Genomic DNA, 139855 nt, shown 5'->3' on the forward strand with positions numbered 1-139855 from the left:
CAAAGGTATTTAATACAATTCCACTTAATTCAACATAATATTGAGTGCTCATTATGTGCCAGAAATTGGATCAAGGTCAATTTTATCAGTATCTTCAAAACCAAGCTGAATGCATAGTATGCAGCATATGTACCATAAATGCTTCTGAATGAATAAAGGAATGAATGAGTGAAAGTGCACAGCCCACTCAAGGATCTCATTTTGAAACTTAATTCAACCATGTTTTTTTTTTATCTGATTCCATTTCTTACACTCATTATCTTAAAGTTTCTAGTCAAGCAAATCAACCTTAGCTATTTCCTTACTTGGACTGTTTCTTTATTACTGTCATAACAAATTACCACAAATGGAGAGGCTTAAACAAGACCCACCTATTATCTCATTGTTCAAGAGTCCTGGTGAACTCAACCGGGTTTTCTGCTCCAGATCTCACAGGGCTGAAGTCAAGGTACTAGCTGGGCTGGCTTTTTTGGATATTCTAGGGGAAGACTTCCCAAATTTAATCAAGCTGTTAGCTGAATTCAGTTTCTTATGGTTGTAGGACAGAGGTCACCATGTTTGTGCTGGCTGAGAGCCGAGATTCCCTTTTAGCCTCCAGAGACAGTTTCTACTCTACCCTCTCATCTTCAACCAGCTGTGGCCCGTCCTTCTCAAGCATGGGTTGATTACTGCTCATGCTTTATATCTTTATTTTTCCTGTGATTCAAGTTAAAGAAAACTCTGCTTTTAAAGGGCTCATGTGGTTAGATTAGAACCACCTAGATAATCACCCCTTTGTCATGTAACATAACGCAATCATGGGGATAGCACCAGGGGATGAGGATTACTGGGGCCACCTCGAAATTCATCCTGAAGACCATACTCCCCACAGTCTCTCATATCCATTGAATTGTCAGCTGGTATGGATTCTCATATTCATGCGTTTGCATTAATACTACATACAAATTAATGAAGTGTGTTGGTATATTTACCAGAAGGTGGGAGGGACTAAAGAGTACATGTCCCACCTAGGCAGTAGCCCAATATTAGGTTTTCAATAAAAGCCTAAAAATCCAGATTTGGAGAGAAAAGTATCTCTATTTAATTTATATCAGTATTTTCTAAATCTATGCAAATCAAAACAAACATTTCTGCTGGCTACACCTAACCCAGGGTCATCAGTTTCTAACCACTGCACTAGACTGCACAGATATTTAGCTTTTCCCTCAACATGGGTTTGCAGTTACATATCTCCAACATTTGGAATTTCTCTGACACCTGTTAGGTCCTCAATGAGTGTATATTCAATGAATTAATGGTAACATTAATCTTCTGTTAGAATAGGGTAATGGTGTATGTCATTTGCATCTTTCACAGGAATGTAATGATAATCAAATTTGAAAAATATGTTAGATACAGTCACTGCCCCTGATATACAACCACAGAAGAGAATGCATTTTAATATTTCAGGAATAGCATGTGGTCTACGAGCAACGGCACTCACAATACATAAAGAAAATGTTTCCACCATTGAAACTGAGATTGCTCAAGGAAACACGTCAAGCCTTTGACAATATTTGTATCCACATTATTGAGAGATTGCCCAAAGGCATTTATTCTGTGTATGAGCAATGCTTAAAATGTCCACAACCTCCTGAGCCATCCTTTTGGAAACTTAACAAATTGGCTCTTTACTCTAGCTAAAGCCCAGGTTTTTAAGTACATCATCGATCCCTAATTTCCCACATGGTTTTTTATCCGTATAACAGTCTTTCCTGACAGTACATTTAGCACCAATGTTGAAGTTTCATCCAAAATTTAAATGCTGTATTTTTATTCAAAAAATAAGAAAGCCGAAACTAGACGGTGGGTGTTGGGTGGGGAAGCATTAAGAACATGAATAATGACTTTACTGAAGTCCTGAAAAGTGTGTCAGTCAATGACCTAGATAAAAAGGTCCATCAACAAAACAGCATGCAATAAATCTTGAACCTCTGGGACAACTATCATGCTTCATTTCCTTGGACACTCGGAACCTATTTGTTTCCATAGCAAAGAAAATGCATTTTTGAGCTCTGAATCTATCAACAAAGATGGTTAGGAGGACTGCCAATTCTACTTCAAGTGTACAAAGATAAATAGCATCCACTGGATTTGCCTGAAGATAAATTTGGACATTTGGAGCTAGAGTTTTGTCACAGTATAACTTACTGTCAGAATTAAAGGATATTAGCTTAGGTAAAATTTTTTTAAAATTCTCTTCAGGTTCATCATTACAATATATGACTGCACAAATGTTGTTTTCCAGCAGCTACATAAAAATGTTGCTATTCTCTCTTTAAAATCCAAATAGTAAGTTCCAAAGGCGAACGCACGGGATTTTGACGGAACATTGGCCATTTTCAATTGGCAAGTCTCACTTCTCCATTTGATATTTTAAGTGCTTTTTGAAGAGAATGACATTTATGAGCTGAAAGGGAACCTGGCATTCTTAAAAATTGTGAAGAAAATTAATCTACGCTTTGTGGTCAAGTGTTCTGGATTTTATTTTACGATTACAAAACTAAATTTAGTTATTAGTTATTCATCCAGTAATGTCTAGTATCCTAAGCCAATTGCCTCAATACTAGATTCTCAAAAAAATTAATGAAACAAAGTGAGTTATTTTAAGGGAAGTAAGTCTTACACCATAAAGAGAGCTGCTTTTCAAATAACATCACTTAGATTTTTAATACAATTTATTAGAACTTTGTTTTCTTCCTTTTTTGGAGCTGTTTTAAGTCAAATATTATAACCAAAATCTACAATTTTGCTTTTTTTCCTCCAGGCATTCTTATGTTCAATTCCCACTATTTTTAGCTTTGTACAGTTGTTCCAAGAACATACCTTTTCTCAGAAAGCAATATTTTCTCCATCTTCAATGAAAAAATTTAGAGAAAAGGTCAGAAAATGCAGACTCCCTAAAAATGTGCTTGGCCTGCTTTTCTCAGAACTTAAAAACAATTAGTTTTCTTTAGCTCAGTCTCTCTACAGACCGAAGGCAACAAATGCTGTAACTATATAACTTGATCAATGATAAACTATCAAACTTAGACCATAGTACCATCAAACCACTTAGGTCCCTACTCTTAAGGAAGTCATCTTATTTTTGTAGTTGATCCCTTTCTGTCACTGGTTTTAAGGGTCAAGACTGATTTTGACAGTCCACAAATCATTAGACCAAATGACTGTTGCCCTCTTCAGTTTTTCTGTTTAAGAAAATTGGGAGCTCGGCAGTGGAATCTGCATACAGTGATTAGGGTGGGTATGCCATATGCCACAATTTCATTTATGTTTTATTGTAAGGATGTGACACAATGTGACACATGATATAATGAGGTACAAATAAATAAGAACAAGTGGTACTAGTATAACATACCTAGAAAAGCATGAAGGTGGGAGTCAAGCGCTATTCACAGAGATGAAAATTAGTAAAAACTGATTTCTGCTTTCTAGGAGGTTGAGTAGGTGTTTGAATGATTAATGGTGGGAAAGTAAAGCTCTGTTCTGTTTCCTTCCACTTACAGAAGCTGTGGAAGGGGGAAAGGCTGAAATCTCAAAGCTTCTGCTATATGACGAAACCCAGTGTCAGCAGCTCTTTGTCGAGTGGTGCATACTGAGGGGTCCTTTGGAGTTAAAAGGAGACTCCGAGTGAGTGGATGGTGGAGGGTGAAATTAAAAGACATCATAAGGGGATGGGCAGAAAAATGGAGGAGTAGCAATAAAGTGAGGTAGGAGAAGCCTCGAGAAAGGGATGGGGCTGAGTAACACGGCCATAGTGAGGCAACCAGGAGGCTTAAGAACAAGGAAGGGCAATGACTGATTTTGAGTCATTTACATTCCATGGCTATAAAAAAATCCTTGTGTTACACCTAAATTTTGGTAAAATCATAAATAGAGTGCCACCAGTCTGGTGAATTCAATCATTTTCAAGCATTAGCTCAAAGGTTACCCCATCTTTGTGACTTCACCTTGCCCACCCGTTTTCCAAGACATCCATCAGCGAAAAGCTATCTCTCCTTGCTCTGTGTTCTCACACTGCTTATACACAACCTCTAGAACTTACCGACCTGAATTACACAGTATTGCTTGGAAAGTCTTTCTCACCCATATGACCATGAATCATTTAAGTCAGGGACCTTTTCTACTCATTTTTTTGTGACCCCCCAAGCCCTAGCCCTGTGTCTGGCTGGCACCTGATAACCATCCAATAAATCTTGGTTGAAAAGGACCAGTTAAGGCAGATTTCTAAAATCATGTAAACTTTTTCAACAGAAAAAGTGGAAAAAAAAGAATTTCATCAACCACTTTTTGATCAGAGAGCTAAATGCATAAATACATAGAGATAAATACCAAAATTAACTGTATTATAGTAGCAATTAGTATGAGCCTCTATTGTTTTGTGGGCCATTTTCCAGGACACATGCCACTTGGTACATGAATCCCTTGTTGCATTTATATAGCTGTATTGCTACTACTTGTTTTCAAGTCTCCTACTAGACTGTAAGGACCCTGATGCCTAGATAGTTTTGCATTCCAGTATACATCCCCAGCAGCTGCATAGTACCTGACATACAGAATGGGGGTCTAGGAAATGTTTAGAAAGGAAGAAGGAAAGGTAAAAGTTTAGAAGACTGGGAAAAGACAAAGGGTAAAATCTCAAGCCTTTGGTAAAAAAAATACTACGAAGAATTTTTTACTGGGTTAGGAGTGTCTCGGCTAAATAAGGCACTCAGACATACAAGTTTCCAAGTTGACAGTGACTGAGCCAAAAGAAAATCTGATTCTTCCCAGTCTCTCCCTTGTTCCTCAGGTGCCACGTGCGTATCCTACTAACGTCAAAATAGAAAGCTGGACGCCTTGCACGAAATTGTGTTGGCAAGCCATCCGGTGACCTTTAAGAATCAATCATTGCAGATGGGTATGGGAGCAAGAAGAAATGATCTTCAGCTGGCTTTCTCTTCTGCATACACTGGCTGGCCAAGAGGCAGGCATACAATTACAAAGTGCAGAGTTTTTGTTTTCAAACTGCCTGCCCAAACCTTCCAGTATTTTCCATAGCTTTACTGCAAAAAATAACACTAGCCTCAAGTTTAACAGGATGTGAAAACTCCCTCCATGTATTGAGACAATTCCCCCTCCTATGCGGCTGCTCAGCTTATTGGCTCTCTTTATTCACCCAGTGTGATCTGCGTAAATTGTTTTAACAGCCAGATACCAAGAGTAAATATTGGCCTGTCTTCTTCCTGTGTCCCTGAGTCTGCCCTTTATACATGTGCACCTGGCAGTTCCCCAAAGTTGGGAGGTATTGCCTAGGTCGTATTTATTAGCTCAGTGCGGATAAACACAGTTGATCAGTAGCCCCAGCCTTCCTTACAGAGGCTTTTTCTCTCCCTTTCCAAGAACAGAGTCCAGATGGCTACGTGACGCTGCCAACCTGGGGCTCTTTTTAGAAGACCATGTAGAGTGGGGTGTCAGACAGTAAATGCAATACCTGCCCAGAGCTTTAAAAACAGGTAGAAAGTATGGTTTCCAGAATAACATTACTCCTTAGGCATTTCTTTAAATACCTGCTCACAAACTTCTACATATTTTTTGCTAAAGTACAGTCATGGAAATTGAAAGTTCCCATTATTCTTCTAATGAAGACACACACATGCTCATACACACAGGGAATGTGTGTTTTGTTTATTTCTTTGTTTCTACCTTGCTTGTTTTTGGAGTGAAAGGAGGAGGTGAGGAAAGTGTGTTACACTGTTTTTTAGTATACATTCTTCCAAGGAAAAAAGCAACCTAGTATATTATCTTCCAAAAATCATGCTGTATCAGATCTTTGGATATATGTCATGTTTCCCTAAAAGATAAATTTCTAGCATAAGTAAAGGAGGTCATTCAGAAGTCAAGTTAAGCTGCTACCTAAAGCCATGTTGTATTAGAATAATCCAACTTTAGTTATAACATTTTGTTATCAAGCAGCTAAAAAGTTTCATATGTTCAGAAATGAATCTAATATTGTAGATGAAATACTACTGATAAAAGTATTTTTCTGTTTTGAACATATCTATAAGCTATAGGACACGTAGTAGCCATGGTATCTCCAGCTGTGAATGAAATATAAGGATGTAAATGCTTTTGAATAAAATCTACTGTATTACCTCCTAAAAAATTTTATGAGCATTGTCTTCTCTTTTTCATATATCATATGGAAATAAATTTCAAAATCTCCTCATCTTTGCTGTATCCTATTCCTATTTCTTTTTAGGAATTTGCTATGAATGTGTTTTTTAGGCCACACAGTCATTTGAGATCTCAAAGTCTACCTAAGCAATGGGAAGGGTTTCTTTTCCACAAGTTGGTATAAAATGAGGTTTCCTATGCATCACAACTGACATCAGCCCACCGGCTCCAACACATAGTAGATATCATTATTTAAGGAAGCCACTTTGTCTTGCAAAGTGCAGATTAGACTCAACCCTGCCAAGTAGGGAGCTCCAGACAGCTGAGGAAACCTATTTCTCAGACTGGCTATAGGGCTAGAGGAAGTCAGTCTGGTTCTCCAACATCCCTTTACATGTCTTACAATTGAGGTCTCTTATCAATCATGATCACTCAGGGGTTCGTCAGGGACAATTTGAGAAACATGGCCAGGATGTGATCAGCCACTGCTTTTCCTGCAGTTCTGTAAAGGAGAGAAAAAAACGTTTGACCTTTCGAGTTTTATGAGTCAGAAAACTTTCCAGAATATTAATAGGACTGGACAAGACCTTGATCTGGAACAGCTAGTGCCCCAACAGGAGGGTCCTACCGTTGGTAGAAATAGCACATTCTGTTCCTTTTCTCCATCAGCCAGACTAAATAGAACAGGGCTGCCCTCGTCTCTGGAGCCTCATTCCAGTGTGGCCTGGAGAGGTGCCCCGACACACCGTGTTTCCTACTGGGAAATGTGCTAAAATTAACCAGAAGTTCCTCAGGCACTGGCGGGGGGAGATTGCACACAGTCAGCATAGCGTTTTTCCCCCTGCAGCACACTTCTGTCCTTGCTGTCACTGGACTGTTACCCTTGGCATTTTGGAAGATGTATAATTGCTGTGTTTCAAGCTTGTAACTCTCTAGTAATCACTGAAGAGTGAAAATGTCTATGAACAGAGCTTTTTACTATGCTAAATGCAGTCATGAGCTACAAACAGAAAGACTGTTTTTTGTGGCTATTTCTCCTATAGGCCCCAAGTGGCATTTGCACCCTGAGTCTAAAGAATCCTAATGCAGAATAATGAGACCTGGTGTCTGTCATCTGTGGACCTCTTAGCTGATACGGCCTCTTTTGGACAAACCATTCTAGGGAGGGGGTAAAGGAGCCTGACTCTCTGAGACCTGATCAGAGGTGCTCCATACGCACAACCTCTCACAGCTGAGGCCAGCAGGGGGTAGGCCTGTGCCACGTGAGGGCAGTCGTCGTTCTGCCAGTTCCCTGGGCTCTCTGAGGGAACGTCACTTTGTGTCCTCACAGAGGTTGTCAAGGCCATATTAGACTGATGAGGCATTTTCTATCTGCCCCAGACTGACTCCAAGACCCAATGCAAACATATGGCTTTGGATCTGCTGGCCTTCCCCAACTCCCTCTCGCTTTGGCCTTGGCCTGAGGTGACTTTCCACCCGCCGCTCAAGCCTGGCCCAGGCACCCTCACCTGTGTCCGGCAGTCCTGCCTTCCTGCTGAGCCAATGTACCTGTGCTCTGGGTCCTTTCCATCCAGGTCTCTGCTGTCTCTCTGAAACCCTTCAAACTGAGGTTCTGCCTCCTAGAAAGCAGGAAGTTGGGCCAGAGCATGAAGAACAGTGGCTGGTGGCCAGGCATGCTGCTGGGACTGTAAGCACTGGGAGCACAGCCACTCATTTGCTCCTTAACCTCACCTGCTCTGTGGCGTGGTTTCTCTATCCTGAGAAGGAGATGGTACTAGCACTCAAGGCATCATTAAATACTCTATTCCAAGCGCTAGTCTGGGCTGGCAGGCACTCCATGCTTCTTAAGTATTTGCTTTCATCTTCACAGAGGCTCCCACCAACATATCTCCTGAAGAAAGGAACCTCACAATTTGCTGTACCAAACAGTCTTCAGAGTTCAAATGCCCCTGGGAAATGTGTGAACCAGAGCTCACCCAAGGGCACGTGGGAATTCCCTGCCTTCAGAGGCAGTTCTTCCCCACAGGGGCCTGGCCAAGGTACTTGGCAGCTCTGTTTCCACTTACTCCTCCATAAAATGGAGCTGATAATAGTCTTTTCCTCCTATTATTTAGAGAGCACTAAATTAGGTGCCATATATTAGACATTTAGCAAAATACCTGGCATATCATGTATGTTCAACACATGCTAACAAGGAGTATTACAGTTATTATCACTACAAATATTTAATGATTCTGAGAATCCTGCAGTTAAAAAAAAAACTTTAAAATGTTGCTGACCTAAGTGTGTCCTAAACTTACCTGACCATGACTCTCCTTTGTGGTGACCATGGGAAAACATGAGCTAAAGAACTGAACCCTGGTTTTCAGTAAGGAGCTCCTGGAGATGGAGCATTTTTCAGGTTTCAGCAACATTCTCTGGACTCTGCTTGACATCGATGGCTCATGCTGCAGAAGAAGGACACTGAAGAGGGCACAGCAGTGGCAAAATATGGGCTTCAGAGTCCAGACATGAGAGCTACGAGTCAGACTGCCCAGAGTATAGGGTTAGACTCACACAGGACTGTGTCTAAATCCTCACTGAGCATATTTTATTCTCTTTAGGGAGATCAAAGGGAATTCTTTCATCTCCCTAAACTGCAGCTTTCTCATTATACAGTGAGAATGATTGTGCCTAGTTAGGATAATCTAGAATAATAAATGACATCTAGTCAAACCTCAAGAAACTATTTCTCCTAGTTATTACAATTTTTTATATAATAAAATATAAATAATTATATATATACTATACATAATTTTACCTATTACATTACATATTATATATATTATGTATAAACAAATATAAATAATTATATTATTATTATCCACCCAGATTCTCTGCCTAACTAGTGCATGATCTTCAGCACAATGCTTTAATTCCTCACAGATTTTTGAGGGTTAAATGAGAAAATGCATAGGAAGAGGGGGCACTGAAAAGTACTCACCATAACTGCAGTCCTACCCCAGCTAGTCCCTCCTTTTGACATTGATCCCATTCCATTTTATACTGGCCCCCATTCTTTCTCATAGTGGGGCTTTTTCTTTCTCATAGTGGGGCTCTTTTCTTTTTTAACCAGGCTGTATATCTGGTTATTATATTACAAATTTTTAAATGTATGTGTGTGTGTGTGTGTGTGTGTGTGTATATACACACACACACAGATAATTTATATATTTATTATTAATAATTATGTATATATATATGTACACATACACACATAATTTATATATTTATCATTAATATTAAATTTGATTTGATTAAGTCAATACATTAATTAAATTAATATTAATTGATTAATTTTGTTAATATTATAACTAATTTAATGAATTAATTTAATAAAATTAATATTGAATTATAAATATAAAGATTATAAATTCTCTCCCCTCACCCTTCTCTTTCTAAGAAGCCAGAATGTATTAAGCACATAGGAGAGTGTCTTTGACTTCCTGTGTGGTGTATTAAATCAGACCAGTGTGGGGAAAAGATTCAATGTAGGATATTTCTGGAACCTATCAAGTCAAGGCCTTAAAGAACTACCTTTTCTAGTTTTGTGTTCCAAAGTGAGCAGTCATCACCTTTACTTGTGGAAAACAGAAACATAACTCGTGGCATAATTTATTGTTCCTGAATTAAAGTATTGTTGTGTTCAATGTGTCTTAAATTAAACTGCAAAATCCCCAAGTTGAGGAAGCAAATTCCCATGGGTATTTTATTCCAAATAATCCTATTTTCCCAGAATGAATCTGCTTATTTCCAGCCCTCAGTAGCTTCCAGGAAGCTGCAGAATGGTTAATCATAGTCCCATAGGGTGTAAATCAATGTCACTACTTTGTTCTGAAGACTTGCATTAAGATAATTATTTGAAAAAGGAAAACTCTTATATCTGAAAGTCTTGTGATCTCAAATTTCTACTCTTCAGAAGACAGGAATGGTCTTGAGATGGTTGGTAAAACATTACTTGTGCGAGTGCCTGTAAGGAGTCTCCAGAAGAAATCAGCGCTGGAATTGGTGAACTGTGTAAGGCAAATCCTCACTGATGCAACGGGCCTTACCCAATCCAGTGGAAGCTCTAACAGAACAAAAAGGCAGAGGAAGGGTGAATTCCTTCTCTATCTCAACTTGAGCTGAAATACCCATTTTCTCCTTGCCTTCAGAAATCAATGTTCCTGGTTCACAGGCCTTACAGCAGTGACTGACACCAACAGCCCCCTCAGGTAGGGACTGACAATTAGCCCTGAATTGCCAATGGGTTTCAGCCCAGGGCAATTTCACTATGGATTCAATGAGACGGAGGAATGACAATGGAACGTTCTTGGGGTGAAAGGGTTTATTACCTGGCTTGTTCTCCCAGCGATAGGTCGAGTACTAGAACTACATCTGCATCCAACAGTCTGCAGGTCTGTAATCCTCTTTCGTTTCTGCCTCTGACCAGAGCACTGGGCAGAGCTCTTTATATAGTGACTCAGTCAATAATAGCTTATTGCCTAGGGTGTGGAAGCAGTAGCCTAGCAGCAGGCCAGTCACACCATGAAGTAGTTTAGGTTCAGATGAGGATCCTTGCCATAAGAACTTTCACGTTATCCACAAGCCCCCAATTCTCAGGCCTTCAGATCTCAGACTGAATTACACCACAGCTTTCCTGCTCCTCCAGCTTACAGACAGAATTCTTTGACTCCATAACTGTATGAACCAACTCCTATAATAAATTATCCTATTACCTACCTACCTACCTATCCTCTATTGGCTCTGTTCATCTGGAGAACCCTCACTTCATATGATGGTCATATGTGCAAAGTTTTTTATTAAGTTTTAATTTCATTTACACTCTCTTTACTTTAGAAAGCTGGAGAAAATAGGAAAATTTACTTGAGAAAATAGGAAAATTTGCCAGAAAAGTATATCTCCTTTTAGGAAAAATTAAATCAATATACAATTTGTTTTTACATAAGCCTACCTTGGGATTGTAGGAAAGTTCTTATGGCCAGGATCGTCACCTGACCCTAAGCTACTTGATGATGTAATTGGCCTACTGTTGGCTAATGCTTAGACACCCATAGGCAATGAGTCATTATTGTCAGTGTTACTATATAAAGGGTTCCACTCAGTACTCTGCCCAGAGGAAGAGACAGAGGAGGGGAGGGCTTGCTGCGTGCAGACTGCCCCAGAGGCAGATGTGATTTCAGCATTTGAGACCTGCTACCATGAGAAAAAAGTCTGGTATAAACCCTTTTACCCCTAATGATCCATTGTTGTTATTCCTCTCATCAGTATCCAGAGTGAACTTCCCTGGGGGCAATCCCCCTCAGACAAGACAGGAAACAATTAGATTCAATTAAAAAAATTATTTAAACATATCAAGTAGTTATTTGATTCATTAATTAGTGCACTCTATACACCTACATGCAGCAGTACCCGACTGGTAGCAGGCACTAAATACATTTTAAATATAATGATCCCTCTTCTTCAAGTGCATTTGAAATATAAAAATTAATTTATACAGCTTTTATTACCTAGCCCATGCATTTCATGAGAAGAATCATATTTGAATGCTTACAGACAATGTGAAGCTTTTTATTCATTAAACAAAATTCAGCAAAACCACTATATTTTTATTATGCCCACCTGCTACACATTTAGTTCTTGAGGCAAAATTTAAATTTAGCAACATTTCTCACAAGTGGACATTGACGATAAATTTGGGGACATTTTATTATTCAGTTTGAACTGGATACAAACACTTAGTCATGCCATTATTTTCAATAGATTCCTCTAATGTATGCAACGTGAGAGACTGAAGGAAACACTGGGTCGAAAACTGATACTTAATAACAAGTGTATTAAAAGGTTGTATTAAGATTCACTTTCTTGTCCTTCTTTTGTTATACTAATAGAAAATATGAAATTATTAAGATTGTACTTGAGATTTCTATACAGATCCTCAAGTGCCCACCCAACATTTTAATAATATTCAAATGCTTCTATTTTTTAATCACTGTTCTTTTTTAAAAAAATTGGAGTATAGTTGATGTAATATTAGTTTCAGAGGTACAACATAGCAATTTGACACTTTTATACATGTCAAAATGCTCACCATGGTAAGTATAGTTGCCATTTGTCACCATACAGTTATTACAGTATTATTGACTATATTCTCCATGCTGTATCTTTGGAGTCCTTTCAGAGAAATTTACGACTTTCTTTGCAAAAATGACAGATCTACCACAAGAGGACACTGTGCTCTTAATTCAAGTTTAAGAAAGCCAAAATTCGAAACAGCACTCTGTCCTGGCTTACTCTGGCAAGCTCCAGATGTTGCAAAAGGCACATTTGCATGTGTCTATTGTATGTGAATGAAGATGAGTCAGAGAAGCTATTATGAACTCAGTAGTTTCAAAGACAAGAAGACAAAACGAATGAAACTATTGGTTTGTTGGCATTCAAGTCATTTCTCATTCATGCCACAAGATGGCACCTCTTCCTCGTTCACAGCTCTGCTGCCAGCGCTGAGCCAGCTGACAACTGCTTTTTTAAAACTGGATTGACAGCACTGTCAGTTTGAAAAAAGAGTACTTCTCATAAGTAGAAGCTTAGTTAAGAAACTTTGTTACTTTAGCCTCTTAATTTTTCATCTATTTATGGTGTTTTTAGAGAATATATTTCTGTTAAAAATGATTGCAGGTTGGAACAATAAAATGAGAACTATTTTCACTACATCTGAGCGATTTTCACCATCCCAGAGCAGAGGCTCATTTAACATACGAAAGGCCCTACACATGTCTCATTTCTAATACTAGGTTAAAGCTGTCAACAAAACTGACAGAAATCTTTCTTTTAAACAATCTAACAATTCATCAATGAACACCGAAAAGAGAAGTTGTGTTTTGAGGATTGTGATTCTATTTCTTAGTGTCCTAATTAGGTTTGCAGTTCATCTGAGTTTAACTGGATGATTTCCTAACTCTATAATGCTTGCTGTCACCTTACCTTTCTGTTTACCAGGTCCATTATTAAAGATCTCAAGTTTGTGGCATTTCTGTCTTGCAGCACCGTGAGGTATGATTCCTCTCTGTCTCAGGTGATGCACACTCCTCTTCAGGGAAGGGAAAGAAGAGAGCAGCACGAGTGTGAATGGGCTTATATAAGAAAACCAGACTGACATGGTGACACCGGAATGCTGATGAGTATTTTTCAGAAGCCACCCCACTGCTGTAGCCAACCACTGTGAGTGTCCTAGGCCCATCCGAAGATGATCCCCATGTCAGTAGGCATCACATGGGGACTGGGACAGGGAAGCTTTATTTTTGTAAAATGCCCAGGTGATTCTGACACACATCCAGGTTTTGGAATCACTGACAAGGAAACTATGGCAAAAGACCAGAGGAGAGCTAAGAACTGAAGGTAAACTCGTAGCAGTGAGGATACCCGAAAGCATTCATATGTCAGTAAGACACAGGGACAGACTGTGAGGACTGGAGAAATGGCTGAAATCTATGAGGAGTTTGAATTCTAGTGTAGGTAAATGAAAAGATTTTGGTGCCAGTTCACATAAAAAAAGAAATTAGAAAAGAACACAGACTTGTTGGAGCAAGATGAATTCTAGTTGGAATGTAACAATATTGAAATGAATATATATATGATAGAATCATGTATATGCTATAAATATAACCTACATAAATAATAGTATATATTATAGATAAATAAAATAATTTTACATATATGTGTTTATCTTTATGCTGCTATCTCTACTCCAATATGTTTGAAGCCAGGAATTATGATGAAAACAATGGTGAGACCCAGAGAGGACAGAACCCTGATAAGTACCAACATTTGACCCAGAGGCTGCTGAACCCCATAAATACATTGTGTAGGGCCTGCTCAGCACTTTTTTAATTAAAAAAAAAAACCCAACAACTTTGAAACCTTCTGAGGCATGTGTTCTCCAATTTGGCTAGACACCTCTTCATTCCTAATGTTTTTATAATTAACAACTTTAATAGTTATTTATATTATGTGCTCAGCCACCATTTTTATTGAATTTCCTACTTCAAATCCAAGGAGTGGGTAGGTTTAAGAAAAGATGAAGGTCTAGAAAAGAACAGGAGAGAATTGTAATACCAAGATAGCCAAGAAGGAAAAGTAGGAGGAAGAAGGCAGTAATATTTTTTTAATTAAAGTACAATTGACATACGATGTACCAGGGATCATTGTATTAAATGCAACGGAGAAGTTAGGGGAGATTTGTCTCTGAAGCAACATGACTTTTCATCTAATAATTTAACAAATGCATTTTTATTCAATAAATATTTATTAAACAGTTTCTCTGTGCCCATTGTTAGAAGCAAGTGAGACAATAATAAACAGGAGAGTTATAATTCTTGTCTTCATGGAGTTTATAGGTCAGAGGACAGAAAAATGCACTGGGAATACAGTAATAAATCCTCTGAAAAGGGAGCACATGATGCCATCAGATAACTGATGAGGAATGGCTAGTCCAGATGTGGTGAGGAGATTCAGGAAAGTTCCCTGGAGGAAAGAACACCCACAGCTGGCCGCTTCTGTTTGTGTATCTGGCTTCCTGAGGCTTGGACCAGTCTGACTTGGTCTTGGACTTTCTGTTCTTTAACTCTGTACTGTCTCCTAACCTTAGTGTTTCCTTTTAAAGGGAGCCCTAAGAAATGGATGGGAACTTCCCATTTCTGCCCCACTTCCAGGAACCCCACTGACCAGGTAGATAAGCTTTTCTCTTCTCCAATTTGAAAAGTAGTAATTCAGACAGAAACCAAGTCACTTCAGGGAGCAACCCGTAATGAGATTTGTTGATAAACAAGCTTATCAAGTACATAAGTATTTATCTAGGCTGCTGTCTATATGGGCAGTAAAGGAATTCAGTGGTCTCCCTGAGTTGAGGAGACAGAACTTGGATTCTAGGAAACCCATGGATGCTGAAGTTCACAGGAGGAATCTGAGAGAGGAAAGAGATACAGAGAGAAAAAAAAAACCAGGTCTCCATTGAAGATTCAGTTGACTGCTAATCAGTTCATGCTGAAACCAGGGAGAAAAAAACACCTGAAATGATTGGAGGGAACAGTGCCTGGAGGTCACACAAGACTCAGAATAATGCTAATGCCTGTTCTCAACTGCCAGAGTGGAAAATTCGTAATTAATGGGAAATTTCTTAAAATAGTAAGAGAGATCTTGTTTTAGTAGTTGGGAAAAATTAACCCTACAATAAATGTTGCTCTGTTTCCACCAACAAAGCTTAAAGGCAAGATCTGGGACTTAAACTATTTTAAGATTTTTAAAAATGTAATATTTTGTCCTAGCTTCTTCTCTCTACTTGGGTAAACTTTAAGTCTATCTTTTGTTCATTGTAATGAAGGAAGGGAAAGATTTAAGGGCAGTTCTTCACATCATAATAGGTACTGGAAGCTACTAACACCCAGAGACTGGACATTATGTAAAAGATCCAGGTAACAATGTTTTTTTATAAATATGTAATATTAGCCACAGGACACAACAAAAACTCTCCTCTCTGTAGGCTCTCTGATCACTCATCCCACCTCTCATACCCCTTTCACTCCTGTAGGCAGTGTTCAAACACGTAATTTATAAAAATTATTGTTGAATGGGTTCAAATTCCATTAAAAAATAGTATTCAAGATGCAAGTTAAAGGAAGATCTTTGAAACTGTTGATTTATATAAATTCATCTATAATGAATGCCAAAAACAAGTTAATAGTTCTAAAAATGCCAGTGTTGAGAGGAAAATACAACTTCAGCTATATACAATATACATGTGAAATACTATGATGAGCAAAGATGTTTAGTGTTGGTAAAAAGAAATTACGTTCTCTGACCAGCCATTGGAATTGATGCTATCTTAGCTATGTAAAGAGGACTCAAAAATAGATTTTTAAAAATCGTATCTACAGTTCTGTTTTCCTCCCTAAATTTCAGCTTCAGCTTTCTTGTTCACCAGAACAAGAACCTCAGAAGTAGGCTTAGTGTGTCGTATCTGCCCAGTTCCCCAAGTGCACTGCCCATATTTGGCTGCTGGCCAGGAGATGAAATTGTCAAAATTTACTTCAAATCCTGTAGCAGAGTGTATAGCTCAAAGGTGAACATTTGATGAAGGGTAAAATTGTTTAAAGGCTGCATTCAGACTTGCTGCAGAGTCCATTTGTACAACTGAGGGAGCAGGTAGTTAGATAAGAGCAGAATGGGGGGACAGGAGTGGGGCAAACCACCTGGTCTCTGCCCAGAGACCACCTTGTCTCCGTTAGACCAACCTCTTTTGTGGTTCAGCACAAAATGATAAGCAAACGATAGGGGCCACTGGCACGGGCCCAACTTTGGAGCATGTGCACTTAAGGGAAACCGTGTCCGCTAATGACCTTGAGGCCATTATAATATCATTATAATATCACATTGCAGTTTTGGCCCCGCTGTGGGTTTTGCTTAGGTGATCACGGGAAAAATGACAAACTTTCTTAAAAAGGCTGAAGAGGAGGATCCCAATAATGATGTAAGAATGACAGATGGGAGGGAGGAAACCAAATAAACCCCCATAAACAACAGTTGTAAAACTTGGCTGCCGCTTCCCACCCGCAAGGTGAGCTCGCTCCTCTGTCTTTGGAGATGCTTCCCTTTCACTTTGCTGACTAAGAAAACCCTGTGAGCTTTAACCCTCTGCCAAGCCTTTTGACTGAATTCTTCCCTTTGAGAAGACAAGAACTGAGGAATCCCACAATCCACCACCCAGTAACACACCACATCTCAATTAAGTGAAGAACAGACTTCAGGAAATCTCTTTTAACCATAAAGATAGATTTAAAAAAAAAAAAAGCAAGAGAAAATTTCTCTTGCTAATTAGGAGTCACAGAAACAACAGAAGAAAACTGGTAACCTCAGAAGTAGGCTTAGTGTGTCGTATCTGCCCAGCTCCCCAAGTGCACTGCCCATATTTGGCTGCTGGCGAGGAGATGAAATTGTCAAAATTTACTTCAAATCCTGTAGTTTTGTGATTTGGAGACTACGGGGTTTTAAAGAACAGAGTACTTGATATAAGGACTAATGGCCTGTGGAAAGCAACACAAATCCAGTGTGTCAACTGAGTGATGGGGTTTCTGACTCTAGCAAGATTAACAAATGACTTCAGGCATTGGAAAACTGTCCTCATCTGTCCTGGAAATCGTTTACAGGGAGCCGGTGGATGTACAGGCAGAGCTCTGGCAGAAAACTCCTCCACTTTTTCTTGTTTACAAAGTATGTTCTCATCACTGCTCATGATTCTGCTTAAATGCTTCAAGCTGTTATTAGTGTAAAGAAACATATTTTCTAAAAACAAAGAATTAATGGACTGAATAATAAAGAGATTGGGAAGCAGCAATTAAGATGGTTAGAGCAGAATTAAAAGTGGAGATTAAATTAAAAAACAAAACAAAAAAGTGAGAAATAAGAAAACAGAAAATTAAAGGTGTATATCCCAGAACAGAAGGTGAAGTATAAAACAGGAGCTACAGCCAAAGAAAACTTGGAAATTTTAAAAAGAAGCTTAGAATGATCAAAGTAAAAAGTAAAGAGACTTCAGATTGATTTTAGAGCTAAACCTTCAAGAAGAAAGTTTGAAATTCAGGTCCTTGGATTTAGAATTAGCACCAATAAACATAATAGGGAAACAAGTGGTTAGAGCCTGAGATGTGAAGGGGCAGGGCAGTTAGATGTGTATGTCCAAGCCCTGCTCACGCATTTGCAGGATTTGCAACCACGTACACAGAACGCCCTCTGGTGGTTAATCGAGAGGAACACTTTCCATGTTTAAAAGCGATACCTCTCCCACCCCTTTTATTTCCCACGACTTTGCTTATTTTTGCTTAACAGAATGCCATTATGTTTAGTAGGATTATTTGAAAGAGTCTGTTTTTCCACATATATAGAGAAGACAAGTTATGGAACACTTTCCTCAGGATGAAGTGAAGATACCATAATAAATGTGGAAGAAAAAGGCTCAGGAAGCAATAAAAAAACAGCAGAATCTTAGAGCTCTTCACATGAAAAACTAATCATGTAAAAGACAAGAAAGGTGGACTGGTTCATTTTAATTCTCAAGTAGCATTAGTTTCAATAAGAACAGATTATTTCGAAGGAAAAACAAGAGTAAAGTACAATGTTTTTCCTCTTCAGAAACATAAGACATAACAAGTAGCCAGTATTGAAAATACTAGACCTAATTAATATTCATTTGATTAAGTGCCATTCATTCAGCAAAAGTGGTTCTGTTGAAGTCACATTTCAGTTGATTATGTCTAAAAGGTAGAAAAAAAAATCTGCATCTGTTGTCAGGTGTTACGAGCCTTACCTGCGAGATCTTGCCAAGGGAGGAAGAACACTGGTATCGGCAGGTCAGTGAGCCAGGTGCTGTAACTTCATTATCACATTTAATCCACAAGCAGCTCTGTAAGGATAGAAATTATGATCCCTACTTTACTGATGGGAAAACTGTGGCTTAATAAGTCAAGTAATTTAAATCTAGTTTATACACATGTACTTTGTAAAGTGATTAAAACTTAGGTCCCCTGTACACATGCTGTCTGCTTAGTTTTTCTGAATGCAAGTATTCACTTGTGAAGAGTTTTAAGTATTAAATAACAAATACTGTGAGAGCTCTTTGCACATTCCAAAGCATAATGTAATTGTATGGCATTATTTGGTTTGGTCAATATTTAATGCAGTTATTTAAAAATGTAAGGGAGAACTTGGCTCAATTCAAGCTTGCACGCTACATTTGTACATTATTCCCAATTTCCAATTTTGGGGAGCATTACATCAATTCTGCATCATTTATCTGTGTCTGTAGGTCTGAAACTTCCCAAAGATATATAGCCTTACTTGTCAATATTTTTCAAATAACTTATTCATGCTATATAATTCATTTTACTATATTCTTCTTCAAAAAAAGGCAAATTCCCTTTTCTTTGCTCTCTCTGCTATACTAATTCTAGATTAATAAAAATATTTTAATTCATATCATTATATTTTGATTTATAGTTTATTTTTATTACTAAAAAATACTGTTTCATTGGCAAAATAGAATAGCAAAGAAAGTATAGATCAATTCACACAAGAGGCACGCCAGTGTTTGTTGGACTGTGCTTTGCAGTGGCTGAAAACTTGTTACAGAAACCTGGACGTGCATTGCTGGCAAAGTCGTACAGGCCGAAGCTTGTTCCATGGGGAACGTTGCTCCACTGCAACATGGCACAATGGTCAATGAGTTTGGGAGCTGTTCCATATCGTGTAACTTCTGGATTTTCAAATGCACATCTTTATATTAACAACTCTGTGAAGTTCTTAGTAAGCAATTTTCCAGGACTCTTTCTATTTGCCATGGAAAACAGCTCTGGCCAGGGAGTAAGGGATGCTGCCATGGGTCTATTCTATTGACCATTTTCTGTTCATGAAGTACCAGGTTGACTAGGCTGGATTTGAGTCCAACTGTCCATCAAGATTTTGCAGTACTAAAATGATCCAATTAAGGATAACTACTTTCATGATACAAATAGTCTGTGGAGAAGTGATAACCCTTGATGATAAATAAGCTTTTTATAAAGCTAAATCTACTCAGTTTTTAAGGCAGACATTTATTCTGAATCCTTCCATTTTTTTCAATAAAATGTTGATAATAGGAGATTTTAGTTGACTCAGCTATGAACATTATTATGAGACTATAATCTCCATCATGGTGGAGACAATCTTTTTTTTTTTTTGCTCACAATCATAACTCCATGACTCGAGCACATAGCTTGGCCCTAAGTAGACTTTCAATAAGATTTGTGAAATAAGTAGTAATGATTCTGTTTAGTGCTCTAAACATTTGACAAAAGGTATAGTTGATATCCCTATATTGGTCTGATAATGGTTTTGAAAAGTCAAAAACCTTGGAATCACTGAAGTAGGTGCAAGTGAGTTTTGCTAAAAACATACATTGCCACAGAGATAGCTTCTCTTTTATAACACTGTCATTGGGAGGTAGCCACGCAATGAGACATTATATTCCCAGTGCGTTTTGCATTCTAGTTAAGCAGAATTTTAATTAACAGAGTGAAAGGGGGAGTGATTTATGTCACTTTTAAGTCAGTTCTTTCTCCACTAGCAGGCTGAATGCAGACGACCCTGAAGATCTAGGGACGATGGAGCCACAGGATCTTGGGGCCCTCAGTCACCTTAAGGAAAGCCAATTACCAAATGAGCCATACACATTCAACTATCAAATGAACATGAAATGAATCTTATTGTGTTAAAACACTGATATCTTGGAATCTGTTGCAAAAGCTAAGGCTAGCTAACATTGATGTATGGATTCACACAAATACATATGTTCATAGACATGTGTTAGAAGTACATGCACCACAAGCACAGGTATTTTCTAGGTACTAAGGTGAACAGATTTTTTTTCCAAATTCATGACATTTTCTATATTTTCTTTAGTGAATAGTAATTCTTACACAGGTTTATAATCAGGGGGAAAAACATAAAATAAATCACATATCTTTGAGTGATTCCCAAAAAGTTCCTAGACCGCTTCCTTTTTTCAATACCCTTCCTCACTCCCTGATTTTTCAATGCATGGACTGCCAAACTGGGAATATACTGAATCTCTAGTCAGGACTGGCAAACTATCGGTCATCATCATTCCCTTTTCCCGTGGGCATCTGAGGAGTAATCACAATCTAAATTCTCTCTTTGCCACCCAAAAACAGTGGCCTACTGTCTAGGGAAGACACTGGCCTGGAGTACTTTATTGTGGGTGGATCCTTCAGTGTTTCATTTGCATGTGTAATTTTTTATTCTGAAATAATTTCAAACTTAAAAAGTTGCAAGAATAGTATAAAAAACCTCCTACAGCCTTCACGTAGGGTCCTTGTTTTCATTTTACCATATTTGAATTATCATTCTTTCTGTAGACATGATATAAATAGAGATAGATACAGAAAGAATTCTTTTTCTGAACCATTTGAGAGTCATTTGAACAAGCTGAAAACATCTGGCAATATTCATCAAAATTACTGAAAATTTATAATTGCTAATTCAAAATTCTCAAAATTGTACAATTAATTCTGTAATGCTTATTATAAGGAAACACAGATACGAACTTTTAATTAGAAGAATGTTCATCACAGCAGTGTTTATCATATTGTAAAACTGGAAATGGCTTATGTACCCAACAGTAAGAGTTTGGTTGAGCAAATTTAACAGCGCAACTATATGCTACTTTCAAGTGTCCCCCCGTTTGCCACACATCATTGGCCTCTGTAGCCATTAGGATAAAACTCAAAGCTTTTAATATGTGTACCCCTGTTGACTGCACCTCTCCTATCATTCCTTGAACTAGTAAGACCCTTGGTATTGCCTGAGATGCCTTCAGAGAAAATGATCACTCAGGAAACCCTCAACCTCACGTGACCTCGAGGAACATGGGTTTCATCATTACACCTCTCCAGCTCTCCCTGCGTTAAGGATCAAACCAGGGACCACAGACAAGGAGACTCTGTCCACCCTTGGGTCACAGGCACTGCTTCCTAACAGCTTAGGAAACAGGTAATTAAAACACTAATGAAAATGCCTGGGATGTTTGGGACTGTCTGCTCAATGGAAGAGCGAACTAAGGAATATAATCAGAATCCTACCAGGTTTTCAACAGATAACCTATTCTAATATCAAATAAAGAGTTAGTTTCTTAAAATTATATATATTTATGAGAGTTCCTAGGAGAAGAAGAATGTCAGCAGTATTCTTAGTAACATCAACTGGAAAACAGATTCTCCTGGCTCCAAAGGCAAGCTTCCAAAAGCTGTGTATCATTTTCTAGCCAGTACATTCACCTTCCTTACCAAGAACAGTGAAAACAAATATAATATTACATAATTTCCAAAGGAAATCATTTTACTTTGATATCCCAGATTCAAAAATTCTCAAGTAAAAACAAACATGAAATTTCAAATAGGGAGCCCTGAGGATGATCGTATTTCTTACACAAACACTTGGATGGAAAATTGTAGAATCTGCTATAACACATATCAAAGGAGGGAACATTAACTATAAAATATGCCTCATAAATATTACAAACATTTCATTAAACGGACAAATTCTGAGAATCAAGAAGTAAACATTCCAAAGCACAGTATTTATTTACAAGGCGATACAGTTTGTACTGAAGACATTCTTTGCTGGTGAGAAAGCGCTTACAAATGAAGAAGAAAAATGCAACATTCTTAATTGAATCATCTGTTTCTCTCACAGAGTGTACAAGATGCCACACAAAAATTAGTTTTATTTAGTTTATTGATATGATCCCAACAGCAGTTTAAGGAATGAGGAGGCAACGCAAAACAAGACTTGGCTGAACCATACAAAGAGAACCAAAGACTGACGAGATTTTCAATGGGTAACAATTTCATTATGGAAACTTAGTTTATTAACTAATATAAAAATAAACCTACAACAGCAACTGTGACTCAAATTGAGCCATTATGCAGTACATGTGACACCCAAAGCAGTTAGTGGGGTCCTGGGTGCTCCCCACGTGCCCGTTGGCTGGCTCACACCATCTGGCCTTTGCCCTGGAACCTCCTAAAGGACCCCTCACGGCATGGCTTGTGGGCAGCCACACTTTCTCCTCAGCCCACCATCAGTCAGGCACCATTTCTGTTTTCCACACCTCTTTCTTTTTAGATAGTGACAGAGCTCAAGAAAAAACTCACCTGGCCAGTGCTGAGCAGGGAAGGGGCGAAAGAGTACTTCGACATGGGTTTGGGGTGGTTAGGGAGTAGCAACAGGCTTGATAAATGAAGAGACTGGAATAGGCATCATCAGAAAGCCCTTAGGTAAGGGGTCCGAGGCTAAGTCACAGTAAAGGGCAGAGCCAGATAACACTGAAAGACTGGAAGGACCATTGTTACACCTGGGAAGTCACATCAAAAGAACAATAAAGAGAAAAAACTGGAATGGAGAGTACATCTTTTTACACTCTTTAAGGTGAAAACATTTTAAAAGAGAAATACAGAAGGCAAATCAAAAATTTTAAAGTGAAACGGCTACAATGAGTGTTTAAATAAAGAGGAAAACAGAAGGAAAAGAAGATCTCTTTTACTTCCACTGATTTTTGTCCAAATTTTTATAAAGCTTGTATTAGGTAGGGCTGGTTTTGCTTTATTGGTGATCAACACATTTCACTGGATGCTTCTGAGGAGAAGAGAGCCTGGGGTGGCGCTCAGGGGGGCAGGGCGTGTGTGAAAATCAAGTCTCTGTTCTCCCCATGCTCACTCTTCACGCCCCAAGTGTCTTTAACCTGAATGTTAAATGACAGGTTTGAATCACAGAAAACATGGTCACCAAGCCCCACAGAAGTAGGACCACAGGCATGTGCTGCCCAGCGAGCTCCCAAGTACCGCGAGGCACAGGAGCAGCTTGGGAGAGAAACTCCTGCGCACAGAAGAAGAGGTTCCACACACCAAAGGTTCTGCCTTATATGGTCTTTCTATATCCGGAGGTAAAGCTGTCATCCCTTGAATCTGAAAATAGAAGAGCAGACAATACCGATGAGAGCATGACGGGACAGCAGGACCGAGCCACACCTGCTCAGCCCCTGCACTTCTGCAGCGAAAAGGAGTGTCAGAGGCAGGGTGGTGGCTGAAGTTGTCCGTTTTGGGGGAGAACTGTAGGGATGCCGAGGGAAGTGGAGAAGAGAGCCAGGCACGCCCTTGGAAAAGAAGAGATACACAGCCGGCTCCCTTGTGTTTTGAAGCTTTCACGCTATCTGATTCCTGCTTCATCTCAACTTTAGTTTTAGAATATAAAATTTCCCTCTTTCAAGGGAATGGAATGATGAGTTTTTGGTCAACCAAACTAATCACTGAAGAAATAATCAGACATATTAAAAGACACTGAACCTTTGGACTTATATCCGTAAATTCATTTGTCTGTTCCTTAGATTTTACCTGTCATGGATTCAGTAAAATGTGGCATCTAGTTTCCCCAGAGGTTAAAACAAAGTAGGGCTTACCGACCACTCTGCATTGTCTGTCTTGGAGCATCTCACATTCACCGGCAGGCTGAGAACAAGCTTATTGAAGGAGAGACCTTCCTTTTTAGACCATTTAAATTTATTCATTGCATCCATGAAAGAAAGGTTTTTATACTGCTTGGGGCTTTTGATAATGAAAGGCCAGGTCCTGAATTTAAAATAACTACAATTAGTCATATTCAGAACAGAAGTGTTACATATTTCCATTACTGTTCAGCATTTTAAAGAGACGTTACACTTTCTTGTTTTTACACACAGATAACCAAAAGCAAAGCGCGGATGAACTATCTCATCAGCAGTTACTAGAAGAAATACATAACAAATAGGGACTCTTTTTTAAAAAAAAAAATTCCTTGTTTTGGTAGCAGATGGGTATTACTTTAAGACAAATAATTTTGTTTCAGAAAGTTTCCCCAGACCTCACAATTCCTCACTGACTTTGGCTCTAGTTAATAATACAATTGACAAGCATTCTGCTCTGAAGAGTGTAAGCTAATGGTGTAACGAAGGAATGTGCAGGTTCCCCAAAGGTACTCGAACAGCGATGGAAATTCCATCTCCATACAGCTGAAAAGGCTGACCCCTGCTGGCTGCCCAAGTGACAATAAATACAAAGATTTGAAACTGAACAAGTGTCTTAAACATTTTACTGAGAAAAAAATACTCTGTAGAGGATATGCTCTGCTTCCACTGGCCACTCTAAGTAAACTCAGGTTAATATGAGGATCTTTATATTCTTCATTCCTAAGTTCCTTTGTCCTTTAATTAAAGTCAATACATCTTTGTTGATTTTTAAATGTGTTATTTTGTACAGAGAACTTAAAGTTAAGTACCATAAAGATCAGTGAGCATCACACCACATTGAACATATCTAGCAATGACATAAAATCTATCTCATTATATTAAACATGTTGTGAAGACTTGGTAAAAATACAATCCAGAATTAGTATGAAATAGAAACTTGACATGAAGCAAGTTTACTTGACATGTAAACTTGACATGTTTACATACAGTGTCCTTTTAAATACATTAAAAAGGACAGGTAAGTTTTATTAAAATACTTTTTTATTTTTACAAAATACTTTTCAAATCAAATATTAAAAAATAAAATTTACTTATCAAAAATATTAGGTGTCTGTCTTGAAAAAAGAATCAGCGACATAGCTAGGAGAACGCTGAGGGGACAGTGACATCCTCAGCCTGTAATGACCTAAAACACCACCAGGTGGCACTAGATTCCCTACTAAAGCGCTGAGTGGTGTAAATCCTCTGAATTTTCTGTAGCCTTGCTGGTATATTGCTGCACATAGATGAAAACTTTAAAAGCTTTGTTGCTAGATTAAATCAGTAAACTAGTACTTCTTTGAGATTCCACAAAATAAAGTGACAGAAGAGATATCAACACATTTGTTAACTTACTATAAATATGTGGAAAAGACAGTAGAATAGGGCAAACTTATTGGTCCACTGAAGACAACATGCCTGAGGCAGGCGGACCTGAGGATGTGATTATTAACCTCTCTGAGATGGCAACTTGTCCCACTCCATTCCTACTTAGTTCAGCCCCCTACTCTATAATAACATCTCACCAGCAAACTTCCTTCTCGTTATCTCTAACCTTTCTAGCCTATCCTACAACTATAACCCTTGGAGAAAAAAGAAGAGGAGAAATCCTGAAAAAGTGAATTGTTATCCTGAGTATTTTTCCTTAAAAGGCTAAACTTTAAACAAGAAACAGGTAACCTTGAAGTAGCAAGTTCTTTGGCTATCACTAGGACTGGAAATTAGTTAGGAATATTAGGAATCTTCTAGAAATTAAAATAGTTACATTTCTGCACATCCAGGCAGTGTGTAAATGTCTACCCAAATACACATATAAATAAAAGGACATTATTTATATAGCACTGCAGTTGATAAAAATAAATCACATTAAGATTATGATTAATATTGATGAAGTTTTCCTCTGTAAATTTAATGTAATTGACAAGTGATTCAAAAATATATACAAAAATGGAACAAATTTAGACTATCCAAAATGATTTGGGGAAAAGAAAAACATACCAAAGTTTGGGGACTTAAATGTTTTTATCTCAAGACTTACTACAACAATTAAGTGTGGTATTACTATGGTAAGGCTAAACATGTACAGAAATGAAACAGAATTCAGAGTCCAGAACTAGTCAATATATGATCAAAAGATTTTCAACAAACATTCTAAGGTAATTCAATAGGAAAAAAGTTGTATTTTTCATCAAGTGGTTCTTCAACAACTTGATATCCATATAGAAAATAGTAACTATGACTGTTTACTTCATACCACATACCAAAATTTATTCAAAATGGTTCATCAACATAAATATAAAAGCTAAAACTGTAAACCTTTCAGGCAAGAAAAAAAAAATCAGGAGAAAATCTTCACAACTTTGAGTAGGCAAGATTTCTTAAATGGGATATCCAGTGATTCCACCAAAACAAACCAAAAATGATAAAATGGACTTCAAGAAATACAATAAAGGAAATGAAAATCAAGCCACAGACCTGGAGAAATTATTTGTAAAAATGTATCTGACAAAGGACTTACATGTGAAGAATGAAGAATTTTTTAAAAATACGAAGAACTCTTAAGGGTTAATAAGAAAACAGGTAACCCAATTAAACAATGGACAAAATTCCAACTAAAAAGAAACATATATAAATGATGAATAAGCATGTGAGAAATGACTCAACATTGGTAGTCATAAGGGAAATGGAAAATAAACCACAATGATACCACTGCATTTACATTCAAATAGGTCAGAATTAAAATTTTGAAAATACAAAACATTAGGAAAAAATGCTAAACCATAAGAGGTTTTATACATTACCAGTGAGAATATAAAAAGGTAACCATTTTGGAGAACATTTTGAGAGTCTTATGAAGTAAACATAAACAGTGCAAAATCCAGTGATTCCACCAGGAGGTATAAACCCAGAATATTGAAAACATATGTCTGTACAAAGACTAATGCAAAATGTTGTTCATAGCTGCCTTCGTCATAATAGCCAGAAACTGGAAACAATGCAGATGTCTTTCAACAGGTGAATCAGTAAATGAAATTTGGTGTATCCACACAAGGGACTACTCCTCAGCAATATGAGGGAAGGGAGTGCTGACACATGCTTCTGCATAGATGAATCTCAGAAACATTCTGAGTCAAGGAAGCCAGGCACAAAAGAGTACATACTGGATGATCCCATTTTCATAAAATCTAGAGTAGATCAAACTAATATAGTCATGCAGCAAATTCATAGTTTCCTGGGGCTTTGCATGGGAGGTGGGATTGTCTCCTGTTACGCATAACACAACTTTGGGGAGTGACGGAAATGTTCTATTTTCATTTGTTTGGGGATTAAATATGTGTAAACATCTGAGAAAACTTTCTAATGATATCCTTAAAATAGGTGCATTTTATTCTATGTAAGTTCTATCTCAAAGAATCTGACTTTAAAAAATAAATAATAAAACAGGAGCATATCAACAAACCAATGAAAAAAGACATAACATAATGTCATAAACTTCACAATCTAATTACTAAAGAAGAAAGCCAGGAAATCTAAACTAACAAGATAAAACTCATAATCCTTTTGAGATTCTCTAGGTAAATGAATTTGGGGAAGTACACATCAAATTGAATCTCCCTGATCGAAGAAAAACCTCAAAGACTGGAGGAGATTTGACAGCATGATATATAAGGCCTGGAACCTTCCTCTGTGGAAAGGGCTTCAGCCCCAACCAGTTAGAAAATTTCCTCAAAGAGATTCTTAATCAAATCAGAGGAAGGGGTAATCGATGTGTTGTAATATAGAATATACCACTTCTATGCCCATAGCCTTTTACCCTCAAAATAGAGGAAATTATATACATAAATATACCACTCAAACTTCAAACTGTGGTGTGAGAGAAAGAAAGCTGCTCTAAGATTTGCTTACAAGGAAGTCAAGAATTCACCTACGTTTTATCAGAGTGAAATAACTTTTAGACAGAAGTGGCTCAGCTTAAGTTAAAAAAGGCATAATGCCTGGCAAACATAGAGTGAAAAGAAAATTGTATCATATTTCATACAAAGAGAGAAAAAAAACTGACTTTAGCAGAGAATATAAACCAGTTATACTGGAGAGAAATCCCACAAGTGTTTCTTTCTATAAGTTTATTTGACAAGAACTTTAATTCAATTAAATAAGAACTCAAATACAAGATATTAAAACAACAGAATGAGATAAAAAGGGAGGTAACAGACCAATGGAAATAAATTTAAGCAAAACAAATTTAGCATCAAAGAAATTAGAAAAAGAAACAAGCAGAAGAACACTTCTGAAAAATTATAAAAGTTGAAAAAAACACCAAATAGATAAGGAAAAATATCTATAGATACAAGAAAATCTCTCTAAAATGAAAAAAAGGGAATCATGTACTGAAAGAACACCTTGTGTTTCAGTAAATTTTTTTGACTGAGATGCTCAACACTGAAATATGTTCAAGTTAATTTATGAACTTTTAATAGAGGAAGAAAGCCCACATTCATTCAAAGAGACCACCCCAGAAGAGATAAAAAAGATATTGCTCTAAAATATTATATCTAGCCAAACGCTGTCCAAATATAAACGCACAAATTCTAAAACATAAAAGAACTCAGAGCATAAGGCACTTGGAAGCCCTTCTTGATAAACCAACTTGAAGATAAAATCCTGTATAGTCCCATTACTTAGACTCTTTATAGTAAGCATATGTGATTTTTACACATTATAAATATAAAGTGATTTTCTGCAAAGAAACAGAAATGTCTCTCTCAATTCTTTTCTAGAAAGAGCACAGATAACACGGGAGCTTTCCACCAAATGAATCAAATGAAAGAACTCAAATGTAAAAATCATAAAAAGGTGAGGGATTATCACTGAACCTATTTAAATATAAAAGTTGCATTAACTATTGTGGGAACTTGGTTTCAGAAGTAAATGCGAAAGTTAAAAATTGTGAAAATATAAAAATTATAAATAAATATCGGGAGGTAGGGAAAAGGGAAGTGGGAGAAAATACAAATATATAAATGTCCTCATCTTTTATATTCTAAAATTTAAATATGTAGTTAAAAAATTGTGCAACATCTTTTATGATCTATATTCTCAACAATTGAGAGTCTATCAAAACATATTTTGTGGCTATGAACAGCAACAACATTTATTTGAGGTTCAACAACTGTTCAGTTTTAATTTGATTTCTTTTTCTTTTCATAAAATAAAATTAAACATTTTTGTTTAAAGCAGTGCACAAATTATAATCTTTGTAACAACAATCTATTCCTCTTTATATCAATACCTATACAGAAATGTGTCTGGAATAACATTCAATTAATGTTAGTATTGTTTATTTCTAACAGAATTTGAGGTCCTTGTCATCTTTTTAAAACCTTTTTCTGCATTTCCTAGACTCTATAATAAGCATGTGTGATTTGTACACATTATAAAATGATTTTCTACAAGGAAACAGAAACACCTCTCTTGATGCTTTTTTAGAAATAGAACAAATAACACAGGAACTTCCCATCACATAAATCTCCCTAGAACGGCGTAGAAGGTGTTGACATGCGGTGTAGCAGTGAATACAAAATTTATCTGTACTCATCATCTATTCTGTTATCTGATCTTTGTGAATTTTCTGTTTATCCCTAAGCCTTGCCAGGTCTGTAGGAGGCAGAGAAAAATCATATTCCCCAGAACAGACAAATCCTGAGACAGGACACAGTTGTGTATTTTTCTACCAACTCATCCTCTAGTCCTAGGATAGCTACAGAATGTTTAAAATAAAACAGGGCACCAACCCAATCATGATATTAAAAGCACAGAATAGCATATTTTGTTGTATATTATATGATATTCCTTTTTAGTACTGTGTTCTGAAACCAAATTAGCAGTATTTTTTTAAGCAAAACAGAGAACAAGCCCACAAACCATTTCTGTCTTTCTGATGTTTTAGCCAGGACCTTGTTGGTTAGATCCTCAGTAACAGTTATGTCACTGGGATGATGAATTGGGCTTGAAAGTCTGATTTAAAGTCTAAACACGTATTTTATAACACTGGTTCTTTTTTGACTCATATTTTTGAAGGATAAATAAGTGTAACCATGTCGTTAAATGGTTTTATACGGGTAATGACATCTCAAAACTGGCCTTGTTTTGTGAAGCAATTCTCCCTGTCTTTCTAAGTAATGAAAAACTCAACTTCAGTATTTCCTGGGAAAGACCAAAGGTGTGGATGCTGACAGAGGTTGCTGGGACATGTGAGCAGAGCATTTTCAGATGCTTCACACAAATTGGACACAAAAGCAAATAATTGAGCCATGGAATGCATTTTGAATCATGATTTTATAAATACACAGCTTTTACTATCTGTTTTCAACATTCCCTCAAATTAACCCAGTTATGAAAAGTTTCTAGTCAATATGTAAAAAATATTCTAAGGGAAAAAGAGGCTAATGAAGTCTTAGTAAAGGACAATGTATCAGTATTTTAAAGACAAGACTATATCTTGTCTATATCCTAGTGTTTTTAGAATGACATTTTATGTATAATTTTGATATTAAATTTTTTGAATATGCAATTATTTATTTTGAATAAAGAGGCAGATTAACTATCTATCTATCTATCTATCTCTATCTCTATCAGAGACCCCCTTTATTATGTACCTTATAATGTTGAATAGTTTCTTAATCTCTGTTTCTGTTTCCTCCTCAAAAAAACTGGGATTGCAACTCTTGCTCTACCTATTGGAATCATGTAAAAATTCAATGAAATCATGCATGTGAAATACTTCATGAGTTACACATTACTTTACACAAGTAATCTGTTATTTTTATTTTAACAAAATAAAATAGACTTCTGGTGGTCATTGGGTTTTCTGGATAGGAACTCAGTAGAACATATCTACGAATAGTGTGTTTAATTTAAAATGAAGAATTTATAATCCCTGTAATATTTCAGAGCAAAAAAAAATAGATCATTATTATATTCTACTTCAGCATCTGCTTTTTATCCATTCTTATTGTTTTTTTACTCTCTCCTTAAATGTGCCCCCTCAAAAACATATCTTTTGCCTAATTATATCAGCTTCTTTCATTTCGGAAAGTCATAATCATTAGAAAATACTTCCTTATAGTAAAACAAAATCTATGTTCCAAAATTCCCACCAACTACCATAATTCTTCTCTGTGGTATTACTAAGAATGGATAAAAATCCTTTCTCCATATCACCCTTAAATATCCAAAAACTAATTTTCAATTTTGTCTTCGAACACATTTCCCTAAACCATTCACACATCACCAGTTGTCTTTGCTTTTCTTTTTCCCTCAGTATTTCCCTATATGCAGTCAGTCAACAAGCCCAATGAATGTGTTACCTTTGAAAGGTAACCTGGATTTAACCATTTCTCATCAACTCTACTGCCACTACGTTGGTCCAAGATGCCCTTCTCTCTTGACTGGACAATCGTAATAGTTTTTTAGTTGGTATTATTCTTTCCAATCTTGTCCTCCTGGAGTCCTTTCTCAGTACAGTAGCCAAACAGACTTTTTTTTTTAATATACTATTATGGCTTCTCTTTGCACTTAAAACCTAAAGTCCTTATATGGCCTGTAAAGTCCTAAATGACCTGGCCCCACTTGCTGTCAGACCTCCTCACTAATCCTCTACCGTATTTCACTCTGTTCCAGCCAAACTCACCTTCTTGCTATTCTTTGAACACACTAGCTGCTCACCCATCAGAGGGTCATTACACTGGCCCCTCTCTCCACAGAAAGCACACCTGCATACTTTTCCATGGTCAGCTCATCACTTATGTCTCTGCTCAAACATCACCACCTGCCGTGTATTGAATATTTGAGTCTCCCCAAAATTTATATGTTGATATCCTAACACCCATGGTGATGTTATTAGGAGATGGAACTTTGGGGAGTTGAAAAGTTCATCAACAAGCCATCATGAATGGGATGGTGTCCTTATGAAAGCAGCTTGAGAAAGGTCCCTAGTCCCCTCTGCCATGTGAGGTCACTGCGACAAGATAGCCCTGTGTGAGGAGGCAGGTTCTCACCAGCCAGTGGATCTACCAGCACCTTAAGCTTGGACTCCCCAGTGTGTGTATAAGTTGCCCGTCTATGGTGTTTACATTACAGCAGCCTGGACAGACTGACACCTCCCGAGAGAGGCTGTCACCACCCTACCAACAACAGTCACACACTCCTTCATTGTGTAGATTATTTTCATAACATTTACTAATACCTGAAATTTTATGTTTATTTTGTTTCTTTATTATCTCTTCTTCATTCTATAATTTAATCTCAAGAGGGAAGGAATAATATTGATGTGTTTATTACTTTATCTTAGATAGTATTTATGCTATGCTATTGTGCAGAAGGTTCACACAGAAGGCCTGAGGGTGTCCTCCTTGAGAATGCCTGTTTGGAAGGCTCACTTTTGGCTGGCAGCAGGAAACTTTAACTAGTAAACAATTTCCAATATTGTTATAAAACTTTTTCTGAATGATAAGAGTGACACATTGTGCCTAGACTGTACAACGATGCAGGTTAATCTGGACATCTGATTTCCTTCTGAGAATCTGTAGTTTTGGTACTTACTAGGCAGACGGCATCTATGTGATCAGCCCCTAATAAAAACTCTGGGTACTGAGTTTCTAATGAGCTCCTCCAGTTGACAATATGTCATACATGCTGTCAGAATCTGATGCTGGTGGAATTAAGCAAATTCTTTGTGACTTTACCAGGAGACCCCTCTCAGAAGCTTGTAGCTGGTTTTGTCTGGATTTTGTCCCATGTGCCTTTTCTTTTTGTTCATTTTGCTTTGTGTTCTCTCACTGTAATAAATATTAGCCATGAGTACAATTATTTGTTGAATCCTTTAGGTTTTCCTAGAAAATCACTGAACCAACAGAGATTGGTTCTGGGAACCTTGAACATAGCAACTAAGGAGCTCGCCTGATCTCCCCAGTTGAAAATTATCACATAGAATGGCACATAAAGCATTCCTCGTATGGAATTCCTAACATTCTGAAGAATATTATCCCTACCACGAAATCCATTCACTACTTACGTGACTGGTCTGTAGATCTCCTTAACACCAATGAACTGAAGTTGTTCCATAATGTCTGGAATACTTGCACATCGAGTAAGATTGATTCTTGGGTAATAAAGAAGGTATGAGAGACACATTTCATTCCTGGTGCTTAATCCTCCCTGAAAATGGAGGTATTTTATTTAGAAAAGTATATATTCCACCAGCTCTTACACTTAGAGAAACCCCCAATGTTATACCATTCTTCAAATACGGAAAGATAAGAAATCTTAAAACTGAGAAATAATACTCTAAATGGCAATTTGGTTTTAAATTTGGTTTAAATTTTGTTTTAAATTTTTAAAAAGGTAGTGATACATTTAAAAATTAACATAATTATTTCCATCTCTTTAAAAGTTGTCTTGTTACATAACCTAATAATAAGCTCCTTAAACTTCTGTTTATATGATGCAAACTTCTCCCACAGTGAACATCTCAGAGGATTGGGGATGTTCAGTTTGGTTAACATTATACCAATCAGTCAGTTTGGTGGAATCTTTGCCTGGTTGTACTGAGATTTCTTGTTGTCCTGTGTATAAACATCAGCTGTATACACAGAGGTGACAGATTTTATATTCTGAATCTAGGCAGTAAATTATCCACTAAAATTTTTAGAAGATAAAATATTCTCAGAAGAAAGATTCTAGAATTGCTACAACATATTACCTATAATGCTCAATATTCAACCAGAAGTCATTAAACATGAAAAGAAACAGGAAACTATGGTCTGTAATTAGGAAAAAATAGATACATTAGAAACTGATTGTGAGAAGATACAGATGCTGGATTTACCAAAAATTTAATAGCAGATATAAATATGTTTAAAGAGTTAAAGAAAGATGCTAAATAATTAAAGGCTAATACATTCATAATGAGTGAACAAATAAGGGATGACATCAGAGAATGGAAAACAAAAACGAACCAAATAGAAATTCTCAAGTTGAGAGGTATATTTTGAATTGAATAAATATTTGAATCATTGAATAAAACATCCACAAGATGAGCTCAATAGCACAGTTGAGATGGCAGAGGAAAGAATCAGTGAAATTGAAGACAGATCAATAGAAATTGTTCAAAACAAAAACAGAGAATAAAAAAAGACTAAAGAAAGTGAAAATACCTCAGAGATCTGTGAAACAATATTAAATGTTTCAACACACATTTAATTGATGCTTCAGAATGAGATGGAAAAGAGGAAAGGGTAGAAAAAATATTTGAAAGAACAATGGCTGAAATCTTCCCAAATGTAGTGAAAAACATAAACTTACAGAACCAAGAAGCTCAACAAATGCCAAACAAATATAAAGAGAGCTACATCACAGTCATTCTGCTGAGAGCAAAAGATAAGGAGAAAATCTTCACAGCAGCAAGAGGAAAATGACATCACATATCAGGGAAACAATAAGACAATTGGCATTTGACAGTTCATCATAAATGACAGGAGTAACAAAAAGATACTGGAATTACATATTCAAGTGCTACAGGAAAAAAGAAATTAACCAAGAATTCTATATCCAGCAAAATACCTAGCATACAAAAATGAAGGTGGAGAAGTTAGTAAAGTAGTGGCTAACATGCAATGATTTTACAAGTTGCAAAATATAATGTCTTGCATTTGATGGGCAAGGCAGGACTGGTCAAAGAGAGAAGCTGATCTGTATAAATGGGGTTGCAACTGACACCTCAGTAAATATATTTAATCTCTTCTTGGGCTGGAAAGGCTATTCAGAGTTGTACCAAAGTGTAGGAAGCTGAGCATTTGTACCCTCACATCGGCCAGTCATTGGCTTTGGGTGCCCCAGTGAAGGGAGTGTGTTTCCTGATGCCAAGAATAATGCCCAGCAAGGGACACAGTTGTGAGTTCTCATGATCTGACATTTTCAGTGACTGGGGTTTAGCTATGTTGTCTCTGAAGAGGTTGGGTATCCAGGCGGAGTGTTACAATATGCACAGAAATAATAATTTATTACATCTGTGATGAAATATTTCATGCAAACAAAATTATATAAAAAGACATGAGAAAAATAATGCCAATATCAGTGTACGAACTACTATCTGTGTACTCATCTCCAACTCTCTTCTTTCTCCCCATAACCAGAGATGATGATTACTTAATATTGTTTATCATTTCTACTGATTTTATCACATTTTACATTCAGTTTGTTGAAGTATCTATCCCTAACAATATATTGTTTCATTTTGGATGTTCTTGAACTTTAGATGCATGATATCATACTACATAGTCTTCTGCAAACTGGCTCGGAATGGCACTTCCTGAGAGAAGGCTCTGATGTTTTCTCCTGTCCAGTAATTTGCTTCTAAGACATACCCAGAATAAGAGCTAAGCATTGCTGTAGAAAGGTGTTCTACACGTATTCGCTATATCTCCCAGGGACAAGTATATTGTGAAGAGGCCTTCTGACTAGCCTCAGGGGAAGTGGCAGAACAAGTTGCATTCTGCACAACAATGGAAGCAGAACGGTTTGGCATTTGGTTCAATAGACCAAAAGCAGGCAGCACAGGAGGCCTCTTTCAAGTAAATTGTTTTTTAAAGGCTAGTGAAGCTGAACTTCAAACCTGTCCCGGAAAGCGCTACTCTGAGCATTAGCTCTAACTTGCTGATCTCAACATTATGTTCTTTAGATACATTCATGTTAATGTAAGTGGCTTTAGTTCATGTATGGTCACAATGATATACTATTCATATATTATACGGACATATCATAATGTATTTATTTGTTATCCTTTTGATGATAGGTGAGCTGTTCCCGACTTTGTGTTTCTGTATTGTTACTACATGTCACTATGAAAATTTCATGTATTTCTCTTCTGGAATACTTCCTACAGAAGTAACCTCAAGGTTAAGTCTACATAGGAATGGAACCAGGTCAAGTATATGTGAAATTTCAACTTTACTAGATAATGCTATGTTTTTCCCCAATAGTTTTATAAATTTACATTTAATGGAATATGGAGCAGTAGGTTCCAGGTTTAGTACATTGGAATTGCATTTTTAAGTATTACCAAATTGGTGGGTATAAAATCTCTCTTCTGGTTCACATTTGCATGACGCTGATTTTAAATGAAATTGAACATCCTTTCATCTGTTTATCTGTTTGGGCTTTCATTTCTGTGAAATGTTTTTATCTCTTGTTCATTTTCTATTGTATATTATCCTATGTTACTGATTTATGGAATTTCTTTTATAGGCTGGATACTAATGCTTTGTTAATTTATGGATTGCAAATATTTATTTTTCAATTTCAAGACTCATCTTTTCACCTACTTAATAGTGTTTTAAGTAACCAAAAGCTTTAAGGTAGTCAAATTCATCAATCTTTTAATTTACAGTTCGTGCATTTAAGTTTTTGTTTAAGTTCACAGCTACCTCAAAGTCATAAAGATATGTTCATATACTTTTCTCCAGATGGTTTTAAATCTTTGCTCTTCATATTTAAATACCTAATCTAGCTGGAATTGATTTTTTGTGCATTGGGCAAGGTAAAGATATAATTTTATTTTTGTCATCTGGATTCCCACTTGTGCCAGAATTCTTTAGTGAAAAGTCTATCTTTTCTCACTTATTTGATTGCCATATTTATCATAAGCAAAGTTTCCATATAGGGGATTTGTAGGTCTGTTTGCAGGATCCCTAATCTGTTCCACTGTCCTAACTCTGGACCCAAAACACACTATTAATTACCATAGCTTTAAAATAAGCCTTCATATCTAGTAGCTTGTCTCCTGTAGTGTCTTTGCCTACTATTAACCCTTTGCTCTTCTACATAGATTTCAGAACCAACTTGCTTCATGTAAAAACTAAAACTGTAAAGTTTTTAGAAAAAATTTTTAAGAAGGAGAAAATCTTTGCAACTATGACTTGATGATGATTTCTTAGGATACGAGATTCCCAAATCATAAAATGTCTCTGAAATTTCTTACTGGAATGATATCAAATCTGTAGAAGAGTTTTAATACAAGGATTATCTTTATTTTACTGAATCTCTCTATTCATGGACAGTGTCTCTTTAGTTGTTCTTTAATGTCTTGAAATAAAGACATTTTCTATAGTGATCAAACATCTAATATTAGATTTTATTTCTATAGAATTTGCTTTGAATTGTATTTCCTTGAGATAATTTCTTATATATGAAAACAATTTTAGATGTCATCAATTTTGAGAAGGTTTTTGATGTAGCAAATTACAGTATCTGTGAATGATGTGTTTTGCTTCTCTGCTTCTTCCTCTGATCCCTAGCTCATATTTTTTCTTTTTCAGTACAATGTTGAATAGAAATAGCAATAATTTAATAATAATTAATTTTTAATTATATAAGCAATAATTTGTTTAATAATAAATATTAAATAATATTAAATAAGTAATAATCTTCTTGGTTTTAATGCAATCACTTTAGTATTTCACTTCATTTGATATTTGTTATAGATTTTTCACAGCTAATCTTTATCTGGTTGAGGCAATTCTCTCCTAATGCTGCTTTGCTAAACGTCCTTCTTTCCCCATGACTGACAAATTTCACCAATATTTTTTCTGCCCCTATTGATGTGATGATATGTTTTTTCCTTCAGTCTCTTCATGTAGAATGGCATTAATATATTTTTAAATTTAAAACAAGTGTATATTCCTTAGCTAAGCCCAAATTGCTCCTAACATAACATTTTTACATAATATAGGTTTGAGTATGTCAATACTCTGTCAAAGATATTTCCATTAGATATACGTTGTTGATCTTTCTCCTACTGCTATTACCAAGTTTTAGTATTAAGATTCTGCTAACTTCATACAATGAGTTGGTGGGAGGTATTCCCTCTTTTTTGTGGTCCATAGAAGAGACTGAGTTAGGCATGATTGATCTGTTTCCTGAATGTTTAGCAGGACTCCCCAGCAAATCTGCTGGGACAAACTTTCTCTTTGGGTCAGAAGCCCTTACATGATGCAATTCATTCTTCCTCTTGAAGTCTTGATTCATCTAAGTCCAGATTCAAATAGATGGTCATTAGTGACCACAGGCCTTTTATTAATAAAGGTAAGGAAAATGAAAAGGCTAAAGATAGCTTTCCATTGAAAGAATCAAAAAATTACGCTGCAAATATTACCACAGTATTATTAATTAAGCTGATAAAATGCCAAAAGAGATCTTATTTCACTTTTTTGATGTTTCATGCTTATGATGTCCAGGAATTTTGTTTCCAAATGGGAATGCTTTTTTTTCTAAAATCAAAGTTTATTCCCCCTTCTTCACAAATGAATCTTAATAATAAAAATTGTCTTACCCAAGTCATCCAAGCTCTATCTTTTGTGTTGTAGCGACATTCAGTAATTAGATTATCTCCCTAAAACATAAAAGAAAAGCTTTCAGATTGGAACTTTATACTGTTTTATCTATCTAGTACACTTGTAGGCCAACAGTTTAATCTGCTATGTGAATGGATGTATTACTTAATTTGATTCAGGAGAAGACCTTTGACCTATTTAATTCTAGAATTGCTAATATAATAAGCAAGTAAACAAATAATGCTCTCTCAGGCCAGACTCCACCATGTTCTTGTTGTATGACCTTAGGTAGGGAAATAGATCATCTGGGTACAACTTGTTCACTTAAAAAATAATGGTAAAAATAGTACTAATTTTGCACAAATGTTCCGAGGAGATTAAATGACATGACACACCTTCAGTTTTTAGCAGGGATTAAACCCTTCATAAATATTAGCCATAGATACTAGTTATTGTGACTATCTCTTCATTTCCATTATTTTCTTAGAGGGTCTTTAGTCATGTCTTTATTTCCTTACAACAGAATTGTAAGGCAAAGTAATAGTCATTTTTTGTTTCAGTGTTTTCCAGCCTTTTGAAAAATTAGCACACATAGAAAATAATTTTTCATGACTCTCCACTCAGATGAATAACGGGCTATTCTTAGCCTGGAGGCAGCTAGTTCTGGGTGCCAACCCCTAGATTTGTCCTCCTACCTCATTCCTTGGAGGGCCCGAGGATCAGTGTCTCAACACACTACAACTCCAAGTATTGTTTCAAGCTGGATTGCACAGCCTAGTGTAATGAGTTATATCTAAATACATTGGTCAAATGAAAGAATTATCCTTACATTCATTTTTACTGAAATGAAACTCCCAAAAGCCTATAAGGACACCTCTGATTCTACCATTACCAAAATTACAACCCAAAGGATTGTTAACTGAAGAGTCAAACAAGAAAAGAGTAATGTTTAGTGCTTAGAACTCAAGTTTTTATTTTCTTTTTAAATCAACAATTGGAATTGCCCCTGGGAATAGTTAAGAAAAATGAGTTTTGAATTTGGAAAACAGATCAAACACATTCCTTCTGGGTTATGCAATACCCATGGTGGGTGGCTTAAAAAATAGGGATGCAATGAGCAAGTCATTTAACTAGTAGAAGCCTTGCTGAATCTCAGTTGATACATCTCACAGTTTTTAGAATATTCAGTGAAAGAGAATAAAATATTCATACTGGTAAGATTGTTTGTTCTTCCTTTAGATACTGAAACTCCTGGAAATTAAAGTCAAAATCATCATCATAAGCCAGTAAGGTCATTTCTTCCCCTTTGCGAAAATGACGCAGCCTGATGCCTCTTCCAGCCAGGTGAGCATGGAGAAGAACCCCAAACACGTGGATTCCACTTGGCTTTTCAGCTTCCAGAGCCTGCAGGGGACACAGAGGGAAACTCAACTAGCCCAAGTGAGTGCATATTCAGACAGTTCATGTCAAAAAGAAACTTGGAGGGACAACTGAGAAGAAAAGCTGAAGCAATCTACATGAATGCTTGAGCTGCCCAACATTCTGAATTTGGATTTTTCATGACTTGTTCGTAGCAGTGTTATCTTTGTGAAGCAACATGTGCAGTGAGAAAAGAAAGGGAATTAATGCTTTCTGAGGACCTAGGAACCATCCCTAACAGTTATCTTTCCTTTTCCCTCTTTTAGGAGATAAAGAGGCCATCAAACTCCTGGCAAAAAGATTCCAGTATTTTGTAACCCATAAATCAAAATTCTTAAAAGGAGAAATCATTTCCACTTATCCATATAAGAAAACCAGTGGGAGAGTAGAATTAAATAAATTGTCAATGGTCGTATAGCTAATAAGTGATGTCATGGCAATTTGAATTATGTTTAAATAACTCAGAAGAGCATAATCTTTCTATCTGCCTGCCATACTGTCTACAACCATTATATCATATAATGCATAAAGAATATAATCCATATTGAAATACTTTCATTCCAGAAAAAAAGAACCATCAATGGAAGCTGCCACTATTTAGTGCTTTTATATCGTTTTCTGTTAACCAATATGTATTTTTATGTTCATTATTCTTTATCTTTGGTTAAAGAAGGGAAGGAAATCATAAAGCAGAGAAAAGGAGAAAAAACTGAAAATGGATAATGGAAAAAACAAGTATGGATAAAAGGTAAAGTTGAGAAGGGAGAAAGAGACTCCACAAACAAAAGCAGAAATTGTAAAAGATAAAATAAAGTGTCCAATACAAAGCAAAGAAAGGAGGTGGGGCTGGTAGGAAAACATCCTGCAAGTTATTGTCTTCAGAATTCTACTCTTCCTGTAGCCTTCAAGATTTAAAAAGGCCATCACAGATTTTACTAAAATTATAAATAATGCTTTTACAGAATGACAGCAAGAAGATTAATAATAAACAAGCATGGAATTTTCCAAACACAGTTTTCTAAGAGCATTGATGAATCTGTAAGTAGCAGCTCACAGACTCACATGCAGCATACCTCTTCTAGGCACTCCAGGGTGCAGTGACCCTCAGACCGGAATTCAGGCATCCCCGGAGGAATGGTATGAAACAGGCTTACCCACAGGCCAGCCTCAATCACCCCGGCATCATATTTCCTTAAATCTGTTGTATGAAATAACCTCAGCCCAGAATTATCTATTAAGCCTAGAACAAAAGTATATTATTAAAAGTGAGTTGAGTCCTTTAAAAAAGATTTCTCTGTATTCAATTGAAATGGGTTCATTAATTATCTTTAAAATTTCACAAGGGAAAAGAATACAAGTAAAGATTCATGGAAGACAACCTTCAGCTTCACAAACAGGAATGAAAAGAGGAGGCACCACATTGTCTGCAACTTTTTCTACCCAGCATACCATGGGAGAAATGTTTGTGTTGCCTAGCTCATATTCCACCATTATCTGACATAAAGACAGAATAGAAATCCTAAAGTCATTCATTAGAATATAGAATAACTTAATAGAAGTTTTATTTTATATTGTTTTGAGGTAAAGCCTATTAACATTTACATAGAGGTGAAAACCCCTTGGTTGAGAAATCATCTGATGGAGAAATCAACTAATGATTAACTTTACAGTTTGTCACCATTCTTTTCATCATTCAACAAACAGTCCTCGAATCAACAAACAATTATTAAGAATCTACTATGTGAAGAACACTACTATAGGCATTGTGGGGATGAAACATGAATAAGACACAATCCTTGCTATGACATAGTTTAAGGAAGGACAGTATGAGTTTCAAACACTTCATAAATCTATTCCACTAACTGAAATTAATGGACTCCTTTCTGCAAGTCATCACAGCCTATGGCTACCTACGACTACCAAACTGAACTTTCAGATCAATTAGCATAAATATAATTTTACTAATCAGATTGATTATTTTATTGTTTCTCTTTCCCACTGTACTATAATTTCCACAATGTGGAGACTGTGTCTATTTTTCACTCAAAATATATCATTAAGCACAGATCCAGCATACAGTTGGTGCTCAGTATTTGCTGAATAATTGTGCCAATCGATGTACAATAATACCTTTGAGTTGCTTCTGGTGATAATTTCATACTGAATCTTTCAATTTTTTTGGTTTTGGAATGTTACAAAAGTAAATTCAGAAATCCAATGTAAACATTTACCCTTCGTTTCAATATCATATTACACAGTGTCACTGAGTATTTCCTGAGTATATTTATGGTTTGCCTATAACACAACAAAATGCTTAATATTTTTTAACGAGATGAATGGTATCCTTTCCTACGTGTGATTGGAAAGAAAATGTTTCATCAGCACCATGTATTTGGAACTAATGTACATCACAAAGGGGAAACATTTATTATTCTACATCCTGGTAAGTAATATGCAAATTGTTTTTAACATTAGTGACCACTAGTGCCCATTTGCCCTGTCCAGTACTGGTTCATGACTATTGTCTCAGTGTAATTATTAATAGTACCCTCTTTCACTCTAAAAAGTATCCTAATTTGGGTGACTAATGTATAGGTTAGTTCTTTATAACACTGGATGTTATTATTTTATTTCAACTCTGTTAAGAAGGGAGTTACAAAACTTTATAAAAATCTAAGGTAGGATATATGAAGAATAAACTCACCTTCCTCATATGTGGGATTGTCGTAATGGACCTCCAGAAGCACATAATGAGGATCTGACGGAGTGCCGAGGGATGATCCAACATGAGGTGGGTAAGAAAAACCCTAAACGAGAAAAATTCCATGAGACTGTCTCCCCTCAAAGTTCTATTCCGTTCAAAAACCAACCATTCTTAATGATATCTTAACATTCTGGAACTCCACTAAAATAAAATGGCTTAAAGAAAGCATTACTTCCTAACAAAAAAAAAAATAAGCCACCTCATATCGAAAATAGTCTACAGAGCTTTACTTATAGGGAAAAGCTTTACTTACAGAGATTTTCTCCTAGGGAAAAAAACATGATAAATTAAATTAATACTGTTACATCTCAGTAATCATAAACCCCACCTCTCCACCAATGGCCCAGGCAAAAATAACGGTCTCGCAGGTAAGGAACGCATCGGGCATATTAGGGTGGTAGCACTCGTGGCCGTAGTCCAGGACGCTGTCGTTTAAGTTGCTGCTGCACTGATAGAGCAGGATGTGATGGACCAGACTCTCATGGCCTCTCTGTATCACTGGCTCAACCTACATAAGCACAAAGAGAGGGAGGATGCCGTCAGCGCAGTCACCCGACAACACCCCACGCTAAAAGAGAAACTAGCATATACGATTCTCAGTTGTTCAAAGGTATGATTTTCTCAATTACAGAAAGGTTACGTGGTTCAGTACAACTTGTTCCAAAGATGATGACAATGATGTCGATGGTGATAATGAAGGGGACAAAGGCAATAAAGATGAGATAAGCATTTACTGCAAGAATCCTAGGAGTTTACGAATCTACTGTTTGTTTTTATCTCACTTTTTTTCTCTTACCCTTCCACACACCAACTGTTTCAAAACTTCCTTCCAGGCTTTGCTTTACCCTTGCTTCCCTTCCCCCTTTACCCCACATAGAAAAAAAAAAAAATCAAGGCAATAGGTGTAAACTCCCTCTCTTCCACCCCAAAACTTTCTCTTTACCCATTCCTACTGGAGGTGATAGATGGTGTCTCATTCATCTACCATCCATCCATCGTCTACCTACCATCTTTCTATCATGTGCCTATTTATATGGTGCTGAGCTTAGTGCTAGGCACAAAGTAGGGCTCAATAGCGGGTATTTTTTATTTTAGTAATTAAAATCAAAGTCTAATAAGAATTTTGCTATTACAGTTTGGGAGAGAAAAATATTGTACTGATGTGCTGCTGTGACACTGTTCAACTGAAAGCAAAACTAGAAACCAGTGAAGAAAGAGTGAGCAGTGGAGTTGGTCTTAATTTTGAAAGCACGATTCATTTGAGCACGTTCCTTCCACTGTCCCTTCTCTATGTTCCCTTCATAATGCTTGCCTGCTTCAGTCCAGGAACTCAGAATGTGCTAGGCTCATCCCAATAGGCCAAAGAGCCTTATATCCAGAGGAAATGCATGAGCTGTGTACATAGCTTAGCTGGGCTTTCAATGCTGCCACCAGTTACAGGGTTCTTTGAACCTTCTGTTCTTCTGCCCCTAAATTTCCAAGAGTTTAGCTGTCTTAGAGCTCATTAACATGTCTGCTTTTAATCCCAGCTACTGAAATGCAGCCAATGCATTTTGAAACCCTTGCTTGTTCTCTGCTTTAGACACGCATATAAAGATGAAGTGTTTTCGGCTATTTTCTCCTAAGGCTTCTCCTTTTGATTTTTTATATAATTTTTTTTGATAGGAAAATCTAAGCACTCAAAGATGGAAACAGCATGTAGTAGGTAGAGATCTGAACAGGCAGCCAGGGGTTCAAGTTTTTAAACGCAGCTCTCTTTTGTTTGCATAGTGAGTCATGTCATACTTAATCCACACATACCTTCTTAACATCACATTCACAGAAATGACATTGCACATGGCTTTGTCTGCACTTGTCTTGTCTCTAAAAGACCCTGAAGGCGGACACTATTTTCTATTGACTGTTATTGTTCAAGCATGGTTGCATAATAGACAGAAGGGTAACCCAGAATTTCTATTATATCTTATTATTTACTTTTCTCATCTAGTTAGAGCTTTTGTATGAGATTTAATTTATTTGGGCACTTCAGTGCTCCAGAGGGTACAGGACACTGCTAATAAGGACACAGTAAATATGCAGGCACATGTGAGGTTTTCACTAGGTACCTTTTAAGTTCAGGCAGAACCTATAGATTATACTGAGCTCTACAGGGCAGGTCCTGGAAAGGAGCCACTGGGCAAATGATAGTTGGCTTTTGCTAAGGCAACCACAAAAACTATTCACCTTCATCCAGGCACAGCAAAAAGAGAGCTAAGGGTGAATGCAGAGTATATAAGGCTGGGTGGTGCCTACCTTTAAGGACCTTCAAGTAAACTTCTCAAAAAAATCCCTTTTAAGAGTGGGTGTTGTTTGCTTTTTTTCTTTAATGTAGAAAGTGCTGAAACTAACACCAAGCTTCCAAGCTATCCATCTGTCTTAATTGGCACCTACTATCTGCCAGCCCCTGTATTAGTCACTTGACATATTTCATTTAATACTTACAACAAACCTATAAGGTAAATGTTATTGTTTCCATTTTATAGAACAGAAAACTGAGACTCAGAGGATTAGGCAACAAGCCCAAAGTACCGCAGCTGGGAAGTGGCAGATGGAGATTTGAAACCAGCCTGGTTTGACACTAAAGTCAGCACTCTTTTAACTGGAACACATTATGGCAGGGAGACATGTTGGAGATGTACCAGGAACTCTGGAAGTTGCTGCCAGTGAGAGCGAGGGAGAAAGGCTTCAAGAAGGCAAGTTGCCAATAGACATGAGCAGCGGGGTGGTATCACCACAGAGCCAGCGCCAGGAGGTGCTTTTGGGAGCCACTCCCAAGAATCCCCACACAACAGTGCCATCAGAGGAGCAATACCAGACTGGGAGCCTTGGGCCTGGAGGGGTCTCCTGGCCTCCCTGCCCCCCAAGCCAAGTGCCCTGTAGCTGTCAGGGTGGAAAGATGGACCCATGGCCTTTCAGTCTGTTCTTTCCTAAGGAGGCCAAATCACAAGGTTTCTCCTCGAAATCTGGTGAGGGTTTCAAGGAAAATTAAATTGTAATCCAACCTCCAGATTTCAAATTGAGGGGACAGCCTAGAAAATGAGGATTTCCTAAAGAAACACTACACTCACAGAACAAGAAAATTCTACGTGAAAACCTGAGTACTGATTCTAGGAGATGTAAAGAAGGCTTGGGAGAAGCAAAGCCCTTGGCAAAAGAGAAAAGATGATAGAGATGAAAGGGACAAAGAAAGAGAGAAGTGACTGGGAATTATGCGCAAAGATAACTGCTGAATTAAGGGGCCATTAATATGGGAGAAAAAATATGGCTATCAAACTCTTGAAGAATAAGAGAATTTCTGCAGAAGGAATTGTAAGGTGACTACATGGGATAATTAAGTGAGACACCAGGAATATTCCTATGGCTGGGTGTCACCACTGGTGCAGGGTACAAGTTCCAGGGAACGGGCCTGCTTCTACACAGTGGGTCAGGCCACTGGCTCTTGCTGCTCTACAGAAGACAGAATTTCCCACAAAACTTCCTGCCACGTTTACAGACCCTGGTGATGCCAGTCCAAAAATGGTGGCCACTCATTACCTTCTGCTGCCTCAGCCAGTCCCACAAACTTCTGAAGCAATCATAGCACCTTGTGATATTCTTCATTAGCCCAAGGCAGCTGAGGCCGAGACTGGAGAGCACTATCCCAAGTGTTCCACGTCACATCCTGCTTGTTGGCTGGTGGAAGCACTGAACACTCCTCTTTCTTGTGTATTCAGAAACTGCCCACTGGGAAGACTTCTCCTTTTCATTGCGTAGGTGGTTTGAAACAATGGTGGAGTAATATATTTTTGTATTGAAAGTATTTCTGAGACCCATAAGGCTGTAATGAATGAGTGCTATCAGAGGCAGCCCTTAAAGAGCGTGCCCTATTTTGGTTACTTTACAGATGTCACATTATTATCACAATCAAAATGGCAATGCCAAAAGTTGTCTCCATTCAAAAAAATAAAAAATTAAACTTAAAGAAATTGTCAAGAAAGGTCATGGCCACATAAAGCATATAAATACAGATAAAATGGTACTTCTGAGAAGGGAATGAACATTTAATTTTTGTTTTAGGCTGGCTACATGACTGCAGAAGAAATACATAAAATGGAAGTGGGTGACAATGACACAAACACCTGATGACACATTAAATGCTGTTATTCATCACTGTGCTCTTGTACATAGGTGGGAATTACAGACCCAGGAACAGGTAACACTTTCCTACGCAACAGAGGCCAGGCAAGGATGGCCTGGTGGCTGTGTAATCTGTTAGCCTTGGTGCATAATAAAGGAACAGCCAGGAACTCAAGCTGATGAAAAAGAGAGAGGAAGACTTCGATCTGAAGGATGTTAAGGACTTAACTAGTCCCTTCAGTTAGTTCAAGTAACTAGAATTTTGGGGTACTCTTGAGAGGACTTGGCAGTAAAAAAGAAAAGAAGAAAAAAAAGAACTGCTCACGCACAGCTAAGACCACAGTGGAAATTAGCATCAACCATAAAGCTGAACTTGGAAATTGAAAAGCCCAAATATTTATATTGTTCTTCATGACCCCATCTCCTATTACTGTCTTTATCCTGATGAAATATGTCAAGCATAGTCCCTGCAACACACAGGTGACTTTGTAACTATTTATTGAATGGAAATGAAATGAATACTACCCTTTGCATGAAGCCAACATCAGCAAGACTGAGTCATCAAACTCATTGCATCCTAATTTTTGATTCTCAACTCCAGTGACCTACCCTGCATATCACTTTAGCACCCCAATCCAATTGTCCTACTCTGTGCTTATAGTCACCGAGGAATTATTTATTTTGTGCTCCCTTGGAACTGCTTTTTTCTTCTTTCACACCTTCCTAGTCCCTCAACCCACCACTTTTTTTCACTTGAACTACTTACTCACCTGCCCCTCATAACTGACCCTGAAGCTCACAACTGTGGATCACCCTGTAATATGCCTTTTCTAATACTCCACTTAGAATACTGATGATACTTTTACAACCAATCATGTAAGACCTCAAAATTCATGATTCACACTTTTGCTTTCATGCATCAAGCTTTGTTTTGCTCTGAAATCTGTTCTTTGGTTATGGCTGGGCATAACCTGTTCAGTGTAGGTAAGGAGTACTTTGCTGCCCTTGCAAACCTTTAAGCATCTCTGCTTATCTCCTAATAATCTCTTAGCTAATGAATCAGATTCCACTGGGGGTGAAATTTGATGCAAAGGACAGATGACTGAAAAATCTTCAACATCAGCAACTGATTCTACATATTCAGTAAAAAATAGTATGCAGAAATTATATAAAGTAATGAGGTAGTCCAAGAATCTCACTTGGTGTCATCTTATTCTAGAAAATAGAGTAAGATAGGGATAAGGCAAAAAAATTCTGGTGTCTCAGAATACCTTAGAACTTAAAACCAAGGCACTATGTCAGAACAGGAGGTAAAAAAAATCTTTGGGCAAATGTATGTTATCTTTCTATCACTGAAGGTAGGGGGACTTTGACAAGATGATGCCTGCCTGCAGTTCTCCTCTCACCAGTAGCTACTGTGAAACAGATTCAGTTCCAAAAGGACTTTTTCAGAAAACCACTGAACTTTGGCAAACTTAAGAATCCATATGCTTTTGCAACCTACAAATACCAATCACCTGAACAATAACACTTGCTGAAAGAAACATATTTTTTGCTTAATTCCTCTGTGCTGGGCTGAACAGTGTCCCTTCAAAATTTCCATCCTCCTAGAATCTCAGAATGTGACCTTAGTTGGAAACAGGTCCTTGCAGCTGTAATTAATTAAGATGAGATCACACAGGCTTAGGGTAGGTCCTAAATTCAATGACTAGTGTTTTTATAGAAGAGAAAAGAGGGAATTCAGACTCAGACAGACACAGAGAGGAGATGGCTATTTGAAGATGGGGGCAGAGATTGGAGTCAGGCTGCCACAAACGAGAAACACCAGAAACTCCCAGAAGCAGGAATAAGCAAGTATGGATTCTCTAGAGCCTTTGGAAGGAGCATGGCCCTAGTGACACCTTGATTTTGGACTTCCGCCCTCCAGAGTTGTGAGAGAATAAATTTCTGCTGTTTCAAGCTACTCAGCAAGAGGTTATTTATTATGGCAGTCCTAGGAAACTGACACATACCCCACTCTCAATTTTTTCATCATGAACAAGAAATTTGCAAATTTGGACATTTATACTAGGTCATGATTATCCCTTCACTTGTTTGTGGCATGAAAGTAGTCATTGTTTTCCCTTACATGTTATTAAATAAGTTTCATTATTTGTATATGCCTTTTGCTTTTATTTTGGGGGGTAAAACAAAGGGATAAAGTGCCCTTCTCAACTTGTCTAAGTATACTGAGCTCAGGGTGAGATAAACAGGAGATTATTAGCACTCTGATGCCCAATTTTCTTATACTTATTCTTCCAAGTCTACCCCTTTAAGATGGTGCTTGTTGAAACATGAGTGGAACATAGCTCTCCAAAAACAACTTGCAATTTAATAAATTAAAAAGTAAAAGGAGAGAGGTAATGGATGGAATCTGTAGTGAGCTGGAAATTTGGTAAATCCCAACGCTTTTATTCCTGCTGGTGCTTGTCCCTGGCACCCTGGCTTTACATACCCACCCGAGGCAAAGGTTGTTGTCCATGTGAAAGCCAGAAAACCATCTCTGACAAAGGTTATCCAAAGGGCAGCTGGTTCATACAGGAGTGCTGCCTGTGAGCACACTTCAGCCAGAACTAGCAGTATAGACTGGATTATAAGTCATGCTGATGCACTCACGTGACTATGGGAGGATAGGGCTATCTGTCTCTCTCTCCCTCTATATCCTCAGCCCTAATGGGGAAAGCCCTTTCAGCATGACAATACATCCAACTTACAAGGGGCAACCAAACTGGAAGAGTCAATGATAGTATTATCCCACAGGTGATCCATCTGAAAAAGGTCAGGGTTCAAAGTAAAACCTGACTTGCCGATGTGGTGTCAAAGGCCCCAGCTTCAATGGACTAGGCAGCTAGAGCCCAGGGAGATAGAGAGGAAGAAAAGGGAAGAACTGAGGGAGAGGGAACTTTTGGAAAATAACTACCCCCTACTGCAATCTTGAATTCTGTGGCAACTACTATCTTCATGCATGGCCACACCCTGTTAGCCACAGACCAGTTCAGGGACAGATGCCCAGCCCATAACCTTTTCTTGAGATTTTCAAACCATGAAAAAGAATTCATAACCTTCTAGAAGCTGGAGATTTGAGAGGAAGTCACTACGTGTAATGAGATATAATAAAGTCACCACACAGAAAAGTTCCAAAGACAAGACCAGAGAGTTTGGCAGGGTCTGAATACCTAACTCAAGTTGTTCTGAAACCAGCTATATCTCTGCCATTCTGTAACTTACTTATTCAACTTTTCCCCTTATTTCATAAGGCAATACAGTCCTATTACCTAAGATAGCTCAAGTTAGGTTTCTGTTACTTGCAACCAGGAGTCCTGATTAATAATCAAACACAGTAACTATATATTATCAATTCATCAATATGTCCATGCACTTACATATGTGCTATTTGAGATCCTTTTTTTTTCCTCTTAGGACACTTACCACATACAACTACTTTATTTTCGGCTTATACTTCCATTTTATGTATTATTTTTAATTGGATCTGAGTAAGTAAATTAACTTAAGAACTAAGTTACTTCAATAAATGCCCTCAAAAAACCTTATGGGGGGAAAAATCACTCCCTGTAACATGCACAAATATGTCTCTCCTTTATGGCAACTGATTCCTGAAATTCCACATAATTCCTTGGTATTAAGACTACTTTGTTTGATGAATACGCAATTACCCAGGAGAGAGGCAAAACATTATGATTTATAGTCATTCATTCCTGAATGTGAATTAATTAGATTCCTTTGCTAAACACCTCAAGAAAAAAAAACAAAAAAAACCCCAGAAAATTATCTTAAGAAAGTTTATAATACAGCATGCTTAGTGTGTATAATATTCTTTGAATTTTTAAGAGACTATTCAGAACTCTAAGGTAGCTTCTAGTCCTATATTAACATATATGTTAATTTTCCATTAAGTGAGATTTTCAACAAGCTAGAAGAAGTCACTTACCTCTTCTAAGAGATTTTAAATTCAATTTCCAGGAGCAGCGGAAGACCCGGAGATCAAGACACCAAGTTCACTTGTTGGCCGAGCTGCTAAACAACTGTGTGACCTGACAGCAAGCAAGTCACACCACACTAGCTCACTCTTTCCATCAGGCTCCAAAGTTCTAGTCTATATACAGACTAGGTAAATGTATACATTAAGTGAATATACACTTAATCTTCAAAGCAGTCTTAAGTGCTTAGGTGATAGAACTATTGCACATTTTATAGATGTGGAAAATAAAGCACATATAAGTTAAGAAATTTGCCCAAGTGTCAGAGCCCAAATTTGACCTCTGCTGACCTGGATCAGGCAAGGACCCTCCTCATCACCACACTGATATGGTCATATCTTTATTGGCTGGGCCATGAAACATTCAGTGTAAGTAAAATGGGTTTGGTTCTGATAGCAATTGTCAATGACAATTGTTATCTTCAGTCACTCTTTGTTTCTTTCCCCTATTTAGACAAAGATAACTGAAAAGACCACCCAAATCTGGATTAAGTTAGAAGCTTTGTTAGTTGAAACTTCTGGAAAAATAAAAAAAAAAGAGTTCCCAAAATAACTAATAGCTAAGTTCTATAATGTAGTTCTATAATGTGTTTGAAAAACTAATATTTTGAGAACACTGAATATTTAGAACATGCAAAGCAATATGACTCAGGCTATTTCACATTTCTCATCTTCACAAGGTCCTTCAAGTTATTTTTGAGTCACAGAATTCATCTGAGTTCACACTTCCTACACATTCTACCTGAATTACACCAAGAGCCACCTACTTATCCTCGTGGATGTATAGGAACTTGCTTTCGGGACAGCACTCCATATTTCCGCCAAATGATCTTTCCAATCAGCACTTTTCAACTTGTTACATCTGACTGATAACATTCCATGGCTCCACTCTACTCTTTCTGTAGCTTTCCGAGTCCATGCTTCTTTGTCTAACACCCAGAATCCTCCGTTTGCTGATGTCACCTACCCAGTCCCATAGGCATGAGCTCCCAATCACAGGCATCCCTTCCCTTATACACTATGTTGTGCTCAACCTCCAATGTTTCATTCACACTGTTTTCCCCATCCAATATGTCCCCCTTACTTAAATTTGCTTACTAAAATCCTACTCATTCTTGAAAGCCCAGGTTTTGTTTTCCTTGGATGCCTTGTCTGATTATTTGGCTCAATTTGCCTCGTTTATCTGAACTCCCTTCGGGAGGCAGTACTATGTGGGAGCTTGAAGCCAAAGACTTGGTTTGGAATCCAACATCTGGCACTTAACTAGCTATGTGACCTGAGGCACATTACTGAACACACTGAAACCAGTTTTCTTATTTATAAAATGGAAGTACATATCAACTTGTAATCCATTATAAAAGTAAAGGAGAAAATGTATCTAGTACATAATAATTTGTAGTGAGCAGTTGAAAACTACCCAATTTTGTACAACTTAGCTCATACATCATTTTTATTGGTTGAAATTATTTCATACATAAGTTTTTTTTTTTTCCTCTTTAGTTGGAATAGCAGCTCATTGTTTTACCATTTGCTGCCAATTCATTACATGGAGCAGACTTCTTCAAAGGCTTTATTATTTATGTCTGTTTTAATTAAGAAAATATAACATCAAGACTAAATCTTGCAGGTTAGGTTTTGACATGCTTTTACTTACATCTTTATAACTGTGAGTTGTTTTTCAATGATACATTGAATAGTTTTTTAGGTTAACCTTAATTTCAAATTCAAGCAATACATGGAATTTAAAGTTTACACAGTTTGTTTAAAGCCAAAGAGATATGATTTCTCTGTTTCACACTGTCAAAAATGGTTCAGAACTTTCCCTACAGTTTTAACACATGCCTTTCAATGCAGAAATACGAATGTCAAGGCTGTGAATATATCTTCACTTCTGTCAGTCCTATGCAGACTGGAGTGACATACACAGGTCAATACATTTTACGGAGGGTAAAAATGCAGAGATAGGGAATATCTGGCAGGAACACAGTTCCTCATCACAGAATAACAGGGAGACAGAACTGAGCAATAAAATGCATGGCCACTCCAACTTCACTTTAGGCTACCCATTCCTTTATGCTGGAGAAGTGCACTAAAGGTTAACAGTAGAAAGAATTGGAAGCAACACTCAGTTGAGCAAAGATAAATAAACATTAAATTACCAAAACAATGAAGAAAACATTTATGTCAAGAAAAGTGTTATTCCCTATTCCCAGAGTTAATATAAAAAAACTCTGAAAACAAAAAAAACCCAATAGTAAAAATGGGCCAAGTGGGTGAATGAGATGTTCATTGCAAAGAGATACCAGTGGTTACAGACAGAGAAAAACATGTTAAAAGTCACTGATAATTGTATAAATGAAAAAAAATGGCATACTCTTTTTCACCTATTAGACTGGCAACATTAGACTGAATGTTGCATCCTCCCAAAATACACATGTTGAGACCCCAAGCCCAAAAGTGAATGCATTTGGAGAGAGGACCTTTATGGAGGTAATTAAGGCTAAAAGAGGTCATAAGGGTAGATATCCCTGATGCAATAGGATTAGTGTCCTCAAAAGAAGAGATAAGGAAGATTCCTCTGTCCTCTCTCTCTGCCATGTGAGGACACAAGGAGAGGGTGGTCATCTACAAGCCAAGAGGAGAGGCCTCAGAATGAAGCTTGATCTTAGACTTCTCGCCTCCAGAACTATGAGAAATAAACTTCTGCTGTTTAAGTCACCTAATCTATGATGTTTGTTTTGACAGCCCAAGCCAACGAATAAAGTATGTAATGTCACAACACTGGAAATAATCTAATGTTGCTGTAAACTGAATTAAATTACATTCACACAATGGACTACTGCACAGTTATAAAAGAACAAGATAGAACTATACATACTATAGTGGAACATTTTTTTCTATTAAATATAAAATACTGTTGAATATAAAAAGTAAGTGTCAAATATATGTGTAATTCTATTGAGGTCTAAAAATAAAAACAAAAATATATACATAGAGAGAGAGGAGTGAATATATAAGCAGAAATAGACACAAAGGTATATGGTTACATATGTATGGAAAATTCCAGAAAAATACAAAAAAATATTAATGTGGTTTATAGGAAGTAGAACTTGTGTAGTACAAGTTAGCTTTTTTGCTTTTCACCTTATAGACTTATATACTTGAATTTTTACAGTGAACAAATATTAATTTTGTAATATATTTTAAAAATTCTGGTTCCATCATTTACTAGCTGAATGGACCCTGACAAGAGATTCAACTCTGTGAGTCTCAATTTTCTACTTCACAAGGTCTTGTGAGAATTTCACAAGATACTGGAAAACCCTGCATAGTGCATGGTGTGTACAAAACATTCACCAATCATTATTTCTCACAGTTCCCACCTATCATCTATGAATCATATGACAAACGTCCTGCATTTATGCTTTATATTTAATTTATGACACAAAGTCTCCAAAAACCTTCAGAAATGTTTAGTTCCCTATACAGAGCAACATAATCTATTTCCTCTCATATTTTAGATTGAAATTTGTGTTTTAGAGAACTAATTAACCAGGATGGATTTGGAGCTAGATTCTCAGAACATGTTGTTCCTCTGAACACCCCATTATATCCTCTGAGTTTTTAGATGCCTAGAATAATTAAAAGAGCTTTTGTGTGGCTCCCCTGCTGAGCAGGCACAGCACTGCTGCTGGGGGGGTGGCAGGGGGGTGGGGTGCCAGCAAAGACACTGAGAACTTTCCTTGGTTCTGCACCATTTTTTGTCTCTCCGGATTGTTTTTTTGCTTCTTGGTATCCTTTGAAGTTACAGTTGCTAGCCTGACTTTGTTGTTTGTTGCTGGGGAGAGGGGATTGTTTTTTGTTATTGTTGTTGTTTTGGTTTAAAGGCTTATAATTCCATCCATGTATGGACAGAACTTAATTAATAACAGATGATACTCATGATAAAATGCCACACCCCAAATTAGGTAAAAAAAAAAAAAAAAACGACCTAGTTTTTCATTTAGTCCCATACAATCGACATAAAAAATTACCAATGTAAGGGAGCATATTTTAAAACTAACTTTTTAAAACTTGTTTTCACATACTGAAACCTCGAGTACTTGTGTTTATATGTAATTCATCATAATAAGTTTGGCAGTTTTAAATAAAGTATTTTATTTTAGCATTCATTCATCAGAATTTAAGGGTTGTATTTCCTGGAGAAATTTAATAAACAGACCATCTTTTTTTCTTCTAGGAATAGGGATATAATCTTTGCATGGCATTTGTATTCCTTCAGGCATAGTTTAAAGATTAGATCTAATTGTAGGCAATATATATGAATTATGTTGTCTCATGCAGGGCTCTATGTTAGCTTTTTCCAGAGGTCTCAAATTTGTTGCTCTTTAAATTCAAGTTAAATTTAAATGTAAAGTATATTAGGTTTTATCCTATAATGAAAGGAGAAACTGCTGTTAATGTTAAGTATTTTTCTCTAAGATATGAAATAATGTTGCTTTAGAACAGGTAATAAAGGCAGGTCTTCAAGTCATCATTTATTTCACTGAATTTTGGCCTCTTCTATGAGGTACCTATAAGTAGTGGGCAGAGCTGTTCAGTTCAGCCTTTAAATTAGATACATAATCCATAGTACCACACGTTTAAAGTTCATTTGTCCCAGGATAAGAGAGACTTACTGAATATAGTTTACAACTCACCATCATTGACTTGAGTCTAGATTTGAGTCATTTATCCAAAAAAACACTCATTCAGCACCACTGTCAGGAACTGCATTGAAGATATAAGGATGAATTATCAGGGTGCTTATGTTCTCTGGTCAGGTAAAGATGAGTCCCACAGGAAGTATATAGGTCTGTGGCATCCATACTCGCTATCATTTGTGAGTGCTTATATACACCAAGCACATCACACATATTATCACATTTAATTTCATCAAATCTTCATGCAGTCTGGAGACAGATTTTACTGCCTTGGTTTCACAGACAAAGAAACTGAAGCACAGTTAAATAAATTGAACAAACTCACACAACTACTGAGTAGAAGGCTTGAATTTGCACCCAGGGCTGACCGCTTAAATCCCATTCTCTGGGTGGCTGTGCTGGTTTCCCTTTCTTATTCATACAGGCTGGAGTGGAGGTGTGAAGGGGGAGCTATGGTTCAAAAAGGAATTGGAATAAGGTTTAATGTAATTCTGTACTTTAATATTATAGTACTGTTTCAAAGAGCCATTTGATCTTTTTTTTAATGAACTTCTGCCCTCTGATTGCAAAAGCAATAATTGAAAAAATGAAAAAAGACCAAACTTGCCCTAACAGAGTTTGTGATCAACCATTACTACAATTAAGAAATACAGTCTTTCATACTTTGGGAAAGTTAAACAAATGAATACCAATAGATGGTTTATGTAATTCTGGGTCCTCTCTTAGTTTCTCTCTTATTCTTTAAACATGAGACGGCATATAAAGCAGCCCTCATTTATAGGGCAACTCCATGAAAAGGAGAAAACAACAGACTGAAGTGTGTCTCAGGCAATGGCTGAGTTAAACACTGGTTTTCTGTGGCTGCATCGCCGCTCTAAGTGGATAACCCCTTTTCCACGAAGCCTTTTCTCAGCTTAGCAAATAGATTCACATTGATTTCACTTTTTCAGAGCTCTTAAATTCCCTGCTGCCTTCCAGCTATCCAAATAAGTAAATCTCTAGATTTTGATTTCTGGCAAGCAAAGCAAGTATCTTATTAGTCTTTGAAGTTATTTGCTTGCTTTTGATTTTTAAAGCTTATATAAACAGAGAAAGTACTATAACATTGTACATGTAACAACCACCCAGAATTAACTAAAATCTTTACATTTTTATTTTGCTATTTGTCTTTTCCCCACTTAATCCAGCACATTTCCCCCTTTCCTCTAGGTACTCATGGTGACCTGGATTGCTAATCTCATCAGCATGGTAGGTGTCTAGGACAAACTCGGAGGCTGTTAGTCTGAACAGGTCTGACTAGCTTTTTTTCCTAAATATGTCATCCAACTCTTAAATTCAATCTAAAATAACTTTTTCAATTAACACTTTTTATCAGAGTTTGAATGTTTTTAGGTCTGTAGTCATAGAAATTAAATTAAAAGTGGATCTACTTATATAGCAAACATAAAAAGCATGGGTGATTTATTCGATATTTTTCTCAATCAGATAAAGCCACACCCAACCTAAATTTCATTTACAACCTGCATCAGTATTCAAAGAGAATTTTGCAGTTTCAGAAATGTGGCCAATCTCCTTCTTGGCAGTTGAAAGAAGAAACCTAAAAAAGAGCTGTTAAGTCAAATTATGATAATGGTTCCAAAAAAGAAATTATCTTCTCTCCCCATGAAGTATCACTTCTTTTGGATTTTTATTAAAGTTCTAACCCCTAACATCAAATAGGTTGCCAAATGTTTTAACTCGTAACTCTATGACAACCCTTGTGAGCATTCTCTCCTTACATCCCAGGCCATTTTCTCAGCTGGGACTGCCTTTTCCTCTCACACATGCTGTCCTAACATGTCCAGGCTAACCTGGCTCTAATCTGTATTCTAAAATTTCTTCAACAAATCGTGCCATTCCTCCAACCAAAATCCAATACTTCCACTTTGCCTCAAGAGAAGCTTACTTCTTGGCCATGTAAGTTCCATGCTCTCTGTGATCCTATCACATTACCAGGAATATCTGTCTCTGTAGCGATCATGGCACTCCAGCCTTCATCCTGAATCTGGCAAAACTGAATTGCACCCATCAGAACTTGAGTTTCCAGTAGGATAGCTAGATGTCCTGAACACCCTTCAGTTGGAAAATATCTGGATTCTCAAAACTAAAAAAAGAAAAAAAAAAGGCCTTCCAAGGACAAATGATGTCACCAAACATTGTGCAAGATTTGCAGCAATTCGAACACAGAAAAGTGATGGGAGAATTGAGTCATTCCATAGCACATGGCTGTTGAAAAGTTAAACACCCAGGAACTTGTGCAGTGGCAGTCCAAGTGCCTTATCTACTTGGCCAAGAAATATACAATAAGTATTCTTTAGTTAAAGGAAGTCTTTATTCCAGTGTGGGGAGTGTGCATTCTAAAATGACCAAAATGTTAATAGTTTAATATGAATTTATTGTTAAAATAATAAAATAATGATAATGAAAATGACTACATTATAAGTAATTATTATCAATGATTAAAATAGAGAAGAGTCATGGGAAAACAATTTTGCCAACACATCTTCCATTAATACCAAAGAGTGCATTAAAAAGTATTAATAAGCTCAACAAGAAATTGAGGAAATTTCCCAAAGGTAAAAGTAAAAGATATAAGATTGAAATGAAAGTGATAAACAAAAACAGAAACTAAGATTCCTGTGGAAACATATGTCCACACTATGATCCCAGGAATAACTGTCACAGAATAGGCTATTGGGATGAGGCAGGGAGACATGAACTTCATATAAACGTCCTCCCTCTGTACCCTTTTAGACCTACAGCCCAGACCCTCCAAACTGGTGAAACTCTGCTAAAATAGTAGACTAGAAAAGTGTAACACCTAGCAAAGGCAGCCTATGAAAAAAATGGTTTGTCGCTGCCACATTATGGGTTATTATGGACTGAATGTTTATGTCCCCCCAAATTCATATGTTAAAGCACTAACCTTCAATGAGCTTGTATTTGAAGATGGGGGCCTTTAGGAGGCAATTGAGGTTAGAAAGTTCATGAAGGTGGGATCCTCATAATGGCATTAAGGCCTTTACAAAAAGAGACACCAGAGAGCTTGTGCTTCACTCTCCCCACCAGCCACGCTCACACAAGGAAGAGTTCATATGGGCAGTGCAGTGACCGCCACATACACACCAAGAGGAGAGCCTCAGAATGAAGCCTACCGTACAGCACCTTGATCTTAGATTCTGGGCCTCTGGGATTGTGAGAAATAAATTCCTGTTATTTACCAAGTCTACGTTATTTTATTATGGTATCCTGAGCTGACCAGGACATGGATAGAAAAATAACAATATTCTCCGTTGGAGATGTGTAAGCATAGGTCCACCCTCATGCAACAGTAGGCTTTGAATTTATAGCTCTGAATGACTAGGAAAATTCCAGACCAAGAAAAGAAAGGGTCCCTCATGGGTTGCATCCACTGGCATGTAGCAAAAGCAAATACAAATAAAGTACTTCCTGAAGGAAGCAACCTCAGTCTAGTGCCATGTGCTTCCCTTGGATTAGGTTAACCATGGGAAAAAATTTAGCAAACACTTGGAGAAATAAAAGACTGTCCATAACATAGAGTCCCAGGGACTTGAGCTATTGGCATTATCAAACATAAAATAAAAAATAACTATTGTATATTTATTTTTAATGTTATTTATTATATTGAAATGTTTAAGGAGATGAAAGATGGACTTGGAAAGATGAGCAAGAAATATCAAGATTGACTCATCAGATTGATAAAGAACAAAACAGAATTCCTAGAAACAAAGAATAATTGAGACTTAAAGCTTTATGATGATTTGAATAACACATTAAGAACAATTTAAGGAGGAATTACTGAATGTGAAAACATGTGATCTCAAACTTTTCCAAGACAAAATTTTATTTGTCACTTTTATTAAGATGTAATTGATATACTCTAAACTGCATACATTTAAAGTATAAAATTTGTTGTTTTGATATATGCCCATTCTCATAAAACCATCATCACAATCAAGACAATGAGCATACTTTCCCCCAAAGTTTCCTCATACCCCTTGGTGATCTCTCATCATCTTCCCTTCTTGCTCCATCATCAAACCCAGAAAACCACTTAATGGCTTTATGTTGCTATAGATCACTTGTGTTTTCTGTATTTTTATAAAAGGTGGAATCATATATATTCTGCTTTGGATTCTTTCATTCAGCATAATTATTTTCAGACTAATCCAAAATTTTTAATTGTTGAGTAGTGTTCTATTATATGTATATACCACAATGTATTTCTCCATTCACCTATTAGTAGACATTTGGGTTGTTCCCATTTCTTGGCTATTACAAATAAAGCTGCTTTGAACATTTTTTTACAAGTCTTTGTGTGGACCTATGCTTTCATTACTCTTGTATACACAGCTAATAGCAGAATAGCTGGACTAGACGGTATTATATGTTTAATTATTTAAGAAACTGCCAAATGGTTTTTCAAAGTGGTTGTACTACTTTATATTCCCATATGCAGTGTATTAGAGTTCCAATTACTCCACATCTTACCAACCCTTTAATTTTCATATGGCTATTCATATGCATGGTATCCAATGTGATTTAAATTTTCACTTAATGAATAATTATGTTTAGCAGTGTCTCAAGACAGTGGACATCAGACAAAAGAAGAAAAAGATCTCTGAGAAATTAGAACAAAGACATCAGTCCTATGATTTCCCTAGTTTACTGCCTGGAGAGAGTTTCCAGGCTATTGCATAGAAAAAGTAAACCAAGGCAGAACCTGACATTCTCCCTGAGTGAGGCGATAGAGTTGGGAGCCCAGAGAGGCTAAATAGGCTACAGTTCACAGAATGAAATGTAGGAGACGAGAGAGATGCACAGAGAATTCAGGCCATCTGAAGATGGTTCACCTCAAGTACTCAAGTACTTTACTACTGATCCCCTCATCCAGGTAAATAATCACTCTAAAAAATCCTTCCCAAGACTAGGCAAAAACCACTTTGAATGATAAGAGGAAACAATGACAGAAATATCATAATGCAGAGAACTGAGTGTTTTTCCAATAGAGAAGAAAACATCATACTTCACAGAGTATTAGGTAAAGAACTCAGAAGGATTTGTCTTGCAGTGGGTATGATGAGCACCTAACAAAGCTTAAAAATAAGACCCAAAAGATCTGATTCCAACTAACTTAACATTCTAGGACAAAGCTCAAGAGTATTTACAGGAATACAATGATACACAGCATCCAGAAAGGTAAATTTGAAATGTCTGGAATCCAACTAAAAGTTAGTAGTCATTGAAGAATTAGGAAAGTAAAACCGATGATGACGAAATTCAAGCCAAACTCACCCAGAAATCACGTAAATGATAGAAGTAGTAGACAAGAGCATTAAAACAGATATTATAACTGGATTCCCTATGTTCCAGAAGATAGAGCAAAGACTGAACATGTAACATCTTAAAATATCTTAAAAGATATTTTAAGAATACTCAAATCTAACTTTCAGAGACTGAAACTACAATGTCTGCAGTAAGGAATACGGGGTATAGTAAGTATTAAGAGCAGAGTAGACAATAAAGGAGAAAAGATTGGTGAACTTGAAGACAGGGCAATAAAACTATTTAAAAATTTTAAAAAGTGATAAAAATGAAGTTTCAGTGTATTTATAGGATAACTAGAAGCATCCTAATGTACATATAGCTGCAGTCATCATAAAATGGAAATAATGTCCATCAAATGAGTGGATAAATAAATTGTGCTGTATCCATACAGTGGAATACTACCCAATAATAAAAAGATGAACTATTAAAAGATATGAACATACAATGTGGATAAATCTCAAAATAATTACACTGAGTAAAAGAAAGCAGACCAAGAAGAAGTACTTCTATGGTGATTCCATTATATAAAATTCTAGAAAACTAATCTATAGCGACAGAAAGTAGAATATGGGTGATTAGCAATAGAGGTCGGGAAGAAGTAGAAGAAAGAGATGACAGAGTCATGACGAAATTTGGGGGATATGCTTATTATTTTTACTGTGAAGATGATCTCAGGTGTACACATTCATCACAACTTATCAAATCATACACTTTAAATATGTGCAATTTATAGTCAATTCTACCTCAGCAAAGCTATTAAAAATAACACCATGTAATACCACTGTACTCCTTCTATAATGGCTAAAATGGAAAGTACTAATAATATCAAGTATTTACAAGGGTATGGAGCAAATAGAACTGTTGTATACTTTGAAAAACTGTCTTGTATCCAGGCTGTAAGTATTTCTTGGGCAAAAGTAATGGTGTGCCAATGCCAAGACCAGGTCTCAAATGGCCTTACAGTTTCTCCTCTCTCATTTGTAACCTTGCCACCACCATTCGAACAAATTCAATCTAGGCTTCTTGGAGAACATGATACATACTATAAAGAAGAGCCCATCTCCCAACTGAGGCCCCCAGACCAGCCTACGAAGAGCTGACTTCCAACCAAAGAGCCACCCACCATTTAAGAACTGCCTACACAACCCATGCTGGTTACACAGCTGTTGAGTGAGCAAAGCAATAAACAGAAGAATCCCCTGGCTGCTCTGTAGACTACAATAAATGTGTATTTATTTAAAGCCTTTGAATTTTGGGGTGGTCTGGTACACAGCAATAGATAACTGATACAAATGAATAAAAAATTCCGGTATATGCATACAGGTAAACACTGTACAAAGATGAAAATGAACATGTTCTTTTCTCAGGCACCAGCAAGGCTGACTCACACATCATTTTGAGGAAAAGAAGCCAGACACAAAAGAGTACTACTGTCTGCTTCTCTCACAGAAAGTTCAAAATAGGCAAAATTAATAGTGATCAAAGTCGGAATAGTGGTTATGTCTGGAGAAAGTACCTGGAAATAGTCTTGAGGGTCACTTTGGGGGAGCTGGTAATGCTCTATTTCTTGGTCTTGATTCTGATTCCATGAGTCAGTTCACCTTATGAAAATCAATGAATTTTATACTAGTGTTTGTGCACTTTTATGGATGTAATTCAATGAAAGGATTTTTTTTAAAGGAATTGTAAAGTGTTGAACAGCAAATTCACTGAAAAGGAAATATAAATAAAAAGAGCATCTGTCTCACTGGTAGTCTGTCAAAAGCAAGTCAAAGCAAACATAAATATGAGTGTTTACCCACCAGTAGACAAGCAACTTAAAAGACTGAAATATCCAGTACTTGAGAGGGAATGAGGAAATATGCACACATTGCTAGCATTGCTAGTATGTGAATTTTAGAAAGTAATCTGATGAGTATATTAGAATTTAGAATGCATATAACCTTTACTCAATGTATTTAGGAATCTATCCTACAGAAGTGAACCACTAAGACATAAGGTATCCTTACAAGAATATTTATGGAGCCGATGTTTATAGCAGCAAAAAAATTAAATCACCTTGAATGTGCATTGATTGTGGATAGTTGCGAAAATTCTTCTATACATATTAGCAGATTTAACTGTATAAATGTTCAAATGAATGCATTGTTATGTTTTGACTTGTAATGACAAGTTAATTTGAAAAAGCAAATTTCAAAGTAATATATATACATATATGGTGATCCTACTATCACTTTCATAAAGAAGGGAGATTAAATAAAATCCTATATAACTTTGTGTTTTCTTAGCAAAAAGTTATAGAAGGATACAAATAAATCTGTTAACATTAATTATCTCAGGAAGTGGAATTTGGAGGAGGGGGAACACTATTATTTCTTTTATAAGCTATTCACTTTTTTTGTTGTTGTAGCAAGTATATGCTACATTGAAATGAAACAAGTCTCCACGTTACAAAATATTTTTTTAAAATTGCCAGCATTTAAGTTAAAATAAAATAAGAACATCCAGTCACTTAATTTAATGCAGTTTTCAAACTTTGTGTTAAATCAGCACAGGTAGACACAGACATCATACAAAACGAATAAGGGAAAAAAGTCCTAAGTGTTCTCATGAGTAACAGTGTAAAAACAAACTCTTTAATCTTTCAAACAATGAGGGATTAAAAATGTAATAGTTGGGATCTCTTTTCAAGATTTTTAAAGGTCAGGCAGGGTCACATCATATCACATATGAATTTCATGTAATTATTGATTAAAACTGAAGAAGAAATGAATTATTCCATAAAATACCTTTTAGCAGTTGGAATAAATATACTTCGAAATAGTGTGACTGAACCAACAGTCTGTTGGAAAATTTTATTTGCTATATGACTGGAAAATATTACTGAGAGTACTGACATTTCCTGTTTATCATTAAAAAAAGAGCTTAGTTCTCTAACCTTGTAAATTTAATTCAATTGTGAAGCTCACAGCTTATTGCAATGGGAGTTTGCCCTACATAACAAATAAGATGCATTTGTCAGGCTAGTTTTTAAAGAACTAGGTAAGCTTTATCTTAAAAATGAATACAGAAATAAAATGCAAAGATAGTAGAAATAGAGAGTTCCAAGTTATAAAGGAACTAATATACCATATGAAATCCAGTTGGATAAACATATTCTACTGTTTTCCCTCTTTATAATGTCTCAGAAAAGTCAATGAATGCAAAATGAATTTCACAGCTGCTCTAAATTACTAGATAATTACATCTAAGTAATTTACAGCTTTTTCAAAAGCTCTAAAAGTTTTTTCAATAGAGATTATTAAAAGATGGCATAGTAGTAGAAAGGGATTAAATCAGGTATATTTTTTACCTTGAAATTGTTGTATATTTCATTTTGTTGAATGAGATTCACACAAGTAACAGCACTATGAGATCTGTGACCCAAATCTGAATCCCAGTTTCAATTAATTAATTGGAGGAGAAAGGCAATTTTTTTTCACTGGACTTGATTTTCTGCAAATAAATGTCTTTTTTTAGACAAACACAAACCAACTCTTAGAGGGCCTAAGGAAAACAAAGTCACTAACATAATGACAGTATTAACACATCTACCATGCCTCAGGAGCTTTAAAACATTTTCAAATAAGTTTTCACACAATAATCTTGTGAATAGGTGGTATCTCCATTTTGCTAATATAAAGTTCCAAGTCACCAAGGTCACTTTGTTGGGGATATAAGTGGTGAATGGGAAAGCACTAAGTGACCAGGAAGACAGGGCCCTCCAAACTCAGGCTCATAGAAGTAATGGTAAATGGTGCAAGTTCCCACTCCTACAGTAAGTGAATGCTGCGTTATAACAATAAGTGCTCTGTGACATTAGGAAATTTGTCTAATTTTGCTGAGCTCAGTCTCCTCATCTGCAAAATGGCATAAGTAGTTAAGTAAAGCATAATATCTGGTACATGATAAACAAACAAATACTGTTTAGGAGAAAATAGGAATTGTTATTTCCATTTTACATATGGCTATATATAGACACCAAGACCATAAAAAGAGAAAAGCAAAGGCATATTCAATAAAAGGCCATGGTATTGCTCCTTGTGATGAAAAACATATATTCAGCTTCCATCCAAAAGGACTAATTTTGCCTTGAAGTCATGAAGTTAAAATCAACTATTATGGAGATAACACCCAAATTCCTTAAGAAAGATGATTTTAGAAAGCCTACAGAAAATTGCAGAAATTACGAGAAACATACATCTTTGGAGGATGGTTTTAAAACAATATTCTTTCAAATCTTGGGCAATAAATAAATTATCTCTTGAGATCTCTTATTAGGCTCATGATTTAGTAAAATTAAAAAACACTAAATGATACAAAGCTCTTCTATAAAGAAATCCACATACATTACATACACTTACAATTGTTAAGAAAACGTGACTGCCCTTGACAATGGGAATGGACATTCAACAAACTCAGCTATCAAGCCACTCTACAGTGACCCGACTCTAGGGAAGACCCTCCATTTCCATGGGAACTGAAAGTACAGAGTTCTCTTCCGAGGAACTGCCTGCAGCTTTTCTTTAAAGAACTAAATGATTATATGCATATGTGTGCATTTTGGAGAGTATGACTCAACTTGCCAGAGTTTTAACATTAAGTCAAATTGCTAAGTTCATGCCTGGGGATAAAGCTACACAGTAGTATCATTCACGATAAAATCAGTGACCCCATTTAGGCACTAAAGGCCACATACTGCAGTCTCTTTCAGTAATTCATACTAGAGGCTTTGGTGTGGTTAAGGCATTTTCTGACTAAAAAAATGCAGTTACCCAGACAACAAGTTACTGCAAGGATTCTGCATTCTACTCCGACATAACTAGGCTCTGGATTTAAAGTTCAGGCAGCAGCTGCTAGTTGGCCCTAGGAGGGGCAGATGTTGGTTGTAACAGCAAGTATTCTTTTTCATGTGTGGGAGCAGCTGGGGCTTCCACACAGGCCATTACAGAAATGTTCAATATTTCAGAACTTTTAACTCTGAAGCAAGAGTCCTATTTGTAGTCAATGAACACTGTTTTCCACAGGACTAAAAGTTATGTTTTGAGCCTAAATCAGCAAATGCACTCATACATGTTTATCTTTCAAATACACTTTCTCAGGAAAAATTATACAAACAGAAAGGTTATCAGCAATGGCAAATTACTTAACCTCTCTGGGCTTCAGTTTCTTCATTTGTGACAAGGATTATACTACTACCTACTTCCTAGGTTTCTTATGAGGATTGATGATCAACAAAATGTACAATGATCCCAGTTAGTGTTGTCTTATCTAATTTTATCTTGGCACTTAAAGACATAAATAGAAAGGTTGCCTCCTAGCCATCCTCACTATGTCCTTACCTACCTAAGATCTATCTAGTTGTACTTTCCCCAAGTTATTCTTTCCACATGGCATGGGATGGTGTCCAAACCTTCACTGCCTTCTTTTCATTTTGACATTATTGTTTGTACTATGTGGTTTGACACCAATGTTCACTTGCCATTTTGGGGTTTCTCTGTTATCATGTGTGCACCTCATCTCCCCATCTAGACCAGGAGGACCTTGGCATGAAAGTCTGTGTCTTATACTGCCTTATATCTGACAAAATACAGGCACTCACTAGACATTCACTGATTCTTCTTTGCCATTTAGAGGGTAGTGCAAAGGGATGTTGCCAGCTGATTAAGTATATCTTGTATTAAATAAACGTATGATGTCTGAAACATACCACAAAGTGCCTTTCCTATACTCTCAGGACTTCCTCATTCCCAGCTAAGGACTGAGAGGCTATAGGTAGTATGTACATGCTCGTTAACAATTATTTACATGGGCTTGATTTTACTTAATATTTAAAACTCCGCATAGAGCAATTCAGTGAGATTTCGATGATGGAAAGATCTCTCTTTACTGACAATGGAATGCATTAAAATCAGCAAGGTGGCCTTTGGTATATACAGTTTCTAAAGCAGGTCCATTACATTATACACATTAATGTATAGAGTTAACTTTCATGTATATATTTCACTAGACCATAAATCTTCACTCTTCATGGAAGAAAGTATCCCTTATATCTGAATTAGTTCATGTTGAAATTTTATAATGAAATTCAGCTGCGGTTCCAGGAAACAGCTGGTGTTCTTGCCTTTCCACTTCCACAGAGAAATATGCAATGCATCAAGGAATGAACTACCTCAAAACTATAAACTGCTTAAATCGTCTTCATGTGCAGACAACTAACAGTGCATTTCAATGTAGATGTTTGATGTGTGTTTACTTTTTACAGTATTTTTACAACCATATATTATAAAAATAGACACTGATGCTACTTAATAAAAAGGGTACTTTGCTAAGTGCTATAACTTAAATACAGTCTCATAAATATAGATTTATATTTTTAAGTTACAAATTTATAAATGTAAATCTAGATCTATAAATGCAAAACAGCAATTGTCAACCAGGGAATTTATATCAAGATCACTTGGGGAACTTTTCCACACAACAGTTAACAACTACAACCCACATAAGAGCCTAGAATCCATCCTTAAAGATTTTATTCAGATGATTCTAATGTGCACTCTAGGTTTTGAATCAAGGAAAATGACTTAGTGTAGAGCGATTCAACCATAGCATTTTTGATATGTGAGTGTAATATTTTTCTTGATAAAACAGATATATTATTAAGCTTTTATGTATAACCTGAATTTTTGATACAGAATACATTTATTTTAAATGTACCAAGAGAAGCTTGGTATTTTAAAGAATACAACTGTGCAGGCTTTTATAACTTGATTAGTGTTGTATAAAACTAGCCTTTGATTAATGAGTTTTAGAAACTTGAAGGTAAATATCTTATGTATTTAAAGTGAGTTTCTACTACATATATAATTTTTCTGCTCATTACTAAAAGCTCCATTCATAAAAGCTATTAAAAAATTAATTGTTGCACCAAAAAGGAAATACTGGATGTCATCTGTTTTGATAAGTATGTAATTTTTTACATTGAAAACAGGCATCAAAATAAAATTGGCATATTATATCGTATGGGAACACATGCAGAAATTATCTCCATTTCCTCTCTTTTTCTTTTTTTTTTTCAAGCAAAGAGTAGTTTAATAAAGCAAAATACACACTAAAGAAGGGAGTGTGGGCCTGCTCCAGAGACGAGCAGCACAGTGGGGTTCAGGCTGGGTGGTCTTAGAGCTGGAGCATAAGCAGGAGTGGCATATTTATCAGGTTAGGTGGGGTTTTCTCAGAATAAGGAGGGGATTTCTGGGAAATAGAGTGACACCCTCTTTTCGTCCTTTTTGTCTTCCTAGGTACTGTCATGGTGCTAAGGAGAGTGATTTTTTTTAATGCTAATGAGCATATAATGTACTTTGAGTTGAAGTCAGGGTCAACTTCTCCTCCACGTTGGAACTAGTCAGTTTTGGCAGGTTTGGTATCTATACCCTCTCTTCCCCCATCCTGAGAGAAGAGTTTACATGGAATATTCAGCATATAAATAAGCATCTAACTGAATAATGTAAACACTGGCCAAAGTCCCCAACTCCCTCCCTTCTATCTCCATTTATTTTCCAACGTTTTAGGACAATCTTTATTACAGTTTCTTTTATAAATTTTATAAATGTATCAAGTTTATACATTTATCTTATAAGCAACCAGGTTTGTCAGTTTCAATACTTAACTAAAGTCATAGAAACCAAAAGGTTAAAGATCACTTAGACCAACCTCTCAGTTATACTCAGATTTACAGTCTTGGAACTGTGTTACTAACACGAAGTCAATCTCGAGAAGCAGTGTGGTGCAGCCCCATCAGCTTCCAGCTGATCAACTGTTAGTGCAGGACTGGAACCCACACTCAGTCTGTTTCTTAGGCTACTCTAAGGTGCCAACTCTTCTAGTTCTCTCTCGAGTGACCTTGCTCTTCTTGATTTAGGGGTACTTTTTTCCTAGGCATTTTGCCATAAATTCATCATCCAAATTAAAAAAGGTTAGTATTTCTTTTCACAAGTCTCTTTTGTAGACTGTTCAGTGAAGGGGAATAAAATAGACCATTACCGTTATTTTCACTTGACTCAAAGAGGACTGTACCTCAGCTGAAACAAACAAACAAAAGGGTTTGTTTCCAATGATCCTTATGCTACAAGATATGTCTAATGAGATTAGTGGACTCCCTTATTTCCACTGGCATTATTTTCAATTCCTTTCTCCCTAACACCATCTCTGAGGTTTCACATTCTGGGCCTTTTTGTAGCCATGGGCATAACCTTTTGCCTAATTATCTTAACTCTAATGTTATTTAAATGACCTCTTAAATCACAAACGAAATTTTATATGTGTCATCCCTTGTTAATGAGCATTTCCAACCCCCAACAGTGAAAACAGCAGACCTCTGTGTACTCAAATGCTATCCGACTAGGTCTAAGTCAGTCTCCAGGACCTTTCAACTAATACCTCTGGAAGGTTCTGGTGGGATTTGCTCATGCAGCCTTTGGTCTATGCACTGATCCTGTAGCCTGGGTTCTGAGAAACTGACTCAAAGGTCCCATCGCTGGATACAAGCTATCAGACATTTCTCACACAAATTAATTTACATGGTAGCATATATATCACCTAGAAAATCATAAGGCTTGGGCTAGTCGAATTGTACAGAGAAGGGTCCACTAGTTTTGCTAGGAAGATCTATGTTCAATCTTGGCTCTGCTTCATAGAATTTGTGTAATAATGGTTAAGCAAGTCACTTATGCACACTATGCCTCAGTGTGTTCATCTGAAAAGTGGTGATAATTCAACTTACTTCATGGGAGGCTGTGAAAATATAGCAATATGATGTATTTAAAAGTAGAAAAAAAAGGTTGATATTTTATCTGCATATTTCCCTGCATATAAATAAAGTCACTTTTATTTTAACATTAGCATGCTTCTTAATTCTACTGTGTCACTAACATCTAGACTTCAACATAAATATCTTAGTATTCTTTCAATGAAAGTGCTGTAAATTTAATTATTTACTAATTTTTATAGCCAATAAATGTGTTAGTACTCTTTAATTTTATCATCCAACTCTGGATTACTTAAAAAAGTCCTACTAGATTGGGGATAGACTTAAGTGGTAGAATGACAAAGAAAAGTATCTTTTTACATGTGTTGAAAATGGCATTATTTAAGGCTATAGAATAGAGGGCTAATGGGTGACCTAAGAATGTGAAAGAATATTTCCCAGAGGATAGTCACCAGCTGGGTTTTATCCTTACTTAGATGAGAACAGGAGGAAATTAGCTTAAATTTCATTTGGTTTAGAATAATGGAATCAAGCTATGAAATCTAATGCCCAGGGAATCTTTTCTTCAAAATAAAACAAAGACTGACTTCTTACCATGGCTTCAGTACAGCCCTGACTATAAGTATGAGAAAATACTAAATGTTTTAGTTGTCCATCTCTATAATCCCCCTCAAGAGGAGAAAACAGGCAATTTTGAGCCTATTATGAAACAGGTGTTTTCAGGTCTTCATTTCATCTTCCCTGGAAATTATTTTTCCTAATTAACAAATGAAGATGCAAACACTGAGAGTTTAGTTTGCCCAAGGTCATTAAGCTAATGGAAAACACAGTTAGACTTCAACCCCAACCCATCTCCAGAGGCCACACTCCACTCTGTAGCAACTACGAGCCTTGCTCACACTGACACCCTTAATTTCTATCTTTATTTCCAAGATTTAGGTTTATATACTTATTTAGATTTATCTCATTTAGATCATTTCCAAAATTTAGAGGTACCTGAAAACCAGTGTAAGTTGGGAATATGGCTCATACTTACTGAGCTATCTGATATATGCCAAACATATAAGAACTTGACAGATACTGTCTCATTTGATAATGATAGTTGCCATTTGAGACAAGTACTGTCATAATCCCCATTTCTGGATAGAAACCTAAGCCTCAGAATATATGCTATGACAGTCCATACCTAAGGGACTAGAGAAGGTGACTTTAAGGGAGGTAGTGGGAGCCTAGGCATATTCACCTGGGCATGCTCAGGAATAAAGAGAGGCAAGCCTATCAGGAACTCAAACAGGATATCCAAACCCCAGCACAGAATTCACTTTTAGTTTTTAGCAAATCATAGATATTTAGAAGTAAAAGAGCCAATTGAAATCCTCCAGTCCAATCCCTTTATCTTACAGACAAGGAATCTGAGGGCAAGGTTAAATACTTTCTCTTGGGTCAGAAAGCTAATTAGGGACAGAGTTGGCAATAAATCACTTCCATGAAAAGACATGCTTTCAAAGTGAATTCAATTACCTTGTACTTTCAAGTGGCTTTTAAGAACACCCATGTAGCTAGACAGTCTCCAGTGTTTCTGTGAAGTAGGTGGAACCCAAGAGGATCTAGAAAGAACTTTGCAACCCTGAGCAATCTAGTCAACAATCCTTAAAACGTGTTAATTTCAATCGGCTCATTATTGTTAGGGACAGTGTTCCTACCAACATTTTTCTGTACAAAATTACAGCTTCAGCCACAGTAAATGTCCAAGTGTTTTCATCTGTTCTCTAGTAGATAAAAGAGATGTAAAAGTTCAGATATACTTGGGTATACAGGTAAAATTATTTTGGTCTTTATAAACTTTGGATGACAAATTCCCAATGAAGAGGATTCTTACGACTTTATAAATATTTTTTTTCTAGACCAAGAAACATCCGTTTTGTCAACCAAAGACAAAATCCAGGAGTGCTAGTGTCAATGCTTTGGTATTAAGAATTTAGTGACCAAATAGACTGTTGCAAAATATTTAAAAGGAATGGGAAGAATTTTCACATGAGGCAGACTTTCAAAGTGAATTTCTTTCACATAGTGAATAGAACTATCTAAAGATCCAAACATTTGCTTTTAGGAAATGTGTTTAAATTAGTAAAAGATAAAAGAGAAACATTAGTAAGCCAAAATGTCCTGTAGAGCGGGACTGTATTGGGTGAAAATACAAACCCTTCAGTCAAGTCAATACCGAACACCTGCGAGTTTAAGTGAACTAGAAGGTGAACCCGGGACTGAGAACTAAAGCGGAGAGTCTGTGGGAATGTAACCTGATGACAAACCAAAATACTATTTCCATCAGGGAAAGAAAAATCACATCAAGGAAAATATGTTTTGAAATATCATTTCAGGAAAAAAAAAAGGAAGAAAATATACTGGCAGAGAACAGAGATAGTTGTCAAATCATATTGCTTCACACTGAGAATTCCCACAATTTACTAAATTTGGTCCTGATGTTTTACACATTTTCAGAAATAGAAACCCTGTATCATGCTTGATATTTCAGAATGTGTTAGTGCTAAAGTTCCCATTTGTTGGTGGCCTTTTATTCAGAAAGGAAGGCATGAACTTAATAGGGAAACTGAGCAGCGATCTTTATTGAACACAGTACATGAAGCCAAATGTTCACGCTATGTGCCCAGGATGGGAAAATCCATTTTTGAAGGACTATTGCATGGTTATACAGTACTCTGGCCTCAAGGATATTTCATGGTGGTTTAATGTCAATTATTCCTAGATTTTCTTGTCCTAGGAAACATTCTCCTGAATTAAATCATTCAGATTTATGAAGGCCACCAACAGAAGAACAGCCACGCCTAATTTCATGGCAAGCAAGATACTCTGTTCAGTAGTTAAGAATAAAGCTTGGCCTCTCCCTTCCTGTGTCTATTGATGAAGAGAATGACCATCGTTTGTTTTTTTGTTCACCTCAGCTTCACATCTCTCTGGCAGGAAGTTTTCAAGGTGGTCTCCCTACATGAAATGAGTGAAAAATCTAGGTCTTTATTTAAAACTCTGACTGTCTAGAAGGAGGGCTGGTTTAGTTTCCCTCAGCAACCCAGAAACCTAACAAGATGATCAACAGATTAGCAATTGTGTGCTGCTAGTGATATTTGCTTGACAAACACTATGTGCCAGGAACTGTTATAAATACTTTAAAAATACTAAACTCCTTTGATTTACTTAATAATCAAAACAGCCCTCTTGGTTGAGAACTACTATACCCACTTTCTAGATGATAAAACTAAGGCACTAGGTAGTAAATAATATGCATGAGGTCACACAAGTAAGTGACCCTCTCTTAAAACTCAGCAGTGGTCAGTCTTTTAGTATGACTCTCTGTCCTCTTCTGGGCCTCATCACTAAATAGCAGTTGCCAGTGAAAAGTCATTCAGAGAGCAACATTGAAAATAAATGGTCTGATAATAACAGTTGGGCTTATTAAGAGTTTTCTATGTGTCAGGTATTGTGCTAAGTGCTAATAAAATTGAAAAGAAAAACCCTATTTAATCTTCAGTCTAAACAATCTCATAGGGAAGGTGTCATTCCCATTTAAATGATAAAATTGAGCTCTGGGTGACTAATAACTTTTACATAATGGAAAGAAAGGCTTTAAATCTGGATCATCAGAGCACAGAACCCATATTTTCTACCACCAGGCTTACTGACCCCCTATGGAAAAGCTGATCCTTTTAGGCAAGATGACTAAAGGATGATGATTCAGTCAGGTTGTTTTTGTTTTTAATTCTCTTTAACATAACTGGCCATCAGCAACTATTTATTAAATTGAATAAGACACCACAGTAATCAAGACAATTTGGTACTGGCACAAGAACAGATCCATAGATCAGTAGAACAGAATAGAGAGTCCAGATATTAACCCAAGCATATATGGTCAATTAATATACAATAAAGGAGCCATGGACATGCAATGGGGAAATGACAGCCTCTTCAAAGGCTGGTGGTGTTGGCAAACTGGATAGCTACATGTAAGAGAATGAAACTGGATTATTGTCTAACCCTGTACACAACAGTAAACTCAAAATGGATCAAAGATCTGAATGTAAGCCAGGAAACCATAAAACTCTTAGGAAAAAACATAGCTAAAAATCTCTTGGACATAAACATGAGCAACTTCTTCATGAACATATCTTTCCAGGCAAGGGAAATAAAAGCAAAAATGAACAAGTAGGACTGTATCAAACTAAAAAGCTTTTGTACAGCAAAGGACACCATCAGTAGAACAAAAAGACATCCTGCAGTATGGGAGAATATATTCATAAATGACATATTTGATAAGGGGTTGACATCCAAAATATATAAAGAGCTCACACACCTCAGCAAACTAATTTCCAAAGAAGAATTTCAGATGGCCAACAGACACATGAAAAGATGCTCCATGTCACTAATCATCAAACAAATGCAAATTAAAACCACAATGAGATATCACCTCACACCAGTTAGGATGGCCAACATTCAAAAGACAAACAACAACAAATGTTAGCGAGGATGTGGAGAAATGGGAACTCTCCTACGCTGCTGGTGGGAATGTAAATTAGTTCAACCATTGTGGAAAGCAGTATGGAGGTTCCTCAAAAAACTCAAAATAGAAATACTATTTGACCCAGGAATTCCACTCCTAGGAATTTACCATAACAATGCAGTTTCCCAGTTTCAAAAAGACATATGCACCCCTATGTTTATCACAGCACTATTTACAATAGCCAGAAAGTGGAGCAACCTAAGTGTCCATCAGTAGATGAATGGATAAAGAAGATGTGGTACATATACACAATGGAATATTATTCAGCCATAAGAAGAAAACAAATACTACCATTTGCAACAACATGGATGGAGCTAGAGGGTATAATGCTCTGTGAAATAAGTCAGGCAGAGAAAGACAAGTATCAAATGATTTCACTCATCTGTGGAATATAAGAACAAAGAAAAAAACTGAAGGAACAAAACAGCAACAGACTCACAGAACCCAAGAATGGACTAACAGTTACCAAAGGGAAAGGGAATGGGGAGGGTGGGTGCGAAGGGAGAGATAAGGGGATTAAGGGGCATTACGATTAGCACACATAATGTAGGGGGGTGCAGGCACAAGGAAGGCAGTATAGCACACAGAAGACAAGTAATGATTCTATAGCATATTACTATGCTGATGGACAGTGACTGTAATGGGGTATGCGGAGGGAGGGAGTCTAGTAACCATAATGTTGCTCATGTAATTGTACATCAATGATACCAAAATAAAAAAATTTAAAAAAAAAGAATTGAAATCCATAAAAAAAAACAAAAAAAGAATGCAGGAGCCCAATTTTAAAAAGACATATGCACTCCTATGTTTATTGCAGCACTATTTACAATAGCCAAGAAATAGAAGCAACCTAAGTGTCCATCAGTAGATGAACAGATAAAGATGTGGTACATAAACACCATGGAATATTATTCAGCCATAAGAAGAAAACAAATCCTACCATTTCAACAACACCGGTGGAGCTAGAGGGTATTTTGCTCAGTGAAATAAGTCAGGTGGAGAAAGACAAGTACCAAATGATTTCACTCATTGTGGAGTATAACAACAAAGTAAAACTAAAGGAACAAAACAGCAGCACTCACAGACTCCTAGAAGGGACTAGCAGTTACCAAAGGGAAGGGGGTGGGGAGGCAGGAAGGGAGAAGGGGATTAAAGGGCATTATGATTAGCACACGTAATGTACGGGGGTCACAGAAAAGGCAGTATAGCACAGAGAAGACAAGTAGTGACTCTATAGCATCTTACTACACTGAATGGACAGTGACTGCAATGGGGTGTGGGGTGGGGACTTGATAATATGGGTGAATGTAGTAACCACAAGGTTGCTCATGTGAAACCTTCGTAAGATTGTATATCAATGATGCCTTAATAAAAAATTTTTTAAAAGTTGCCATAAAAAAAAATTGAATGAGACATAATCATGTTTAAACAAATGAGTTAGGAGTTGAGTTTCTGTATCAGGAGAATTCCCTGGCAACAAAAGCTTCTCAAAAAAAGCAGTGGGTTAAGCCCACTGATATCCCCAGCTTCTAGTAGAGTCTATCCAGCCATTACTGTTTGGTGATGATGACACTACTACTGCCTGAAGAAAGCGGGAAGAATCACTTTCTCCAAAAAACTTGTAATGTGGGGTAAAGTTATACATTTGGTAAAGCTTAAATAGAGTCATGTTCAAATATGGAGAGACGGGCTAGAGAGTGAGTCTCAAAAGGAAAACACAGAGATGATCCCATATAAGAAGTTTGGTTTTAATATAAATTACCAAGAATTTTCTTGCTTACAATCTCCATATGTCTTGAAATGATGGGCTGTCATCTAACAATACAAACATTTTACAGTCATAATTTTAAATAATTTTACACAAAATACAAATTGATAAATTAGAATTTCAAGTGAATTGGAACCATTAAAAATTTTCACCATAATCCCTTCTTTCCTGCATATGAAACTATTTATCTTTATTAGTTTATAATTAGTAACTATTCATCTTTTTATTTGTTCCCTTTAGTAGTAAATTTTATCATTGCATGATTCAAATTTAAGTTAAAGTGTAATTAATATTTTTAATTTTAGTCGTTCTTAATAAATATATTAATAAGTAAAAAAAATAAATAAAAAATAAATAAAATAAAAATGACCAAACCATTGATATATTTTATCTGTTTAGTTTTGTAGTTATGACAATTATGAAATGTATATTGGGCCATATTACTAACACTAAAGCTGAAATTACAAACTTTTTCTTTGCTTCAAATAGAGTCCAGACAACAAAAGTGATTTCACACACAATGTGATGAACATATTCTTAAAACTCACTGCTAATAACACACAACGTAATGAAATATAAAAGCAATGATCTTTTTTCTAAGAAAGTAATTTTTGTTTACATCAGAGAAGAACTGGGGCTTTGTGATACAGTGACTTGTGGGACATAAACAGTAAGTGGAAGCACTTGGCTGATAGCTTTTCAAAATACAGTTTTTGAATCTATGAAAAACATATATTTTTCCTGAATTATTAGAAATCATCTCTCCTAAGGAAAGGAGAATGAAAATTAGGTAATTTCTTCAGGTAAGTTGTAGCTGTATTAAATCTAGAAATTAGAAACATTAAAATTTTATTGTACGATTGGCATAAGCTGTGAATTAAAACTGTTTTTGAAAGATGGTGTCAAAATTTATGCAACCTACATGTTTTGAATTTATTTTCCCAGTAGAGCTTTCTCTGTTTTGGGTTTTGGAATGTGTGTGTGTGTGTGTGTGTGTGTGTGTGTGTGTGTGTGTGTGTGTGTGTGTGTGTGTGTGTGTGTATTATCCTATCTGAATTCATTTTTGAGCTAAATGTCTCGTAACACTTAATGACCCTTAATGACCCTTGTGTGTGTGTGTGTGTGTGTGTGTGTGTGTGTGTGTGTGTGTGTGTGTATTATCCTATTAGAATTCATTTTTGAGTTAAATGTCTCATAACACTTAATGACCCTTAAAATCTTCAGGGTTTAGCACAGATTCAAGACTCTATTTTGTAAGCGGTATTCTTAAGTAATAGCAGAATTTTAATTTTAGCCACCAATTCTCTGCCTCTGGAATAACAAAAGTTTGCATAAGTATCCTCTCGGAGACCTACAGCTACTCCCTCAAATCACCTACTGCTCAGGGTAAAAGCTTTTCTCATTTTACAGATCTCCAACCACAGGAGAAAATGCTCGAAAGCCTTTCAAGTCACTGAGATCCCTCTTGATACCCAGTGAAGATAGCAATGTGAGCCCAAAAGTATGAATCAAGGACCTATTTTGTGAAACATTTGCTTTCATTTCTGAACCTATACTTCTATATTTGTCCCTTAAGCCAGGTTCTAATTAAATTTATTGCAAATGATACACAATAATATACGACACACAGTGTAGGTAAATATAACCTTTTCTTTTCCGAGAAGGAGTTTTCATTGATATAAGGGAAGGCCTTAGACTATATGTTATGTAAGACTAGAATTTGCATCCCTTTCTCTGGTGCAAGAAACAGAAAATAACATTGCACAAGGTAAATGGCTCATCTGCAGTCACATTATTGGTTAAGTCTTCTGATTGTAAAAATGTTACACAAATACTGCTTACTAATTCAGTAAATATTCCCTCAACCTGCTCTTCTTGCCTAAGTTATGAATTATTCTATAAACAAAAGGTAGATCTGTGCCACTAGACACATGTATTAGCAATTAACAAATTATGGAATGTACTCAGTGCTTCCGTCTCTGCCAAAATGCTTTGAGGCTGCTGGGGAAGATGTCATGACCTTTTACAGATGAGGAAATCAGGGTCCACAGAAATACCCCAGAGTGACTTACCCAAGAGGACACAGAATCCACATGCAAGTCAAACCCACACATTGCCCTCTAGATTCCAGATTCTAGAATCTGCTTCTTTGTCCCATCTACACTGCTTTGTTACAGAATCTGCAGCTGATAAAAAGCCAGGAATGTCTGGTCTTCTGAATGTTTTGAGTATTTTGTATGTACTGTTTAATTCTATCTTATTCTTTCTTGTGTCTTGGTCACGTCTTCCACTGAAGGTTCTTTGAAACCCTGGATCATATCTCCAGCTTCTAAGGAACTGCCAAACAATTCCTCGCACAGAGCGGAGGACCTGCACATGTTTCAATGTATTTGTTCATTCAAAACAAATTTTTGAATGATGCAAAAGTTTTGAGAGACCAATCTTGGGGAAGGTGAGAGAATTAGATGCCATAGGCTAACTGGACTTATTTAGCACTCAATTCTGTATTTTTTAATCCATAGAAATGTATTAATTTTCTTGTTTTCCTGTTTTCAAAAATATATTGTGACAATTATTTCTATCCAGTATTTACAATGAAGTTGACACTCCCAAACAATATTGGTGGGAAAAAAATGTATCAATATGTAAATATATTACCAGATAAAATTTTTCAATATGTAAATATATGACTTTAAACTGCAACTCCAGTAATTCCAACTGTAGAACTGTTGCCTAATAAATAGCTAGAGGTGTTCAAATGCATCCCCAAAGTTTTAACATGCAAAATTAGTCAGTGACTTTTAACAGAGTATCAATCAGTTAAATTGGTTCTTCCCTCTTTAAAAAAACTTTTACATAATGAAAATCATTTCTTTTTTGCTTTCATTTTAAGAACAATAATTTTTTCTCCATTTGCACAGTTAGCCTGTGTGTGAGTCACATACCTTTATTACATGATGCTTTTCCTGGAACACAGGAATCTTAAACATTTGGCACCAATATGTTGTACCTTTGTTTGGGATGGGAACCTGTCTTCATAAAAAGGGGAGGAGAATATAAAGTCACATTCTATTGATATGCTATTAAAGACAACATAAGTAAAAACCCTGAAACACTTTCAATAAACCCACCCTTATGAGCATAAAACCTGAAAAAACTTACGTCCTGATTGACCAGGTCAAAATATGGTATGGGTGTAGATGATACACTAGTTTTTTCCGGGTTCAATAACCGCAGACTCTTGGTGCCACGATTGGAGGCATGGTACTTGGGACCAGTTCCGCCCATGTCTTCATGGTGGTAAGCCCAGATCACCCTCACAGTGCTCTCCTGGTGATCAGACACGGGCACGGTTATGTCTCAGGAGAACACTTCCCTTACCACTGAGCTGAGTTTAAAGAACTCTATTTAAAGCAGGATACAGAAGTAGAGAAAAGAGAGTAATGACATTTGGAGTTCACAATATGGTCTCTAACACTAGTTGTGTAAATTTGATTAAGTCATTGAGTATCTAAATAAATGAGTTTCTGTTTGGAAGAAATCATCTCTCTCAACACAAATTGTCTCAACGATTTCTTCCAAATCAAGCAAAGGGCAGTTTACTTAGTACTATAGCTATGTTTTCATGCATATGGCAATAATAAATCTAATCCATGTTAAAACTCCAAACTAGCAACTAGTAGTTACCAACCAAATTTTCTTGTTAAGCAGCAGGAATTTGGAAAAATTCAGATTTGTCCAAATGCCATGAGCATTTTAAGGAAAAACAATAAATAAAATTAAAATTAAAATTATTTTCCAGGTCAGGACTTTTACTTTCATGATAGATTTTTCCCTGGCTCTAGGCTCAGTCACATGTATGAATTACAGAAAGTGCAAGTGCAAGCAGGATTTCTGATTCTGGGTTTGTTTATTATCCTAGAATCTATCTATGGTCATTTTATGAATCCTGGGAATTCCCAAGGGATGGGGATATCCCAACTAGGGAAAGTACTGTCAGGTGAAATTGGTTTCCATTTAGGAACCAAAAGAGATTGCCCAAAGAGTGTACAGAGTTTGTTGGGTATAAAGAAATTATTCAGTCCTCTCACAGATAAAAGTGTCTTTGCCAGATCTTCATTAATAAGAATTTTAAAATAATAGAGGAAAAATTATTTATTTTGAGAGCTATATTCTTTCTTAATAAGTCAAAGAACCATAATTATCTGACCAGTTAAAGCATAATTGCACTGTATATTACATAAAACATGATCCATGTCTTTGCATGTGTTTTCTTTTACTCTTTTACTCTTTATGCTGAATGTTAATCAAAATTGCTTCAGACTTCTACATTCCCATTGTTAAAAATTTGCTTTACCAAATAAAAAAAAGATAGTTTTATTGGCTTATACAAAATGAAATTGATCCAAGAAATTCATGGAAACTTCTAGAGTACCACATGAATTACAGACCCTCTAAATATCTAATCTGCATATGCATGAAGGTATTAATATTTGCATATAGTCTGACAATAAGAAACCTTGTATAATATATCAATAGGCAATTTTAATCAGTCTACTTATCTTGATTTTAGAAATTTACCAAAATGAACCAGTTACAAGTCAGATGAATCATACCCTAATATTCACTATCACCATTCTCTCTTGTATAATACATTTCTCTTCCAACCTTTTGTCTATTTTCAAACTTTACAGAGAGAAGCTAGAAGCCTCTAAGGATAAAATCATACCCACTTTAAACAACTTCAAAAATTTAGATTCACAAAAAAATTGGCTTCATTGAACTTTATATCCTAAATTTTTTTGTATGGCTTCTAAAAGAATTCTAAAACATTACAAAGGAATATATAAGTTTGTTGTCAAAGGTTATGTTTAAATATTTGTTCTTTTTATTCTGCAAAGCATTTCATGACTGTACATGTACAGTTTATTCATGCATCTACTCACTCATTGACTCCTTACCGTTACACTTTTGTCATTTATGTCACATGTATGCAGTTCTCTGGTAAATTCAATTACTGTGTGTGTACTATTTTCCATGGCATATTCTAGATGGTAATCCTGCTGAGCATCTTTTTTCAACTCTCTATTTGCATTTGTAAAATAATCCTGTGAAAAAAATATGGAAAAGAAAAATCAGGATATCCTAAATTCAGAATGAAAATAATTCAGATTGAGTTTTTATAGGACCTTAAAAAATTGATTCTTGGGTTGCCTATTCCAAAATCCTGAATCTGTAGTCACTTTTAAAGTCTTGGAAAATTTCAAGGGGCTGGAGTATCCCAAATAGGGAATCAGTTTTCTAGGAAATTGGTCCATATTTGAACTCCTGGACCTTCAGGGGATGTGCTGTGGATTTCTAATATCATGAAACATCCAAAGAGATGGAATGAACAAACATTCAAGATCACTGAGCACTTTTCCTTCATTATACAAATGAAAAGAGGAATTTCAGCCCTGTGAATGGCTTGCCCCACTGTGAAATAACCAGTTAGTGACAAAGACAGAACCTGTCCAACCAATCCCACAGTCAGCTCTTTTTCCATTATTAAAGCAAGCGGAGCCCTCTCTCACCACTCCTAAAAGCAAAGAGACCCATACTGAGGATGCAGGTTTTAGTATGTGCTCAGGTGGCACATGCTTATTAAAATGAAATTCAATGGAAAAATGTGCAAAAAAAGGAAACTAGTTGAATTACAAGATATTTAAAAACTGGGGGAATTTTGTTTGCATGGATTAGCTACAATTTTTGTACTCAACTCATTCAATGGTGTATACAGATCACTTTTGGGAGACAAACATGCAATGGAGGGGGCACGGATTTGAAATCAAATGATGAGGATCTGACCCCCAGCTCTACCCCTAAATATCCTTGAAGAGTTGCTGAAGTAAAATTCTGTGAGCTTTCATTCTAACTTCAGTAAAATGTCAATAATACATACCTATTTAATGGACTTTTAAAGATAAGTCAGTGAGTGCAATGGTACATGGGAGAAAAACCTGCCTAACATGGTTAGTGACCATTCAATGCTAATTTCACCCCTCTTTTGCAGTATAGTTTGGTTTTTATCCAAAATTTTTCCCTATGTTCTTTATCATTAACTTAAACTATGCTCCAAGGTATAAAACTCATGGTGTTAATTTTCATCACTTACAGAAGACACAATAATTGCCTTAATTATACTGGGTTTTCAGTATGCAATGATATTTTATTTTTTAAAAATCACAAGGAGTTAATTGAGAGTATACATGTTGAAACAATTATAATTCTTTGTACTAACATAAAAGTTACATTTGAAGAAATGATTGCATTGCTATGCTTGGCAAAGAAAATACTGTATACAAGAAAAAAACTTTATTTGTAATATCATACTCAAATTTGGCATTTTTATTCCTAGTACTTTTAAAAGGAGTTATCAAATGTGTATATATTTGACACCCAGGGTACCAGATCTAGTTATTGTTCAAACCCCACCTTATAGACGATGCACAGAGCCTAACTAACTTTTTTTAACTCTGGTAACAACTACAACTTATTGAGTAGATACTTTTCAACAGGCCCAGTTTAAGCATGTATTATACATCTATTAACACATATGCACATATAACTCATTTAATCTGCATATTATGTCTATGAGATAAAACTATTTTCCTATCTCACAGACAATGACACTGAAGCGCAAAGAGATTAAGCATCCTGACTAGGATCGTACAGCTGGTAAGGAATAAATCCCAGATTTAAATCCACGCTATCTGACTCAAGTCTGTATCCTTCTTCACTGTTTTACATAGTGGCCACTGCACTCCCGGAAAAGTATGAGTTACTTATATTTTTCTGTTTACAAAATGTATCTACATCAAGGATTTTTTACATAAAATGTTACTTTACTGCTAAAGTTGGAATTTGTCAAAAAAATGTATTCTGAGAACTGGCTGTAATTGTGACAACAATCCAAATGAAATACCGCTATGATACTGTGATTTTCCCACTTTTGATCTCAAAGCTTTTCAATATGTACATGAAATAATGCCTACAGACAACAGCAGATTTAGGTAAACTAACTGTGCCTTTACACTGAGTTCAAATTTCATTACATGAGTCAAGCAATTATTTTTACAAACAAAAGGAATATAATATAAAATGCAATCAGTTTAAAGAGTAAAATAGTTATCTTAGTCTTGCAAGTATGTTTCCAAAACCATTAGTCCCACAAAATATCCAGCTGGCTTCCCAATTTTCCGTTCATTCTATTTCCACTCACCAATACCAACTGATTCCTTCCAGCTAGTCTGTCTTTTCTTGGCTTTTCAGATAACTTAGCTATGAGAAAATGGGAAAAATGTCACTCAGGTCTTACTGAAAATACCCTGAGCTCATCTGCCTGTAAACCAATGGGTGTTCAATATTTAGAAAAGACAGCTGTCAACTGTCAAAGTTCTGGACACCTAGAAAAATGTGACTGTCTAAAAGAAGCTGATACATTCTACCTTATTGAGGGAAAACATAAATCAATGTTATTAAAACTGTAATTGAAATGTGAAATATCCTCACCACCACTTGGAAATTCCATTACAGTTTTTTTTTTTACATTTTCCAATTTTTAGGGCCTATGTTAAGACATATCTTCAGATTTGATAATAATATACCTTAGCTATTCAAATAGTATAATTAGTTACATGTTTATTTCCTCTGGGTCTTTTGAATGCTTGGAATGTACATGTTAATCTCTTGCTGTTTTCTCAGAATACCTCCAAGACAAATAATTCTAAACCTTCTCAACAGAGGATGCCAACATTTCCCTGCCTTCAGCTTATGATCATGTATCTCACTTTATTAAGTGAATTTCAATTCTGACACATGAGAGTACACATCTTGCCTTCTTTCTATATTACATAATATCTACTTCATGGAATTATAATAGAAAATCTAAAAGAAAGCAGGAAAAGAGAAACATAAAGAACAGATGGAACAAGTAGAAAACAACCAGATGTAATGAAATGAAAGAGAAATATAATAAACTCTAGAGAAATTAAAAGGTTAATAATATTATGCAAATCTGGATGTAAAAAACTTGGATAATTTAGGTGAGAAACAGGCAAAGTTCTTCTAAGATACAACCAGTAGAACTTACTCAAGAAAACAGATACTCTGAATAGCCCTATAATCTACTCATGGGCAAAAAACCTTCCTACAAAGAAAGTTCTAAGCCAAAATGCTTTCACTTGGAATTTTACCAAATACTTGAGGAAAAAGTAACATTGATTTCACAAACTCTTCCAGAAGATCAAAGAGCAGGGAACACTTTCCAAGTAATTTTTTGATTGCCAGTATTACATACCAAAATCAAAGATATTACAAAAAAAATTACAGATCAGTATCTCTCATAGGTCCAGATACAAATTTTCTTAAATATATATATTTGCGAATAGAACCCAGTGATATTTTTTAAAGGATAATATATCATGACCAGACAGAGCTGGTGCCACATTAGAAAATGAATCAATATAATTCTTCATATCTAAGTGTAAAAACGGAAAACCATACAACCATCTCAACAAATGAAGAAAAAACATGGTAAAATCTCTCAGAAAACTAGCTACATTGTACTTGATGTTCCTCCCCGCCAAGTATGGAAACAAATAAATCTTGGGAACAAGGCAAAGATGTCCATACTCCCATTTCCATAAGGCTCCACTGTTGATTGTCCACATCTGACAGTTTATCTCTGTTACTTCCATTCCCTAACTAAAAACATCAGTGCTCTGTCCCTGACATTACAGTCCTCTATCTTTGTATTTCATTCTTTGGGAATCTCATCTACCCCAAGAGTTTCCAGTCATCACCTTTATTCAGTATCACATATCTAAAAGTCTACTGGATAACATGGAAGTCTTACTGTCACTTCAAATGCAATACATCCAAAATTGTATTCACACTCTATCTGTAAAGGTTTTCCTGATTTTCTTTCATTATACTGCCATTCTCCCAACCATCCAAATACAAAACTATAGTGTTCTTCAACTTCTTCCTTTACTACTCACACCTCCACAGATCCTATTAGTTCTTCCTTTGAAAAAAATAACCCATCTTCTACTTTTACCCCATAGTAACTTCTCCTATTTCATTTCAGGCTTGAATCACCTGCATATTTCTGTCAAGGTCTTCCTTGAAAATTGCTCTCAATGTGCCATTATATTTTATTCAACAGTATATAGTACAAAGTTATATAATTTACATTGAAGTTTCTCTAAAATTTAGCCTAACCTGGTTTTCTGGAGTGTCTATTATAAACCTCACCACACGATCTCTGTTACCTACAAATATTCTGCCTTTTCTGAGCTCTTTGCTTTTGTTCACCATATTTAAATATAATTGAGAGCAATTGGGAGTATAATCTATTATCTCCCTCTTTCTGTTCCATTTACAATGTAAACAACTATATTAAAGGTACAAATTCATAACTGAGTTAACAAGATTAGCTTCTTCCTATCTCCCCTACTTTCTTCACTCCACTGAGATATCCTCTCCACTAACTCCACCCATTGAAGTTAGCTCCATTCAAATCCTTTCTTCTCTTCAAGACTCAGGATTATCTCCCCTATGATGTTTACTCTGATCATTCCGAGAGGAAGTGATCATTCTCTTTTTGAATCCTTACTCTTCTATTTGCATGCTCTTAGGTAGCATGCAATTCATTCTAGACACATTACCTTCTCAATCATGCAGTAATTACCTAGAAATGAAAAGCTAATCTTGTTAACTCAGTTATGAATTTGTACCTTTAATATAGTTGTTTACATTGTAAATGGAACAGAAAGAGGGAGATAATAGATTATACTCCCAATTGCTCTCAATTATATTTAAATATGGTTATGATCTGGTGTGGAATGTGTTTAACCAGAAGCTAAAATGAGTTTGGGTCCACATGATCTACCCTGCAGACATCTGGCACTGAAATCTGGGAATGCTGTTATGACCTCTTAGCCCCTAAATGGACATGAATCTTATGGAACTGACATCAGCACTTAGGAAAAAGAGTTAATGCATGTAACAGCTCTTTGAAATCCTTTTACACTAGGAGGGCATTCCCTACCTATTTAAAATAAATTAGATTTAAAAAAAAACAGCCCTGAGAGAGAGAAACCATGTTTCAGAATGTTTTCTAATGTGAACTTATATCCTCAGTGCCTAACAGAGTGATGTGCATATTGCAAATGCTTATTAAATATGTGTAAGGGAGCATCCTGCCTTCACTTTTGCCAAATCTAAGTAAGGGGATAATTTTGAAAATGAAAGATAAGAACTCAACAACCATCATCTGATACTCCCATCTTTGTGGTGTGGGAATACACTTAGTGGGAGCAAAACACTCCCCTACTAGTAGCACCTTCTTTCCTCCTTCAGCCTCTATTAGGAAAATACATGGTCTACAGTCAAACACGGTCTTAATGGTCTTAATATTATATAGTAAAAAGTGTCTATCAGCAACCTTAGAAGCATAATTAAGTGAGGAAAGAGAACCAAAAAAGACAAAGAAAACCCCAAAAAACTGAGTTCCAAATTTCCTATTGTTTCACTATGCTTGCTCAGAGGAAGAAAAGGGAGAGAGGGAAGGATGAAGGGCAAGAAGTCGGGAGGAAAAGAAAGCGATTCTTTTCAAAGAACTCAATCTTGAAAATCCTTCATGCAGATTAGCTAAACCTAAAAAAGTATGTGCAGTGAGTTTAAGGGTTTCCTGAAAGTTTGCATTGCTATTCAAGTGGATAATTAAATGGAATAGTTATTTTGTTACTACCATTCTCTAGGGGAAAAAAACTGGAGAAGGAAATTGAGAGTAAAACTTGATCAAGAAAGAGTTTGGATACCCATATCACCTAGAAATTAATATTCACAAAACCAATGTATAACATCTATGAAATATTTAAGAAAATTTCACAGATCATTTTTACTATCTGATTTTCACCTTAAGAATCAGAACCAAATGGCATTCCTCACCCCCAATCCCAGTCTCATTTAACAAATGGAGCTCATGGAATTCAACCAAACATCCATGGTGAAGGTCATTCCTCAGCTATCTTCCTACAGCGCTTGATATTCCAGGAATTGTAAAATAAAAATAGGCATATTGATCACAAGGCACTCTTATTTGTCATGGTCTGATCCCATAGCCATTATGAAAATCTAACTGTATGATAAATGAATTAAATGTACTATATACATTATAAACATAACATAAAATACTGGTAAATAAAAATAGACTCTAAGTATCATTAGAAGTGAACTTTATGAGGGCAAGAGGGTTGAGGGGCATTCAGAGAATCATGATTCTGTACAAATTTTGTAAGAGTTGAAGAATAAAAATATGTAGATGTTTTAATTATGTAAATAAAAAGCTGATATGCAGAAGTCATTGATCTTTATACTGACACGGTTTTAATGATCTGTAAAAAGACGTGTGAAGTAATGTTACCCTAGATAAATGGCTTTATGTGGATTTTGATCATATTCTAATTTAGCTACCTGCTTTAAGATCAGCTTCAATATGAATTGTCATTGAGGCATGTCTTATTTTTATTGTGGATTATTATATTAATCATGTATTTAGCTTGTTTATACTTTTTAAAGATAAAATATTACCTGTAACCCTTGAAAATTAGTTGATAGACTCCAGCAATAAAATTAATCCCAGTTGTGTCATAAAAATATTACTCCTGAAACATGAGCTCACAGGATATTTTTTTCCTTCCAACACTTTATGCTTTGAAAAAAAGTCATGGAATCTATCACTGAGGTTTCAAAATGCTGTGTGGCAACAGTGAAGTGGGGGAGCATCAGTAAAAGATGGCATTTATCAGCTAGCCTGATAGCACAAATACCACCTGCCACTTTCAAACTAAGGCAACACTCCAGAAAACTAGCTTTGGTGCTTTACAAGACTGCTACAACCTCTTGTTAAAAAAAACATGATTACACAGATGTTAAATTGGCTCTCTCTCATTGTCAGTCTTTTTTTTTTTTTCTTCTCTCTTGAATACAATCTCTGCAACAGAAAGGAGCTTTGACTGGTGCTGTGTTAATAGGATGACATGAAAACTCTAATGCATGTAATAAAAGATGTGAATAAACCCCAGTTTGGCCTGGACAACTGAATGTAAGCACAGCTGCAGGGAGAAAAATGTTACCATCTGTCATCATTTTCTTCAACAGGTGCTTGTAGTTTTTCTTCTTTCTCTAAATCTCAAAGGCCTTTTTACTTCAAACATTTCTGCTTATAATATCAAGTTCTATAGTAAGTGCTATGGTGGTTTAATAGTATTGATAGTATAATAATAAATATTTTTAGTTTTAAAAATATTCTTTGATCCTAAAAAAAATCATAAAACTGTACAAACTATATGAACATAATCTTCAGATTTCAGTATAAACTGATTTTAATAAGTTATTTCCTCATTAATCTTAGAAATTTGAGCAGAATCCCTAAACAGAAGGGGCTTGCATTCTAGAAACCCTTTCTGATAAAACTGAAACTCCTTAGGTCTAATAAGGGAATCTGTTCAGTAGCTACCGGAATGCCAAAATAAGAACGCTGTTAGCTTGCGTTCCAGCGAGGGGCCCACCTGACCAATCTGTTCTTTAAGTGCTACCTTCTGAAAACAGACATCCTGAGTTTTCGCCCATGGACAATCATCTGCTTAGACTTCATGTAGGGTAATTAATATTTTGCTATAGTTGTAATCTCTATAGAGTATAAAATTAAAATATTGTTTCCTTAACAATAAACTTCTATGGAAAATAACAGTATCAGAACTTACCACTGAAATAAGATTTTATCTTCATCCTATCCCCTCATCTTAATATTTAAAAATTTTTAATATGACTCCTGTTCATGACCAGTTTATGCAAAGAATAAATTTTGAGAAGAAAGCTCCTTCCTTCCTCCCTTCCTCCTCTCCTTTCTTCTAACGTATTTTATTGAGTGACTACTATTCCTCAGCCCTTGCTGTAGGGCCAAGGGCACATGACTACACAGGAGTAAGGAAAGTTCCTACTATAATGAAAGTTATAGCTTAACTGAGAGAAGGAACAATTATTTAAATAATAATATAACCAAAACTGTTTGGATAAGTGCTTATAGGAAAATAAAAAGGACTATAGAGAGGAATTGGAAAGTGTTTGGGTTGAGTGATCAGAAAGTCAAAACTGAGGCTATGAAATTTACTCTGAGAAATAAACTGCAATTAGGAGCCAGCCACAAACGTGTGAAGAAATAGTTTCCAGGAAGAGAGAGCAACTATTGGAAAGGACCTGACAGGTGTTTGTGTGGGGTGGGGGTAAGGGGTCAGTTTGATAAAGCAAATAAAAGCCAGTATCACTGAACTATAGTATCCAGGGTGGGTAAATGAGGTCAACAGGATCAGATGAGGCCCCAGACATTGTGACACCTTTTAGGTCAGTGCAGAGAGTTCAAATTTAATACTAAGCTTATATAAAAGCCATTTAAGCCTTAAGCAGCAAGTAACACATTCTAACTGACATGAAAAGTGTGTGTGTGTGTGTGTGTGTGTGTGTGTGTATTACTGTGGCTTCCATGTAAAGAATGATGAGTAGAAGAAATAAGAGTGGTGATCAGAAGCCAGGAGTCACTCAATACTCTCAGTCATTCAAGCTAGAGTGGTGGTAGTAAAACTGAAGGGGAGTGGGAAGGTTTCAGATTTATTTAGTTTGGAGGAAGATGGATTTTACATGTGGGATGAAGAAGGAAAAGAAACAAGGGTGATTTCTAATTTTTTACTGATATTGGGAAGACTGGAAAGAAGAAGGTTGAAGGTGAAGGAGGTCAAGTTTGAGATGCCTACCTAATGAGATGCCTGACATCCAGGTGGGAAGGTCGGGGGGCAGAGAATGTGTAGACTGTTATTAGATCAAAATAATGCATTCAGCATTGCTCTTGAAGCCCTCCAAATTCTTCTTTCGAGTATACAAGTCACAAAACATTCTTTTATTCCTTTTACTTTATTTTTTTCATTCTTCAAAGTTAATAAATTTTCACTATACATAATTCAAACATACTAAAATATACAGGAGAGAAAGTGATGAAATACTCTCATAGCCATTGTAACAGTTCAATGAGCACCTATCCACAGAGACAGGAGACCATGAGGTCGATTAAAAAGCAATACAGATAAATATCATAGCTTCTAATGTCTCCCTTCTTTAATTTCTTGAATAACCTAAAGGCATGAATGTAAAGTTATTTTCAACATTATACTCAATTTGGAAGACAACCTGAAGGACACCTAATCCTAGTTCCCACAAAGGAAGATTTCTCTCAAAAATATTTTCTTCTTAAGAGATGATCACACAGCATTTAATACCTCCAGTGACAAAGCTCATGAATTTACATCCTAACAAGGCAACACACTTAATACACGTAATACCTCTGATTGTCAGAAATGCGTTTCTTATACTAAGCTAAAATTTTCTACCCTTTAAGTGTATCAACTGGGTCTTTTTTCTTCCTTCTGAAGCTTAATAGGTAACATCTAATCCTTATTTCCTGAGGCAGACTGCCTACTACTTCAAAGACAATGACCATGTCTTTTCTAATTGTTCTTTTCCCAAGTAAAACATGGACAGCCCTTTCCCATTACTCAGGTACCCTGATTTCCGGAGATTTCAACCATCCCTGTAAAACTCCTTTAGAATGTTCCAGTTCACCGACACATCCTTTAAAAATGTTTTAAAAATCCTTTTAAAATGTCTGTGTATTGCAAGCATACCTTTTGAGCTTAAAAATGAACTAATACTTGGACCTTTTCACTGTGAATTCCAGTTAAATCAAATTTTACACATTTTTTATATACACAACTAATTATTTAACTGAATGTTTAATTTTATTTGTATTTTGTGAATATTTGCTTTCTTTCGTTATTTTAATATATCACTCTTTTCAGTCTTCATTCTGTAGTCTAATATAGCCTGTCTGTTATCAACATGTTTTGAGTATGGATGTTTAAATATTTATGATTATAGTTAATTCAACTTTATTAGTCCATCTTCTACAAGGACATCAGGAGAAACCCTGCTAATAACCTTTCTACCATTCAAATATACTATTTACTTTATACCCCTCCTACAGGTCCAGCAAATCAAATGCAAAAGAAAGTCAGTATACTCTGTGTTTATTGAAATCATGCTGGCCTCGAGTTGTTAATTTTTGCAAAGTATTCACAAACCAGTTGCTTAAAGTTTGTCCTCGAATTTCCTCAAAAACTGCTATCAATCTCCCCCCATCTAAACATTTAGCAGAAACCTTTTCCCCAAATTGAAAAGCTGGGACATTGGTCTCCATGCGATCTTCTTACAATTCTGACATTTCACTAAGTGATGGATGCATTATAATAATATCTTGTACTTACTAAGTACTTTCAATATGCCACATCCTCTGCTAAGAGCTTTATATGCCTATTTCATTTAATCCCCACAAAACCCCCATGCATTAGATACCATGATGCCCTTCTTGGTGAAGGAAGCTGTCATTTAGAGAGGTCAAGACATTTGCCAAGGGCCACACAACAAATATGTAACAAGCTGTGCTGAGATTCACCCCCAGACTTCCGGCTTACCACTGTTCAGCAGTTATTCAGCAGGTATTTCTTGAGGGCCTGCCAAGCACATGGAATTGTTCCTGGTACCTCAGGAAGATGTGGAAGCACTGAAACAGCCAGCAACTTGTAAACATTCCATCCACACACTAATAAAGCACTAATTATCCACCACTCCTGCTCCTTTCCCTCCTTCTTCCCTCTGCAGCTATAGCTTGAGGACATTTCATTGCTTACTAGCAACCTTGGAGAATGTAGGAGGGAAGGGAAAAGATGTCTATTTACATAACTGAAAAGATTCTGGAGAATTTTTCTAAATACAAAGGGAGTCCATTTTGCTATGTTAACTCTAATAAATTATTTTAGAGCAGAACACTTCTCTTGGCTTAAATACAGGCTAAGAATGATCTGGGACTTTCATTCATTAATGTTCCTTTGATGCCCTGTGACCATACATAGCTTATGAATTTTAGATTCTGTGTGGGCATATATTCCGGTTACTTAGAAATACAGCAGCTATTAGCAGCTGGCAAAAGGTGTGTAGGGATGGTAGAGGGCTATGAGGAGGAGAGACACTCCTGGTTCAGTATACGTTGAAACACACTACTACCCACAGTTCTTACATTTTTGCTCTTGTTTCAGCAAGTAAATTTAAGAAAATATTTAGAATTATCACAAATAGATAAAACTCATCTCTGAAGTGTTTCCACTCTAAGAAAATCCACTTTATTTTCCTATTTTACAAAATAATCCTAAATATTTTACAAAATATTTTACAAAATAATCCTAAATATTCAAGCATATGAATATTTGCCTCAAACGTCACATGGTCACTCTAAATTGCTTTGTGTGGAATCTTCCTTTGCATCCCCATGACTGATACCTGGAATCTTTCAAGCTTTTGTAGTTTGACCATAAAGAAGTTATGATTCCTATCAAAGAGCCTGATCACATAAGGTCAGCAGTTCCTGACCTTGTCGGCACATTAAAATCACGTGGGAAACTAAACCATATGAATGCCTGTGTCCATCCCTGCAAGAGATTGTGATTTAACTGGTATGGGGGAAAGAGACAGACTGCCTGGACACTGGAGCTTTTCAAAAGATGTGTTAAAATCACCTCCTCAAATGGGCAGACAACTCTGGGAACTTCTGACATGGGAAGCATCCTTCCCTGACCTCAGTTCTTTATTAAAATCTCAGATCTTTATTAGAATGCCTGCTTATCTCTCAGTGCAATCTGCCATAGCACGAGTCCCCCTCCGCCCTGCCCAAAGGGATGCAGATGTGCAAGGTGACAGGAGGCCTCACTTCTGCATGGTTTTATCTACTATGAGTTTCCGTGTATGAGTGGGTTTCAGTGCATGAACTTTGCAGGGGAGGGAGAGAAAGGCAGCAATTCAGTTTTATCTAAGAAACTGAGATTTCAAAGTCTCAGTTTAAAAATCTCCTGAAAGATAGTTATCTTTTCCAGACACATGTGGTTTTGTTGATCTAGCTTCTCAAGTCCTTTAACTCTCCGGTATTACCGAGGATGAGAAGAAGCAGAGTATAAAACAAAAACATCCACACCTACTATTAAGAAAGAAACTTCTTTAAAATCAAAGCTGGAAAGACTCTAGTTGAGCTCACTAAACATCTGTGTAACAAGGCCACAGAAATAGGAAAGGGAGCTCATGTGGCTCAGACACATTTGTTAAAACATTAATTACATTTCCTCCAGGTAGGCAGTTTTCTATATTCAAGATCGATTGAGATCTTTGATGTGCATGCCAGATGATTTTCTTCACAGTACACAAGATTTTGATTTGTAAACACTATGGTTAATCTCAAAAGACAACTTTTAAAACTTGGGACACTTGTTTCCTTCATGTTTTGGTTATAAGCACCCTAATCTGAAATAGCCACACGTTTGTCTTTATCCTATCATCTTACTTTAACTCTCCGCTCAGCACTTACCATTTTCTGATATTCTTCTTATGTATTTATTTGTTTACCCCCTGTGGATAAAGTGAAGGTTCCTAGGGCCGGATCTCACCTGGCCCGGGTCGGCTAGCTCATTGTACACGTGTGGGCAACACGTTGCTATTGACTCTGTATAAAGAGTTCCACCCAGTGGTCTGGGAGACACGGTGCCGTGGCCACACAGCTGCACGGCTGTAGGAGAGCAGAGACTGGAGTGGTGGCAATGCCAAGGACCAAGACTGAGACGGCTTTGGAGGAAGAGAGGCCCAGAAACTGGCTTGCTACATGCAGACTCACTCTGGGTGGATGGGATTCTAGTGAGTGACCTGCCACCATGGAAATAAAGTTGGTCATAAACCTTTTCACCCCAAGAACATTCCCTTGTCATTCCTCGGTTTCAATGAATCCATAGTGAACTTGTCAGGGGCTGAAACCCATTGACAAGACACCCCCCAACCAAAATGTGAGCCCATGATACCACTGATTTCTTCTCACTCAATGCTTTGCCCCAACATCTAGAACTGTTCAATAAATATTGGTTGAATGAATGAGCATCCAATATTCTCTGCCTATATGTGAGGACTTCACTGAAAGTCATGTGAGAGTCCCAAATGTTTCCCACACTGAGTGAGCCTGGAGCCTCAAGTTTATACATCTACAAAAGGGGAGAAATAAGATACTGACCTCTTAGGGCTATTGTGAGAATTACATGAGATAAGATACTTTAGGGATTTATAATATATGGCATATATTAAGAAGTGGAGGAATGAAAATTCATATCAGAGAAATGTGTATCTATGTATATGACATTTATAGTGGAACAAAAGTAGTAGGAGAAATACTATGATTTTGTCAATCTGTATAAAAAGGTATTTTATCTTATCATATACATTCTTTCAATATTGAGGAATAAAATTGGAATATTTTTCTATGTAAGCTACTGCTTGCTTGCAGGAAAAGAAAGAACACCAAACTAGGGCTCAGAGAAAAATTAATCCAGGCTGCTAATCTGTATGGCCTCTGACAAACCATTTAATAAGTACCTAAGGCTCAGTTTCTCACCTGTAAAATTGGAAGAGGGGGTAGTAATTTGAGAGGAATTGACCAAACTTTGAGCTCTTCTTAAGAAGAGCAAGTAAATACATAAAACATCAACATTTAACCTGTAAAAGCAAAAATTGTTTAAAGATTTTCTCATAACTTTTAGCTATATTAGATGAATTAGACCTCACTAATCAATTAAATTTGGTCTATATATTATTTGTATAGCACTCAGATATGTAATCCCAATTTTATAGTTAACGTTAATGAAAATTAGCCACTTGAAATTATTTTTGCAGAATTTCCTATGTGCTCTATGCTCTCTCCTTATGAGCAGTTTGGTTTTTCATTTTTGTTTTTGCTTTGGGCTACTCAAGAATTTAACAAGTAAAAAGACATAGATTGGGAAGAAGTTTCCTGGGGAAATATTTTTTGTTTAAAAATTCTGTAGGAGTTATTTTTTTAAGTTATAATAAACAGCATTGTGAGTAATCTGTATGCAGTTTTTGTTTCTTTTTTTATCGTATGAATCAAACATTTCTGAAAACATGATTCTGTATAATGAATTCATTCCTTTTGCCTGCAGCTTTATGTTAATAGGGCTGTATTACAAATCATGAATCAATAAACTACTACTATTCACTGTCTTTGAAGAAGACTCTTGCCTCTCCTCCCAAGAACCAGAAATATGCCGTTGGTTGCCTTTAGCCTTGAACTTTATTAGTCAATTCAGGTGTATTGTTCCTTTGACTCTTATGTCTACCCATTCCATTTCCTCAGGCTGGCATTATAAAATCATGCACTTTGCCTGGGAGAACCACACAGCTGAAGAGTATCATTGTGTGTTCAAGTGCTACACTGGCACATGTGTGCTTATTACTAATGCACAAAACATGATGCTTGGTGAGGTCCCTTTATCATCTGGAAATTGGGGGCAGAAGGCATAATCTGAAGATTTATAAATATCTCCTAACAAGGTCCCAGCTGAGCTGCATCAGGGCTGGACACTTGCTTCATCTTTCCCTGACTGCTCTTCACTTCACTTTTCAAACATTTCTTTACTGCCATTAGCTGGGGTGCACTTAAAAGAAGCACATCGTTAACCACAAAGAATGCTCAGTGTTTTGTGTGATTTCAAATCACAGCACAATTTCCAAGCATTTCCTCGGCAAGCAGCCCGGCAGCAATTTTCCTGTTGTTGAAGACTGACTTCTCATCACAGAAAGGTTTCAGTTTTAGACACAGCCAACAAACAAGGCTGTAACAAATGATGACGTGTTTCAGCCTCCTTTCACTGGCAATGTATGCCCCCAGTGGAAGAGTGGATCAGTTTTTATGCAAATTCAACAGGCACATGCCACAAGGCTGCCCTCTTCTCTGACTCGCACAAACTAGGCATTCATCACCGGCATTACTTGCCTAAGATGGGGACTCACAGTTGCTAAGTGGCTTGGGTGGAGGGTGGGGCTGCTCGGTGTCAAAAAGGGGCAAAGGACACAGAAAGGACATGAATCTATCAAGGAAGTGAGAGATGAGCTAATTCACTGAGACAAATTGTGAGGTTTTCAAAAGCCAATGCAAGAGGAAAAATGGCTTCTGTCTTGCCAATGGATTTCAGCCCTGGGCAAGTTCACAGATTCAGTGAGATCAAAGAAATGACAGTAGAACATTCCTTGGGTGAAACAGTTTATACCAACTTTATTTCCATGGTGGCAGGTCAATCACTAGGAATCCCATCCACTCAGAGCAAGTCTGCACGCAGCAAGCCAGTCTCTGCCTCTGGGCCTCTCTGCTCCCGCAGCCATCTCAGTCTCTGTCCTCGGCACTGCCACCACTCCAGTCTCCTCTCTGTTCCCCTGCAGTCTTGCAGCCATGCCACCATGTTGCCCACACCACTGGGTGGAGCTCTTTGTATAGATTCAATAACAACGTATTGACCACAGGTGTGTAGTGAGTGAGCCAACCAGGGCCAGGTGAGAATCCCGGCCATAGGAACCTTCACTTTATGCACAGCTTCCTGCCCCACCTCTGTGAAAGACAGCATAGACACTGACCTCAGCAGCACCCCTGGGGTCACGTTTCCCCAAGTGGGAGCTGCTCCAGAACAGTTTATAAATTGTACAGAGACAGGGGCTCTGCTCCACAGCCCAATGTTTCTCTCTTTTCTTTCCCATTTTGATCAAACCTGGTTTTGGGAAAATTGGGGTTCCTATGGCCAGGATTCTCACCTGAACCTAAACTACTGATGATGTAACTGGCCTGCTGCTAGGTTACCGCTTTCACACCCATGGCAATAAGCTATTGTAAAGGTGTCTGCCCAGTGCTCGGCGCGGAGGCAGAGACGAAGAAGGATTACAGACCTGTGGGATGCAGACGTAATTCTAGTGCTCCACCAATCGCCAGGAGAACAAACCAGGTAATAACTCTTTTACCCCAAGAACATTCCCTTGTCGTTCCTTGGTCTCACTGACTCCATAGTGAACTTGCCCTAGGCTGAAACCCACTGGCAAGACACCTAGTTATATACCATTTGAGGAAATGTCTCCAGACAGGGTCAGAGGATCACAAATTGGGCAGGGCAAACATCCATGATGCCTCATCTGCAGGTAAAGTTTTAAGGGTGGCCAAGCCACAATCTGATTTTTCACTTCGCAAACCTATAAGCAAACGTCACACTGCCCTCTGGAGGTAGTTGCATTGGGTCCAATCCTGATTTAGTGATTGGCATCCATTGGAAAAGAAGGGGTTGTGGAAGTTCACAATTCTTTTTCTGGAGGGGAGAGAGGAGGGAGTATGGTATAGAAAGACTACCAGTTCACTAACTCCCTGTGAGTGGTGTGTGTGTGTGTGTGTGTGTGTGTGTGAAGACAAGTACTCGAGTGTGGTGGTGTGTGTGTGTGTGTGTGTGTGTGTGTGTGTGTGTGTGTGTGTGTGTGTGTGAAGACAAGTACTCGAGTGTGGTGGTGTGTGTGTGTGTGTGTGTGTGTGTGTGTGTGTGTGTGTGTGAAGACAAGTACTCGAGTGTGGTGGTATAAAGGAGACCACAGCAGGTCAGTGATGTTGATGTGAAGTCTGTTCCCTCTTGAATTTAATGGGACTGAAACTACAACAGGAGAGACATACTGCATGACTCAAAGGCCAAGATAGAAAAGGCTATACAGTTTCCACCTGACCCTCGCTCTAGAGGCCCAGACACTCTGCTGTGAGGAAGCTGAGCAGCTACATGGAGAGGTCACAGTGCTACCACAGCCCTTGCTGAGGTTCCAGCAAACAGCCAACATCAACTGCCAGTCAGACAAGCAAGTGCGTGAGCCTTGCTGCAGCCACTCACCTTGGAGTTGACACCAGGTGGAGCAGAGATCTGTCCTCTCTCAGCCCTACTTGAATTGCAGATTCGTGAACAAACTGTTGCCATTGTGTTAAGCCACTATGTTTTGGAATGGTCTTTTACATAACAATAGATAACCACAATAATTGGTGGTCTCCTCTGACACTGGTCATTTTTAGCACAGAGTAAACCTGGCTTGGAAAGAAATGGGACCAGCCTCCCTGATTTTCATGGATTTTCATAATTTGGGTTGATACTTTACTAACCTTAGTTTTTTCCCTCTTGGCCCCATATTAAGTTGCCCATGGGATATATTTCAGTTGACATAGGTCGTATATGTACATAACATGGTGCTTTATACAAACTTAAGTTGTGGCCAGTATTTTGTAATCAGAACATTTCAGTTACATACAAATCTAAATTTCCATCTTCTCTCAAAAAAACAAATCAAACCTAAGATCTGACAGTACTTGATTTACTTTCCCGCATAACAGTACGTCACTCACAAAAATCTCTGGTTTCCTCAATCCCCTCTGCTCTCTGCTGCATTATATACTATCTGTTCCACTGAAACCCTTTCATTCTTTTGCATTTGGTGCCTGTTAGGCAGCTGGGTTTGTGACGTCTATTTAGCCAACAACTGTCTACCTGGTTGGCTGGAATTTATTTTATGTAGTTATCTAGAACTTTACATCTTATTGAAAAGAGGAGTTTAAGATAATCAGAAACCAAAAGTCAGAATAACAAAATAAAAATATCTAAAGGTTAAGATTTTTAAAATTAAATAAGAAAAACTGAAATAAAATACAAGGAAAGGTGAGTGGGAGGTCAACTTAGGTTTTTATCCAATAGCCTGATGCCATCTCCTCCTATCGAAGGCTGCTGCACATATGTTGATGCCTCAGAAATGAGAATGCTTTCTGTTTCACTGTTTCATGCAAAGTTGTTCTGGGAGTAAAATTACAAGACATCCAAAGTTTACTAATGGCATCACATACACTATGTTTAAAAACCCTATTTACCTTTTTGTATAGTTGCTGAGGATTCCCTTATCACATCACTGTATGAATAATCACAGATTAATGGTTTCTAGGGAGAAGGTTCAATTTCAAGTATTGGAAGATGGAATCACACAGCTTGGAAGATCCATAGAACTGATATACCTTTTTATTTTTAGTGTTTTGTGTCTTCCATGTTATTAGAGACGTTTTTAATATATTTCCCTCTGCTCAACTGATAAGCATAATTTTTATTGTACTTTATATATCCTAAAATGAGTAGGAAATGGGATAATAAAGGATGCAGTTAACTTAGAAAATAACTATCCTTTATATATAAAAATAAGGACTTTATTTCCTTAAGAATAAAAATGGAGGGGGAAATTCTATTTCTTGCTCATTAACTATATTTGGAAAGATTCCATTTCTAAGATTTATCTCATAGGGATATGTAGTCACTAATTACTTTAAGAAAAGTGTTATGTTTCAAAACCAATCTAAAGAGCACTTAATTAACCCTTCTTAAAGAACCACCACCCACAGTGTGAAAACACCATGTAATTTAACAAAGTCTAAGTTTGTGGTGAGTCAATTATGGCATGCTGAAACAGGATTCTATTCTTGGTCTTTCCCTTGATATCAAATTGGATGGGCTTTCTAGAAATCCTACTCATTTGGGGAAAACAATATCAAGTTATCTTTTAAAGCATACCCTATTTTATGATAGTACCATGGTAAGATTTCCCATGCCCTCTTCAACAAAATATGCAGGTATAGTCAAGGGGCATATTACCCTCACTACCCTAAACCATCAGACACACAAACAAAAGGACTTGGCTCCCATAGTTATTTAAATAAGGTATTGTCTATTTTGTATCAGAGAGTTATGTTTTCCAGCTAGTGAGGCCTGTGTCTGGGGGTCAGATTCTTGGTTTACAAATTTAATGTCTGAGATAAAGCATCAGGAGAAAATTCATACATCAATGACTTCAACTCAGTGCAACTTCATTTTATTGGCATTGTAGGGTACTTATTTTGGGGAGAGGAAAGGATTAATTTATGAAAAAAAGACAAGATGCTTTGGACTTTTTTGTTGCTGTTGTTTTCTTTATTTCCAACCCAAGTTAATAGGTCATTGCTGGAATTAGGATTCAAATTTGATGGCATCTCAGTCAGAACGGCATGGAAATCAAACTTAGGAATCAGGGATAAAATTATTGAGAATGCATTTGAAATCCATTGGGCACAATGATTTTAATATTATCAAAGCCTCTGCACAATGCAGAACTAGGAGTTTTCATTTGGATCAACAGACATGGAGCAAAGGACAGTATTTGGGGATGAACTTTGATAAGGAACAGAGGATATTTACCACGATATTGTATCATAGTGAAATAGTGTCCAAATGTTAGTCAAGACAGATAAAGATGTACAGAAAACCTGACCACCTAAATCATTCTAATCTCACAGGTTTTTTTTCTTATTCATAAAGACACCTATGAAGAGACAACGTCTATACTCGGCTCTTTCAAGGCAAATCAGCAACTGTCAAATGAACTGTTGGCTATTACAGTGAAAAGTTCGCCACTTAATAGGGGATTTTGCCTGGGGACCCTAGGTTTTGCAGATGTCTAAAAGCGTCTTCCTAAGCGGTCTCGGCATAGCAAAGTTCCTAAATGATTCCTGTGGCCTTTTCATTCATCTCTCCGATCTGTGGGTGACCGCAGCCGCGTGCCTAAGGACTCCGTAAGACCCGTGATTTGGGATGTTCTGAGATCCCCGACCCCAGAGCACACGACAGCAAAGTGCTAAAGCTGACAGCCGGTCCCTCCAGTCCTGAGAGCCGTCCCGTTTGCTCCCCAAAGCGGGGTCCCGCTCCCTTCCCATTTTGAATGACGGAGGCTGCGTGGCAGGTGTGTACCTGGGGGATCTAGTAAGTGTGGCGTGGGGACAGTAAAGTGTTCAGAGACCGTAAACTGCCTGGGGTCACCCGTGCTGAACGTCCCGGGGCGACACCTCGGCGCCCGGCGGCGGAGGCGGGGAGCCCAGGGGTGCAGGAGCCGGTGGTGGAGGGATGCTGGGCTGGGGCTGCGGAGGCGGCGGTCCCGCCTGGCCGTCGGGAGAGAAAGCCGTGGCCCGGGGCGCCCTGCAGAATCCGGGAGGGGACGCGCTTACCTGGAGGTACGGCCGCCCGTGGGCCACCCCGCCCACGACGATGTCTGCAGCTGCCATGGCCCCGGTGGGCGAGAAGCCGAAGCCCACGTAGCCGGCCGTGCGCACCTCGAGGCGGAAGGAGAGCCGGCCACCCCGCGGGCCCCAGCTCAGCCAGTAGTTGCCCCCCGAGTCGAGCATCGTGCGGTGCGGGTAGGTCCAGCCCGAGCCCCCCGCCGCCGCGCCGGGGAGCAGCCCCCACAGCAGGAGCAGCGGCCAGCAGCCCATCCTCGGGCGCCTCCTGCCCGCCGGCACCTGGGCTCCCGCCGACTGGCGGCGCGCGGGGGAGGCTGAAGGGGCGGCGGCGGCCTGGGACCGCCCCCCGGGCCCGCCCGTCCGCCCGCAGCGCGGGACCCGCTCTCCCCCCGCCCAGCCGACCAGTCGGGGCCTGGCCACCCGCGCCCGCCCCCGGCTTCCCGCCCGTCCACCTGTGCCCTGCACCTCGACTTGGTCCGCGAGGTCCCTGCCGGGACAGGGATTCGAGGGGCGTCGTAGAAGGCGAGGGAGGAGGAAGCCAAGGGAAGGGGGCCGGGGCAGAGGGAAGAGGAGTGAGGTGCGTGCTGGTGCCGGGAGAGCCTGGGCACTCGCTGGGAAGGAGGGTGGGGTGGGGGGCGCCCTGGGGAAAGAATGACACTGGTGAGAGGGCACGTTTAGCCGAGGAGGAGGGTTGAGTGTTGAAAGTGATAATCCGGGGTTCGGTGGGAAGGAAAGAAAGCCCCCTCCCTAGTCTCTCTGTTGCCCCTGAATTTCCGAAGCCACAGTGCCCGGCGATGCCCGCACCCTGAGAAGGGTCACCGTGCGCCTCCTTAAGCACATCTCTCTCACCCTCTCACCCAGCGGGGGCCCAAATCTGGGGCAGTGTTGTTCCTGACCGCAGGAGTCAGGGCCCGGAAACTGGCCTTCCTCCTGGTCGTGGCTGGATTAGGTCTGGTTTTGAGGGGACAAATTCTGCCAAACTACTTTGCCATCAGCAGAGTCAGTCGGGATTGAAGCGCCATTTGGTAGTTAGATTTTAACTTGAAGTCTTCTTTTTCCTGCTACCCCAAGTTCTGGCCATGATCATACTTATTAAAAAGTGTTTTTGCCTCTACCTCTAACCACATCACTCCTGTCTTCAGAATGCTGACTACTCAATGTGGCGACTGTAAATTACATTCTTTATTTATTTGGCATGTATTTATACTCTTGCATGTTTCAAAAAAAGTTCTAAGGTGGCTTACAAAAATACAAAAAAGTAATACAAAACAGAAAAGCAAGAGAGGATATAAGATGAAAAACTCTGGGTAAGAAAAATATTGCAAACATGGGCCGTTGACTCTGGAGTGGGAGGCTCCTCACAGGCCACCTATATTTCTTATTCTTTCTCTTCAAGTCATGTTCCAGCCTGTTTTTTCCTTGCTCCTGTTTCCTTTTTTCCCCCATCACTTGTCCAAAGTTACCAGCATGCATCCAAACAGTGTTCTCCCAAGGGTTGGGCATATTTGCCCCTATCTGGAAGGCAGCCCGTGAGTGGATCCGAGGGACTCATGCCGCTGAGAGAGGCGATGGAGCGCTCCAGGTTTAGCCCATGACAGCAGGCCAGATTCAGGTAAGAGAGATGTTGAAACCTTGGGACAGGCGGTAGCAGCCTAAGAGTTGCAAACCTAGAAGTGGGTTTGTACAAGCACCAAGGGACTTGGCTGCTGCCGTGACAAGGAGGGGAGGACGGAAAGAGAGGAACGAAATGGGAGCATGAAAGCCGGGAGGGGCGGCTCCTGGCAGCATGTGACTCATCTCATTGGGCGGGATTTCAGGAGAGTCAAATGACTCCAGAGTGATCAAAGGCAAACTACCTGTTTATGACCCTACTTGTGTTCCTAACATAGAGGATCCTGGAACGCAGGACTCCCATCTGTTTCCCGGGGCTTGTTCTATAAATCCCAAATTCACACTCAGGTGGCCTTTTCAGCCTCACCTGCCCTCACTTGCATCTCACTCACCCATTGCCCTCTATACACATTACCTCTAGAATCCTCAAAAGACAGCCTTGAGGTTTTATATCGCTGTGCCTTTTCAGATTGCTCACTCTGCCACGTTTGGCTTTTCTCTTCATTCTTTGAAGTATTTTCTGGTCCTCCTCCCACAGTTCGACCAGATGACATGAACCCCTCGATAGCGGAGCCCATGAAATGCTTTGTCCAGACCTCATGATGGCACTCCTAAAACTTCAAAGCCTGACTGTATGCTTATTCTTCTCCAGTAGCCTCTTCAGGTCAGAAACTGCTTCTACTTCCTTGTTGTAACCCTGTTGCCTAGAACATGAACTAGTATGCAATAGGTGCTTAATAAATGAAGGAAGAGTAAAGAGATACAGTTCCAGATTCCTGGAAGCATCCTCTTAATAAAGTTGGACTGTGAGAGGAAAGCTTGGCCCCCAGATATAAAGGAATATTCTGCTCTGCATCGATATTGAGGCAAAAATAAAAAAGACCACACATAAATATACAAAAAAGAAAGTCTTAAATGGTTTTTATTATTCTATTAAATAAGATCATTGAGTGTGAAGTTGTCTTTCGTTCATCTGTGACTGGCTTTAAATCTGTGATTTAAAACACCCTGAGTACTCAATAAATATTAAAACTAAGAAAATCATCTTGAGATTAAGTCAATAAACAGAATACTGTTAGCATAATTCATACTCAAGAAACCCACTCTGTTTTGGCTTGAACTACCCCAATAAATGAAGCCAAAAGAGAAAACTTTAGCTAAGTGTGCTTCATTAGGTGTCCCCGTTCCCTATATTAAAACCAATTCCCCACTCAATTGCATATAAGACTCAGTTTCCCAATTTGGAAATTAATTACTTCCTAACTGTTTGTCTTACATCTGTAAGGAAAACAGGAAGGAAGCATAGGTCCATTAAAAACTTGAGATTTATGGCACAGAGGGGAATGAAATCAGTGGTAAGGGGTTCCAACTATTTTTAAAACTATTTTTTTTTGTTAAAGTGATACCCCTTATTTAAAGAAAAAAGTCAGGAAATGCAGATACCTATGAATAAGAATGTAAACTAAAAAAAATTCACTTGAAATTCCACCATCCAAAAATAACCCTTGTATGCATTCCAAGAACATCACTACAAAACCTAGTTGCATTAAAACCTTGGATGAATAGCTTGTTGGACAAAAATTTGCAAAGCAACAGGTAAATTAATTTTGGAAGACTCCACTTGAAATAAACAGAGTAATGCTAAACATGCCAGTGACAATCACATTTTTCAGTTTTTTTCTTCCATATGTCTAAAAAATACCAGAACAGACAAAACTAGAGATTCAGTGAGGTCTTACTTAAGTTCAGAACATTCAAAACCAAATTGCTCATTCTTAAAATGAATCATTTTCTCACACTCTTTAATCAGGAACTTGAAATGTAATGTTTATTTTGCCTCCTCGCCCATTCTGATACACAGCTCGCCTCCAGCCAGTGGCACTGTCCCCATGCTGAGCTTCCTCACCTTGGAACCCTCTCTGCTGTGAAGGTTTATTTATATTTCCACATTCATCAACTGCAAGGGGAAGGAGGAAGGAAAAAAGAAAGCCCAAGGGACAGTAACAAGCTCAGGCAAAGACGCTTGGTCTGAACTAAGATTGTGTGAAATAGGTTATTTCTTACTTAAATACGGGAGTATCATAATTTTCCTGTCTACTTGTACCTAAGGTGCAACAATAATATTAAATATTTATAAAATTCCTATCTTCTGAGGACCTCAAAGAAAAATATTTATATAAGTGATCTCAGCAGTTCTGTAACATTCAACTACGGAAGTCAAAGCATTTTCTCACTTTCATCCATTAACTAAGCCTCTTGTATGAATAGGCTTAGCTAACAGACGAAGATTGGTCCCCAGTTCAACTTAATACTATGAGTCGGTGGCAGAAAAGCCAAAAATAGAACTTTTGTTCCTTTTTTTTAAGTACCTACTTTCTCTACCTCTGAACTCATCACCAATAAAAAATAATTTTTAAAGCTATCTGGTCATAATGATGAAACTTGCTTTCAGCAGTGCGGATATTTTTCACATGAGCAAGATGCTATGATCCACTGTTAGCCTGATGTTATATTCCTCATTTTAATAATGTATGATCATACTAATGATGACAGTGGTGTGGATGAAGAGAGTGAGGCAATAGTGTATTTACTTTTATTATCAAGAAACTGAGATGGGCTGATAACTGAGTTCTTGTGGTTGCTTTGAAATTGACTGCCAGTTGGCACTGAAAACCATGCTCGGGCTCTTCCATACCAAAATAACAGCAAGGGAACCGCTTTCTTTGTGCAGAACCTACACTTTGATAGTATCTATAAACTGCACTCCGAAATAAAACTGTTCCAACTAAAAAGCTGTCTGTGAAAGAAAAAAATAACGCTTTTTTTTTACATCATTAATGCCCATCTGTTAGAAATTCCCATGACATATATCAACACTGTGACATATATCAACACTATAGAGGGAAGAAATTGATTTAGACTAGTTCTAAGTCAATATTATTGTAAAGCCATGTTTAAAAAGTTTTTGGAGATCAATAGGCCCTGAAATTGTGCTCTTTATCAGAGTGATCTTCAGCGTAAGGAAAGTAACTACGTCCTTACATTTTTGGCAAGTTATGCTTTTGGGGGAATGATGCTGTCAGTGATCATGGGAGGAAAAAATAAGGGGTGATAAAATGTGCTGAATTAGTGCTCAGGATGTCAGCCTTGGAACCTGAGGGACCTTCTAGTACATACTTTTCATCTTGCAGCTGAGGAAAGTAAGTTCTAGGGAGAAGTGAATTGTTCAAGGCAAAAATAGGGAGAAGCAAATTGTTCAAGGTAACAATCTTTAATGGCTACAAGCAGGAAAGTTGGTTGCTTGACACAATTACCTGCAATGCTTGGCTCTTCCCACATTCCCCTCTTAGCAGTCTTTCATTTGGATGTCTCATGTTCACCACTGGTATGGGTTTTACCAAGTTTTTACTTCCATAAACATGTTGGGAGAAAGAGGGAAGAGGAAGAAGCTGTTGTGAATACAGCAATATTCTCTCCTAGCCTAGGACTCCCTAGATGTTACCCTTCTGGGTTATGCAGTCGACTTGGCATTTAAATACTCAGGCTTCTCTGTGCTTACACTTCCATGGCCATCAGTTTAAAGAAAAGTCTAAGTGCTTTCTTTAAACCGAGCCACCAGCATCAACTCAAAACTGAATACAAATTTAGCTCCAAGCTAGGAAAGGTGAGATGATTTCATACTTCTTGATTCCAAAATTCCACATATGGTTTTGGAAAAATTTAAAGACAGCTATATTATAGTGCAAAAGCATAAAGACTAGAAACATAAATATTTAATTACCTCAAAACTTAATTGAAGTCATTACAGTTATTCCCAGGCATAATAAATAATGATAGGACATTCCTTTACATGGAAAACTGGAATAATAAACAATTATTTTTCCATATGGAAACTGGCAAATATAAGACACAGTCTGGGAATGAGTGTTAAGCAAGACTTTGAGGCTCTGTAATCAGTACTAGGATAAAGAAGAAAAATGTATGTGCTTATTTCCTAGGGTGCAAGATTTTACTTCTGACTCTTTGGAAGTTTTCACATCCAAAGATCCAAATGAGAAGTTAGAGAAATCAAATATTAATTAATTTAGTCATACGTAAATGCAACTTGGTCTCAAAGGGGATCTTTTCTCTTACTTAGATAATTAAAAAAAAGATTACAAATTTTAAACCAAAGAATCAGATTAACTGTCACTGCTGTATTTGACCAGATAATTGCTGTCACCTAACTTACAGCAGAGTTAGCCTAAACAGAATCTATCAAAACCCCAGGCCACTGCAAAATTAGCCTTAGTAGAAAATTATCAATAATAATGAAAACACAGGAGCATGACCACAGGGTAATTTCCAGGGACCTTTGCACGTGGGGAGCATACGTGTGCTCACAATGCCTTCTTTCTCTCCCTCTTCCTCCTTGAAGACGCTTGTGGAAATTGACATTTGGTAAAACCAATTCCATCAGAGCCTGAAACAATCAGTAAAGAATCACTGGTAAGAAGAGGATATGGGCAGAGTCAGGCATTGTTAGCCTTAGAAGTAAAAACCATAATAATGATGATGATAATAATAATAATAATACATTTGTTGAGTGCTGCGGGTATGTTACATGAATTGCCTCATCTAATCTTCACAGTAACTTTATGAGGTCAGTGGAGTTGTCTCCTCCCCATTTAGAGAAAATGGAAGAAGAAAATTGCACAGAAGAGCAATGACCACAGGATCTTCTCTCAACTATGAAGGAAGAAATTCCTTATAATATCAAATATTTATTAATCCCATAGCTGATACATATCTTAGAAAATTGTTGACATCTCTTATCAATACTCTCTATTGGTAGTATTTTTATTGAATGTAAATAAAGTAAACAGAAAACCAATTTCTTACAGATATTTGGAACTTTTCCTGACAGCCTCTAAAACACTATGTGGTTACTGAGTTCTCAGAGGAGTGGCTACATACTGACATTGGTTATGTGGCAATGGAACATATAAAAATTTAATGCTTAAAAAGTCATGGTAAGGAACATGTATGACAAGGAGAGGTGAGTATGAGTGACACTGAAGAAAATGAGTCATCTTTTTAAATTTTATTGCTCTCTTATTCTCTCCCATTTCTCTACACAAACATGCAACTTAATAATAATCCAATTATTCATGTTAGGGGAAATGGCAATTATCAATCCATTTTCTTCCTCTTTTTTCAGATGTTAAGAAAAGGATATGTGATTGTGATAGATTTTTTTTTTTTTTTTGAGAGGGTGTCTCTCGTGTTTGTTGATCGGGTGGTTGTTGATGGCAGTGGAATTCTGTATAGGGGGGAAAAAAAGAAAAGGAGAACTAGACATGTGGAAAATTTAAACTTCATACAACATAAAATAAGAGTATATGTCTTACAAAGAAAAACTTAGAAAAATAAGGTAATGTAGCTTTCTCAAGTATGTAATCCGTCCTTTGACTTCACAGCAGCAAACAGTTATGAAGAAAACTGGCATAATCACATTTTTTTTCAAATTGTAGGTTTATTTTGAGACTCCTAGTGACAGAGAGTGAGGCATTTAGATAATTCAGACTGTGAGCATAAGCATTACCTAGTTAGCAAGTACAAAATATTCTGAAAACCTAATTTTAAAACGAAAGCAAACAAATAGTTTTTTATTATTGCAACTTATATTGCAGGGCTGTTAAACAGAAAAAACTAAGGGAGTCAAAACCTATCATGGTTTGGGATATAAACTAGAGAAATCAAAGTATTATTCTTTGTATTTCCAGTACTGTTAAAAATCTTTTATGACTAGCATAACCAATGTTTGGTTTTGAAGATATTTTAAAACTATCCACCCTTGTGAGGTAGGTTTTTCCATGTAGAGAATGTTTAGGAGGCCTAAATATTCCAAGAAAGGGGCCTGATCTGACCTATAGGATCACTTTGACCTGACTCTGCAAAGAGGAAGTCAGATGATCAGCCATAACAGACCATCTCCCGCTCTGTTCTCCCTTCCTCTTTAAAAGTGATGTCTTAATCCAGTGTTGGCAGAACTTCCCAGATCAATGTATTTCCAAAGGAAATAATAGGTAATACTGAGTATAGAATAGTAATTTTAATTCTTCAATTCACTGTGAAAAAATGCAAACACCATGTGATAAAATGCATGTTATTTGATGGTGGCAAAGTTAGGCAAGCTGATCAATCACACGGTGATCATTTCTTCAAGTTTATTTACTCTCAATTAGGAACTAGCTAATGAAGCAAATGACCCCTTTAATATGAAGAAATTACCTGAAAAGTGTTTGTCTAAGGAAATGTGAATTCTGCACATTTCTTGGTTGGCCAAGAATGGAAAAAGAGAGAATCAGAAAAAGCAACAGATTAAATTCTACTGAATGAGTCAGAAGTGTGGGAGATGTGTAAAAATGAAAGGGAAGAGGGTGGTATTGAATACCAGGGTCCCGCCAACATCAACCACATGGCGGCAGCCCACATGGTCTCCACCTCTTTCCGACTGTCAGTTTCACGTAGCTCTCCATTGGTTACAGCCATTGCCCTGACTTGCCTACTGGGTCATATTTCACAGTAGAGTCTTTAAACCAGGAGAACAGAGGACTGGAATGTTCCAACAGAAAAGGGAAACCTAACCAGATTATGCAAGACAGCCCTGCCCAACTAACATAGATCTTGACAAGAGGGAAGGCCAAGTTGGTGAAAAGAGACGATAGTAGGAGTAGCACTTATCTAAAGATCCAGTCTAAAAAGGAAAGTTAAAGATGTAAATATACATGTATATATGAGATATGATGTCAGATTTGTGGGGAGTCTGCTATGCAGTTTTGCTTAAAAGACAGATCTCCATCTAGAGGACAAATTTTAGGTGAGGAAGCCCCAGAACTTGAAAATCAGGAAGTCTGAGAAAAACATGATTTTTGTAGAAAGAACAGGTTAAAATTCAGAAATACTACCAAATATTTAATAGAAAGAAATGTTCACAGTATACATTCTATAATGGAGAAGTTTGTTTTTTTATCCAGGCTTTTATGAATAGCTACCAGGATTTACAAGCTTTTGTATTTTTACCGATGATTAAAAATTAGAGCAGGTGATTTTTATGAGAACTTCTAAACAAGCAAATATAATTTTTTTTCCAGCAGGTATTGTGAAGCAAAACCTTCCTAAGAAACCATGCTTACACAGCCCTGTAAAACAACAATTCCATTATTCATTGGGATTAATCTCTTAAAATTTTTTTTGAAATTCATGAGTTTTTCATTTAGATTGCATTCCAGAATGTTGTTTTATTCATTTACTCACAAATACTTTTGTGAACGTATTGTGTGCCTATACTTACAGACCCTGGAGATCTCACTGAACAAAACTCACTTAAAAAAAAAAACCTGTCCCCCCATAGTCTTGGCTGCATTCTAGTGATTTAAATAATAACTCAGGGAACATCACAAGAAGAATCAAATTATAGGTAGTCCAAAACCTGATGGGGATTTTTTTCCCCTTCTGAGGTAGAGATAGAGCACATTTTTCTTTAATATAAATCATTTTTGAAATATTATCACTTCCTTATTTTGAGTTCTATCAAAAGAAAGAAGAAAAAATAAGGGCCTCTGCTCTCCTAAATAAATAAAAGTGTCGAAATGTTTTGCTCCATATGGTAAGAATTATCAGAGCATGGAAAGTAGTTAAAACAAAGCAAAAATTTTGGGAAGAGTATTTATTTAAGAAAGAGCTCTATCAAGATACTCTTAGTGGAGCCAAGACACAAAGTTTTAAGCCATCATAAAGAAAGAATGCATCCAAGCTCTAAAGAAACAAGTGGGATGTGCCATTCTGGACAGGACTAGAGTGTAATGTTCACAGAAGTCTGAAGTGCCAAAGCATTTTGTTATGTGACTCCCCAAAGCATGGCTGCTTCAATTATCAAATTAATTTATTAGGAAGCAAACTCAAACAAATGAATGTTTGGGCATGACATTTTGAATCGTTAGCTTTGTTACATAAATATTTTTCTGTCGTCTTGTCTTACATTTACTCAAATCGCTTCACACACTATCATTCTTTGGGTCCCACTGTTTCAGCTCCACCTATAGTCTTATTTCCTGTGCATCCTGACATGCTCTAGACTACTGCCTCTGCAGCATGCACACAAGTGCAGTGTTAACATACATGTACAGTGTCACCCTATATTTCATAACCACATGTTAAGAATGTCTACATGTTAGGAGGCAGCTGTATGTACCTAGAAAACACGTTCACAGAAAGCATCTCTCTAGTACCTATTTAACCTCTTTTTGCAAAAGTCAAAACTCAGGTGAGTCTACAGAATATAATTTCTTAGGGCCACAGTAGAAACTGGAACCTTTATTCTGATAATGCATATTTTTCCTTAGCCAATTATTGAGAAGCTTCTGAATATCCTGAAAAATATGACTAAATAGTCTATTTAGTCTCTTTATTCTTCCATCATCATAAGCTATGCAGCAAATTAAATATTTGAAGCAGACCCAGATTGTGATGCACTTTTACACTGCTTTCAAGTACAGGCATGCTTGCTTTGCAACATATGTAAGATTACACTGGAAACATTTTCAAATGGTGCACACTTTAAATGTATGGTATCAAATTAAATAAACCCAGGTTGATGATAGTGATGATTCTCATTGATGATTTTTCTTCTAACATGATCCTCTTCCCGCCTTCCCTCTGTTTTCCTCTCCTTTTCCCCCTTCCTCTCCCTCTCCCTTCCTTTCTTCCTTCCCCATTTAATTTCTACAAGCTGAGAATACCTATAGATAAGGTAGGGGTTCAGTTTTTTAGAAAACGAAGAGCATGGACTTTGGAGCAGGGAACCACCTAGAATCAAATCTCAGCCATGCCACTTGCCAGCTGTGTTAGCTTAGGGAAGTTAGTTAACTTCTCTGGGCCTCATTTTTTATCACTCATAAAACATGGATAAAATTAATGTCTATTTTATAGGACTGTTAGGATTAAGTGAACTCCTATTTATAAAGTCTTTAAAGCTTGGCACTAGGAAGCTATATAAGTACATATTAGATAAAATAAATAAATAAACCTAAAGACAAAAAAACTCTTCTTCACCACTAGAGATCATTTCTCTAGAACAAAACCATGAAAAGTTAGTCAAGCCATCCAGTGTTTTGTTTACTTCCCACCCTGCACCTGTTCTTGCATGATAAATACATTCCATTTCAAGAAATTGAAATCAATTTCTTTTTGTCCATTTAAGTCACACTTGTAAATGAAAATTCCAGAAGTTATCTCTTTTTTTCCATTATATTGGTCATTAGTGAATGGCAGGATTCCTTCTGAACTTGGATGACAGGGGAAAGGAGAGTGGAAAGAGAGAAAAGTATAGAAGTGACTGCAGAAAAGCACAACAGACATGAAATACAGGAAAGCAGAAGGAAACATTTAAAAACCCTATAATTAAAAGCATGCAGAGTCCTGCTGACCTCGGCTGACTCCAATAACAGGGTTACAAGAGAAGTGGTCCACTCCAGCATGTCTAAACGGTAAATACAGAGGTGAAGAGTTCTGGGGAAAATAACATCAAAGGCAAAGGGAAAGTGTGATGGGGCAGAGGAGTCCCACCCAACCTCCCTGGATGAGCTGAATTTAATATAATCTTCCAGCAGACTAACCAAACCAGCAGTTTTGACCCTAAGTGTGAATTTTTACCAACTGGCAGAGGAGTCTGCAAGTGGAGTTACAGGCAGTTACTCAGGGATCAAGGAGCACACTGAAATTAGACACAGAACTTTCATTGCCTTGTCTCTTGAGTGGTGACTTCTTGAGACCCTTGAGTTTGACTTGGATGAATAAAGCCCCTCAGACTTGCAAACTCTGCCTAAGGCTTTTGACATCACTAGCAAAGCACTTGCTTTCTATGAGCTGCATCATGTTGCCCTCTGACCTGATGGAAATATCTAGTTCCTGAGAGTTCTGAGACAGCTATTCACTTGTGAGAAAGTTATAATGCAAGTCTGTGGGGCTAGGAAATTATTTTGAACTAGATATTAATTCTGGAAATTTAAAATGTGAATGTTTCAGGTTATTTTTTATTGCTCATTAATTCCTAATTGACTAAATCACTTCTCAACAGCCACTCTTAAAAAATATAGGAGTGAAATGTGTAGAAAGAAAAAAATTCAAGAAGTGTTTTTTAAATTTACATTTATCCAGAAAAGAATAGCAATTTACTTTGAGATCTGAAGAAATGTAACTTCTCTGTTTGGTAGAGAAAGGTTGATCCACATGGTTATGCTGACAATACATTGTCATTCTTAAAAGTCATAGTTCCCTTTAGCTTTACCCTGAATGTACTTATTTCTAAATATGAATGAACCAGTCAACCAGTTTAAATTATGAAAACTTTCTGGCCCACAAAAAAATTTAAGAAAAATAAAACACATTTCGAAGTAAAGACAGTCAATTGAACACTTGCATTACCTGGACTCCCTCTTTCCTGAAATCACTAACAAGATTTTTCAAAGCCCTGAACTCACAAAGGAAAAGAGAATACAAGGGGAGAAAAGAGCAACAAATTTTGGGGAACTACAAAGCATATGGATCGAATAACCAACTTAGCAAATCTGAGAAAACTAAATCCTAACCTAACAATAAAGTCCAGGAGAAAAGTGATCTAAATCCCTGAATCTCCAAAGGGCCCAGAAATACAGACCCCAGAAACTACTGCAAGGTAAGGTTATGGGGTGGGGAGGGCAATTAAAACACGGAGATTGTTTGAAAACTTAGGAAGCAGTTGGGCATCCAAACGCTCTCTCTACTCCACTCAGCAGGGTCAATGATCTTCTTTCAATCCATCCCAAACTGAAGATTTATTCTCCAGAAAGAGTAATAGAGCAACTCTAATTGGAGAAGTGGGTGAGGGGACCAGGCAGCACTGAGGACAGGAGTCCTGGAAAGGAACAGAATGGATACCTGAAGTATAGAATGTCATAAGGTCCTCTCTGCACTAACTTTTAGAACCCTGACAGCTGACTTAAGCTCTCCAGACAAGATTATTCACTGGAGAATTTACTGAGCCTAAAAATATGGATGTTGGGGACTCAATAAAACTGCCAAGTCAAACCACCCTACCATGAAGACCACAGTATACAGATCTCACTGGGACCTAGACTTCCCCTGAAGCACCCTGGCTTTCAGTATGAATGAACCGCAAAGGTAACAAAGTACTTGAAAATCCTCTAGTCTTCTAAAATGAAAGTTAAGAGGCAAAAAAAATGGAAAGCAAAAAAAAAAAAAAAAGAAAAAAAAAGCAACCTGAGGAAATGGCAACTATCCTGAGAAAACAAAATACAACAGAAATCCATCATTTTTATCCTCGTTAGTAAGTAGCATGGCATCAGTGAAATAATAGCAGGATGCCACGAGAAAGGAAGAGTAAGATAATAAAAGGAGTCTGAGAGATTAAAAATAAAATACCATAAATGAAAAGCTCAAAAGAAGACTTAGAAGATAATGTTGCAAAAAAAACAAAAACAAAAAACCCCCCTTTAAGATAGTAAAGAAACAGAACAAAACAAAATCCAGAGATGAAAATAAGGTGCAAAAATAACCGTTTTTAATAACATCAAGTCAGTAAAGAAGTTTCCATCCAAATTACATAAGTTCCAGAAAGAGAAGCAGAGCGATTCAACTGGGGAAAAGGTGTGAGTTACAAAATAATTCAAGAAAATCTCCCAGAACTGGAAAAAAGGGCCCACTGGGCGCAGCATGAAAATAAAACTACACCAAAGATTTCATCATGAAATCACTAAACACAGGGTGAAAACAATTCGAAAACTGCCAGAGAAAAACATTGCATTAAATAGTGAGAATCAGACTGGCTCACTGAATGCCTGAGGTCATTTGGTCAAAGCCGTAAGATTTCTTAAGGAAAAGTGTTTCCAACCTAAAAATTTAGACCCAGCCAAATGAACAATTAAGGATGAGCTTATAATAAAGAACTTCCAGACTTCTAAAGTTTCAAAAATTTATCACCTATACATCCTTTCTCAAAAATATTCTGGAGAGAATCAAGCAAGAAGGAGGATGATTATGGATCCATGAAACAGGGTCTCAAATATGAGACGAAGGGAGAGCCCAGTGATGACAAATATTTCACAGAAAGAAATCCATCCACATTGGCACAGAACAGAAGGCTTCATGAGAACTTCCAAAACCCTGACACTGACAGGGTTCCTGACATGTTTGAGGTATTGAGAGAGGATTATACTTCTGGGAGAGTTGAAGAATAGAAATGTATCAAATACAAACCAAACAGACAACATAGGGCAAAAATTAAGAATTTTAGCTTTCACATCATTAAGTATGGGTTTTTCACATCAAGGTCCATTTGAATTACGTTTTGTGAGTGGTGTGAGATAAGGTCTAAATTTCTCTTTTTGCATGTAGATACTCAACTGTCCCAGCATTATTTTTTGAAAGGACTATCCTTTCTCCCCAAGGAATTACCTTGCACCATTGTTGCAAATCAATTCACCATCAATGTCCAGGTTTATTTGAGTATTTTAAATTGTTTCATTGAACGATAGGCCTATTCTTATGCGACTACTACATTGTCTTGATTATTCTAATCTTATACTGCCCTTTGAAATCAGGAGTTCTAAGTTCTCCAACTTTTTCCTTCCTTTTCAAAATTGTTCTAGCTATTCTGGTCTTTTCCACTTCCATATATAATTTAGGATCAGTTTGTCAATTTCTGCAATTCTTTTACTAGGGGAAATTTGGAGAAAATTTCCGTTTTATTATTGAGTCTTCTAGTCCATATACATGAAACATCTCTCCATTTATTTAGGTCTTCTATAAATTTTCTCAGCCAAATTTTATAGTTTTCCATGTACCTATCTTGCACTTCTTTTGTTAAATTTATTCCTAAATATTTAATTCCTTTTAATGAAATTGTGAACGGAATTTTTAATTTTTTTCAGATTATTACTAGAATATAGAAATTAAATTAATTTTTGTATATTATATCCAAACTTGCTTAAGTTGTTTATTAGCTCTAATGGAATCCTTGGGTTTTTCTGAATACAGGATCATGTTACCTGAATAAATATAATTTTACTTCTTCCTTTCAGAATTGGATGCCTTTTATTTCCTGCTAGAACCTCCAATACAATGTTGAATAGAAGAATCTCAATACAATGGTAAATAGAAGTAATGAGAGTGGGCATCCTTGCCTTGATCTTTTGGAAGAAATATTCAGTCTTTCATCATTAAGTATGGGTTCTTCACAGATGCCCTTACCAAGCTGTTGCAATTATCTTCTATTTATAATTTCTTGTGTTTTTTTTTATCATAAATGGCATCGGTTTTGTCAAATGATTTTTCTGTGCCTATTGAAATGATCATATGGGGTCTTATCCAGCTTCATGGTTGCTTTTTAGAGAAGAGGGCTTGTTTACCTCCTTGCTTGACATGATACAAGTAGAAAGTCCCTGTGAGATGTAATTTTGATTATTATATTATTTATTCCTAGCTTGTGGTTGTTAGTGTTCTTATTTGTTTTCAGATCTGACTGATTATTTTTACACATTTATTCCATTTTAAATTTCTTCTATTATTTTAAAAATAGTTACATTAGATTTTTATTTTCATAATCCTTTTATCTGAAATCCTGGGTCTTTCAATATATAACTTATTATTTCTTTTGAGTCTTACTCATAATGCCTTGTTTCCTGGTGTGCTGTATTATTTTGTAATGTATGCTAATATTTATCAAGCATATACTACATGGGAATCATGGAAGCCATACTTTGAAGAATTGTTTATCCAGAAAGGATTTATATTTGATTCTGTGAGACATCTCAAGGCTACCACCTCAGGATCACTCTTTGTGAATTTTTAAAATTTGGTATTCTTGGTTAATGCAAGAAGTATAAATGTAAACCCAAAGCTATAAGTGTCCAACTGTGGCTACAAATTTTTAGGGAACAATTTTTTTTCCACAAGAACTCAGGCCAGTAAAATGGCATTTACTTTTTCCTGTCTTAGTGGGCAGTTTCTTCTAGTCTGCCTTTTGCTAAGGGTGTAACACTTTCAGAGTTCCAAGTATACTGTTAGGTTTTTATTCCAAATCCCCATCTTTCTGGGTCTAAGCCTTAGTGATTAATAACTACTGTGGTTAAAGATTATGCCTCAAACCCAGAAAGATGGAGACTGGCAAATCCCTTGGAGGTAACTGTTAGTTCAGTGCTGCTTAGCACTCACTGTTTGTAGCTTTTCTACTTGTTTTTCCTTATTTCTTGAGTGTACATCTATGTACATAGAGTTTCCAAGATGGCCTTCAGTGATCTTTACTTCCTGGAATTCACATCCTTGTGTAGTTCCCTCCCACATGAAACATGGTTGACCAGTGTGCCCATTAGGACAATGTGGAAATAGCAATGTGTGTTTTCCAAAGATAGGTAATAAAAACACTACAGCTTCTATCTTGGTCTCTCTCATGGATTGCTTGCTGTAGGGAAAACCATCACGTTGTAGGGACACTTAAGGAGCCTGTGGAGAGTTCCACATGGAGATGGACAGAGGCTTCCCATCAACAGCTAGCATCAACTTTCCAATTATATGGAGGAGCTACCTTAGAAGCAGATCCCAGCTGTGTTGCTCCTAAATTCTTGATCTACAATAACTGTGAGAGAGAATGAATGTTCACTGTTGTTTTAAGCCATTAAGTAATTTGTTATACAGCTAGAGAAATCTCATACAGGTGCCATTTATTATATCATATTCAGCATTTAAAGATGTTTTCTAAAGGGACTGTTCACAATTTTTAGTCCATCATATTCCCAGAAACAGAAATATTGGCCATGAAATAAATTGACAGATACCCTACTGCCTCAAGTTTTTTTCACTTGCTAGTCCCTCCCCTGATCACCCTATCTAAAATATCAACCCTTCTCTCATGCTTCCTGCTTATTTTTTCCTCCTTAACTCTTATCACTATTGAACATACTAACAATTTCATTTATTTTTAAAAAAGGTCTATATTCCAATTTGAATATATACTCCATTTAAACAACAAGGATTTTGGTCTGATTATTCATTCACTGCTGTGTCCTGTGACCAAGAACAGTGTCTGGAAAACAGTAAGTGTCCCGCAAATATTTATAGAAAGAGTAAAGGAGTAGATGAAATTTAAGCCTAATCTTCAGTAGCATTATCTTGATAAAACCTTCCTCTGTTATCTCTGCAATAGCACCAAAGCTTCATAACTCATAATAGCCTCAAGGATGGAGTCCCTGTTCTATAGATTTGGAGTTGGAGGGTACCATGCTCTACCTACCCCTCATTCTATTCCTCCTAAGGTCTCTAACAGTCATCTGGCTCTTAATCACTGAAAATTTTTAGCTAGTAAAATTCCATGAATTTCCCATTTTTATAGATGGGGTTTGGTAGCTGTGGCCTCTTTGATATCTCTTACCTACTTAAATCTTATTTAGATAGAACAAATCCACCACTTAAATTTTATTTCAGATCTCTGAAATGGGAAAATGGTGTAAATTTCACAACTACATCCATTTGTCTGGGTTCAGGATTTCCTCCATCAAATCACCTAATTTTTTAACTTAGACATCGTGAGCCCTGTTCTTTATAATGTTAAATTTTAAAAACCAATTTCCTATACATAGCAGCATTAGAAAACTCCAGAAAAAAATCCAAATACAAAGGATTTTGAGGATTTTATTTTTACTTGCATACTTAGCCAAAATGGTCTTTTTATGTTAAATTCCATAAAAAGATTATGTTTATTTGTTTATTCTTCACTGAAAAGAGAAGTTGTGTTTGTTATTGTAAGTATAAAATGGAGAAAAATGCTAGTTTCCAAATAACAGGAATGTGACCTAATTAGACTTATTACTTCATTTCCTCTCACAAATTTTTGTTATGCCAGACACTGATCAAAGAATGTCAATTTATTATATTAAAAATAATACAAAGGAGCAGTTGTTTTTTAACTTAAGCAATATTGTCCTGAGAAATGTTGCTAGGAAATATTTACTTGACTAGAGTATAGAGAAGAAGGTTATTTCTGGTCCCTAGAACATATGAATGTTTGAAACATGTCATGGGACTGTCATTCAGCTGACTGAAGTCAGATCTCCACATGGCAAAAGAACAAGTCAATTACACTGGAAAACGCTTGTTGGTTTTAGATGAACTCAGCTGCCAAGATAGTAGAGTGGATACAACAGAAAGTGGAGTGGATACAACAGAAAAAAAAAATAGAATACATTTTTAGTTCTCAAAGGTTTTTTTCATGATAATATAGCAAATTTAAGAAGAAAATATGGACCAGTTTCCCACAGTATATTCTAACGATGAAGATACTATTATTGTTGTCAACTTAAATAGAACAGTTAAAACATTTTTGCAATTCATAATTATGTATAAACCCAAATTCTCCTCTTTGAGATAGTAATATTTTGTTTTATTGAGACCAATTTGCCCCTGCTGAAATGAGTTTAGACTGTTTCCACTTCACTAGAGAGAAGTTTCTCAGGGTATACACAAGGGCAAATGGAAGCATGTATGTGAACTTACATGGAGAGAGGAAGGGAGAGTAGTTCAGCACACCTTTCATTCATCATTCTATGTGCAGTCTGAGATACAGCTGTTGGGCTTCTATCCTTTCAGCACCTGGAACACCTTTCACTGGTTTGCACACAGCCTAAATTAGTATTCCTAGAGAAAATGCACCTGTCTGTGTGTGCCATTCCAGTGAGTACTCAGGCCATTGTCTTCTAGGAAATCTGAGCTCAATTAATTTTATAGGATCTAATGCAAGAATTTATATACAGATGCTAGAGCAGTAAGTGATGCCTTTCAGCTAATAAGGTTAAGTCATAGAGAAGACAAAGAGACTCAAGTCTCAGTGGAAGTTGAGGAGAGAAAGACTGTGTTAACCATTAGAGAATCAACAACTTTGAATGAGGAAGATGAACTTGGGTCGATTCTGTTTATTTATTTAGCATACTTATATAAAAATATATAATTAGAGCAAAGTTGTCAAAGGGATGGAGTATTGCAATTGGAAAGGTGATAAAACAAGACCAGAGACACAGTAGGACTGGAAGGAAGCCCTTAGGTTGAGATATCTGAGCACTTAGGTGTCTGGGCCTGTACCTCCACCAAAAGTAAGCTTGAGAGATGCTCAAGATATTTTTTCTTATATATCTTCTGATATGCAAAAGAAAGGAGTTGATTTCCTGACCCAAAGGGTGGTAGTCTGAAACCTCTATTCATATTTTCATTCAACAAATCTTACACCTAGCTTTGTCTCCCTTTTAAACTACGAGTCCTATAACAGGAGTGCCTGAGACCCTTCTTCATTAACTATACTCAATCAGTTGCTCTTTTCAAACTGAAAATGGTAAGTATATGCATCAACTTGACAACTATAGTTACTCAATAAATTTGGGTGGGTGGAAGTAAGGGTGAAGGGTAAAAATAAAAACATGAAACTCAATCTGTAACTGCATAAACTCATTCTGTTCTGAATGTTTTAAATTCCAAGGCAAGACTGGTAAAACATCTCTATCTATAATGTATTCTCTTGTGCACAAGATTTAACACTGTATTCTCTATTACAAAGACAATGGTAATGGCAGGCATGGAATTGAAGAGTTGGACAGCCTGGATATGAAGCTTCTCTACACTGTAGTTAGCTGTGTGACAATGATGAGTTAACTTTTCTTAACCTTCATTTCCTATATAGGTTATGTAAAATAATGTTATGTAAAATCCTATGTAAAATAACCTATATAGGTTATGTAAAATCCTACGTAAAATAACGATAGTGACACCTTTATCAGGTTGAAGTTTCTTTCTTTTCCAAGTTTGTTGAGAGTTTTATTATGAATAGGTATTGGATTTTGTCAAATGCATTTTCTGAATCTATTAAGATGAACATGTGGGTTTTTTGCTTTATTCTGTTAATATGGCAAGATATATTAATTGCTTTTTAGATGTTAAACCAACCTTGCATTCCCAGGTCATTCTTTTAATGTCTATCTTGTTACACTAAGTCATTCTTCACTTTTTCCTATTAAGATTACTTTTTATGAGCAAGTAACTGGGGTTCCTCTAAAATTGAGATTAAGAGGCATATGATATGGCATTTTTAGGAATACCCCAGGATCCAGATAAGTAAATATTATGTTGCCATAGTGATAATAGGGTCATCATTTTTCCCAGGATGGCTTGACAACTAATATTTTTTAAACAGCTCCTCTAGTATTTAGCAATGATCCTATAATGCCCATGAAGATTTTACAGAAATGCTGATGAAGTAGTATGGTCTAGTTATTAAAGGTACAGTCTCTGCAGCAGGTTCCCTAGATACAAATTTTAGCACTTCCTTGCTGTGTGACTTTGGACAAGTTACTTAAATTCTTTGAGCTTTAGATTCCTCATTTCTGAAACCTAATGCCTGTAAAATGGGGCAATAATACAACTTACTCCAAAGCTTTGTTGGGAAGATTACTAATAAATGTATGTAAAACATGTAGCCCAGTACCTGGCATGCAGAACTCAATAAACAGTAGCAATTCTTGACTAAGTTCACCTGAGCTTTAGACAGGTTTCTTCTTGACTGTTGGGTCCCTGACCTGCTTTTTCTAGAGCATTTATTTTAGAAAATTGCAAGCATAAATCCAATCTAAAAGAGGTGTAAACTTAAAGGAGGTGTAAATCTTTTTCAGCCTAAGAATGTCTTTCTCAAGGATATAGAAGCCATCTCTTTGAAATGTAATGATCAAGAAATACAGCATCCTTATCTCCTACTCTCTGTGGGAAGGTAGGAGTCTAATCACAAAAAGCAACAATTACCAAACACAGATGGTCTAATGACATTGACTAACATCTCAAATAATGCCATCTAGTACTTTTCCACTGGCTTACCTCAGTGTTTAAAAACTCTCTTGCTCTTTGTTTCATGGAGTGTAGCTCACTCTCTCTCCTATTCCAATAGTCTTAAATAAAGTCTTCCTCACCTGCTTAGCCTACCCAGTGCAGTTTGTCTTACATTATGATGGTGATTACAAGGAGACAGGAATATGTTCTCCCTTTTGTGATTTCAGATGTAAAATTGAAGTCAATACCCACTGAAGAGGAAACTATATCTATGCTGCTTAAAAGGGAGGGGGCTAGGGAATGGGTGATAGAATGTTGATGTAAACTAACAAGCATTGTGGTTCAGTGAAAGTGTTGGTATTTTTGAGATCCTTTAGTTACATATTATAACTTAAAAGGAGACAACTAGTTAGCTTTATCCACTTAAAATATTGCTATATTGCTTCAAGATATTGCTATTGCTGTTGTTCCCTCTCTTTTAACTGCTTTCCCAACAGCCTTCAATAGTTTTAAAAGAATTATAAGGACAAAAAAGCTATGAGTCTGAAAGAACTTAGCATAACTGATGACCCAAAAGAAACACCACATACTAAACAGTGACTTAAATGCTAGATAAAATTGTGCCACTGTAGTATGTGTTTCCCTATGTGTTTCTCTGGGATTTTTTCTCCTCAATAATTATGTTTCAATAATAGTATCTTCCAAATAATATTCCTTAAATAAAGACCATTAGATTACAACATTAAATTTAGATAATTTGGAAATAGTCTTAAGCAGAGAAAAAATTAAACTATTGAAAGATAAAGTAAGACACTGAGTTTTTTGTTTCCTTCCTTCAGTGAAGGTAATATTTATTATTGCTCATCTTGATATAGTAAAGGTTTTCCAGTTAATGATTCATCCAGCCAAAGAAGGGTCATTTTCTCTTTGCTCAGTTCCATAGAGCTGGAGGAAGATTTTAGATTTAAAAAAGTAAGAATACAAATGTCATGCTGGAATCATTAAGCAGGAGCAGTTAGTCTTTTAATTTGCTTTGAGTACAACTATTTTTTTAAAAGTTTAAATCATACTACTTACAAATGATAAATAGCTTTGGGGATTAGGAAAAAGTAGACCTTTAAGCATTCTTCTTTATTTAGTCAAAAACAACTGGCTAACTCTCATCCTAGTTCTCTGAGGCATATTACCACCGAGTCTTGGAAAAACAAATTAGCATGACTGACCCATGAATCTCAGTGACCCTTACTGAGTGTAAATGTCTCTTCCAATCATGTTTCATCTAAGCCAAACACTGTATAGTACCAAAATAAGACCTGCTTTGTTTTTCTAAAACCCGTATTACTTTGTCATTGTGCTAATGTATTTGTGATTAAAGGTTGCTCCTTATTAGAACTATTCAGGAAGAAAGTAAGTCTAGAGTAATACAAATCAAAGCCTATTGTTTGCTGTGGAGTGATGAAATTTCTCTCTGAAATAATATTCTTCCCCTCCATCTACATTTTGGAAATAACAGGAATATTCGTAGATATGTAGCTCAGTCATTGTTGAATTATTACCCAGCAGGCTAAGTAAGGACTGAGGATAGTTAAAAAGCAGACAAACCAGAAATGACTGAAAAGTTTAACTGTGATGAATTTATGCTGCATTTCAAAATAAGAAAATATAGAAAGAAAGCTTTAATTTCAGTATTTATGTGAGAGTTATGACCTTTTGAAAAAATTAATTTTCTTTTGAATTACATATGGGATTGTCATCATAATCTTCTCAATATTTGGAGCTTTTAAAATTCTCCATCCAGCCCTGGATACAAAAACTCTAAACACAGAGGTTTAAAGGCATCAAAGATGAAAGCTAGTACACTTACAACTATTTATATTGCAAAAGCTTTGCCCTTCTGCAAGAACATGCAGTTTCCCAAACACTAACCTCTCTTTACAAGGTTATGCTTATTAGCTGGGATTTGTAGCTCAATAGCAACACTGTTCATCCTTGGTTCAATTCAGATTGTAATTTCTTTTTAAATTACCTGACCCTTATAATCATATGGTGAGTAGGTCTGATCATTCATCTTCCCGAGGCCAAGCACTTGGTCTGAACACAGAGTCACTTGTGTTTCTGAAGCCTCTCAGCATCATGATGATTGGGGTAAAAACTGTCAATTGAGAGAAGTTTGAAAGAAACCTTTCATACAATGTTTTCATTGTCTTGTTCTTTTTCTGGAACTAAAATTCCTGATTGGAAAAACAAAAGTCTTCCTAGATACAAGGATGAAGTTTTAAGAGATAGTCAGTGTTTCTAATTAAATGAGGAAGCTATCAACTATTTCATTTTCCCCACTGTCAGAATTTGCTGAATAAGATTTTGCTTTTTCTAAGGGCCCAGCTTTTGTTAAGCATTCAGCAAATTCTTATTGAATGAATGAATGGCTCTACTCAGCCCCATGTCTTTGTCCTGAAGCTGTATCATCTCTCATATTATTAAAATGCTGCATTAGCCTCTGGCTTCACATCCAGAGCACCTCATTCTATGTTTTCCGAATTGTATTACAGGTTGGAGGAGAGTAAATCCTGAGCTGGTTATTTAGCCAGGCCATCCCTGAACCAATCACTGAGGCAAAAGAAATGAGATTAGGCTGACTGATTACGTAAAGTAATACTCACCACCCCTGGAGTTAGAATAGAGTCAGTTCCACCCAAAGAATATGGCTGCTACCCAAGAGAGGAGAGAATATTCCAAAGTAAAATCTGGGACCATTAAAAAACCAACAAGGATAGCATGGGTGCTGGGTAGGCCACCAAGAAACATTGGCAATAAATTCCTATTTTCAATATGACTCAATGAAAAAATTGATGAATATAACAGTGTCAGAAATAATTTCTGATCTCTTAAGATTTAGAGAGAATCTCCTTTAAATTGTTTTTTTAAAAAAACTGAAAAGTTTTTGGTTACATTTGACACTGTTGGATTCCCCTGAGGAAGGCGCCGCCCCAAATCACTCACCAAAGACGTTTCTTGATGCAACAAGCAAGAGGAATTTATTCGGAAGCCAACTAGTTGGGGTCCAAGTCAGCCTGTCGCAGCAGGTCTCAACGAGGACCCCGAGCACACTAGGGCAGAAGGTTTTATAGTATTTTCAAAAGGGGTAAAATTTTCCATAATCACAATACAGAGTTTTTTCTATAGGCTCATAAATCTTTTGCTGGCGCCACATCCTGGGGTCTGATTAGATGAGATCACCTACGGAATGTCTAGGGTGGTTCTAGTAAGATAAGCTAGGTGTGTATGATTAACTGATTTACGGTTGGCTAACTAAAGGTCACTACAATTGACACAGGCTAACTAACTTGTTTTTCAAGATTCTAATGATTTTCCTTCTTCTGGGTTAGGGGGTGGTATTTAGGCCTTAAGATGGCTGTACTTATGCTAACTTTTGATTCTTCAGATCCTACATTTCCCCACTTCTCTTTTTGGGGCATTCCAATCATGGAATGTTTGTATCTTCTTGTGAGGTGAGTGAGTGGTATTGTTGCTTCAACATTAGTACATGAACAGCACTCACTCTTTCTCTAACAAAAGTTATCAACCGGTTTAATATGCAGGGTCTCAAAGTTAGGAGCAACACAAGGATGAGTAGGGGCCTAGCCAGAGTGGATATCAGGGTTGTAAACCACGGGGACCTAGTGAACTAAGATTCAAACAGTCCTTGGCCTGCTTCTCGCTCTCTCTTCCTCTGATCTAGCCTTTCTCTAAGTTTTGACATTGAATCTCTTACTATCCCGGAATGATCTGCATAAAAGCAGCATTCTTCTCTTAAAGCTGCACACAGTCCTCCTCCTTTTAGGAACAGCAGATCTAGCCCTCGTCTATTCTGTAAGACTACCTCAGAGAGGGAAGTCAGAGATTCTTCAAGTTTTGTAATGGATTGCTCTATGGTTTTTAGGTCTTCATCAATAGCAGTCCTTAGTCTTTCATAATGCTGGTTCCCTTGAACAATAGCGGCTGCCTCCGTTCCCACTCCAGCTGCGACTCTTATCTCTAACAACACGGCTAAGGTCAGCGAGACCGGCTCTCTCTTATATCTATGCTTAGGTTCAAATTCAGCTACGAATGAGAGATCATCATGATACATCAACCTGGGCACCAGCTGGACCATGATACAGAAATCACGGGAGGAGTTGAAGGCAGAAGTAGAGACACATGGGGTCACTCCAGTGTTACAAGCCCACTATCCCTCGGGAGGAGGGATTAAATACCTGTTTTTACCAGGGAAGGCTATGGGTATGGTCTCATTCTTTCTTCTACAGATAGAGACTCTAGCTGCTGCTAGGGAAGAGGGGTGATGACCGCTCTGGCTGCTTCATGCTGAGAAGGGGGCGCAGTAAAGGGTGCAGCTAGGTCTCCATCACTGGTCAGTTGAGAGGGCTTCAGAAGGCTGGCGCTTCTATTCTGGGTTTCATTTTTATTACTATTTGCAGTTTTGTGGCTTCTAGGCAAGATAAAACAAATTGTGTTATTAGGTCATGTAGCAACATCTGGAGTTGCATTTTTTATTCTGGAAGGAGGCTGCATTATTGAAACGATACTTCTCTCTAAAATCATTCTCATTTTTACTAGAAGTAACTAGGTTAAGAAAATAATTAACAGCTGGCTTGATTATTTGCACAGGTGCAGCAAGAAGAGCAATTGATTACACAGGCTCTTTTAAATATGCTTTGCTGGAACTTTTTGTAAGGAATTTCAGATTGAACTTTTAAAGGCCTCTTGAGGCCAGACAGCCAAGCCAGACTTGCCATCAGGCTTTGCCTGCAGTACCTGTAGATTTGGATGAATTCTTCTCTTCTCGAGGTCTCTGCACCTGCCAGGAAGTGACCTTCTTTACTCACCTGGTAAGGCTGCTGGGAACTCTGTAAGCAAGGTACCAGGCCAGTTCTTCCAAGGGGCTTTGTTGGCTTTATAAAGTCAATCTTAGTTCTTTAAAGTTGTTCACATCTGAGTTTATACACATGTCTCTCAGGTACGACATTCCAGTCAAAGCCCTGGTAGTATAACCAGTGTTCTTAAGTAGTCTTCTCACAAGGAAAGCAGATTCTTATTGAACTCGTGCAAATAAACATACTGCCATGGAATACAAAAACAGTCACTGAAAGTTTTTAAACTCTGGAGGGATCAAGTAGAGAGAAGGATGTTTCAATTCTGCTCATAAAGATAGTCATTTACTAAACTGTTGTCAGTTTAAGAGAACAAGGTTAAAACACTTTACCAGCAACATTTGAAACAAAAAGACACAAAATCATTTTCTTTAGTTTATGTAATCTTATGTAACTAATACCTGTTCTGCTGAAATCTAGTTCTTTACCAGTTTAGGGATAATACTATAAATGACAAAAGACTTACAAATGACAATGGTTAAAGATATGATGAGAGCTTACTGTAAAACAGTTGACATAAGGAAATTCTGATATTTCTGTAATACAAAACATTCAGTAACAAAGTTTAGCATCATTCTCTTTGACAGTGCTTTCTTGGTAAATAAATATATATATATCAGATAAATAAGCCAAATTAGTCAAATACTTTGTCTAGTGAGAAAAAATTCCTCTGACATGTTCCAGGGGCCCTCTGGAAAATATCAGAGTTAACTAGAGGTAAAAGCACCTTTTTGCATTTCATTTTTTTAGAACTATCATTACACATTTATTGTCTATATACTCAGCACAGTAAACGAGATATCTTAAAAAGTGGGGCAGCAGGGGAGACTGCTGCTGTCAATTTTTAAAGACAACATACAGAAAGTCAAACTAATTCTAGGTTACTAAGCATTCTTGAGAGAATGGTAGCAGATGGTAGATTCTTCTGCTTTCATCTTCAGGAGGGGAAAAAAGCTACAATAAGAATTCATATTTAGCTGAAAGAACTGTCTAAACTCAAGGCAGAGTATAATATTACCAGGCATACAAAAGACCTGTTAGAGATACATACAAAGAATGAATATGGCTATAGTCAAATTCAACTTAAAAGTTTAAGCAGAATCTCAAATTTAAATGTCTCTTTCTTTCACACAGATATTCAGATATGACCAGAAATATGCTTTGAGATGAAAGAGATCAGGCATTTTACTTTTTCATTTAGGGACTGAGAAATGATGACCTTTGGCTTACAATCAATAGCTTACAAACAGTGAAAATAATAAGAACATAACTCAGCATAAGTGTCTAAGACCAGATACAAAAAACAGAGAAAGTTCTTAAGTTTGCAGGTCTTCCCTGAAAGCTTCAAGAATGTTTTACTCTTTAATAGTAGATTCCCCCATGTTTTTTTTTTTTTTTAAACATACAGCATATAAATTAAACAAGAAGACCTGGTGGTTCTCAAAAAATCTATTACAACTTTTCTCAAAAGTGGTCACACGTTCGTCTATCTAAACCTTTACAGTGAAACCTGTTTTTCTGGGAGAAACATAATCTTGTCCAGATTCTACAGTTTAATAAATTTTGGTTTGTTAACTAAGTGCATTTAATCAGCTGAAAAAAGCTTTGTTACTATTCTGCTTAGGAATTCAATTTTTCAGGCCATGCAATCATTTTTAATAACAAAATATTTCAAAGGCAAATAAAGGTTATACAGTTGTTAACAAACTTTAGCTTTTAGTCCCTTTAACATTACGATTTCATGGCAACTCACTGAGACTTTAAGCATGAGAAACTGCTGTGATCTTTCAACATTAAGAGCAGACTAACAGTTAAAGAAAACTGTTTAACTGGAAACGAGATTTTAATTTTGCTGTGCACTTGATATCAAGACTCACTTGCTTTAATTTCACTAGGCATGACTATATCTGTAAGAATATAGTAATTTATTCTTCATTTGCCCCATGGTCCCAAGCACATAAGCCGGTGAGAATTATGCCTGGGCTTGCCTGCGGCTTGACTGGGTTTATCTCACTTTATCTCTAAACATCCTAACTCTCCCCCCAAAGCAACAGGCTGAGCTGATCTTCTACAACAAAAGGCACCACGCTGTTTTCTCTCTTTGTCTCTCTTTAAATAAATAGCTGTACTTTAGAACAAAGTTACTTTCTTTTATTACAAAACACATTCTTTAGCATGCAGAAGAGTTTTCATTTTTTATACTTTTTCTTATTAAAACATACATCTTTTAGCATAGAGAAATGTTTTTCTTTATTACTTTAAGTGGTTTTAATTAGAACTTAAAACCATTAGAAACTTTAACTTCTAGTGAACACTGAGAAGCAGGACACTGCAAACTGTCAAACTAACATTTTCTAGACCAACAAACTCACGAACACATTCTACAATTTCTGCAACCATGAGCTTCACAGCACAATCTCCCAGCAAACACAGAGCACATCTTCTCAACTTAACAAAACTCTAAGGCTTTAAGTTACTACAAAGATTCTCAGGCTGCAGGTAGGCATACACACTGCAACACACAATTTAAAAGGTGTTCACTTGCCACACTTATCCAGTTCACCTACCTGCAACAACTATGCTAGCCTACTCACAAGACCCCCACTGAACACTAGACAAAGCCAAGCTTCTAAGCATTCTATTCTTAAAAGATTTAGCAGATAACATGACTCAAATGACTCTAGGTAAACTCAGGCAGCGGACAACTACCAGGACATGCCCGCCTCAGGCAAACTCAAATTAGCATTAATGCTTAACACTTTTTTACCAGGTTTTCTGGAAGTTTTAGAACACTCAATTTTTACAAGCGCTTGTCTTTAAATCAATTTCATTAATACCATCCGGAGGTAGAAAGATATATTCATTTACACACTTAGGGGGTTGTCTGAGTCTGTCCCCTTGTCAGTATAACAATTATTAGGCACATGAAAGACACAAAAAACAGAGACACACACAGATTAGACACACAGCGGCCGCTTTTTGTTTTTTCTCAGATTTTCAAACAGAAACCGAAAGGAATCAGAGGGTTGATATTCCTGGCACCTGAAAATCAACCCTATCTCATCAGATTCACCTTGCCGGAAAAACAGACGGGAGGCTACCAGGCGTCCCTGGCCTCCCAACCTCCCCGAGGCGTCCCCCAGGGTTGCAGCCTGCGGTGCTCCTAGTACGTCTACCGACCGCAGTCTCGACCCCTTTACGGGATCGGGACAGCTGCCAGACAGTGGGTACCCCCTTTCAGAATTCTGACCGGTCTCACTGAAAAACAGAAAACAGAACACAGACAAACCAAGGCGCCACTAATCTTACCTCTTCCTCCAAGAGCGACTTCGGGAGTGAAGCGGGGTGAGCGCATGATCCCGGACGAGCCCCCAAATGTTGGATTCCCCTGAGGAAGGCGCCGCCCCAAATCACTCACCAAAGACGTTTCTTGATGCAACAAGCAAGAGGAATTTATTCGGAAGCCAACTAGTTGGGGTCCAAGTCAGCCTGTCGCAGCAGGTCTCAACGAGGACCCCGAGCACACTAGGGCAGAAGGTTTTATAGTATTTTCAAAAGGGGTAAAATTTTCCATAATCACAATACAGAGTTTTTTCTATAGGCTCATAAATCTTTTGCTGGCGCCACATCCTGGGGTCTGATTAGATGAGATCACCTACGGAATGTCTAGGGTGGTTCTAGTAAGATAAGCTAGGTGTGTATGATTAACTGATTTACGGTTGGCTAACTAAAGGTCACTACAATTGACACAGGCTAACTAACTTGTTTTTCAAGATTCTAATGATTTTCCTTCTTCTGGGTTAGGGGGTGGTATTTAGGCCTTAAGATGGCTGTACTTATGCTAACTTTTGATTCTTCAGATCCTACAACACCATGCTCTTGTTTTTAAGGAAGGGCCCCTAAGATAATATGCCACCTATTACTCAATGGAAAGACTTGTAGACTTTAAATAGACATTGATTAACTGGCTGGCCTTGTTTATTGCTTAAACAGTTAACAATGCTTTTTCCAGAGACGTTTCAAATAAAAAGTGGTTGACTTTATGTAGATTATGGTTTATATTTTTGCATGTTTTTAAAGAAATATTTTGCTAATCAAAGGTCATAAAAACATTCTTCTAACATTTTTTCTAAATCTTTTATGCGTGCTTGAGGAAAGCATGCATTTTCTCATTTTTGGATGCATGGTCATTTATGTGTTAATTAAATCAATTTGGTTTATTGTGTTCTTCTGAATTATTTTTTGTTGCTTGAGCTAGAACTTGAGGGTATATGAAGTACAGTATAATAGGTTTCTTCATTTTTCCTTTCAGTTCTATTAATTTTGTGTTCTACTTTGTTTAGAACAATTTAGAATTTTTATTGCTGCCTCTTTAGTTGAAACCTTTATCATTTTTAGATTTTTTATCCCTATTAAGGCTTTTTACCTTAGTATTTATAAGGGCTAATATTGATATAGCTACCCTAACTTGGTATATTTGCTTATGTTATTTTTCCTAATCCTACTTTTTGCCTTTCTCTATCCTTGTGCTTCCTGTCTGTTGTAAAATGCATATATTGAAATATGTAGCTTTCTTTTATCTCATGTGGTAGGCCATTTATATTGTAACTGTTGATCCACCATGCTTTCCATTTCTTTGCTTTTTTGAATATGTCATTCCATTCTCTCCTGGCTTGAAAGGTTTCTCTTGAGAAATCTGCCAACAGTCTTATGAGGGTTCACCTGTATGTAAATTTTTTCTTTTCTCTTAATGTTAAAATTCCTCATTTTTGACTTTTAACAATTTAATTATAACGTGTCTAGCTGTAGCCCTATTCAGATTCAACCTACTTGCAATCTTTTGGGCTTCACCGATCTTGATGTCCCCAGATTTCCCTCTCCAGGTTTGGGAAGTTTTCAGCCAGTATTGTTTTAAATATACTTTCTGTCACTTTCTCTTCTCTGGGAATTCCAATAATGTAAATATTGCTTCTTTCCATGTGTCCCGTAATTCCCATTGGGTTTGTTTACTCTTTTTCATTCTTTATTTTTGTTCTTCCAACTGGGTAATTTCAAATGTCCTATCCTCCAGCTCAGATTCTTTCTTCTTCACGGTTGAGTCTACTTTTGAAACTCTCAATTGGATTATTTAGTTACTGTATTTTCAACTCTAGGATTTTTGTTTTTTTCTGTTGTTGTTGGTTTTTTTTTTTTTTTTGGTTGCTATTTCCTTTTGAACTTCTTGTTTTGTTTGTGCACTGTTTTCTTAATTTTATTGAGTGGTCTGTGTTTTTTTGTTTTTTGTATTTCACTACACTTCTTTAAGAAGTTTATTCTGAATTCTTTGACTGTTTGTAGACCTCCTTTTTCTTTAGGTTCAGTTATTGGAGCTTTATTTGTTTCCTTTGGGGGTGTCATATTTACCTAATTTTTTCTGGTTCTTGACTCCTTACATTGGTATTTGCACATCTGGGTAATTGTGTTCCTCTTCCAGATTTACAAGTCGGCTTTTGCAGAGAAAGTTCCCCATCATTAGCTCAGTTTGCATTTCTGGGTGTGTCTGCTGATAGGGTGGGGCCTATTATGGTCTATTTTGGGGTGAGGCAAGTGATGGACTTCTGAGGAACAGGACTGGTGGTGAGGGTGGGGGAGCTGCCACTGTCTGAGAACAGCTGGATGGGGCTGCTGGCTTCGCTCCCTACACAAGGCAATCTGTAAGATGGGCTCCACAGTTGCTTGGATTCCCTGCTCAGGCTTACTTGATGGTTGGGGCTGGGTACTACATTCAGTAATAAATGGGGCCATGAATTGGGTTCTCTACCCTGGCAGGACAACAGGATGGGACCCAGGGCCTGTACACCTCATTGTTTCAGATTCTGGATCAAACCAAAGTGTGCACTGAGTTCCCTGGTCGGGTGAGGCCACTGGTTTTGCTTTGCAGGTAGGGGAAGCCACTGGGCTGTGCTCTCTAAGTGCTACCATATATAGGGCTATTGAGTGGGATATGTAGCTTCCCATGTGCTCCACTTAGGTTCCCTGGTCAAACAGGCTGAAGGCTGTATTTAGTGACGAGCAGAGCTATGAATTCGATTCACTGCCCAAGATACAATGGGAGAAGTATCTCTAAAGTCAGTAAAGCTCTCTGTTGTCTTAACTCAAGCCAACTTGCATCATAACTTAGCTGACTAATCAGGGCCACTGGCTTTGCTCTGCAAACCATCAGCTTTGTCTGCCCATCTCTCAGCTCAAGTGTCACTGGGCTGCGTGGCTTCCAGGAGTTGCTGCCAGCCCTTCTATTCAGATGGGACCCAAAGATACCCCACAGTGGGTGGGGCTCTGAGTCCGCTCCTTGCCCACACATGGGCCGCTAGGGCTGACAAAACTCTTCCTTGGAGGATCCAAATCAAGCAGATCTGCACCCTGTCACGTTCCCTGGTCAGAGTGCACCCAATTTGGTGCTGCACATGATCAACGCCACCAACTGGGATTATTATCTGGCATATAGATACGAACTCTGTCTGCCAAGATCCGTGTGCTGGTTGTTGCAAGCCTCTTCCCACTTCTCTCTCATAGATTCCCAGGGGTTGAGCCCCATGGATTCTCCTGCCGTCCCCAGGGTATCAGACCAGAGTAGGGCCTCCAGCAAGCAACCTGCAATGCTGTCCTCCCCTCTCAGGATCTCTTCTCCTACTGGAGGAAACAGAGGCTCAGGGGAGACCTCTGCACATGGTGCTGCACTGGAGGAGCAATGCAGTCAACATGCAGCCACTTCTCCGATGCTTCTAATGTTGTCTGTTCTGTTCTACGTGGTGTAGAGGGGAGCTTCAGCCTCACCCCAGGTTCTAGGATTCTCTCAGTGGCGTCTCGCTCTTCAATTTGTTAGTTGTTCTCTTGTGAAAGGGAGCGAAGCTGGGAACAACCTATGCCACCATCTTGGTCTCATCACTCCTCTTTTTTTTTTTTTGTCTATTTCCCTTTTATTGTATTTTTTGGTCTCTCAAAGTTGAGATTTTTTTAGGTTTTTTTTCTTATTTCAAAATTGTTTTTTCTATTGGTTTGGAAATTATACTTTGCTGTTGTTCTTTAATGGTTATCCTTGAAAATTTACAATGAATACTTAGGTCAATAAAGCCTGAAGTTATCCAGGATCTTAACTCCCATATGAGAGTACAAGGTTCTTGGGACACTCACACCGATTTCCAAATGCGCCCTCCCACCTTCCCCCTATACATATTTCCTGGCTTACACACCATTTTGCTCTTCTTTGAATCCCACAAAACATTTTTTAGTAGAGGCAGTGTTTACTTACACTTCCTACATGACTAACAGTTTCTTAGCTACTTATTCCCTTCCTGCATCTCAGACCTTCCTTCCAGTCATTTTTCTCTACCCTAAAATTCATCCTTATTCTTTGACTGAAAGCCTATTGGTCCTAAGATTTCCCTTTGAATATAACAAAGGGAATATGTCTTTATTTTGCTCTTGTTCTTGAAAGATGATTTCACTGGGCGTTCATTCTAGGTTGACGGTTACTTTTCACTTAGCACTCTGAAGATGTTTTCGTACTCTTTTGGCTTCAGTTTTTTGTATTGAAATGTCTCCTATCAGCTTGTCATTCTGTTGCAGGTGGGTGTTTAGTTATTTTGACTACTTGTAAGATCTTTTTGTCTTTGGTCTGGTTTCCTTATAAGGAAATTACTTGGGTCTCCTTTTACTTAACCTGCTTGATGTGTGTCTTGTTTCTTCTATATGTGGATTAACATTTTTGATTGGTTCTGAAAATTTTTCGGCAATCTTCATTTTTTTCTATTCTCCATCCTGGAGACTCCAGTTAGACACAAACTAGATCTCATTCTATCCTTCAGGTCTCATAATTTGTCATTCACATTTTCTATCTCCTTACTACAGTATGTGAGGTGCTCAGTTATTCCTTTAGCTGTGACTAATCTGCTCGTAAACCATTCATTTAGTTCTGTATTTCAATAACTCTATTTCATACTTAAGGTTGTTTGGTTCTTTTCAATATCTGCCTTTTCGTTTTACATATCTTATTACGTATTTATTTTAATTCATAGTTATTTCTTTAAGCATTTCATATTATTCCATTTCTGTTAATTCTAGTATCTTAATTCCTTGAGTCTATTAATCTTCTGTGTCTCAGCAAAATGGCTTATTTCCTGGTGTGTTTGATTAATTAATCTAGAAGCATTAATTAGGGAGGCTTTCCTTCAGAGAATAGTTTCATTCCCTTCTTAGAGTAACCATTGGAGTCCAGTGACCTAGAACTACTTTCATATATTAAAGGATTCCTGTTTTTATGCAGGAGTGTTAGGTTTAGCTTCTTTACTTTGCCTAGGACACATAACTTAAGTCACAGAATCACAGCCTTTTCCTGTTTCCCAGTGTATTTCAGATTTAATTCGCTTTTTTTTTGGGTAATATCTTGTTAGTTACCTTGGTGATCATCTTATTTTCTAATGAGCCAGGAAATTACCCAAATAACATATGTGTTGTACTTTATCCAAGAAGTCATTTTATTTTAGTAGAAGGATTACTGAGTGTATATCTAGTCAACCACACTGCCAGAAGCAGAAATCATCTACTTTTTTACTAGTCAAGTTTAGTAATTTGTATTTTTTTCAAATAAATTATTCATTTTATGTTTTATACTATATTGGTATAAAGTTGTTTATAGTGCCTTTTTCTGCTGTTTATTTCTTGATCTCCACTCTCATTTCTGATATTTTTATGTCTCTTCTATTTCTTCTTAATCAGTTTCACCAAAGTTACACATACATACTTTTAAATAAAGCAACTTTTGACTAAGTTTAAGTCAATCCTCTATTATATCACAATTTTATACTCTAGTGATCAGCAAACATTTTCCTATAAAAGGCCAGAAATTTTAGAAATGAAAACTACAGTAATCAGGACACTTAACTGATAGGCTTCATAGCAGAGTGGAAGCAACGAATCAATGAACTTGAAGATAAAACAAGAGAAATTATGTATTCTGAACAACTGAAATAAAATAGAAAAAAGATAAAGATTCAAAGGACTATAAAAAATTATCTAACATTTATGTCTTTAAAGCCCCAGAAGAAAAGAACAAAGGTCCAAGGCTGAAAAGTATTTGAAGAAATAATCACTGGAAACTTAGCAAATTTGGCAAAAGACATAAATATACAGATTCAAGAAGCTGAGTAAACCTTAAACAAGAAAACTCAAAAATCTACAGCAAGACACATCATAGTCAAACTTTTGAAAACGAAATCAATTTTAAAAAGGTAACAGGAATGACACCTTGCTTATAAGGAAAAAACAATCTGAAAAGTGAGTTTCTCATCAGAAACCATGGAGACCAAAAGAAGCTTTTGAGAAAAAATTTCAAAATTTTAACAGTTTTCTAGTGCTGCAAGAAAAGAACTGTCCCCATAAGATCTTTGTCAAGAGAAAACATCCTTCAGGAATGAAGGAAAATTTAAGAGATTTCAGTTGAAGGAAAGCTAAGAGAATTTATTGCCAACAGAGCTAAAATAATAACTTTTAAAAGGCCAAACGAACTTCCCTGAACAGAAGGGAAATTATACACAAAGGAATTTTGGAACATTAGGAAGGAGGAATGAACACAACAACAACAACAACAACAACAACAAAATATATATCTATATATGGGTAAATACAAAAGACTTTTCCTCTTGAGTTTTCTAAATTATGTTAGATGGTTCAAGCAAAATTACAACACTGATGTGGTTCTAATGTAAATAGAAGTAGTATTTAAGACAATTATAAATACAGGAGGGTAAAGACATAAAAGGAGATAAGATTTCTATATTTGCTAGATCTGGTAAAGTAATGACACCATGTACGTCAAAAAGTTACATAGTAAGCAAACACTACAGGTTTATAAAAAGATGTATTAAAAAACACTGAAAAATTAAAATGGAATTATAAAATATGTTCAACTAATTCGCCAGGCAAGTAAGGAAAAAAAGCAATGAAGATATGAGCAAAAATCAATGAAATTGAAAACATTAAAACAATACAGAGTATCAGTGGGATAAAAGGCTGGTTCTTTGAAAACATCAATAGAATTGACAAGCTTCTAGCAAGATTTACAAAGAATAAAAGAGAAATGACACAAAATAACATCTGGAATGAAATGTGATAGCACTAGGGACATCAAAAATTTAACAATACTACAAAACAACTCTACACATACACATGGCAACTGAGATGAAATCGACCAGTTCTTTGTAGAACAGGAACTACTACAAGTCACTCAATATGAAATAGGTAATTTAAACAGCCCTGTATCTATTCTGGAAATTGAATTTATAATTAAAATTCCCTCCCGAGAATTCCAACACCTAGATGATTTCATTGGAGAATTCTATCAAGTATTTAAAATAGAATTAACATCAGTTGTAAACAATGTCTTAGAAAAAGAAGAAGGAACACTTCCCAATTCATTTTGAGGCTACTCTTACCCTGCTACTAAAACCAGATGAAACACTGTAAGAAAAGAGAGCTATATATTGATCAATATCCCTCATGAATACAGATGCAAAAATCCTTAGCAAAACTTTAACCAATATAATTCAGCAATATATAAAGAGAATTATACCACATGACCAAGCGGGGTTTATTTCAAGAATGTAAGGCTGGTTCAAGATTCAAAAACCAATGTGATCTACCATATTAACAAGTTAATGAAGAAAGATCCTATGATCCTTATCAATTTAGGATTGTCAAATTAGGATTGCAAAAAGCATTTGACAACATTTAACACCAATTTATGATAAAATCTCCTAGAAAATAGGAATAAAGGGGACTTTCTCAATGAAAAAGACAAGGAAGGGCATCTATAAGAACTCTATTTGATGATGAAACACTGAATCCTTTCCTCCTAAGATTGGGAACAAGGTGACGATATCTCCACTCATTGCTCTTACTCAATATATTGCTGGAAGTTCTAGGTATTGCATTAAGAAAGGATAAGAAATAAAAGGCATACTGATCACAAAAAAAAGAAATAAAACTATAAGCATTTGCAGATGACATGATTGTCTATGTAAAATACCCCAAGGAATCTACAAAAACCTCCTAAAACTATTAAGTGAGTTCAGCTGGGCCTTAGAATACAAGATAAACATACAAAAATCAATTGTATATACACCTGCCATACACATGTTCATATGGAAATTAAAAATACAATATCACTTATAATCTCTTGAAAATGAAATGCTTAGGTGCAATTTTAATAACATTTAATAAAAGCGTATATAGAATGCAATACTAATTAAATAAATCAAAGACAGAAGGATCAGATTTGACCTGAAAGCTTTTTACGACCAGGTCTTCAGCAACACAAGTTACTAAAAGCTTGTCTTACTTTTGGATTGAATCTCTAGCTTCTGAAGATGTAAGGCTGGTGTTCTTTATTTTGATCTACAGTATTCATTTATAATTGATTTATTCAGTATTTCAGATCTATCTTTAAATAGCTGAGATAAAACTTTCAGAAGGCATTAGAAAACTCAATCTTGTATCAGTAAATTTTCGTTGAGGCTAACTAACTACATTTCTAAGTTTTCCACCAATGCTGACAGGTTTTGGAGTTAGCAACTACTGTCTAGCTGTACTTACAGTAAACACTTAAAAGTTGTACTTTGGGTTTGCCAAAGTGGGAATTAATGCCCTTTTAAGTTTATTTAAAGACTCAGTGCAGTTCTAGCAGACTCCTTCTAAAACAAGTAGGGGTGTTGTGCATGTAACGACTGCACAGGAAATCTGGTTTTGCCTTCTACCACTTACATTTTAAGCAGAAATACCATCGCTACACCAAACCTGCAGGAATCCCACTCTGAGTAATCAAGTGACCAACCTCTTAAAAACCTGCCAGAAACAACAGTCTCTATAAAAGTCTATTTAGTGTGTCAGTTATTTAGTTTAATTTTCATTTAAAATTAGAATTATTCGGAGAAAAATATTACATTATTTTCATGTTAACCAAATGCTTGCCCAAACAAAGAATTAAAATTTCCATATATCAACATAGTATCTGAATTATGAGAAAACGGGTTAGCAGGAGCCATTGAGAGGGTGTTATTCCCTTTTGATACCAAAAAAAAGAAAAAAGAGAGAAAGATTTGTCAAGAGTAGAGTAGGGTTAAATTTAAAACATTTTGGAACTTTGCCGGGGATACACAAAATACATGGGCTTTCAGTGCATGCTGAAGAAAGCTGGCAAATTCCTTTTAGCTTTTTCTCGGTTTTCCCAAGCTCTGCCTTCTGTTGGGAGCAATAATTTACAAAGGTCTAAAGAAAAACTATAAAAATCAACCCTATGAGGACGCGCTAGCTCTGAATCCAGACGCTACCACCAAAAGGAGGAAGACTCCTTCTTGGAAACATTACACACAGATCACCTTTTAAATTAATAGCAATTATTTTAAAAACTATTTTCTTTTGGTTCACTTTCATACTCTGTGCCCAGGTGTGTTAGCAGCCAGGTACAAAGTAAGTTCCAAATTAAGTCAACAAGTGTTTATTGAGAGACTACAGAGGAAGGCAGGAAACTGCTGGGTGCGGAAACTGTGTTTCTATAGGCTCTGTTCTGCCTGGGGAAATTGACTTATCATTTACAAGCAGTGCTTCTAAATTTTTTCCATCAAACTCCTCATGGGAGAGAAAATTCTGAGGCTCTCTGCTTTGCTCCGTGCATCAGTGTTTCACTCTTGCGCTGGGTCGTCTGCCATCACCTCAACATCGTGGCCTCCTCCTTCTGCCATGTCCTCTGCATTGCAGGGAAGCCGGAAACTACATTTCACACAGTCACCTTCGATTTCTGGTTCTAAGCCAGAGTGGACCAAGGAAGGGCATTTCCACGAGATTGGGAAGGCAGAGAAAGGAAGACGCCGCCCTTCCTCAGAGGCTGTC

At 37.0% G+C, this 139855-nt stretch overlaps 1 protein-coding gene and 2 long non-coding RNA genes across 4 annotated transcripts; 1 reads left to right on the forward strand and 2 right to left on the reverse strand.

Moving 5' to 3' along the window:
- Nucleotides 1-22398: 22398 nt before the first annotated feature.
- Nucleotides 22399-101807, reverse strand: MOXD1 (monooxygenase DBH like 1). Its single transcript, XM_036994185.2, has 12 exons — nucleotides 101487-101807; nucleotides 81337-81483; nucleotides 79538-79705; nucleotides 79321-79404; nucleotides 43278-43457; nucleotides 42890-42992; nucleotides 41259-41425; nucleotides 39979-40170; nucleotides 38766-38825; nucleotides 33453-33595; nucleotides 24296-24464; nucleotides 22399-23804 (listed from the first exon to the last, which is right to left on the reverse strand). The coding sequence occupies exons 1-12, from the start codon at nucleotides 101748-101750 to the stop codon at nucleotides 23622-23624; spliced, it is 1860 nt and encodes a 619-aa protein (XP_036850080.2). The 5' UTR covers nucleotides 101751-101807; the 3' UTR covers nucleotides 22399-23621.
- On the forward strand, nucleotides 98074-103987 carry LOC140845466 (uncharacterized). Of its 2 annotated transcripts, none has more exons than XR_012124236.1 (3): nucleotides 98074-101224; nucleotides 102958-103110; nucleotides 103648-103987. It is a non-coding gene; the product is annotated as an uncharacterized lncRNA (long non-coding RNA). The 2 variants fall into 2 exon arrangements; XR_012124237.1 differs by having other exon boundaries at nucleotides 98075-101224; nucleotides 102980-103110.
- A 21027-nt stretch (nucleotides 103988-125014) lies between these two features.
- On the reverse strand, nucleotides 125015-130796 carry LOC140845467 (uncharacterized). The gene is made up of 2 exons (XR_012124238.1): nucleotides 126890-130796; nucleotides 125015-126492 (listed from the first exon to the last, which is right to left on the reverse strand). It is a non-coding gene; the product is annotated as an uncharacterized lncRNA (long non-coding RNA).
- Between the last annotated feature and the right edge of the window lie 9059 nt (nucleotides 130797-139855).

The sequence above is a fragment of the Manis javanica genome, chromosome 13, assembly GCF_040802235.1.
Source record: "Manis javanica isolate MJ-LG chromosome 13, MJ_LKY, whole genome shotgun sequence".
NCBI lineage: Eukaryota > Metazoa > Chordata > Mammalia > Pholidota > Manidae > Manis > Manis javanica.

Excerpts from the sequence above, each read along its gene's own strand:
- MOXD1 (XM_036994185.2), bottom strand. The coding sequence starts at position 101,750 with ATGGGCTGCTGGCCGCTGCTCCTGCTGTGGGGGCTGCTCCCCGGCGCG. Across the intron at positions 79,706-81,336 it reads TAAATGACAAAAGTGTAACG|GAGAGCACTGTGAGGGTGAT; the intron begins GTAAGGAGTCAA and ends TCTGATCACCAG. Across the intron at positions 42,993-43,277 it reads CCTGGGCCATTGGTGGAGAG|GGTTTTTCTTACCCACCTCA; the intron begins GTGGGGTTTATG and ends TTTCTCGTTTAG.